The sequence below is a fragment of the Mustelus asterias genome, chromosome 8, assembly GCF_964213995.1.
Source record: "Mustelus asterias chromosome 8, sMusAst1.hap1.1, whole genome shotgun sequence".
Lineage (NCBI taxonomy): Eukaryota > Metazoa > Chordata > Chondrichthyes > Carcharhiniformes > Triakidae > Mustelus > Mustelus asterias.
This window is the reverse complement of record NC_135808.1, coordinates 77,422,163-77,544,058: the sequence shown is the minus strand read 5'-3', so window position 1 is coordinate 77,544,058 and position 121,896 is coordinate 77,422,163. Positions and strand designations below refer to the sequence as shown.

The following is a 121,896-nucleotide window of genomic DNA, read 5'->3' as shown; positions in this document are numbered from 1 at the left end:
ATGGTAAAATCAGGCCCATTATGTCCAATTCTGACCACCGTACTTTTGGAGGGGTGTGAAATCTTTGGAAGTAGTACAGAAGAGATTTGATGCAGACGAGGGCACACAATTCCATGGTTAGAGGAAAGGCTGATGTTGTACTCTTTACAGCAGGGAAGGCAAAGGGGAAATTTGATAGAGGTGTTTGAAATCATGAGTGGTTTAGAGACAGAGGAACTAAAGTGAATCTTTTCCAAAGATGAAGCGTAATAACCAGACCGAACAGATTTAATATGATTAACTGAAGAACAATTGATAACCAATGTTTCCTCTTAGCTGCACATTCATCCAGCAAGCTGTTAAGTTCCCATATAGGCCGTGTACAAGCCGGCCCTTTAGAAGGCGGCTGCACAAAAACATTTAAAGGGCACTCCAAACAATATTGACGGTGACATGGAGAAAAAGCTGTTTTACACAGTAAGTAATTACAGAGTCGGAAATCGGTTCAATGGTAATTTTCAAAAGGAAATTCAATAAATACTTGATGGAGAAAAAAAATTGCCGGGTTATTGAGAAAGAGCAATGGAGTGGAATTAAATTGGACAACATAGGTCGTCAAAGCATCCTGGCTTAGTTAACAAGTCCCATTCTTGCAGAGTTATTGAAATTAAAGAGAGAACCTAGGGTCAGGAATTCTCAGCAGTCGAACCGAAGAATTACAAATAGCTAACCTAAGTAATCCCTTTAAGGCTTTTCATCTGGTTCTCAGAGGAACTGGTGTAATTATAATTTTTCACTGCTCTCTCTGCCAGTGCTCCAATATGATGATGGTTGACGAATAGCAGCAACATTCACTAGCACTTGAATTTATCTTTGGAGGATTAATGTATTCAGCAAGCTGTTCCTGTATTCACAGATCATGTGTGCTAAAACACAGAAGTGTATTTTTAGCCTCTACTCAAGAGAGTATCATGCATTTGAGCCAAGCAGAAGAGTATGGAGTTGGCATCACTTGAATGAGTGAAATAATCTTTGTGGTGAGGAGACACTGAGACAAGGATTTGTGTATCTAAAGCTGATACATACATCAGGGATAAAAGCAAATTACTGTGGATGCTGGAATCTGAAACCAAAAGAGAAAATGCTGGAAAATCTCAGCAGATCTGGCAGCATCTGTAAGGAGAGAAAAGAGCTGACATTTTGAGTCCAGATGACCCTTTGTCAAAGCTTTGACATGCATCAGGGATCTTTTTATGCAAATACTTCTTTCCAAACATGCAGGCAAAACAAATCTTCAATTTTGGATCTTAAAGGGGATAATCAGAACTCTTCTTGAGAAATCCTTTGCTGCCTCCTCCATCTTCAGATTTCTTAATTTGTTTCAATATTTACTAGCAGTAATGAACATTCTGGAGTAACCCTCGACAACTCCATTGTACAGCATGACAATTACTACAGTCTTATTAAGGGTTAATCTGGGATGTGGTTCTCCAGGTTACTTCTCAGAGTCTCTGCAGAGTTGGGTCTTGCTTTTCAGACAGTTGCTTCTGTCACAAGTTACATCACACCAGTCCCAGAGGTCACTGCAATATTGTTAGAAGTTTCTAAATGTTCATTTTATCTACTTGAGCAATTCAACACTAGTTGTAATCCAAAACTGTATACAGTTAAACTGCAGTTGTTTCCATATTTTCTTCATTGCTGTAAGCAGAAACAAAATATTTGAAGCTTTAACTGTTGGCACTGAGTTTATTTGTATAATGAATATCAAGATGTCATTACGCTCTAAGTGAAGGGTTTTCAAACAACATGTGACTCCTACTAGTTAGCCTTGAACTTGCTGCTTTCCATCTAATTTATATAATATTTACACTGGAGACTTTTGTTTCTCTCACTTTTTTATATTTGTTCATGGAAAGTGGGCTGGCATTTATTGTCCAGTCTTAATTGCTATTCAGAAGGAAGTGGTAACTATTGCCCTGAACCAGAGCAGTCCATGTGGTGTAGGTACATCTATCGTGCTGTCAGGGATCAGATTCCAGGACTTTCTAAAGGAATGACAATCTTGTTCCAGGTTTGGATGCTGTGTCACTTAGAGCGGAACCTGCAGATGGTGATGTTCTGTGCATCAGGCACCTTATCCTCTCGGTATTAGAAGCTGAGGTTTGGAAGATGTTGTTGGAGGAGCCTTGGCAAGATGCTGAAGTTAATGTTGTAGAATGTGCATGCTAATGCCACTTTTTTTTAAGGTTTATTTATTAGTGTCACAAGTAAGCTTGCAATAATACTGCAATAAAGTTACTGTGAAAATCTCCTAGTCGCCACACTCCGGCGCCTGTTCGGGTGCACTGAGGGAGAATTTAGCATGGCCAATGCACCTAACCAGCACGTCTTTTGGACTGTGGGCGGAAACCGGAGCACCCGGAGGAAATCCATGCAGACACGGGGAAAACGTGCACACTCCAAACAGACAGTGACCCAAACTGGGAATCAAACCCGGGTCCTTGTCGCCATGAGGCAGCAGTGCTAACCACTGTGCCACCATGCCGCCCCTACTGTACGCTGGTGGTGGGGGGAGTGGTGGGTGGGATAATGATCATGTGGGGCTGCTTTGTTCTAGATGGTGTCGAGCTTGAGTATTGCAAGCCTTATCACTTGTTAGCCTCATTATTTATACTTTAACTGTTTTATCAATAGAAATAACCTTTCACTTTCTGTGGAGAATGGATGAGGAAGATCTCCAGTTCATTTGCACAAACATTTATTTGACATTTGCTGACTATTCAGTGATATCTTCAATATATTTGCTATGTAATTATTGAGAGTAAAATTTCTGACTTCTTGACAATTATGAAATTCCTTTTATAGCTCTAAACTACATAATCTGTGTTTCTATTAAAGGATAAGGTGCAATAGTGGTTATGATACTGGACGGGTAATCCAGAGGCCTAAATAGTCAAGATTTTTGAGTTCTTATCATAGTAGTTTGTGAATTTGAATTCAGTTGATTAAATAAATTTGGAATGAAAAGCTCATATCAGCAATAGTGAATGTGAAATAATTGGATTATCATAAAAAGCCATCTGGTTCATCAATGTCCCTTTGGGGAAGGAAATCTGCTGTCTTTGCTTGGTCTTGCCCATGTGTCACTTCTGTCACACACCAACATGTTTTCCCCTTAATTGCCCTCTGAAACAGCCTAGCAAGAAGCTTAGTTGTCACCACTCGCTTCTCAAACACTGTTAGAGATGGGTTTTGCTAATGATATCCATATCCCATGAATGAATGAGTAAATAAAAATGATAAGCTCATTGTTTTATTAGAATGAGCCAGCTATGTAGTCTGAAGGTGTAATTAAAGGTGTTATTTATCATTTAAAATGTATGTTTTCAGTTCATGTTTCATTGTACAGTTTCTTCACTGTACTGAGCTGAAATTAGCCATTCTTTGGAGAATTTCCTCTGATGTCATGCAATACATACTCCCCCAAAGTGCTAAGTAACTTTAATAAAATAATTTGCTTTAATTTTGGAAATTTAGGTCCCATCATGAAAGTCATTGGCAAGATTGAAAACAGGAGGGAAGGAAACAAGGTAAGTAAGGAAATGAAAAGGTGACATGAACTCTGGGTCCAATTATAGGATGAGATTGAAGGAAACAAGAGGTTCCATGGTTTAAAATCCTGAGAAAAGCAATGACAGCTGTGGGAGCACAGAAGGCAAGCGGCAAAAATTGGAAACATCGGACAAAAGCTTGGAAGTAAAAGTGAGGTGGGAGCAGATGATCTTCTATAGTCATTAGTTAAAGAATAGATAAAGATGAAATAAAAGGTCAAACATAAACTTGGCACTCACATTGAAAAATCCTTTAAAATTAAGCTAGCTTTCACAAACGTAAGATCTTTGTTTCCTGAATGTGATCCCACAACACCGATTCCAATCATTGAAAAAAAGACCTCTAAACTTAAAGGAGGAAATTCCCACCTACCTGTTTGTGGGTTGATGTCTTAACAGTCATGAGTCACCCTCGCCTCAAAGACAGAAACTAAGTCCCACTACAGAGACTTGAATACAAAATCTATGCTGATACTCCAATGTAATACTGAAGGGATGCTGCCCTATTGGAAGTGCCATCTTTTGGATGAGACCTTGTCTGCCCTCCAAGGTGGCAGTAAAAGATCCCAGAGCATCCTGAAGAACAGCTAAGAAGGCCCCCAAATAGTAATAGAGATGTGGAGCAAGAAATTGCTAAGCAGATTATGGATAGGTGTGGAGGTCACAGGGTAGTTGTCATGTGGGATTTAACCTTCCAAATATTGATTGGAACCTTTATAGGTCGAATAGTTCGGATGGGGCAGTTTTTGTGCAGTGTGTGCAGGAGGGGTTCCTGACACAATATGTGGATAAGCTGACAAGAGGTGGGGCCACATTGGATTTGGTAATGGGAAATGAACCGGGCCAAGTGTTGGATTTGGTTGTGGGAGAGCACTTTGGAGATAGTGACCACAATTCGGTGTCTTTTGTTATTGCAATGGAGAGGGCCATACGGCAGGGCATAGTTTACAATTGGGGGAGAGGTAATTATGATGCAATCAGGCGGGAATTAGGAAGCATAGGATGGGAACAAAAATTGTCAGGCAAAGGCACTAATGATAAGTGGAACTTTTTCAAGGAACAAATACTGCGTGTCCTTGATAGGTATGTCCCTGCCAGGCAGAGAGGAAATGGCCGAGTGAGGGAACCATGGTTCACAAAAGAGGTGGAATGTCTTGTCAAGAGGAAGAAGGAAGCGTATGTTATGTTGAGAAAACAAGGTTCAGTTGGCTCGATGGAGGGTTACAAGTTAGCAAGAAATGAGCTGAAAAAGGGGCTTAGGAGAGCTAGGAGGGGGCATGAGAAGTCCTTGGTGGGTCGGATCAAGGAAAACCCCAAGGCTTTTTACTCTTATGTGAGGAATAAAAGAATGACCAGGGTGAGGTTGGGGCCGGTCAAGGACGGCAGTGGGGATTTGTGCATGGAGTCAGAAGAGATAGGAGAGGTGATGAATGAATACTTTTCTTCGGTGTTCACCAAGGAGAGGGGCCATGTTTTTGAGGAAGAGAAGGTGTCACAGGCTGATAGGCTGGAGGAAGTAGATGTTCGGAGGGAAGATGTACTAGCAATTTTGAATAAACTGAAAGTTGATAAGTCCCCTGGGCTTGATGAAATATATCCTAGGATTCTTTGGGAGGCAAAGGATGAGATAGCAGAGCCTTTGGCATTGATCTTTGGGTCCTCACTGTCCACGGGGGTGGTGCCAGAGGACTGGAGAGTGGCGAATGTTGTTCCTCTGTTTAAGAAAGGGAATAGAAATGACCCTGGTAATTATAGGCCGGTTAGTCTTACTTCGGTGGTCGGTAAGTTGATGGAAAAGGTCCTTAGGGATAGGATTTACGACCATTTAGAAAGATGCAGCTTAATCCGGGACAGTCAGCATGGATTTGTGAAGGGCAAGTCTTGCCTCACAAATTTGATAGAATTTTTTGAGGAGGTAACTAAGTGTGTAGATGAAGGTAGTGCAGTTGATGTCATATACATGGATTTTAGTAAGGCGTTTGATAAAGTCCCCCACGGTTGGCTTATGAAGAAAGTAAGGATGTGTGGGATAGAGGGAAGTTTGGCCGATTGGATAGGTAACTGGCTATCTAACAGAAGACAGAGGGGGGTGGTGGATGGAAAATTTTCGGACTGGAAACCGGTTACCAGCGGAGTGCCACAGGGATCAGTTTTTGGTCCTCTGCTATTTGTCATTTTTATAAATGACTTGGAGGAGGGGGCTGAAGGGTGGATCAGTAAATTTGCTGATGACACCAAGTTTGGTGGAGTAGTGGATGAGGTGGAGGGTTGTTGTAGGCTGCAAAGAGATATAGATAGGATGCAGAGCTGGGCTGAAAAATGGCAAATGGAGTTTAACCCTGACAAATGCGAGGTGATTCATTTTGGTAGGACAAATTTAAATGTGGATTACAGGGTCAAAGGTAGGGTTCTGAAGAATGTGGAGGAACAGAGAGATCTTGGGGTTCATATCCATAGATCTCTGAAGGTTGCCCCTCAAGTGGATAGAGCCGTGAAGAAGGCCTATAGTGTGTTGGCGTTCATTAACTGGGGGTTTGAATTTAAGAGCCGTGGGGTTATGCTGCAACTGTACAGGACCTTGGTGAGACCACATTTGGAATATTGTGTGCAGTTCTGGTCACCTCACTACAAGAAGGATGTGGAGACACTGGAAAGAGTGCAAAGGAGATTTACCAGGATGCTGCCTGGTTTGGAGGGTAGGTCTTATGAGGAAAGGTTGAGGGAACTTGGGCTTTTCTCTTTGGAGCGGAGGAGGTTGAGAGGAGACTTGATAGAGGTTTATAAGATGATGAGGGGGATAGATAGAGTGAACGTTCAAAGACTATTTCCTCGGGTGAATGGAGCGGTAACTAGGGTACATAACTATAGGGTTCATGGTGGGAGATATAGGAAGGATGTCCGAGGTAGGTTTTTTACTCAGAGAGTGGTTGGGGTGTGGAATGGACTGCCTGCAGGGATAGTGGAGTCAGAAACTTTAGGAACATTTAAGAAGCTATTGGATAGGCACATGGAGTACTTCGGGATGATAGGGAGGAAATAGCTTGATCTGGGTTTCAGACAAAGCTCGGCCCAACATCGTGGGCCGAAGGGCCTGTTCTGTGCTGTACTGTTCTATGTTCTATGTTCTAAGTCCTCCCCAATGTCCTGGCCAAAATTTGTTTCTCAACTGACATCAGTAAAACATATTGGTGTATGTGGGATCTTGCTGTGCACTGAATTAATGCCATGTTTCCTATTTTACAGCAGTGACAACACTTCAACAGTATTTAATTTGCTGTAAACTGCTTTGGAATATCTTGAGGTTGTGAGAACAGCTATAGAAATGCAAGTCTTTTATAAGAGAGTGCAACTCCACACTCTCCAGTTCACTTATAATCCTCTAAATATAACTATAAGAGCTTCATTCACTAGGTTTTGTTGTTTGGGTGGGGGGTGGGGGGGTGGTGTGGGGGTGGGGGGAGGGGGCGGGGTGGGGGGGTGGGGGGAGGGGGCGGGGTGGGGGGGGCGGGTGAAGAAAAAGGTGACTGTCTTTCCCTCTGGTAGATCTTGTGGAACATCTGGACACAAGCTGCCCACAAATCTTTCTTACTAATTCTGGTATGCCAGCGGACAAAGTTCCATCAGTAAGGCACAGATTTGTAAAATCACCCATGTAATGAGTGCAGAATATTACCTTGCAACAGGAAGTTTTTCTTGTTTTGCTGTGAAAGAAAATTAATATGATTGTTAATGTATTTATCACTGCTTTTACATCATTTACATTTTCTCCTGTGTTGTGTCACTTGCTGCTTTCACAGCTGGAAGCAGCTCCCTTGCTCCCAGGAGTCTTGTCATTGCTATTCTTGAGCAATCCAATTGCATGTGAACTACAGGAGTGCAGAATGAAGTTCAGTTCCTTGTTCTGAGGATATATTTAAGGCAGATTATCCTTGGTCTGTGTTCACGCAAACTGGATCGACTGGACCAATGGATATTAAGAGGTTAAGCATGTCAGTGTGAAGCCTATATAGAACCCATTTCCTTTCCTTCTGTTAATTGAAGAGGAAGGAAACTAGAGCATGTTCCTTTGCACATATTACTCCTCTGATTTTCTGAGATTTGTTGCACCTTAGCATACACCCAGGAAAGTCTCAAGTCTAAGTAAATACCTGGGCGCGATCTTATCAGCCGTTCATGCCACGCTCCCGCTACAGCAAGGTCGGAGAACCTGGCACCCAGCCAAATCTCCGTTCACTGCAGCGGGATGGAAGGTGTCCTGCGCTGTTTGTGTTAAGAGTTGACTGAGTGCCTTTAGATTGCTGTTACCCAAAGAACTCTGACAATGGTAATGTTCAGGCCTGGACTTTGTTAGCAGCCTTTCCGTGTGACAGATTCATGCCTAATCACAAGATCCCATGGCACCGTTTTGAAGTAAGGAGGGAGTTCTCTGTGTCTTGGCAAATGTTCATCCTTCCATCACCACCATCAAATAGATGAACTGCTATGTGGTGTGAAAATCAACCTGCTATGTTTGCCTAAATGAAAACAGTGACTCATTTCAAAAGTAATTCATTGGTTATGCAGCACTTCAGAATGTCCTGGTGGTGTGGTGGTGCTAACTGGATTCAAGTTTGTTTGCTGTTTCCTTTATTTCCTAATGCCACTTAAACCACCAGGAGGAAAAAAATAAAGAACTTACAACCATTTGCTTTGGTTGAGCTTTACAGAAGCATTTGGGCGGCACGGTAGCACAGTGGTTAGCACTGCTGCTTCACAGCTCCAGGGACCTGGGTTTGATTCCCGGCTTGGGTCACTGTCTGTGTGGAGTTTGCACATTCTCCTCGTGTCTGCGTGGGTTTGCTCCGGTTTCCTCCCACAGTCCAAAGATGTGCGGGCTAGGTTGATTGGCCATGCTAAAATTGCCCTTAGTGTCCTGGGATGCGTAGGTTAGAGGGATTAGTGGGTAAATGTGTAGGGATATGGAGGTAGGGCCTGGGTGGGATTGTGGTCGGTGCAGACTCGATGGGCCGAATGGCCTCTTTCTGCACTGTAGGGTTTCTAAGATTTCTAAGATTTCCAGTCAGTAGCAAGCTCACCTGCCCACTCTTACAACAGAGAGCAATCTTTGGCCTGTAGACATCTGCACAACAGGAAAAAACATTAGTAAAAGTTACTACAAGATCTTACCTTTTCTTTGATGACGTATAATAGCCCAAATTATAAATGACAGGAGAAGTAAGGCTAATAACGTCACAGTAATTACTCCTGGAGATTTATGTGGTTTCCACATCCTGTCTGAAGCAAGAACTGCACCAAAACAAATTTTAAAAACTAGCAAATAAGTTAAAAGTGTAGCAACACCACTGTTAATCCGACGTTGATGGACAGCAAGGAATCACCAATTTATTCTGAAGAATTGTCACTAACATTAGAATTTGACCATAGATTTTAAACTGCAATTTCACCTCAGACCCCCTGGAGACAAAGAGGGGTAAAGCATTAGGATAGATATTGGCTGGAATTTTACCGCCTCGCCTGCCACGGTAATCTGAGCGGGTGAAGGGCAGACAATAGAAAGGTCCATTGGCCTCGGGCGGGATTTTATGATTCTGGGACGAGCAAGGTTGTAAAATTCCGCTTGTTATATTTCTTCAACGGGTTTATAAATTGACTGTGGGTGCAATCTTCCCAAAATTGGTGGGGTAAGTGGTCTGCTAAAGAAGCAGTGAAACCAGCTGTTAATCAGGCTTAGAGTCTTTGTAAACATTGTGGTTAGGAACAATGGGGTACTTGAGGTGCAGTTAAGTGTGAAGGGAAAGGTAAATAAACACAGCTGACTGGACACTGAGTAAACATCCATTGTGCTGTCTTTCAAAGCCTATTTCAAAGCACTGCAATATGAAATTGAAAACGATCTAAGGTTTTCAGTGGAGTAGAGAGGGTTTCAAAGGTTTCAGCTTTCTGGGAAGTCTCAGAGACCTTAAATAAAAGCTATGTGTATATATTAGGGCTGATTGAACAGCTTTGGAGAAGGAACCCCACCCCTCCTGTCAGAGGATTTCAAAGGGGTCTCCTCTCACCTGCAGCTTCTGACAGGGGAAAAAAAGAAAATCTCTGCTGAGAATATAGTGCTGCAATAATTTAAAAGCCTGTCAGCTGTCCAGTGGCATGGAGATTAAAGCGATCAGGCCACAGCTAACTGGCAGGAATAAAGATGTTGATCGCAGATCTGCCTGAACTAACCATGCCAGGGGTGAACTTCAGGTCTGCCAGGGCTAGAAGGGGCATGACGGCCCTATCCCACAGAACAGTGAGGTCAACCCCTTGCCCCCAACCCAAACCCCACACAACCTCCAGGACCCTTGGGGGATCCTCCCTCTGCAGTCTGGCAGTGGCACAGGGGCAAATGTTCACCAGACCTTGGCCCTCTTCAGGCCCAAGGCACCAGACCAGGATATCAGTGCTGGGATCCAAGAGGGCAGTGCACCGTGGGCAATGCCAAAGCACATGGCCTGAAGGGGGCCTAAGTGTGGGGGGGGGGGGGTTGAGTTGGGTTACCCTCATGTATGTGTGGTGTGGGAGGGGGGTGACTCTTATTTGAGTGGTGGGGGAAGGATGCCCCTCTTTGCTGAGGGGGTGGTGGTGATGCCCTGCTCGGTAGGGAGTGTTGGTGGTGGTGGACGGGCGGGGGGGGCACCATTCAGTATTTGCAGGGGAGGGGGACCTGTGCTCGAAAGCAGAGTTTAGGGCGCCCTTGATCTCTGAACAGCAAGGCTGGCCGGCGAGTTTCTTGGGGTGGGTGAATTCCACCTGATGGACACTCCCAGGGGCAGTGGGACTCACTCCAGTTTTCACACCAGCGGGAATACTTAGCCTGAAATCGGGGGAATCGCGGCCACATATTGGAATTCAATGGATATTTACCGACATAAATTGCAGACAGATATAAAATCATAGCTGATCTTAATTCTCACTTCTATTGTATAATTGTGTGTACCTTCACAGGTGGGCTGCTGCGCTGTCCAATTTCCAGAAGCTCCACACGCCAACATACCAGGTCCAGAAAGCTCTGACCCTTCAGTACAGCTAAAGTGACACGTCGAGTTGTAGCTGAATTCTCCAAAGGGATGTGTGCAATTCATCAATTCATTTCCAAGTCTCTGCAGCCTTCCACACTGTACAACTGAAGAATATGTTTCACATTAGCATACATTAAGTTGTTGTGATACATTAAATTAAGCTTGGTATGTACATTCCCTGCAGCATTATCTTGTCAACATTGAATACTTAAGCATCGCTGGGTAAATGCCAGTTTCCTCTCTTGAACTAATTATGGAAATGCGGCAGATTTTCTCTGCAATCGAACCAGAAGCTTAGATCAGTCTAAGTCACATTGTTCATTCCATTGACCAAGCCTCAGACTTCATACATGGAATAGACTCTGGGTCTGATCATTTCCTGCAGCATAATAACGTCGGCATTGAGTACTCTAAGCTTAAATGCTTCCCTTTCTCCACTCCAAGAATTTACCTGCGTTTAGCCTTAGAAGAGCACCTCCTACTGTATCATTGCAGAATCTTAATATTCACCACAATAGTCCACTAGTAGTGTGGATTCCATAAAAAGAGAATAGTCCTCTCAGGAAGAAAAGAGGAAAGCCTACCTCTCAGTATTGAAAGGTGAAGGTGGGTTCCACTCTCAAACAAAGAAATCCATCATCTAAGAGATGTAATTCTATAGAAGTAATTTCATCTTGCTGACTTCAGTAGCCTTTATGGCTTTGGAGTCATCATTTGCATCAATAACACAGGAAGGTGATGAGTTGTGTTTCTGAGGGTCGGGGAGCAACACAATACCTTTACAGGTGGACATCCTTTCTATTCACTATGTCCACAGTGAATCAGGTGTATGGACCTCAAGACATTTTACATAACTAATGTCAGATTTTGAGTAATTGAAATTTCCAATCTGATGTGAGCAGTTCCTCAGTCCTTGTCCAGAACTAATGGGAGTTCACATACATTTTGGAATTCAATGGATGTTTGTGCCAGGCACGGTGGCACAGTGGTTAGCATCGCTGCCTCACAGCACCAGGGACCGGCATTCAATTCCAGCCTTGGGTAACTGCCTGTGTGAAGTTTGCACGCTCTCTCCGTTGCTGTGTGGGTTTCCTCCGGATGCTCCGGTTTCCCCCTGCAGTCCAAAGGTGTGCCGGTTAAGCGGGTTGGCCAGGATAAATTGCCCCTTAGTGCCCAAAGATGTGTAGGTTAGGGGGATTAGTGAGGTAAATATGTGGAGTTGCGGGGATAGAGTGAGGGTGGGCCTAGCTGAGATGCTCTGTTGGAGAATTGGTCCAGACTCAATGGGCCAAATAGCCTTCTTCTGCATTGTAGGGATTCTATGGTTTAAATTGCAGACAGATGCAAAATCATAGCTGATCTTCATTCTCACTTCTATTGTATAATTGTGTGTACCTTCACAGGTGGGCTGCTGCGCTGTCCAATTTCCAGAAGCTCCACACGCCAACATACCAGGTCCAGAAAGCTCTGACCCTTCAGTACAGCTAAAGTGACACGTCGAGTTGTAACTGAATTCTCCAAAGGGATGTGTGCAATTCATCAATTCATTTCCAAGTCTCTGCAGCCTTCCACACTGTACAACTGAAGAATATGTTTCACATTAGCATACATTAAACTAAGCTAAACAGGTTGGACATCTTCCAACTACCTTTATTTTCTCCAGTATTACTTTAACTGATTGTACCTTCACAGTTGGGTTTCTGCCCTATCCATCGTCGAGAAGCTCCACATTGAAGTCTGACTGATCCATGAAGCTCAAAACCTTCATCACAGCTAAAGTCACATGAAGAACTGTAACTAAAATGTCCAAAGGGATGCTTGCAGTTCATAAATCCTTCTCTAGGAGTTTCCAGACTTCCACATGTTGTGGCTGAAACGTAAACATTAAAAGATTTGATGTACACAAATTCAAAAGTTATCAATTTAAAGTTTAAGTTCAAACTTTAATCATTTATTAGTGTCACAAGTAGGCTCACATTAACACTGCAATGAAGTTACTGTGAAAGTCCCCTAGTCGCCACACTCTGGCGCCTGTTCGGGTACACTGAGGGAGAATTTAGCATAGCCAATGCACCTAACCAACATGCCTTTCAGACTGTGGGAGGAAACTGGAGCACCCGGAGGAAACCCATGCAGACACGGTGTAGCAGTGGATGTTGAAACCCTTGCTCATTTAGGGGCTTTTAAACCAAAGTAGGTTAATTTAAAATAGGGACCATGATGTGCCTTATACCAAAGGTATTACAATGTACCTCCCACATATATATTATGAAGGTATTGACTATTAAACACAACATAATCAATAGTAGTGAATTGTTAACAAATATCGTAATTTTAAAATGTAGTTTTGAATGTCTTGTAAGCTTCCGGCCAAGGTGCCTGCCCTAAAAGCATAATGGGAAAAGCAGAACCAGACAGGCCACATAGAACCTAATCAGTGAACGGCTTTGGAAGGCCTTGCAGCTGGAAGGTACTAAGATAGTGATGTGAATAGAATAATTTAATTGCTAATTAGAATGAATAGGAGCGTTCTGTTCCTTACTCTTGCCTCTCTAGGGGCTGTGATAATTAGACATAGGATGATTTCCTTTCGGTTCTGTGGTAAACCACTGTTATCTGTTACCTGTTGCGGTTAACCACTGTTAGTTAGTATTTACTATTACCTGTATATGTGGCACATCCCTGTCGGCTCCGTCCAAGACTCCTTCCCCTGGTCCGGGTATAAAGGCGGTGGCTCCTCCCCCTAGCCTTCAGTACAGACCAGATCTCCGACAGGGATGGCTCCAAGTTCTTGCTAATAAAAGCCTATTTGTCTTGCTCACAACTAGTCTTGACTTGATTGATGGTGCATCAATTTCATTAGCAAGATTTTTTTTAAATGGAGCAGTTGCTAAAACCCGACAGACTGAATCTGGATCCTCAAACTGCAGGAGCGTCAGACACGTTTGATCACTGGCTGAAATGCTTCGAAGACTACATCGAAGCCTCCACTGCTGTCCGTACGGATGCCGACAAACTACGGGTGCTCCACGGCCGGGTAAGCGACGTAGTATATTCTACGATTCGGGACGCGGAAAATTACAAGGACGCTATCGAACTTTTAAAGGGCCAGTATAACAAATGGCCTAATGAAGTCTACGCGAGACATCTCCTCGCTACGCGCAGACGGCAGCCAGGAGAATCGGTTGACCAATTCCTGCGCGCGTTGCGACTGCTTGGCCGGAACTGCAACTGCAAGACTGTGACTGCCACCCAATACACAGAGGACTTAATCAGGGATGCCTTTGTCACGGGCATCGGAACTACCTATATCCGACAACGGCTACTGGAACAGGGTGCGCTGGACTTAAAGAAAATGGTGCAACTGGCTGAATCCTTAGAGATGACCTCCCAATATCTCGAGGCCTACTCACCTGACCACGTGGGCGCATCGTGGACACCGCAGCTGTCGCTACCGGAAGGGCCACAGATCTACGCCGCCCCACGTCTCACCGGTGATCTGACCACTGCAGCAGCCTCTGGAGGCCCGAAATGCTACTTCTGCGGCCTGGGTAAGCACCCCCGACAACGCTGCCCGGCGAGGGAGTCGTTCTGCTCCGCGTGCGGGAAGAAGGGGCACTATGCCAAAGTCTGCTGTAAGTCTACCGCCAAATCCACGAGCGCCGCATGTGACCCATGGGGGCCACCATCTTGGATGACCCCGGCCGCGTGCGACCCGCGGGGGCCGCCATCTAGGATGACTCCGGCCACGTGCGACTCGCGGGGGCAGCCATCTTGGATGGCGTCATTGGCCGCCGGCGACCTGCGGGGGCCGCCATCTTGGACGACTTCGGCCGCGAACGACCAGCAGGGGCCGCCATCTCCTACCTCATCAGCCCCCTACGGCTATCTGCAGGACTCAACGGTGGCGTCGGTTACCCTGGACCAGTCCAAGCCTCATCGACTCGCCAAGTCCATGATGGACATCAAGGGAAACGGGCACAGGGAGCATTGTTTGTTTGACAGCGGGAGTACAGAAATCTTCATTCACCCTGATACGGTGCGCCGATACGCCCTTTCCGTGCGGCCCGTCAAGCAAATGATCTCCATGGCATCGCAGTCCCGCTCTGTAAATGTCCTCGGCTGCTGCGTGGTGACCCTGAAGGTGCGGGGCACAGTATACGATAACTTCAGGCTCCTCGTGCTGCCACATCTCTGCGCTGCTGTACTCCTGGGGCTAGATTTCATGACCCATCTGAAGAGTGTCACTATACAGTATAATGGGCCTTTTCCCCCGCTCTCCGTCTGCAATCAGCAGCGTCTAAATTGCCCACCGCGCACCACCTGTAGTCTCTCGACCCTTAAAATCGTCCCTCCCTCCTTGTTTGAGAATCTCACTCCTGACTGCAAGCCCATCGCCACCAAGAGCAGGCGGTATAGTGCTGGAGACAGGGCCTTTATCAGGTCCGAAGTCCAGCGGCTCCTCAAGGAAGGGATCATCGAGGCCAGTACCAGCCCCTGGAGAGCACAAGTGGTAGTCGTTAAGTCTGGGGAGAAACACAGAATAGTCATTGACTACAGTCAGACCATTAATCGATATACGCAGCTGGACCCGTACCCCCTTCCCCGCATATCTGACATGGTCAATCAGATTGCACAATATCGGGTGTTCTCCACCATTGATTTGAAGTCGGCATACCACCAGCTCCCTATCCGCCCGGAGGACCGCCAATATACGGCGTTCGAGCCGGATGGTCGCCTTTACCATTTCCTTACCAACAGGGTCTCGGTCTTCCAGCACGAAATGGACCGAATGGTAGACCAGAACGGGCTGCGGGCCACCTTCCCGTACCTGGATAACGTCACCATCTGCGGCCATGACCAGCAAGACCACAATGCCAACCTCCACAGATTCCTGCACACGGCTAGTCTCCTTAACCTGACCTACAATAAGGAGAAGTGCGTGTTCCGTACACACCGCCTCGCCATCCTCGGGTACGTAGTGGAGAATGGGGTCATCGGCCCCGATCCCGACCGTATGCGTCCCCTCCTGGAACTTCCCCTCCCCACTAGCCTCAAAGCACTGAGAAGATGCCTGGGTTTCTTCTCGTACTATGCACAGTGGGTCCCCGACTATGCGGATAAAGCCCGTCCGCTCATAAAATCCACCCTTTTTCCCCTGACGGCAGAGGCCCGTCTGGCCTTCGACCGCATCAAAGCTGACATCGCGAAGGCCACGATGCACGCTATAGACGAATCCATCCCGTTCCAGGTGGAGAGCGATGCGTCTGACTTCGCCTTAGCCGCCACTCTTAACCAGGCAGGCAGACCCGTGGCCTTCTTTTCATGAACCCTCCAAGGCCCCGAAACTCGACACTCCTCTGTCGAAAAGGAGGCCCAAGCCATAGTGGAAGCTGTACGGCACTGGCGCCACTATTTAGTTGGTAAACGGTTCGCCCTACTCACGGACCAACGATCCGTTGCCTTCATGTTCAACAATACGCAGCGGGGCAAGATCAAGAACGACAAGATATTGCGGTGGAGGATCGAACTCTCCACCTACAATTATGATATCTTGTATCGGCCCGGGAAGCTCAATGAGCCACCTGATGCCCTGTCCCATGGAACATGCGCCAGTGCGCAGGTGGACTGGTTACAGGCTCTCCACAACAACCTCTGCCACCCAGGGGTCACCAGGTTTTTTCACTTCATTAGAGCCCATAACCTGCCCTATTCTGTTGAGGATGTCAGGTCTATATCTCGAAATTGCCAGGTCTGCGCGGAATGCAAGCCGCACTTCTACTGACCAGACAGGGCACACCTCATAAAAGCCACCCGCCCCTTTGAACGCCTAAGCATTGACTTCAAAGGCCCCCTCCCCTCATCTGATCGCAACATATACTTCCTCAATGTCATTGACGAGTACTCACGTTTCCCCTTTGCGATTCCCAGCCCAGATATGTCCTCGGCCACAGTCATCAGGACCTTCCACAGCCTCTTCACTCTGTTTGGTTACCCCAGCTATATCCATAGCGACCGGGGATCCTCCTTCATGAGTGAGGAACTGCGACGGTACCTGCTCTCTGAAGGCATAGCCTCGAGTAGGACTACTAGCTACAACCCCTGGGGTAACAGACAGGTGGAGAGAGAGAACGCAACAGTCTGGAAGACCGTTTTACTAGTGCTACGGTCTAAAGGCCTTCCAGTCACCCGCTGGCAAGAGGTCCTACCGGAGGCACTACACTCCATTAGGTCCCTCCTGTGCACGGCAACCAATGCCACCCCCCACGAACAGATGTTCGTGTTCCCCAGGAAGTTTTCCTCAGGGACTCCACTACCGTCGTGGTTGGCATACCCGGGCCCTGTCCTGCTTCGGAAGCATGCCAGACCCCCTGGTCGAAAGGGTTCAACTCCTCCACGCCAACCTCCAGTACGCCTATGTGGCGTACTCCGATGGGCGGGAGGACACGGTATCTATCCGTGACCTAACGCCCGCAGGTGACTCAGGGACCACTATGGCCTCCAAGCCCTCACCCCCAATCCCCAACTTTGTCCCTACCACATTAGAACCACTATACACTCCTCTCACCCCCGTATACAGCTCGCCTGAGCCCCAGGAGTCGTCACCACGCACTCGACGAGCGGACGAGACTACGGATGACAACAACGTCCTGGCACTTGAAACGACACCGCGACCTGAAACTACATCAGAACCGGCATTATGGCGGTTGCAGCGGCAGAGCAAGCTTCCAGATAGACTGAACCTGTAAATATTGTAAATATTGTTCACTCTGCCTCACCCCCCGGCGGACTCTTTTTTAAACAGGGGGTGAATGTGGTAAACCACTGTTGTCTGTTATCTGTTGTGGTTAACCACTGTTAGTTAGTATTTACTATTACCTGTATATGTGGCACATCCCTGTCGGCTCCGCCCAAGACTCCTCCCCCTGGTCCGGGTATAAAGGCGGTGGCTCCTCCCCCTAGCTTTTAGTACAGACCAGATCTCCGACAGGGATGGCTCCAAGTTCTTGCTAATAAAAGCCTATTTGTCTTGCTTGATTGATAGTGCATCAGGTTCCCACAGCCAAGTGACCAGGGGGAACCTTGAACCTGTCAGACATGCATAGGTAAGGTTGCTAGGCAACAGGGGGAAGATCTCCAGGTCCAGTTAGCCAATGAGTGCCTAATTATGCTAAAGGGTAGAATGCTGTTGGCCGAGGTAAATAGTGTGTATTAATGTAATTGGATCATCCAGTTTGGATGACAGGTGAGGAGGGGAATATGAATCTTAGTAAATAGTATATCAGAAGTGTTCATGTGATGCAATTTCAGAGAGAGCGGCAGGAAGCTATCCTGCATCTCTCTGTCTCCCAATGCGCACTGGTCAAATAAAGAACGTCTTTAACCACATACTGTCTCTCGCAAGTCTTTGTGTTTTGCTGGACTCAGCTACATGCAGGACCCTGAAGATTGGAGGACCCGGTGAATTCCCCTAACACACGGGAGAACGTGCTGACTCCACACAGACAGTGACCCAAACCAGGAATCGAACCTGGGTCCCTGGCACTGTGAGGCAACAATGTACCACCATGCCACCCAACCAATTTACTTGATTAAATTAACATTTTAAATTCTGCTTTGAAATTTTTTCTTTCGGTGGATATTGTTGGAGACTATACCTTCACAGTTGGGTGTTTCTGCTGTCCACATTCCTGTTGCACTGCACCGGAGACTCTGAGAGCCCTGCAATGTAAACCCTGCTGCACACTGGAATTCACACCTGGAGTCAAAGCTGAAGTTTCCATTAGGATGGACGCAGCTCATAGTCGCTTGCTCAGGAACATTGAGAGTGGCACACTGTTCAACTGGACAGGAGGGATTGGAATAATACATGAATTATTTATGTCATTAAAGATTATAATAATTGATTATATCTAAGGTCAAATATTGCCTTGTGTTGGTACCATTGAGACGTTGATTTTGACTGTAATTAGTTGAGGATCTGTTCTGTTTTTAATCATACAGAAAGCTATTATTTTATATTTCTTCATTTATAAGTATTGTTTCAAAGTGCAGAGTCTTCTTTGTCTAACTAAATTACTTCACAAACAGTCACTGTATTGTCTACGCAGATGACATGAATACCAGCTGTGGGATGGTGACAGAACTCTGGCAGAGACTAAAACAACTCACAACTTAAATATTCTTTTCGAATGCAAGCTGAGCTTCCAATTCCATGTGATTCCCATTACTAAGACTGCCTACTCTCAAGTCTGTAATAATATAGTCCACCCCGATCAGCCCATCTGTGGCGTTTATTCTTGGCTACTCTGCTGGTCTCCTGGCCAGGCTCCTATTCCGATTTCACTAGCTTCATTTTACCCAAAACTCTGCCACCAGTATCTCAGCATTCAGCAAATCACCCATCACCCCTCTCATGCTGACCCATATAGTTAACTAAAACCTCAAATTTAATATTCTCTTTCTTGTGTTCAATCAGCCCATGATCTCGACCCTCACTGTCTTTAATATCCATTAACCTGATAATCCTCCTCTGGATCTGCTCTCACTCAGGTTATGTCAGTTTTGGCGGTATAGCTTTTCAGAGTTCCTTTTCAACAAACCAACCAACAACACCTAGTTCATGATCCGATCCTCTGACACAAAATCTCAGCTCTTTCACGTGCCTGAGCTATTTGTACCAATTTTTAGGATTCAGTTCCTTTGAGCTTGCTCATACATCACTTCCCCAAGAGCTTCTGGAACTCTCTTTTCCTTGCTGCCTATTAGAAAACCAACCCTTTCATAAAGCTGTGCTGGCTTCTCTGTACACTAATTCTCCTCTTTTTGTCTCTGTCTGGCTTCTCTTTGTGTCTGCATCTGTGTGCTGATTGCTTACGCCCTCCCGTTCTCCTGCTTCTAGCTCTCCTTTGTGTCTGGTCACATGGCTTCTTTGTATTTTAACTTTCTTCTGGTAATGCTGTCAGGTCACCAGGGCCACTTGATCACATGGACCGGGGTTTTTCTTATTATTCAAGAAAATCACAGTCGATCCTTTTACAATTTATACAAGCTGTTTATGTCATATTAAAAACAATTAAAAACTTATCCAGAACAATTAGATTCCACACACATATTAAAGAAATGACCAATTTTCCTTGCCGTACTGCTTCTGGGTTAAAGGCCATCACAATATTAGCTTTCCTTTATGAAACTGACTGAGTGGATAAACCTTTCCAATGAGTCAGTCAGTCATATGAATGCCTTGTGTGAGTTATATTGATAATTTTCTGCAGTGATGTGGGCACATAGTGAAAATTCAGAGGCCATAAACAGGTCTCTTGACCAGGGCACACTATCCCACATTAACTAACTGCTGAGTTGGGTGAAAGCATGGGCTTACTCACAGAATCTGCATGAGAAGAGAGTGTCTGGAGGAGCCTGTTTTACCCACTGATTTGTAGAACATGAGACCCTCATTTCATGAACAGATTCAAGGGATGACACTAGTTGAAGACTGGTTACTTTTTCTTGGGGTGGAGACGCTGGCATTGGACTGGGGTGGGCACAGTAAGAAGTCTCACAACACCAGGTTAAAGCCCAACAGATTTATTTGGAATCACGAGCTTTCGGAGCCCTGCTCCTTCATCAGGTGACTCAATTTGATTCCAAATAAATCTGTTGGACTTTAACCTGGTGTTGTGAGGCTTCTTACAGTTTTTCTTGGGTAAGAGGGGAGTATCAGCGACTCTTACGACCTCACCAATTTCAAATTATTTTGCTGAAGGGGTAATTTACAATCAGAGTGTGCCCATCGTAGCAGTCGAATCTAAATCCTTCACCCTTTGGATTCAGGGTACATAGAAAAAGACTCTTACCAAACTCACACTCTGGTCCACAGAACCCTTCGTCGCATCGGCATGTGTAATTTCCAATAGTTTCCACACATTCTCCACGTCCACTGCATGAAGTAGGCTTGCACGATGCTATTACAGAGCGTAACACAAACCCAGAAACATGTTCAAGGAACTGTGCTGAGAAGCAATGTGACATAAACTATGGGGGGTAGAACACCGAGGGGCGGATTTCCCGTCCCTGTTTTCGGTGGGCAGGGATGCCGATGAGGAATGAGAATCCAGTGGGAGTCTCCAAATGGCTTTCACACTGGCAGGATTTATCGTTCAGATTGCCCCTGCTCCCCTCCAGCCCTGTTGCCAGATGGTGAAATGGGGTTCCCACCATGAAAGGTAGGAGAGAACCCATTACTTCACACTTAAATATCATTGATAGCCTTCCCCACTCTATTATACCCCATGTTAGCATTTCTAAAGGTTAAGTGTATTTATTATTAGTCACAAGTACACTGCAATGAAGTTACTGTGAAAATCCACTAGTCGCCACACTCCGGCGTCTGTTTGGGTAACACTGAGGGAGAATTTAGCATGGCCAATGCAACTAAACAGCACGTCTGTTGGACTGTGGGGGGAAACCGGAGCACCCGGAGGAAACCCACATAGACGCAGGGGGAATGTGCAAACTACACACAGACAGTGACCCAAGCCGGGAATTGAACCCAGGTCCCTGGTGCTGTGTGGCAGTACAACAGGTCCTGACTAAGGGCCCTAGTGAAGAGAACCAGGGGCACACAGGAAAGTTCAGCCCCCAGGAGGGACATAGAATCATAGAAACCCTACAGTGCAGAAAGAGGCCATTCGGCCCATCGAGCTTGCACCGACCACAATCCCACCCAGGCCCTATCCCCATATCCCCACATATTTACCCGCTAATCCCTCTAACCTACGCATCCCGGGACACTAAGTGGCAATTTAGAATGGCCAATTAACCTAACCCGCACATCTTTGGACTGTGGGGGGAAACCGGAGCACCTGGAGGAAACCCACACAGACACGAGGAGAATGTGCAAACTCCACACAGACAGTGACCCAAGCCGGGAATCGAACCCGGGTCCCTGGAGCTGTGAAGCAACAGTGCTAACCACTGTGCTACCATGTCACCTCATGACAGGGTCATGCCCGGGCCCTGCTGGGGGAGGTTTCTGTGGGGGAAGGGGGGGTGTCCTTAGGTGAGGGTTTCCAGGAGGTTCCTTGGGGGTAGGGTTCCTATGTACGTGGGGGTGGGCACATGTCTGGGGGGGAGCGGGGGTCCTTTTTTACATTTAGAGCCCGCTCCGGCAGAGTGATATCCTGGGACGCGTCCCTTAACGTTTCTTTCTAAGTATTTGAAAATACGGCATGAAATCCCAGCAAAGCAGCTGGCGGGCTGTCCTCTGCTTTTCCCACCGGAGAAAACACCAAAAAAATGGTAAAGTTCCATCTGGAGAGTTTAATTCTGCCTGCAGCTCAGCACCATTCTAATTCATTAGTAATTCATTCCAAAATGTTTTTAATTTCTTCTGGTATTTTTTTACCTCTCCTTCTTCCACACATTAAAAATTGTATTCCATCATAATGCAGTCATCAGACCATAAGATGTAGAAGCAGAAGTAGGCCATTCAGCCCATCAAGTCCGCTCTGCTATTCAGTGAGATCATGACTGATCTGAAATGATGAGGGCGATTCTCCCAAAAGTGCTGAATTGGTGGGAAAATTGTTCGAGCTCACGACTGTTTTCTCAGTTCAACTTCTCCGCACTCTGTGCGCTGCAGAGGTCCCAATCGTGAATATCATTAAAAAACCCAGGGGGGCAGGGCCTATTTGCGCCACTGTTTGACAGTTCTGGAACTCTGCGCATGTGCAGTGGTCCCGATCTGTCAGTCTCCCCATTTGCTGGCCAACTCGATCGCTGGCCAGCCCGGGACCCCCGCTGTGCTGCCCCTCCAGCACCTCCCCATGGCCTGATTGCGGCCCCCACAACAATTCCCGCCAGCCCTGACCGTCCCCCTCCCCAGAGTGCACCGATGTCCAGCCCAACCCTCAGCAATGGGTCCCCCCACCCCCTCACCCTGGCAGACCCCTCCCCCGCTGGACCCCCGGCAGACCACAACCCCCCCCCCCCCCCCCCCCCAGCCCGCCCCAATCGCTGGCCTCCCTTCAGCCCAAACCGATCGCCATGCAGAGTGGCAGCGGGACCCCCCCACACCCACCAATCCCCCATAGGCCCTGCCCACAATAGGCCCCGCCCCCTTGGACCCTGCCCGATGCCAAGGTGCTTTATAACTTAATGTTGCTTTTTCCCTCAATTCCACCCCTCTTTCCTGGCATAGTTGTAGAACTAGCAGCGTTGTTGCATTGGTGATTGTGCAGAAGCAGACAGAGGAACTATCACTATGGTTGTAAATTGTTATTGGCAGACTGGAATTGTTTTCAGAGGGACTCCTGCTCTATAATCAGTTTGAACTGTTGGTTTGCTGTGATCAATCTCTTCCTTCTCTGTTATAGTGTTCATCACATCATATAAACTCCCTCATGAAATGAATAGGAAAACGCTGTGTGATAGCACTGTCGCCAACACCTTTCATTAGCAAAGTGATGGAAGATGTCAACAATAGTGTTATCAAGTTGTACTTAACAATAACCAGCTCACCGACACTCAGTTTAGGTTCAGCCAGGTCCACTCAGCTCACTACAGTCTTAGTCCAAGTATGGACAAAAGAGCTGAACTTAAGAGGTGAGGTGAGAGTGACTGCTCTTGACATTAAGGCAGCAATTGACTGATTCGATTTATTATTGTCACATGTATTAGTATACAGTGAAAAATATTGTTTCTTGCGCGCTATACAGACAAAGCATACCGTTCATAGAGAAGGAAACGAGAGAATGCAGAATGTAGTGTTACAGTTATACCAAGGGTGTAGAGAAAGATCCACTTAATGCAAGGTAAGTCCATTCAAAAATTTGATAGCAGCAGGGAAGAAGCTGTTCTTGAGTCGGTTGGTATGTGACCTCAGACTTTTGTATCTTTTCCCTGAAGGAAGAAGGTGGAAGAGAAAATGTCCGGGGTGCGTGGGGTCCTTAATTTTGCTGGCTGCTTTGCCAAGGCAGCAGGAAGTATAGACAGAGTCAATGGATGGGAGGCTGGTTTGCGTGATGGATTGGGCTACATTCATGACCTTTTGTAGTTCCTTGCAATCTTGGTCAGAGCAGGAGCCATACCAAGCTGTGATACAACCAGAAAGAATGCTTTCTATGGTGCATCTGTAAAAGTTGGTGAGAGCCGTAGCTGACATGCCAAATTTCCTTAGTCTTCTGAGGAAGTAGAGGCGTTGGTGGGGCTTTCTTAACTATAGGGCCCTATTTTACCATTGCGTCACGCCCGTTTTAAGGTGCAAAAACATGGTAAAGTCGGGTGTGAGGCCATTAGCGCGATCCACACCCACGTCCGCGCAAATAGCCACTTTACCGAAACCCGGGAATGGCGGCGATCCGATTCGCGCCCGGAACGGGCGATTTAAATGAATTTGCACGCATTTAAATTGAATTAATGAACTGCCCGCCCAACTTTATCAGCATTTCCCCCTTTACCACCGCGTTCGCCGATCCGGAATCGCACCAAAATGGACCTGCTGAATAAAAGTCTGAATCGGGCGCTCCAGCTGCTGAAGAGCGCGTTCAGAGCTTCCAACGGCTCTCTGACTCAGACCAGTGGTGGGGGGGGAGGAGGGAGGCGGGACAGATCATTCTCTGGTTGGAGGGGGGAGGGGTGTGAGGCCAGATCGTTGTCTGGTTTGAAGGGGGGGAGGGGGAGGAGGCGGGTCAGATGGTCCTCTGGGGGGTGCGTGTGAGGCCAGATTGTTCTCAGAGGGGGGGAGGGTGAGGGTCATAGAATCATATAAACCCTACAGTACAGAAAGAGGCCATTCGGCCCATCGAGTCTGCACCGACCACAATCCCACCCAGGCCCTACCCCCATATCCCTACATATTTATCCACTAATCCCACTAACCTACGCATCTCAGGACACTAAGGGCAATTTTAGCATGGCCAATCAACCTAACCCGCACATCTTTGGACTGTGGGAGGAAACCGGAGCACCCGGAGGAAACCCACGCAGACACGAGGAGAAAGTGCAAACTCCACACAGACAGTGACCCAAGCCGGGAATCGAACCCAGGTCCCTGGAGCTGTGAAGCAGCAGTGCTAACCACTGTGCCACCGTGCCACCCTGAGTGAGGCCAGGTCGTTCTCTGAGGGGGGAGGGAGGTAGGTAAGATGTATCTTTGGTGCGGGGGGGGGGGGGGGGGGGAGGGGGGGGAGGCCCGATCGCTCACTGGTGGGGAGGGCAGATGGATCTCTGGTAGGGAGGGGAGGAGGGGGGAGGGGCGCCCGCTGCCTTTCTGCGGGCGATCGGTGGGGGGTGAGGAAGGGGCAGGGATCGCGATTGGTTTGGGTAGCGGGGAGGGGGGGGGCTGGATACGGGGGGGCAGTGATGTGTGTGTGCACCATCGCTCCTGCTTTTCGCTCCTGGGCCGCTGTTTCCACTTTCTGCGGCCCGGGAGCGATCTGACACGGGCGCGCTTTTTCAAATTTATTTCCAACTGCGCACGCGCAGTTCAGAGCTCCGATCGTTTCTGCCGTGCTAGGCCCCGCCCACAGTGCGATTCGGACCCGCGATTTTTTCTTTCAGGCTGAGTGCGTATGGGGGCGCCTGGAAGCAGATTCCCAAGTCGGATCTGAATTAAGTCCAGATTCAGCACTTAGAATGAAAATGGTAAAATCAGGCCCATAGTGTCAGCATGGGGGCACCAGGACAAGTTGCTGGTGATCTGGACCTAAACCCTTGAAGTTCTCGATTCTTTCTACTTTGTCCCCATTGATGTAGACAGGAACATGTTCTCCTTTACGCTTCCTGAAGTCGATGACAATCTCCTTCGTTTTGTTGACATTGAGGGAGAGATTATTGTTGCTGCACCAGTTCACCAGATTCTCTATCTCATTCCTGTACTCTGTCTCGTCATTGTTTGAGATCCGACCCACTACAGTGGTGTCGTCAGCAAACTTGAAAATCGAATTGGAGGGGAATTTGGCCACACAGTCATAGGTGTATAAGGAGTATAGTAGGGGGCTGAGAACACAGCCTTGTGGGGCACCGGTGTTGAGGATGATTGTGAAGGAGGTGTTGTTGCCTATCCTTACTGATTGTGGTCTGTGAGTTAGGAAGTTCAGGATCCAGTCGCAGAGGGAGGTGCCGAGACCCAGGCCGTGGAGTTTGGAGATGAATTTCACGGGAGTAATAGTGTTGAAGGCTGAGCTGTAGTCAATAAAAGGAGTCTGACATAGGTGTCCTTGTTATCTAGGTGTTCCAGGGTTGAGTGCAGGGAGATGGCATCTGCTGTGGACCTATTGCGGCGGGAGGCAAACTGTAGTGGATCCAGGTAGTCCGGGAGGCTGGAATTGATCATGCCATGACTAACCTTTCGAAGCACTTCATAATGATGGATGTCAGAGCCACGAGATGATAGTCATTAAGGCACGCTGCTTGGTTTTTCTTAGGTACCGGGATGATGGTCATCTTCTTGAAGCAGATCGGGACCTCAGATTGTTGTAAAGAGAGGTTGAAGATATCTGTGAATACTCCCGCCAGCTGAACAGCGCAGGATCTGAGTGCTCGTCCGGGTACCCCATCTGGGCCAGTCGCTTTCCGTGGGTTGACCTTCAAGAAAGCTGCTCTGACGTCTGCAATGGTGACCCCAGATACAGGTTCATCCAGGACTTCCAGGGTGGCGGGCATGCTCTCGCTGACCTCTTGCTCAAAACGGGCGTAGAATGCATTGAGCTCATCAGGGAGAGGGGTGTTGGAGCCAATGATTTTACATGCCTTCATCTTATAGCTTGTTATGTCTTGCAGACCTTGCCATAATCGGCGAGAGTCGGCTAGCCTGGGACTCTAGCTTGGTCCGGTGTTGTCTTTTGGCATCTTTGATGGATCTCCTTAGACCGTATCTGGCTTTCTTGTCAGTGTCGCCTGACTTGAACGCCTCAGACCTGGACTTCAGCAAGCAGTGGATATCCCGGTTCATCCATGGTTTCCGGTTGGGAAACACACGGATTTTCCTCTTTGGCACACAGTCTTCTACACACTTACTAATGAAGTCAGTTACTGTAGTGGCGTACTCGTTCAGGCTGGTTGCAAAGTTTTTAAATACTGACCAGTCCCTTGACTCCAAGCAGTTCCATAGGAGATCATCCAATTCCTCAGACCAACATTGCACGACTTTCTTTGATGGATTCTCCCGTTTCAGTTTTTGCCTGTAAGCCGGGAGCAGGAACACAGCTGTGTGTGTGGCATTAAGAAGCCCGATCAAAACTGGAGTCAATAGGAATCAGGGGAAAACCCTCTGCTGGTCGGAGTCATACCTGGCACAAAGGGAGATGGTTCTGGTGGGAGGTCATTCATCTCAGCTCCAGGAATTCACTGTGGGAATCCCTCAGGGTAGTGTCCTCGGCCCAACCATCTTCAGCTGCTTCATCAATGACCTTCCCTTTATCATAAGGTCAGAGTTGGGGATGTTCGCTGATGATTGCACAGTGTTCAGCACCGTTTGTAACTCCTCCGATACTGAAGATACTTGGAGCTATATCACTGTTCCTTCACTGGCACTAGGTCAAAATCCTGGAACTCCCTTGCAGCACTGTGAGTGTACCTACACCACAGGGACTGCGGCGATTCAAGAAAGCAGCTCACCACCACCTTCTCAAGAACAATTAGGCTTGGGCAATTAATATGGGACCAGACAAATAAACAAAACTTGAGAGCACAGAAAAATGAACCAGAGGCTTCCGCTATAGCGTACTAATAATGCCAATTAAAGATTTTTGTGGGCAGGCTCGGAGGCCATTTAAGCCCCCGGGTGATCGGAAACTTGCTCACAAAGCAATGGGAACCAAACAGCCTAGAAGTGCCAGTTGGGCACTGCCAGTGTGCCAGGGGCAGTGATGAGGGGGTGAGGCCTGCGTGGGGGCCATGACAGTGGGACCATGCGTTGGGGGGGTCTGATGGGGATAGTCGTGCAGGGGTGGATCGTGAAGGTGGACTTGATTGGGGGCATGTCAGGTGTCATGCAGACGTGGATTATGTCTGGGGTCAGGAAGGGAAGCTTTCGGGAGGGCCCCGGTGCCCCGATGCCAGCGACCTGTGTTGGGGTGAGGGAAGGGGAACATGCTGCTGATGGGATGTTGGGTCCCAATGTCCGTGTGGTGAGGGAGGGGGTCTTCCAGTGTACTCTGAGGTCACCCTTGTGAAATGGCTCCTGAGCCCTCTGAAAACGGGCTTTCCAGCGTGCTTTGGCAGTGAGATGCGGTGCAGTGCAGTGCGATGTGGTGAGGTGCGGTGCGGTGTGGTGAGGTGCGGTGCGATGAGGTGCGGTGAGGTGCGATGCGGTGAAGTGCGGTGAGGTGCGGTGCGGTGAGGTGAGGTGTGGTGAGGTGTGGTGAGGTGCGGTGCGGTGAGGTGTGGTGAGGCGCGGTGCGGTGAGGTGAGGTGCGATGCGGTGAAGTGCAGTGCGGTGAGGTGCGGTGCAGTGCGTTGAGGTGCGGTGAGGTGCGGTACGGTGAGGCGCGGTGCGGTGCGGTGAGGTGCGGTGCGGTGCGGTGAGGTGTGGTGAGGTGCGGTGCGGTGAGGTGCGGTGCGGCGCGGTGAGGTGCGGTGAGCTGCGGTGAGGTGCAGTGTGGTGAGGTGCGGTGCGGTGAGGTGAGGTAAGGTGAGGTGAGGTGAGGTGAGGTGCGGTGAGGTGTGGTGCGGTGAGGTGCGGTGAGGTGCGGTGAGGTGTGGTGCGGTGAGGTGCGGTGAGGTGCGGTGAGGTGTGGTGCAGTGAGGTGGGGTGCGGTGCGGTGAGGTGCGGTGAGGGGTGGTGCGGTGAGGTGCGGTGAGGTGAGGTGAGGTGCGGTGAGGTGTGGTGCGGTGAGGTGCGGTGAGGTGCGGTGAGGTGTGGTGCGGTGAGGTGCGGTGAGGTGCGGTGAGGTGTGGTGCGGTGAGGTGCAGTGAGGTGCGGTGAGGTGAGGGGAGGTGCGGTGAGGTGTGGTGCGGTGAGGTGCGGTGAGGTGCGGTGAGGTGTGGTGCGGTGCGGTGAGGTGCGGTGAGGTGAGGTGAGGTGCGGTGCGGTGAGGTGCGGTGAGGTGCGGTGAGGTGTGGTGCGGTGAGGTGCGGTGAGGTGAGGTGAGGTGCGGTGAGGTGTGGTGTGGTGAGGTGCGGTGAGGTGTGGTGCGGTGAGGTGCGGTGAGGTGGGATGCGGTGCGGTGAGGTGCGGTGAGGTGCGGTGAGGTGTGGTGCGGTGAGGTGCGGTGAGGTGTGGCGCGGTGAGGTGCGGTGCGGTGTGGTGCGGTGAGGTGCGGTGAGGTGCGGTGAGGTGTGGTGCGGTGAGGTGAGGTGAGGTGCGGTGAGGTGTGGTGCGGTGAGGTGGGGTGCGGTGCGGTGAGGTGCGGTGAGGTGCGGTGAGGTGCGGTGAGGTGTGGTGCGGTGAGGTGCGGTGAGGTGCGGTGAGGTGAGGTGCGGTGAGGTGCGGTGCGGTGAGGTGGGTTGCGGTGCGGTGAGGTGCGGTGCGGTGTGGTGAGGTGCGGTGAGGTGTGGTGCGGTGCGGTGAGGTTCGGTGCGTTTAGGTGCGGTGAGGTGCGGTGAGGTGCAGTGCGTTTAGGTGCGGTGAGGTGAGGTGCGTTTAGGTGTGGTGCGGTGCGGTGAGGTTCGGTGAGGTGCGGTGCGTTTAGGTGCGGTGAGGTGCGGTGAGGTGAGGTGCGGTGCGGTGAGGTGAGGTGCGGTGAGGTGCGATGCGGTGAGGTGCGGTTCAGTACAGTGCGGTGAGGTGAGGTGCGGTGCGGTGAAGTGCGGTCACGTGTGGTGAGGTGCGGTGTGGTGCGGTGCGGTGAGGTGCAGTGAGGTGCGGTGAGGTGCAGTGAGGTGCGGTGAGGTGCGGTGCGGTGCGATGAGGTGCGGTGCGGTGTGGTGCGGTGAGGTGCAGTGAGGTGCGATGTGGTGTGGTGTGGTGCGGTGCCGTACGGTGCAGTGAGGTGCAGTGCAGTGCGGTGAGGGGCGGTGCGGTGAGGTGAGTGGCGGTGAAATGCGGTGAAGTGCGGTGAGATGCGGTCAGGTGTGGTGAGGTGAGGTGCCGTGTGGTGTGGTGCAGTGTGGTGCGGTGTGGTGAGGTGCGGTGAGGTGCGGTGAGGTGCGGTGTGGTGTGGTGCAGTGTGGTGCGGTGTGGTGCGGTGAGGTGCGGTGAGGTGCAGTGCGGTGAGGTGCGGTGAGGTGCGGTGAGGTGAGGTGAGGTGAGGTGCGGTGCGGTGCGGTGCGGTGCGGTGTGGTGCGGTGTGGTGAGGTGCGGTGCGGTGGGGTGCGGTGAGGTGTGGTGCGGTGAGGTGAGGTGAGGTGCGGTGAGGTGTGGTGCGGTGAGGTGGGGTGCGGTGCGGTGAGGTGCGGTGAGGTGTGGTGCGGTGAGGTGCGGTGAGGTGCGGTGAGGTGTGGTGCGGTGAGGTGCGGTGCGGTGAGGTGGGGTGCGGTGCGGTGTGGTGCGGTGTGGTGCGGTGCGGTGTGGTGAGGTGCGGTGAGGTGTGGTGAGGTGAGGTGCGGTGTGGTGCGGTGTGGTGCGGTGAGGTGCGGTGTGGAGTGGTGCGATGCGGTGCGGTGTGGAGTGGTGCAACGCAGTGCAATGCAGTGAGGTGCGCTGAAATGCGGTGAGGTGCCATGTGGAGTGGTGCGATGCGGTGAGGTGCAGTGTGGAGTGGTGCGATGTGGTGAGGTGCAGTGTGGAGTGGTGCGATGCGGTGAGGTGCGGTGCGGTGTGGAGTGGTGCGATGCGGTGTGGAGTGGTGCGATGCGGTGAGGTGCGGTGCGGTGTGGAGTGGTGCGATGCGGTGCGATGCAGTGAGGTGCGCTGAAATGCGGTGAGGTGTGGAGTGGTGCGATGCGGTGAGCTGCGGTGTGGAGTGGTGCGATGTGGTGAGGTGCAGTGTGGTGCGATGCTCGTCTAAGAGACTGACACGGATTACCCCATTATTCTCGCTGTTATGACACTAAGTGCCGAGTCTGGGCATAATGCAGATCTGACTTAGAAATCCGCTTTCAGGCGCCCCCATACGCTCTCAGCCGTCTCCAGTCCGATTCGTGCTGTGGGCGGGGCTTAGCGCTGCTGGAACGATCGGAGCTCTGAACCGTGCATGAGCAGTTAGAAAAAAATTGGAAAAAGCGCGCCCGTGTCGGATCACTCCCAGGCTGCAGAAAGCGGAGAAAGCGCACCGGGAGCGAAAAGCAGGAGCGAGGTGTATCTCGGGGTGGGGCGGGGAGGCGGGGGAGCGCAGATGGATCTCTGGTGGGGGGGTACAGATGGATCTCTGGTGGGGGTGCAGGGAGGTCTGCTGCCACTCTGCGGGCGATCGGTGGGGTGGGAAGGGGGCAGGGGTGGTGATCGGTCTGGGTAGCGGGGGGTGGTGGATAAGGGGCACAGTGATTTGTGTGTCCCCCTTATTCACCCCCCCCCACTACCCAGACCGATCGCCACCCCTGCCTCCCTCCCCCCCCACCGATCGCCCGCAGAGTGGCAGCGGACCCCCCTGCCCCCCACCAGAGATCCATCTGCCCCCCACCAGTGATCCATCTGCCCCCCACCAGAGATCCATCTGCAGCCCCCACCAGAGATCCATCTGTCCCCCCACCAGAGATCCATCTCCCCCCCCCACCAGAGATCCATCTGCCCCTCCCCCACCAGAGATCCATCTGCCCCCCCCCCGACCAGAGATCCATCTGCACCCCCTCCCCAAGATACATCTTACCCGCCTCCCCCCCCAAGACAACGATCTGGCCTCACTCCCCCCCCCCCCCCACCACCCCCCAAGACAATGATCTGGCCTCACTCCCCTCCTCCTCCCTCCAACCCGAGAATGATCTGACCCGCCTCCCTCCTCCCCCCACCACTGATCTGAGTCAGAGAGCCGTTGGAAGCTCTGAACTCGCTCTTCAGAGGCTGGAGCGCCCGATTCAGACTTTTATTTAGCAGGTCCCTAAAAGCGCGGTTCTGGATCGGCAAACGCGGTGGTAAAGGGGGAAATACTGATAAAGTTGGGCAGGCAGTTCATTAATTCAATTTAAATGCACGCAAATGCATTTAAATCATCCCGTTGCGCCCGATTTGGGTGCGGAACAGATTCCCGCCATTCACGGGTCTCGGTAAAGTGGCGATCTGCACGGACGCGGGTACAGATCGCGATAAAGGCCTCACACCCGACTGTACCGCGATTTCACGCCCGAAAACGGGCGCAAATTGCTGGTAAAATCAGGCCCATGGTTAATTTTGGGAGAATTCTGCCCAGTGTGCCATGTGTCTTGTTTTGAACGTGGTCCTGACACAGCAGAATGTTCTGAGGAGCAACGACTGATTCATTATTGAGCAATGAAACTGAGTCAGGGAGAGAGGTGGCTTTAAGATTAGAGTCGAGAAATGAATCATCAGTAGGTACACTCACAGTGCTGTAAGGGAGTTCCAGGATTTTGACCTAGTGCCAGTGAAGGAACAGTGATATAGCTCCAAGTATCTTCAGTATCGGAGGAGTTACAAACGGTGCTGAACACTGTGCAATCATCAGCGAACATCCCCAACTCTGACCTTATGACAAAGGGAAGGTCATTAATGAAGCAGCTGAAGATGGTTGGGCCGAGGACACTACCCTGAGGGACTCCCACAGTGAGTTGGAAATTCCTTCACATCTCCTAATGTTTGGAATGGATTTAGTATTGAAGTCACCAAACTCTGATAAATGAAGAAGATTTGGATCTTACCTAAATAACATATAGCTCTTTTCTTTTTTCCACAGGGATCGTTATTCCACATTCCTTCATCTTTGTCTCTCTTTATATATATTTCTACACAATCTTCTGACCCAGAGGTTGGTTCACCTTTAGCCCAGTTTTCTGCCTCTTGAGTCAGTGGTTCCTTGGTTCCAATCCAGGTCCAAACACTGTGAATCTTTCTTATTCCAATCCAGTAATAAGTTGGATTCTTTGGGAGTATCACATTCAGATAGTTATTTTCTTCCCTGTTCTGAATTGCAACCAGGTCAGTGGAGGATGTTTGGCAATAGTTTCTGGCATCTGGCCACATCATATCATTTGTTGAAAAGCTATAGTTCCAGCTGTAGACTCCTTCCCAAACTGCTAGTTCTGTGAAGACAATACACTTCGTTGAAATGCCTGAACTAGATGTAATATAAACAAGTCACAATATATATGATCCCACAAGATTGTTGCCTGCTCAAGTAGAACTTTAAGAATTTGCCTCCAAATCTCGACAGCCATTGGCACTAGCTATGTTGTATGTATGGATGAGTGGATGGGTGAGTGTGTCGGTGAGTGAGTGGGTTGGTAGTTCAGTTGGAGGGTGGGGATTGTTGAGGTTAGGTGTGGGGTGGAGGAGGCCTGGGTTGCGCTGTCAATCCTTGAGTTACAGCAAAGATTGGTGACACAGTGGTTAGCACTGCTGCCCCACAGCACCAGGGACCCGGGTTCGATTCCCAGCTTGGGTCACTGTCTGTGCAGAGTCTACAAGTTCTCCCTGCGTCTGCATGGGTTTTCTCCGGGTGCTCCGGTTTCCTCCCACAGTCTGAAAGATGAGCTGGTTAGGTGCATTGGCCATGCTAAATTCTCCCTCAGTGTACCCGAACAGGTGCTGGAGTGTGACGGCTAGGGGATTTTCACAGTAACTTCATCACAGTGTTAATAAAAGCCTACTTGCGACACTAATCAATAAACTTTAAAACTCTAGATTAAACTGTGTAAGAATTGTAGGGTAAGTATTTGGGTGAGTGGCCCAAAGTCTCCAACAGTGATCAGGTGGTTCTAGTCAGCACAAACAGACCCATCCAAGCAAGTACAGTGCCTGTGCAATGCATCAACTCTTCCAGTGGATCCCCAGGCACATCAGCATCTTAAATTCAATGCACTGCTGCTCCCAGTACCTGAAGATCTGGCCCAGAATTTCCTTAACTGAAACTGCAATCTGAAAACTGTCATACAAACTCATTTATCTTGGCCTAGTATTACCTACAGTAAGTTACTATTACCCACTGTTCCTTTAAACTTATATTTTTATTTTTAATCCAATTAAAAGGTTAATTATTTTGTATGGAAAATCATTATCGTACAAAATATCGCATGCAGGAAAAAGCCAATGAGGTGAAATTTGAGTCTTTAGACATACTAATTGCCTCCTGTTGAGTTTGAGATTCCTCATATTCCATTTGCTGTTAATCTCCTGTTGTTACCCTAATGAAATGCAGCCCTCACTCCAACTGGACAAACAAACAAAAGCAGATAGCTCTCTCCTCTCAAGGTGACAAAGGAATATCACAAAGAGAGAAGACTCCACTGGACCAACAAGAAACTCAGTTATAGATTCCTGTCTCATTAATAGTTTTCCCAGAAACTCAAAAACTGGTACCCCTCCAATTAAAATTACTAGATAGTAAATCACAGACACCTTAAGAAGGCAAACCAGTCCCCCAACCACCAAAGCAACTCAATACAGATGTTCCCCCCTCCCCACAGCAACCCCCCCCCCCCCCCGCCCCCCCATAACTGACCATTCAGAGAAGCTTATAAAATATTGATACACAAATCTCTATCTTTCTCACCCTGCTCTCGGTCAGCTAATACCAACATAGGCGCACAAATTGCTTTTTAGGAGAGACTGGGTGTGGGTCAGGGGGTCCATGCGATTTGTGCATGAGAGCTGGCAAATGTTCTCTTTGTAATTTTATTACATTTATCATTAATTTGACTTAAAATTGAAACGATGAATATGTTTCTTGACCTCCCCTCTGACCATTGCAGCTGCTTGTAGACTTACTTTAATCTTTCTTCTCACCTGGTTCTCCCCAATAGTTCAGCAGTGGCAGGAAAGAGTGTTAAAACAAATTAAATGGTGTTCCTGACATAACTTCATTGCAAGCCTACTTGTGACACTAAAATATAACTGTAAAAGATTCACAAATACATGCCATTACTAAGATCACTGCTAGGCTTTAACATGAAGAATAAAAACTTACCATAGATGGCAACTAAAAGCCAAAAGTGAGGCTGACTGTGTTTCTGCCTTTCGTGGGTTTCCGTACAGGACGCCTATTGAAGGAAATCGTCAATATGTTGTTATTTCAAGGAAATAAAACCAGAATGCAACATTTAAAAACCATCCCCCCTGCATGTATTTTGAAATAGAACTTTATTTTATAAATGTTAGTACTTGTAGCTCCTGGAGAAACGTTTTCACACATATCACGGGTTTGTTTCAAAAACTGGAAACATTCAACCCAATTTTGACAGGTTTTCTTGTTGGAAAATCAGAAAGAAAATGACAGCAGCAGGGAAAAAGCAATTAGCTCAGCGGTTAGTCTTGCTGATGTTGGTGGATTGACTGCTTTGGCTGATGCATTAATTTACTAATTTAAATGGTCCAACACTTGTATTGAAATGGTGGAGTGAGAAACTATACAAGAGTATTAAGCTTTTGACTGCTGATAATGCTGACTGTAACCAAAATGGACAAAACTAGGGGATACAATAATAATGTAGCAGCAGAAAACTCATGCCATTTGATCCAATACTTTTCCTGCTGTTAAATGTCAGTATTGTCTTATACTAGTTCTGGTTCATACAGCGACTGTAGAAAGTAGTTGGCGTATCCTCTCACTTTTAATCATTTTATTCAAGTAAAACGCACTCACATGACGAACTCCAGCATACTGTACATAGTATAATGTACTTTGTGGCTCCGCTGGTTGCCCACTTGCCTCTTAATTCAAGTCCCATTCCAGGGCTTGAGCACAAAAAAACCAACACTCCAGTAATACGGAGGGAGTGCTGCATTGTCAGAGGTGCTATCTTTCAGATGAGACGTTAAACTGAGGTGTCATCTGCCTTTGTGAAATGGTTATAGGAGATCCCGAGGCCCTATTTTGAAGAAGGGCAGGGACAATATCGCCGGTATCCTGGCCAATATTTATCCCTCGATCAACATCCCAAAATCAGATCATTTAGCCATTATCGCATGATTGTTCGTAGGAGCTTGCTGTGTGGAAATTGGCTGCTGCGTTTCCTATGGTTCAAGGGTGACTACATTTTGAATATATTTAATTGGCTGTAAAATACTTTGAGACACCCAGCAGCATATATAAATGCAAATCTTTCTTTAAGACATCATTGACAATCTCAAATAAAAATTCAATCACATTTACATGATACTGCTTTTCTTTATCATTCTATGTTCACTTATTTTGTATTTCAGTATATATGAAAGCACAGATTTTAAAATGTTTTGTCAAATTACTTTCTGCTGTATGGATCAACAGAAACCATCCCAAACACAAATGTACCCTACCATTTCTGTTGTGCACAGAATCCTCTCTCCACTTTGCCTCGCCAAGTCTTCATACAGATGTTCTACTGGTGAAGAAACTGGTGGGATTGATTTCTGGTGCTGTGACTTTGTGGTTCTGCGACTTTGTGGTTCTGCACAGACTGCCCCTTATAGACTAAGCCTTTCAGTGTTGCTCAGGGTCTTATATCGTCTGACACCAACCCCCCAATGACGTTGGATAAACAACATTGAATAATTGCGTGTTAATGCTTAAACTCCCAAAGCCAACAAAAACACAACAGATATTATCTGCTATCAGCATCTCATTCACATTAAAAGTTATTTCCCAGTGAACCACATATTAATTTCATACTCAGAAGAGGGTACAGGGAAATATTGTAGGAATGACTGAATAGGTCACTCTTAATAAAAGTTACCAAACAAGAAAACAAAGTTAATTTAGGCAGCTCATGTACTTTTAAAATATGTTGTTTTGCGTTTCTTTTTTAATGTGTCAACTTAGTTCAAGTGGCGGTGGCACACTTGCCTCTGGGTCAAAAGATTTAAGTTCCACATTGATTTTAAGTGCATGGTACTCCCATGCACTACTGATGGAACTCTGCATTGTCGGGAGGTGCCTTTCTTTAGGTGTGTTCCAGTTTATTTAGGGGACTTTCTTTTGTTTGTTTATTCTCTCATAGAATGTGAACATCACTGACAAGGCCAACCACCCATTCCTAATTGCTTTTGAACTGAGTTGCAGTGTGTGGTGAACCATAGATGGTTACCACTATGGGTACTGAACCATAGATGGTTATCACTATGGGTACTTGTACATATGTTACTCTTGTTACTGTTGAGGTTAGGGTTGGGGTGTTCCACCTGTTGGTATTGTTCTGTGGTATACTCGGTTGGCTCCACCTTCCTATAGGAGTATAAAGGTCACTGCACTTCCTAGTGACCCTTTAGTCTGGGATTGTATTGTTAAGGAGTATGCTCTATTCTTGTTGCTAATAAAAGCCTTTATTTCCCGGGTACGATCCAGCCTCCCGAGTGAATTAATCGCACATCAATTTTATTAGCAACAATTTTTGTTTTGAAAAAGAAAACATGGCGCTGATGCTAAAACCCGATCGGCTTACCTTAGATCCGCGTGCTGCTGGAGCGTCGAACACTTTCGACCATTGGTTGAAGTGTTTCCAGGATTATATCGACGCCTCAACAGCAGTCCAAAACGATGCCGACAGATTGCGGGTCCTCCACGCAAGGGTAAGCGACACTGTGTATGCAACAATCCGCGATGCCCAAGACTACAAAGAGGCCATCGAATTACTCAAGAAGCTGTACCATAAACCGCCAAACGAGATTCATGCTCGTCACCTACTAGCCACTCGACGGCGGAAGCCCGGCGAAACGACGGGACAGAACCTGCGTGAACTTCAGCAGCTAGCCAGAGCCTGCAATTGCAAGCCAGTGTCGGTACTCAATACACTAACGATTTGATCTGAGATGCGTTCGTGGCGGGAATCGGCTCATCCTATATTTGCCTGCGGCTGCTAGAGCAAGGTAACTTGGACCTAGCTAAGACGGTAGAATTGGCTGATGCGATGGAAACGGCCTCCAGAAGTCTTGAAACTTACCCCACCGACCACGTGGGAACGTCGTGGCAAGCACAGCCACCGACTCAACTCTACCCAGCGGCTCCTAGAAACTGCGCGATCGTGCTTTCAACCTCAGACCTGACGGCTGCGGCAGCTCCAGGAGGCCCACGGTGCTATTTCTGTGGATTGGCGAAACACCCTCGCCAGAGATGTCCGGCCAGGACGGTATTTTGCTCCGCTTGTGGAAAGAAAGGGCACTATGCTAAAGTGTGCCGAGCGAAGCCCCCTTCGAAGCCAAGCAGTGCTGCGTGTGACTCCCCAGGATCCGTCTCCTTGTCTCCAGCTTCGTCGATGTCTTCAACCACGTGCGATTCACGAGCGCCGTCATTCCTGATGACGACGACGCAAGACACGTGCGACCTGCAGGTGCCGCCACTTTCAACGCCATCAACCACGTGCGATCCATGAGCGCAGCCATTTTGGTCGACACCAGCTGCAGACGACCAGCAGGGGTCCTCATCGTCGACCATCTCAGCTGCCTGCAGTTGCACTCGGGATCCAACAGTGGCGTCAATCATCCTGGACCAGGCCAAGCCTCACACACTCGACAAGTCCATGATGGACATAGAGGTAAACGGACGCCTGATACATTGTCTGTTTGACAGCGGGAGCACAGAGAGTTTCATTCATCCGGATACCGTGAAACGGTGCGCTCTTCGAGTACAAACTGTCAGGCAGACAATCTCTATGGTGTCGAGGTCCCGATCTGTTACCGTTCTTGGGAGCTGCGTGGTAACTCTAACGGTGCGGGGCACAGTTTATGAGAACTTCAGGCTCCTCGTGTTACCGCACCTTTGCGCTCCAGTACTCCTGGGACTAGACTTTATGGTCCACCTGAGGAGTGTGACCCTGCAGTACGATGGGCCACTCCCTCCACTTTCAGTGGGAGAACAGCAGCCTCCAAATTGTCCAGCGCGCTCCACGTGCAGTCTCTCGACACTCAATATTACCCCGCCTTCTTTATTTGAAAATCTCGTGCCAGGCTGCAAGCCCATTGCAACTAAGAGCAAGCGTTACAGCGTTGAGGATCGGATCTTTATTCGATCTGAGGTTCAGCGGCTCCTCAGGGAAGGGATCATTCAACCTAGCACTAGCCTATGGAGAGCGCAAGTCGTGGTGGTTAAGACTGGAGACAAGCCCCGGATGGTCATAGACTATAGTCAGACCATTAATAGATACACGCAGCTGGACGCGTACCCTCTCCCGCGCATATCTGACGTGGTCAACCAGATTGCGCAGTACCGGGTGTTCTCCACCATCGACTTGAAGCCAGCCTACCACCAACTCCCCATTTGCCCAGAGGACCGAAAATATACAGCCTTTGAGGCGGATGGCCGTCTCTACCACTTCTTAAGGGTCCCTTTTGGCGTCACTAATGGGGTCTCGGTCTTCCAGCGTGAGATGGACCGAATGGTGGACCAAAACGGGCTATGGGCTACCTTCCCGTACCTGGACAACGTCACTATCTGCGGCCATGACCAGCAGGACCACGACACCAACCTCCTGAAGTTTTTACGCACTGTGTCTCGCCTGAATCTGACCTATAACAGGGAGAAGTGTGTATTCAGCAAGCGCCGCCTAGCAATTCTCGGATACATGGTGGAAAACGGGGTCCTTGGCCCTGATCCAGACCGTATGCGTCCCCTCCTTGAACTTTCCCTACCCACTAGCGTCAAAGCACTGAGAAGATGTTTAGGCTTCTTCTCGTATTACGCACAGTGGGTTCCCAATTATGCGGACAAAGCCCGTCCGCTCAAAAAATCTACCTCTTTTCCCCTGGCAGCAGAGGCTCACTTAGCCTTTGAAGGGATAAAAGCTGACATCGCAAAAGCCACGATGCACGCTGTCGATGAGTCCATCCCCTTCCAGGTGGAGAGTGCTGCATCTGATTTCGCCCTGGCCGCCACACTTAACCAGGCGGGCAGGCCCGTCGCCTTTTTCTCTCGCACCCTCCAAGACCCTGAAATTCGGCACTCCTCTGTGGAAAAAGAGGCTCAGGCCATTGTGGAGGCCGTCCGGCATTGGCGCCATTATTTGGCTGGAAAACGATTTACCCTGCTCACGGACCAGCGGTCCGTGGCATTCATGTTCAACAACACGTTAAGGAGTAAAATTAAGAATGATAAAATCTTGAGGTGGAGAATCGAACTCTCCACCTACATCCATGATATCATGTACCGTCCGGGGAAGCTCAATGAGCCCTCAGATGCCCTGTCGCGTGGAACATGTGCCAGTGTGCAGGAGGACCGGTTACAGGCCCTCCACAATGATCTCTGCCATCCGGGGATCACTCGGCTCTTCTATTTTGTAAAGGCCCGGAATCTGCCCTACTCCATAGAAGATGTCAGGTCGATAACTCGAAGCTGCCAGGTATGTGCTGAATGCAAGACGCACTTCTACCGACCTGACAGGGCACACCTCATTAAGGCCACTCGCCCTTTTGAACGACTGAGTGTTGATTTCAAGGGCCCCCTTCCTTCGACAGATCGGAATGTGTACTTCCTCAACGTGGTTGACGAGTACTCCCGATTCCCTTTTGCCATTCCCTGTTCTGACATGTCCGCTGCCACGGTCATCAAAGCCCTGCGGAGTCTTTTTACCCTGTTCGGCTACCCCAGTTATATCCACAGTGATAGGGGTTCGTCGTTTATGAGCGACGACTTGAGGCAATACCTGCTCTCTAAAGGATTTGCCTCAAGTATGACTACGAGTTACAACCCCAGGGGTAACGGGCAGGTCGAAAGAGAAAACGCTACGTCTGGAAGGCTGTCTTACTGGCGTTAAGGTCTAGGGGTCTTCCAGTCTCCCGTTGGCAAGAGGTACTTTCTGATGCGCTCCATTCAATCCGGTCCCTCCTGTGTACGGCAACCAATGCTACCCCACATGAGCGGATGTTTACCTTCCCTAGGAAGTCTTCCTCTGGGACCTCACTGCGGTCTTGGTTGACGTACTCAGGACCGGTCCTCCTGCGGCGGCATGTTAGGACCCGCAAGTCCGACTCTTTGGTTGAACAGGTCCATCTCCTCCACGCCAACCCTCAATATGCCTATGTAGCATATCCTGACGGGCGAGAGGACACGGTCTCTATTCGAGATCTGGCGCCTGCAGGGGACCTGGAAACCCCCGTCGCTCCCGCACCTCTGGTTAGGGTTCCTTTGCCCATTCTCTCCCCTCCTGACATGGCGCGGGCAGTATCGGGACCTCCACTTAATCCTCTTACTCCCGTGTACAGCTTGCCTGAGTCCAGGAGATTGTCGCCACCTCGAGGCTTGCCTGAGTCCAGGAGATTGTCGCCACCTCGTGGTCCACCCGTCCGCGAGGAACTGGAGGAGTCACTGGACACCACCTTGGAGAGAGGGACACCACGGTCACCAGAACCGGCGCTACCGCCAGTGTTGAGGAGGTCGCAGAGACGGTGGAGCCCTCCGATACGACTGAACTTGTGAATATATGGACAGTTCGTACTGTTTTTTTTGCCTCACCGGCCTTTGTTTTTAAAGGAGGGGTGAATGTGGTGAACCATAGATGGTTACCACTATGGGTACTGAACCATAGATGGTTACCACTATGGGTACTTGTACATATGTTACTCTTGTTACTGTTGGGGTTAGGGTTGGGGTGTTCCAGCTGTTGGCATTGTTCTGTGGTACACTCCGGTTGGCTCCGACTTCCTATAGGAGTATAAAGGTCACTGCACTTCCTAGTGACCCTTTAGTCTGGGATTGTATTGTTAAGCAGTATGCTCTATTCTTGTTGCTAATAAAAGCCTTTATTTCCCGGGTACGATCCAGCCTCCCGAGTGAATTAATCGCGCATCACAGTGTGTCTGGAGTTACATGTAGATCAGCCCAGGTAGCACATTTCCTGGAGATTAGATAGGTTTTTCCAACCATCAGTGGTCATTCAATGGTCACTATTACTGAAACTAACTTTTAGTTCCAGGTTTTCATTTTTATTTATTGAATTTAAATTCCACCAGCTGCCATGGTGAGATTTGAACCCATATCTCCAGAACATTAGTCTGAGCCTTTGGGTGACTAGACCAGTGATCTTACCACTATGCCATTGTCTCTCCTGGTCAGGATGTCAGTATATTAATCAGACGAAAGCATTGGGTATTCCGGAAGAGTGAAATCAAATGAGCCGAAAGGCCTTCTTCATATAATGTGATCTTTGTGAGGATGTTACATTTATTAAAGGAATTTGAAGTTGAAGAGACGACATTGTAGAACAGCACCAATCAAAGCACCAATATGTGACACCCTGGAGTCAGCCTTTCTTCCAACTTTCCTGATGTTCTGATCCCTGTTGCCCCAAGGAGGCAAGAGGGGAATAGAACACAAACCAATGTCTGTTTGCTGCCATAGGCCATCTAGTGGCTGATTTAAGATCAGCATTAGAACAAAGAACAAAGAACAAAGAACAATACAGCACAGGAACAGGCCCTTCGGCCCTCCAAGCCCGCGCCGCTCCCCGGTCCAGGATTGAATCCTGAATCCAGGATCCCCGCCCAATTTTCCAGCCTATCTACATACCAATATCCTATCCTACGATGCTTTGTTCATTACAACCTATTAACTCACCCCCACTCCCCCATTCCAGACCATGTGATCTCCAGGGAGAGGCGAAAACCCAGAGTGAAAAACCCCAGGGCCAATATGGGGAAAAAAAAATCTGGGAAATTCCTCTCCGACCCCCTGAGGCGATCGAAACGAGTCCAGGAGATCACAATGGCCCTGATCGGAAAATGCTTCCCAACCCGTCATTTCCACTTCCACGAACACCATATGAATTCCCTGCCCCCGAGACAGGTTCCCAACTATCCGTAGCCTCACTCTGTACTGGCACCAGCAAGATGATCATAGAATGAAGCCTTGAAACGAGAAACCAGGAACAATTAGCCCGCGCCGCTCCCTGGTCCAAACTAGACCACTCTTTTGTATCCCTCCATTCCCACTCCGTTCATATAGCTGTCTAGATAAGTCTTAAACGTTCCCAGTGTGTCCGCCTCCACCACCTTGCCCGGCAACACATTCCAGGCCCCCACGACCCTCTGTGTGAAATATGTCCTTCTGATATCTGTGTTAAACCTCCCCCGCTTCACCTTGAACCTATGACCCCTCGTGAACGTCACCACCGACCCGGGGAAAAGCTTCCCACCGTTCACCCTATCTATGCCTTTCATAATTTTATACACCTCTATTAAGTCTCCCCTCATCCTCCGTCTTTCCAAGGAGAACAACCCCAGTTTCCCCAATCTCTCCTCATAACCAAGCCCCTCCATACCAGGCAACATCCTGGTAAACCTCCTCTGTACTCTCTCCAAAGCCTCCACGTCCTTCTGGTAGTGTGGCGACCAGAACTGGACGCAGTATTCCAAATGTGGCCGAACTAACGTTCTATACATCTGCAACATCAGACCCCAACTTTTATACTCTATGCCCCGTCCTATAAAGGCAAGCATGCCATATGCCTTCTTCACCACCTTCTCCACCTGTGATGTCACCTTCAAAGATCTGTGGACTTGCACACCCAGGTCCCTCTGCGTCTCTACACCCTTTATGGTTCTTCCATTTATCGTGTAGCTCCTCCCTACATTATTCCCACCAAAATGCATCACTTCGCATTTATCAGGATTGAACTCCATCTGCCATTTCCTTGCCCAAATTTCCAGCCTATCTATATCCTTCTGTAGCCTCTGACAATGTTCCTCACTATCTGCAAGTCCTGCCAGTTTTGTGTCGTCCGCAAACTTACTGATCACCCCAGTTACTCCTTCTTCCAGATCATTTATATAAATCACAAACAGCAGAGGTCCCAATACAGAGCCCTGCGGTACACCACTAGTCACAGGCCTCCAGACGGGAAAAGACCCTTCCACTACCACCCTCTGTCTTCTATGACCAAGCCAGTTCTCCACCCATCTAGCCACCTCCCCCTTTATCCCATGGGATCCAACCTTTTACACTAGCCTACCATGAGGGACTTTGTCAAACGCTTTACTAAAGTCCATATAGACAACATCCACGGCCCTTCCTTCGTCAACCATTTTGGTCACTTCTTCAAAAAACACCACCAGGTTAGTGAGGCATGACCTCCCTCTCACAAAACCATGTTGACTATCGTTAATGAGTTTATTCCTTTCTAAATGCGCATACATCCTATCTTTAAGAATCTTCTCCAACAACTTCCCCACCACGGACGTCAAGCTCACCGGCCTATAATTACCCGGGTTATCCTTCCTACCCTTCTTAAATAACGGGACCACATTGGCTATCCTCCAATCCTCTGGGACCTCACCTGTGTCCAGTGACGAGACAAAGATTTGCGTCAGAGGCCCAACGATTTCACCTCTCGTCTCCCTGAGCAGCCTTGGATAGATTCCATCAGGCCCTGGGGATTTGTCAGTCTTTATATTCTCTAACAAACCTAACACTTCCTCCTTTGTAATGGAGATTTTCTCCAACGGTTCAACACTCCCCTCCGAGACACTCCCAGTCAACACATCCCTCTCCTTAGTGAATACCGACGCAAAGTATTCATTTAGGATCTCCCCTACCTCTTTGGGCTCCAAGCATAAGTCCCCACTTTTGTCCCTGAGAGGTCCGATTTTTTCCCTAACAACCCTTTTGTTCCTAACGTATGAATAAAATGCCTTGGGATTCTCCTTAATCCTGTCTGCCAAGAACATTTCGTGACCCCTTTTTGCTCTTCTAATTCCCCGTTTGAGTATTTTCCTACTTTCATTATACTCCTCCAGAGCTCCCTCCGTTTTTAGCTGCTTGGACCTAACATACGCATCTCTTTTCCTTTTGACCAGTCCCTCAATTTCCCTGGTTATCCACGGTTCTCTAATCCTACCCTTCCTATCCTTCTTTTTTACAGGCACATGCTTGTCCTGTAGCCCTAACAACCGTTCCTTAAAAGACTGCCACATACCAGATGTGGATTTACCCTCAAACAGCCTCTCCCAATCAAGAGCTGCCAATTTCTGCCTGATCCCAATAAAGTTAGCCTTCCCCCAATCCAACACCTTACCTTTGGGACACCACTCATCCTTTTCCATCACTATCCTAAAGCTAACAGAATTGTGGTCACTATTTGCCACATGTTCCCCTACCAAAAATTTGAAGACCTGACCGGGCTCATTCCCCAGTACCAGGTCCAGTATAGCCCCCTCTCTAGTTGGGCTGTCCACATATTGTTCCAACGAACCCTCCTGTACACATTTTACAAATTCCTCCCCATCCAGAGTCCCTGCCCTCAGCGATTTCCAGTCTATACCAGGGAAATTGAAGTCTCCCACTACAACAACCCTATATTTCCTGCACCTATCCAGTATCTCCTGACATATCCATTCTTCCACTTCCCTTGGGCTGTTGGGGGGCCTGTAGTACACCCCCAACATAGTGACTGCGCCTTTCCTGTTTCTAAGCTCCACCCAGAGTGACTCGCTACACGACTCCTCCGAATTGTCCTCCCTCTGCACCGCTGTAATATGCTCTCCAACCAATACCGCTACTCCCCCACCTCTTTTGGCCCCTCCTCTGTCTCGCCTAAAACACTTGTACCCTGGAATATTCAGCTGCCAGTCCTGTCCCTCTTTCAACCAAGTCTCTGTCACCGCAACCACATCCAAATTCCTCGAACGCATTAAGGCCCCAAGTTCGTCTGTTTTACCTGCTACGCTCCTTGCATTGAAGTATAAGCACTCCAGACCCCCAGGCTCAGTGAGGTCGTCCTCCCCCAGAGTGCTCTTCTTCTTTGCCAGCCTTGTCCCAGCCCCAAGCTCGTCCCCAGCCACCACACTTATAGACCTAATAGTTTGATCCCCACCCCCCTGCCATACTAGTTTAAACCCCCCCGAACTGCATTAGCAAAGCTCCCAGCCAGGATATTTGTGCCCTTCCAACTTAGTTGTGAGGTGGTGGTGACCATTAGTGGTGACCTTTGAGGTGGGGGATGGGACTGCACGGTTCAAAGATTGTAAGGTGAGAAATAAGATGGGGAAGGGAACGACATCTTCAAAGAGACATTGTAGCATATAAGATTTTATGGTTAATTGGTTTTGAAACAAAAAGTCAACTTTTATTTCATAATATTTTACTCACTAAAGGAACAAAAGCCTTATTAAACTTTTGAACTGCATTAGAAAGGATATGGTTTGGCTCCAACATTAGTCTGAGTACAATTTTGGAGCCTTTAATTAGCTGTTGAAAAATGCCACGACAAAAGCTTTATTGACTGTTAATGTTTCCTGCGTATTTTCAAATGGAATTATATTTTCACTTTCTGGGTGAGAGAATATGATTAATTGGCAAAAGAAAGACATCTGAATTTTTCTCGCACTTACTTCACCCTTTTCATAGATTTTCACTCATATTCCTGGGTCACGCTAACCTTGTGCTTTGTATCACTATTTTGGTCTTTGCGTGATGAACAGATGGAGATCTTTCACGCGATCTATCTGACTGAAAAGGGAGCTTTTCATTGCCAAAGTCTGCACTCATCTGGACCAATGTCAAAGTTCAAACAATCACACCAAGTTACACGAAAGGAGCAAAGTGTGCTGATGGATACTCAATCCTCAACCAAGCAGTCATTGCAAAAGCCAATCTACCACATCTATTATTAGATGTGATTCCACTTGCTGAACAATCCGAGAGTGTCAATATCTACAATAACAACCAATTTAGAATAATCAGTCAAGCCCAGAACATGGCTCATTTACACTGGTTAGAAGCGACATGCCCATTCATACACAGGGACATGTTTCCTGCAAACAAAAGCAATATCTTCAAGCCTTGTCCACCTTTTGAATTACCTGGAAGCCTGCGGAGCCTATAGTTCCCCATTGGTTTCTCCATGGCAATGCATAGATCATGATGTGGAGATGCCGGCGTTGGACTGGGGTGAACACAGTAAGAAGTCTCACAACACCAGGTTAAAGTCCACCAGGTTTATTTGGTAGCAAATGCCATATGCATAGATCAATCAGAGTTGACTTGCTAATCAATCAGCACCCTTTTCCCCTGTAGTAAAAATTGTTGTGATTGTTTGAAATTTGTCATTCATGCATTTGAGTGCAAGATGATAAGCCAATGTATCCAGCATCTCAGTGTGCATGTCCATCCACACTCACCTGTACGCTACCCACATCTCAGTGTGCATGCCCATCAACACTCATGTGTGCCACCCAAACAAAGTCCTCATCTATGACCTTTGCAGTAAAACCCCTGTGAATTTGCCTTCTGTTGAGGTGGCAAGCACACTGTCCTTTACTCTTGACTTGGTTGCAGGTTGATGTGTACACTGAGGATTCACTACCTGCTAGTCCTTACTTTATACTTGCCTCTAAGGTATGTACAGTGCCAGTATCTGAGCTGCTGGCTATGAATGTCAGGTCTTAGCAGGTTGTATTGTTGCTTGCTCTCCTCCCCTGAGGTGTGCCAAGGCTAGGTAGGCAGTAAGTAGTTTTTGAGAGTCTGAATGCAGGAAATGAAAGAGAAGAAGGCTGCGGTGAGGGAACGGAGTTGATGTGGGAAGCCACAGGTCCATGGTCACACCATCAGCAGCTTGCTAACATTGCAGATCCCGGGGTGGTAAAGTTCAGTGAATGCATCTTCACAAGACACCTCCTACCCCATTGCACTATCAACCTCTCAGCATCCCATCACATCCCATTACTCCGGGTGCTCCGGTTTCCTCCCACAGTCCAAAGATGTGCGGGTTAGGTTGATTGGCCAGGTTAAAAATTGCCCCTTAGAGTCCTGGGATGCGTAGGTTAGAGGGATTAGCGGGTAAATATGTGGGGGTAGGGCCTGGGTGGGATTGTGGTCGGTGCAGACTCGATGGGCTGAATGGCCTCCTTCTGCACTGTGGGGTTTCTATGATTCCTCACCCCAAAACCCAGTTATTCTGCATCACTCTAACTCGCCTATCAATGCTGCCAGCCTCAAACTCCTCTGTTGCTATCTCCACATGCCTCTAACTATTCACATATGGCAGGTACCTCACACAAGCACAGCACTTCACAGACACTAACATTCTGCCCTCTCTTGCAGGATAAGATGGCACTTGACTTCTTGTGGCACAACGTCTTGATAGTCACATGAGCAGCCTGGGAATGGAGGGATACAAACGATTGGTCCAGTTGGACCAAGGAGCGGCACAGGCTTGGAGGGCCGAAGGGCCTGTTTCCTGTGCTGTACTGTTCTTTGTTCTTTGTAACCAATAGGTCCTCTGGTCCAAACGTCCGAAATTCACTTCACCATTTCTCTTTTATAGGATGGAGGTGTCATTAGCAAGGCCTGCACATGCTGTCCATGTCTAATTGCCCTGGAACTGATTGACATGCCTCAAGATTTCAGAGGGCAGTTAGAGTCAACCACATTGCTGTATCGGGAGTCACACATAGGCCAGACCAGGTAAGGATGGCAGATTTCCTTCCCTAATAGGCATTAATGAACCAGATGGGTTTTGATGACAACCAACAATGGTCACCATTACTGCGAGAAGCTTTTCGATTCCAGGTTATTAATTGAATTTAAATTCCACCTGCTGCCATGAAGGGATTTGAACCTCTGTTACTAGAACATTAGCCTGGGCCTCTGGATTACTAATCCAGTAACGTTACCACTACGCCACTGTCTTGCCGCAAAAGTATTTACATGGCTTGAACCAGAACGGAAAGTTTATACTGATGAAGAAAGTTTAAACTGCCCGAGGCTCTTTTCTCTAGAAAAGGGAAGGGTGGTCTGATAGAGATCTTTAAGATTATGAAAGAGTTTGATAATGTAGGTGACAAGAGGATGTTTTCACTTCTGTTGAGACCAAAGCTAGGGTACCTAAATATTAGATAGTCACCAATAAATAGGAAGTTCAGCAGAAACCTCTTTATTCAGAGGGTGTCTATTATGTGGCATGTGCCACCTCAGGGTATAGTTGACTAGCATTAGGGCATTTATGGGAAGCTAGGTAAACAACATGACAGGAAAATTAGGGAATGGAAGGTTATGCTAATAAACTTGGATGGATGGGGGCTTGTATGGAGCTTAAATATTGTCAATGACCAGTTGTACCAGATGACCTGTTCTGTGCTGTACGTAAATTATTAAAGGAAGTGTGATTGTTGTGCAGTTTTAGCTGTCCTTTTTGTTGTCGCTGAGTTGCTGACTTTGGCTGGGGTGGTACTACTGATTAACCATGGCAGTTCCAGGCTATGGAAGAGATAAAGGCAACTAGGAGCCCTACTCCTGATCAAGTGATCTCTGCTGATGATGTGTGTATGTCAGATGGGGGGGTAGGGTGAAGCTCTAGCTGTAAGACCTCGCAGTGTTGAAGAGTTTGCCCTTGAGTAAACAGGAAGAATGATTATTTGGGTGAGCTGCTCGATGGTGACCCGTGTTCATGAAACCATTTGGCAGTAACTGATAAGGGGTGAAGTTGAAAGAAAAATATCAACTATAAAATTTCACACATGGAATGTAATTATTAAAGTGAGAGAAATGAAGGATGGAGTTCAGGCAATCTGGTTGACTAATCTCATCATTAGGGGAAGTGTATAAATTGGCTAAGATTCACTCCTGTGCCTCTGGCAGCAGCGTTCCCTTCATTATCCTTGTGACTCACTGGGGATGGAATGGAAAATTTTCTCTAATAATTATTAGTGAACAGAATCATGACGGTTGCGGAATAATTTTCTATATTCGCTATTTAGGTGTTGCTAAGGGACCAGGTTTATGATTTCACCAGAAATGGCAGTCGAATGAAAATTTACAGCTGTGTTGATAATAGTTTTAACGTTTAGGAGTCCAAGGACATCACTTTCCCCTCAGGTCTCCGGGTACTTTATATATTTGCACGATAAGCTGTTAGATTGGTTTGCAGCTTGACTGACTAAACTGACTTCGACGTACAAATTAAACTTGTCAATTCAGAGAAGAAACAGTCCTGAAAACTGGGAGACATAAAAACAGGAAATTATAGGGAAAGGAAATTTAAAAGGGAAAAGAGAAGAAGCACCTAAGCAGATGAAATGAACTGTTAAGGGAAACAGTCAGATCGGTGACAGAAGGTAGTTATTATAAATGGACAGAGTTGCGTAATCTCAGACAATTTTTTCCAGAATTCATGTGAGCGAGAGCACAGAAAAACATTGTTTCAATGCATCTGTCTGATGGAGTTGCACTTACATCAACTCAGGAAAAATAGCCATAAGCTCATCAGGTAGAATACAAAATAAGTCTGATCATGATGTAGCAGCACAGTGCTACACACTTCATGTTAGACTATAAAGTAAGGTATTTTCTGCTGAATTCAGACAGCTCTTCAAATAAATAAATGTAGGAACATGAATGAGGCTGTATGGGGCAGCAGTAACACAGGCTATACACAGCAACATCCATTGTAGCAGAAAAACTGTAATTACACTGTTAAGGAGTACAGACATGAACAGTATTGTAGCAAATTAACAGATAGAGAGTGAGATGCATCCTTCTACATCATACTGCAACATTGGGCTGACGTTGGGACCAGATGAACATAGAACATAGAAACCCTACAGTGCAGAAGGAGGCCATTCGGCCCATCGAGTCTGCACCGACCACAATCCCACCCAGGCCCTACCCCCACATATTTACCCTCTAATCCCTCTAACTACACATCTCAGGGACAATTTTTTTTTTTTAACCTGGCCAATCAACCTAACCCGCACATCTTTGGACTGTGGGAGGAAACCGGAGCACCCGGAGGAAACCCACGCAGACACGAGGAGAATGTGCAAACTCCACACAGACAGTGACCCGAGCCGGGAATCGAACCCAGGACCCTGGAGCTGTGAAGCAGCAGTGCTAACCATTGTGCATTCAACAGCTGGCGGCTCACAATCTAACAGCAGCCAGTCAATTAACTCTGGAAGGGGGCTCTCCACTAACACGGCAGTGGCAGGAAGAAAGGCTGTGAAGGTGGCATTAGTTGATGCTGCCATGTTGAAAGGGCTGTCAGTGGTGCATTCACAGTCTACTAGAAGCTGAATGGAAGGCTACAGCTGCAGTGGCTGTTGGAAGACGCCAGGTGGATCCACAGAACCTCCCTGCAGGTTCTCTTCCAGACTGTCAGGGCAAGGCGGGTGGTCATCTTCCTGTCCCGCTTGACTGAGCCGGGATGATGATCACAGAGGAAATTCGCAGGCATGGGCTCATCCCAAGAATGTGGATCCAGTGCCACAAATGCATCAATCATTCCATTCAGTCTATCAAGGTGAGTACTCATTATCTTTTTCCCTTTTGGGACTGACATGTGGCAACTTGAATGGGTGGGCTTAGAAATGCAGTTGGTGGCAAGATGATAGAGTCATAGAGACCCTACAGTGCAGAAGGAGGCCATTCAGCCCATCAGGTCTGCACCGACTTTTCAACAGAGCATCTCACCCAGGCCCTTGCCCTGTAACCTCACATAATTACCCCACGAATCCCTCTAACCTACACATCTTGGGACACTCAGGGGCAATTTAGCATGGCCAATTCACCTTAACTGCACACCTTTGGACTGTGGTTGGAAACTGGAGCACCCAGAGGAAACTCCACATACCGAGTCATCCAAGGCTGGGAATCGAACCCGGGTTCCTGGCGCTGTGAGGCATCAGTGATAACCACTGTGCCACCATGCTGCCCCGTGGTTAGGCAGTAGCATGTGCTGCCAGAGGCCTGGCTGCATCTCAGTGAGAAGTGTTCATTTATCACTGCCGATCTCCACAACATCCCTCAAGAACGTCATGTAGTGGCCATTGCGGTGCCGCCATCATGGACAGCTGTGCTGCACCAGCATAGGTATTGGGCTTGTCTTTGTGGGGAAACTAACATCGTCCTTTTTTGTGCTTGGAGAAGACAGCACATAACACCAAGGAAGGGCCAAAATGGCAGATCTACAAATCCTGACGCCCCCCCTACAACCCACACACATCACTGTCCCCCTTATCCACCCCCTCACAACCCACACACATAACTGTCCCCCTTATCCACCCCCCCACTACCCACACACATCACTGTCCCCCTTATCAACCCCCCCCCCCACCACCCACACACATCACTGTCCCCCTTATCCACCCCCCCACTACCCACACACATCACTGTCCCCCTCACCCACCCCCTCACTATCCACACGCATCACTGTCCCCCTTATCCATCCCATCACTACCCACACATATCACTGTCCCCCTTACTCACCCCCCCCACTACCCACACACATCACTGTCTCCCTTATCCACCCCACCACTACCCACACACATCACTGTCCCCCTTATCCACCCCCCCCCACTACCCACACACATCACTGTCCCCCTTATTCACCTCCACTACCCACACACATCACTGTCCCCCTTATCCACCCCCCCCACAACCCAGACTGATCGCCACCTCTGCCTCCCCCCCCACCGATCACCCGCAGAGTGGCAGCGGACCCCCCTGCCCCCCCACCAGAGGTCCATCTGCCCCCCCCACCAGAGATCCATCTGCCCCTCCCCCCCACCAGAGATCCATCTGCCCCCCCACCAGAGATCCATCTGCCCCCCCCCAAGATACATCTTACCCGCCTCCCTCCTCCCCACCCCCCAGACAACGATCTGGCCTCACTCCCCTCCCCCCCCCCCCCAGAGAATGGTCTGGCCTCACCCGTTCCCCCCCCTCCCACCCCCAGACAACGATCTGGCCTCACTCTCCTCTCCCCCCTCCAACCAGAGAATGATCTGGAGCTGGAGCACCCGATTCAGACTTTTATTTAGCAGGTCCGTTATGGCACGGTTCCGGGTTGGCAAACACGGTGGTAAGGGGGGAAATGCTGATAAAGTTGGGCAGGCAGTTCACTAATTCAATTTAAATGCATACAAATGCATTTAAATCGTCATTGCGCCCGTTTTGGACGCGAATCGAATCGCCGCCATTCCCGGGTTTCGGTAAAGTGGCAATCTGCGTGGACGCGGGTGCGGATCGCGTTAATGGCCTCTCACCCGACTTTACCACGTTTTCGCGCCCAAGATCGGACGCGAGGCAATGGTAAAATAGGGCCCTAAGAGGCAATTTAGCACGGCTGACCCGCACATCTTTGGACTGCGGGAGGAAACTGGAGCACCCAGAGGAAACCTACACAGACACAGGGAGAACGTGCAAACTCTGCACAGACAGTGATCCAAGCCAGGAATCAAACCCAGTTCCCTGGCGCGGTGAGGCAGCAGTGCTAACCACTGTGTCACCGTGCCACCCCACACTTGCTATCCCCATCAAGACATCAAGAAAACAGGAAACAGGACTTACCTTTGTTCAAGGTGATGAAAATGTACTTCCTATTATGGGAGTTGTGTCTTATTTATCCTGAAAGTGGTGAAAATGTATTTCCTACAGATTTATTGTTCATGAAACCTTCTCTTCACTTAACCTAAAGAAAGGGATCAGTGATATTTCATCTGTAATGCTGCTTTTGGAAATATCCTTTTCAGTCAACTCTTTGTTTTTGGTTTTGTGCTGTAGTTTTTCTATATTTCTATGGCCAAAAATGTAGGGATATGTTCGGCACAACTTGTGGGGCTGAAGGGCCTGTTTTGTGCTGTTGTTTTTCTATGTTTCTATGTTTCTAACTCAGTTTAACAAATATGTTTGCTTTTTGAGAGCCTTTAAAGTTTTATAGTTACTAAAATTAAAACACTAGAGCACAGATAAGAGAGGGATCATGAAATGACCCGATCAAGAGTCCTGAAGAAGGATGGTTGTAAATGTGTGGATGCAGTGTTAATATTTATTATTGGTTTATTTAATTATTCCCTTTGGCTGAATGAAGGACAGAAACTGTGCAACAAATGTTGAAAGAGATGTACAGGAGATGGAATCAAACACAAAAGGTGAGGAAATATGAGAAAAACCATAATATAACACAGATACCAAGGCATTAACTAGAGAAAATATATGTGGAATATAGAGGGGGAGACAGATAAAATGGAAACTAGGACAACATTCATCCCAAGATGGAAGAGACAAAGGCCGGAATTTAACCGCCTCGCCCGCCCCAGAATCGGGGTGGGCGAGGCTCGCAGAACGGCATTCTCCGTTGGTCTTGGGTAGGATCTTACGAGCCTCGGGCGAGCGAGGTGGTAAAATTCCAGCAAAAGGGACACATAAAATACACCCTAGATATGACTGTAACACTATATTCTGCACTCTCTCGTTTCCTTCTCTATGAATGGTATGTTTTATCTATATAGCGCACAAGAAACAATGCTTTGCACTGTATATTAATACATGTGACAACAATAAATCAAATCAAACCAAAAAATATAATAAGCATTAATTTATCTCTCTGAGCAGAGTCCCTGCAGATTAATTAGTTATTTTAAAAATTGAGTCAGGTCTTACTTTAATCTATTTCTTTTATAAGAATATACTGAAGCCTCAATTGCTAAATTCCATTAAATGTGAACTGCAAACCCACTATTACTTGAATGGCTGAGACAAGGGCAAAGCTATAATAAGATCTTACATACATAATTCAACTGAGCTGGTGCCGCAGATCAGCTGAGTGCATCACCATCATCGATAATCCCTGGTATCTTCTTCATGGTGGGCAGGGTGGAAGTGAGGTGTCATTTTTGGTGTTGATTTACAGACACATTATGAGTTCTATCTTAGCCTTGCGTGCTCTCACAGTAATGTTATGAGTTGTCAGCTGGTAGAGATTGTGGCAGATTGTTGGCTCCAGCAGCTGGCTCCTCTTTCTGCTTATCTTATCGTTCTGTATCAGTGACTGCCTGTTGATCAGAAGGCCCTGACATTGGGCGTGATCTTACCGGCCGTTCACGCCACGCTCCCACTGCAGCGAGGTCAGGGAATTTGGCGGCCAACCAAATCTCCATTCACTGCAGCAGAATGGGAAAATCCCGCCAGTGTGAACAGTGATAAGATTCCAGCCATCATCTTTAATAATGGGTCACCATTTTGGTCATGATTGAGTGCCTGATTCCCAAGAGGCTTTGAGATTGTCTTTTGAAATGTTTCCATCAGCCCTCATGTGAATGAGCTCCCTGGTATCGCTCTGAGTAGAGCACCGGTTTTGGCTGTTGGGGGAGATGGTCAGTGTCGTGTTAATATCACTGGACTAGTAATCTAGAAGCTCAGGCTCATACTCTGAAGATAAGGCAACTGGTGGAATTTGAATTCAATTTGTAAATCTGAAATATAAAGCTAGTCTTACAGATGGTGACCTTGACAACTATCATCAACTGTTATTAAAAACCCAAGTAGTTCTCTCTTGTTCTTTAGAGAAGAAAATCTGCCATCTTTGCCCAATATGGCCTACATGTGACTCCAGACCAATGGCAATGTGGGTGACTCCTAACTGCCCTCTGAAATGGCCTAGCAAGTGCCATGGATCTGCCTAGTAAGAGCAGGAATGATTTGGATATGATCTGCACAGCAATGTGTAAAGACCTGCATAGTGACAGCAGTAGCCAGCATTCAAAGGGTTGATGAAATGTGATCTTTCCCAGTAACGAGATTGGTAGGCACCCAGACAGAATCAGCCGTAAATAGACCTATCATCGGGGAACAGCTTACCTAGATGACAGAGATCAGTGGGGGTATACAGATGCTAATTTTGAGAATTACAGAATGTGAAAGATGCAGACAGCCCAAATACACGGGGGCGGTGGTGGTGGAGAATCAAAGAGGAACCACGGTATGACTGCTAGCACTTATAGAAGCAGGCAGGCCAGTTTAATATCTCACAGCCAAGAGGAATTGTAACTGCTAAGAGCTGGAGAGACCAGTTTAACACCTAAGACATCTTAGAGCCAGAGTTGTACAGGATATTCAAACTCTGGATAGTTTTGAAACACCAACCTCTCAATTAACAGCCAAACATGCTGATCAATTTCACCACAGAGACTGATTGGAGTGTTGTGTTAAACTTTCCAGTTAACAATGGGTAAAATATTATTTTTTTAATTCTTTCATGGGATGTGGGCATCGCTGGCTGGGCCAGCATTTGTTACCCATCCCTATTTGCCCTGTGAACTGAGTGGTTTGCTAGAACATTTCAGAGGGCAGCTAAGAGTCAACCATGTTGCTGTGGCTCTGGAGTCACATGTGGGCCACACCAGTTAAGGTCAGCAAATTTCCTTCCCTAAAGGCCATCAGCGAACCAGTTGGGTTTTTGACAATGGTTTCATGGTCATCATGAGGTTTTCGTTTATTCCAGATTTTTTATTGAATTCAAATTTTACCATCTACCATGATGGGATTTAAAGCCAGGTCCCCAGAGCATTATCCTGGGTCTCTGGATTACTAATGATATGGAACAGTTAGAAAGGCCTTGCCTTTCCCTGTAGGGATCGAAAAAAGCAAATGACAGCAAAACCACTTTATGAACAGCATTACATTTTATTGGAAAGGACAAATGAATAACATGTCAATCAAGGAATTAATACATTAATTAACAACAGATAAATAAATTATCGAATCCTTATGTACAATGAGGAAAACATCTTGCAAACATTTTTTAAAACACTCATACTTCCCAGTAATCACTGTAAGAAATGATACATTAAGGTTTTCCAATCTGTGATTTCTTTCTTTAAGTAAATATTGTGCTTATTTTGGTGAGGGAGATCACTGCTGAGGAATGGAATTTTTTTTCAATTTTCATGTGGAACAATTTTGTATTGTTTTACTAAAATTATTCACACTAATAGGCTCCCCAACAGGCTTATTTCTCCATGCAGATATGTCATCAATTTATCAATTTAAATCTTGTCAAATGACTCTCCCACCACAATGATAGGGGGGGCCACTAAGTGACCAGCTGCAGTGTGCTTTTTCTGCAAATTATTTGTTCCTGAATTTTCACACAAGTTGATATCCTAATTATCTTTTCACAATGAGAGGGAGTAACCCCTGTCAGCTCACCAAAAAAAATGCGATGGACAACTCAGGAATTATAAATGTCCAAACACATTGAGCCATATAAATAACAGTGAGCCACAATTGTAATAAATATGGTTTGTCTGATGAGATAACTGTACAAATCTATCATTCACTCTTTGGGTAATATCTCAGCCATAGGGAAGAATTAAATAAACCAATAATAAATATCAACTGTGCACCCACACATTTAACCAACATATACCGATACAGCGAGTAAAGAAATATTACAGAACAATGTAATACATTCAATGCTCATTGTGCAGTTTCACTCTGATTCACAAAAGAATCGTTTGTACTATCATACCAAATGGAGTTTGATTTTTAATCTGTTTGTAGTCAGGGAATTGACCACCTCACCATTCAGTTTGTTGTTCTATAAATTACCATCTACATATTTAGTAAATGAAATCTTGAGTTCAACTAGTGTTCTAACAAATTAAACTGGAATCACGCGTGTTCGTTTTTAGGTCTGTTGAAGTTAGATTTCACAAAACCTGCAGTGGGTTTAGGCATGAATGAGTCGTGGCATTGGGAAGCGTGGGCGCCAATTTGTTCACAACTTCCTAAGAAAATCACTGGACAGAGGCTTTGAAGGAGGGAAAAGTAAGTGAGGACATAATCCTGGGCCCGATACAGAGGCTAAGGAGCAGGCCAAGATGTAGGCTGCTTTCCTGCCTTCATTGAAAATGCTATGTGATCTAGGAGGAAAACTGAAGGATAGGACAAAGAAATTTTTTTTAAAACTCAGTTTAGTTTTTTTACAAGTGTAGTGTTTGAAATTATATTAAACACATTTGGCAAACAATAAATTACCCCATCCCTGAGCGTGTTTGTACTTTACGTACGAGTCACAGAAGCCACTAGGAACGCATACATACTACACTGTAAACAAACTGTGCAAAACTGTCGCTATATATAATCTATTCTGGGAACATCACTGAAATAACAAATTGTTTGATATCAATCACGGGACCACTTCTACCACCTTTACGCGGAATTGTTTCATTTTCCGGTGGTCTATTGTCATCTCAACTCTCGCGGCTATTTTCTATAAGTGACATATTTGCCATTAATATAACAGCCATAAAAGTGCAGTCTTGGGACTTAATTCTGTGATGGTAAACATAAGACTATTATTAGTATCTTCACATGATGAATTGTGCAGTAAACTTTACTGCCTTATCGTTGGCACTTGTCTTTCAGAAAGATGGCAAATTGATGTTAACTAAATTCAAGACAGGGAACTGAATCCTGTTCGTGGGGGGAGATCCATCCGTTTATGAATGATGCCAAGTTGTTGGCATGTGGAACAGGCAAAACAGTGATCGTGAAAATGATTGCCAATCCTTTCTCAGACTTCTCTGTTCGTTGAACAATAAAAACTGTCAAAGACCTGTAATAAGAAATGCAAAGAACAATTAGAGCTATTTGGCATGCTGTCCTACATGATTCCACTCTTAAAGCTTAAAGATTTATTCTTTTGATTCTAACAGAAATTGCTGAAGGTTTCAGTGTAGTTGTCTCACTGGTCCCAGCAGAAAAGTTTAATCATGGTTAATGATGATAAGGCGTCTCACCTCAGCACATGTTGTCACTCTGTTCATCATTCGCCTTGTAGGTTCCTGATATTTTATCCTGACTTTCATTCCTGAAAAAAGGAAAGTCTTCATTAGCATTAAAAAAATGAAATTAGTTTGTGCCCAATAAATTTTAAAATGAAATTTACTGTACATTTTTCCCTCTTGCCCTTACAGTGCTAACAGTGTATGGTTTCGTGATTGCTGACATCCCATTTTAATCTGTGAGCTGACACAGCAAGGGTTGTCCAGCTACTTGACCAAGTAGACCATCTCAGCCAGCTCAAATCCCATGTGTGCCCTGTCCACACATGATTGGCTATAGTGATTCTAACTGATTGCGTATCTCAGCCCTTGCCTGGTACATGAATCCAGCTGAGAGTTGTTAACTCAGCACAGAACCTGAATGATGCAGGCACCGTCTTGGTTTAGAAGGCTCGGTGTACATTGCATGTTGTCACCTGCAGCTAAGATCATAGAATCCTACAGTGCAGAAGGAGGCCATTTGGCCCATCGAGACTACACCGACCACAATCCCACCCAGGCCCTATCCCCATAACCCTATGCATTTACCCTGCTAATCCCCCTGAAATTAAGGGCAATTTATCATGGCCAATCAACCTAACCCGTACATCTTTCGACTGTGGGAGGAAACCGGAGCACCCAGAGGAAACCCATATGGGAAGAATGTGCAAACTCCACACAGACAGTGACCCAAGGCCGGAATTGAACCCAGATCCTTGGCGCTGTGGGGCAGCAGTGCTGACCACTGTGCCACCGTGCCGCCTCATGTCAGAAAATGGTTTCACTTTAATGTACAAAGCCATTACATACTGTTTCAGTAATTTATAACCCTGGTATCACTGAGTTTACATAAAGCCACAGGTCATGCAGAAGAGAATAATGTTTAATCGTAGCCATGTGGCATCTCACTTCTAAATAACATAATTTTAAAAATTACAAATTTTTACCTTAAAAGTGAAAACTTCTTTGCTTGTGCTATAAGGGAAAGAAGGAAAGAAAGTTAATTGATTTTATTTTTTCTCAGAAGGAGTCCTTCAGGATAAGACACTCAGTTCATTGTGATATAGAGAACTGAAATTTCATACAATCGGTATCAACAAAACAACGATGGACCAACTACTATTAACATTGTTATAATTAGGGCCAATTACTTATTGCAGTATATGACTGTCACTGGTCAGAGTTGCTCAAAGTACCATTTTCATTTCCTCGAGGATTCCTTGTGACACCAAATTGTACCGCATACTAAATGCAGGAGTGTGTGTAGGGTGACACAGGATGTTATGCACTGTCGGATCACTTGCCTCAGGTATAAAATCAGCATCAGAAAGAGACATTTAAATGTAGATGGAGAATTTGTACGATGAACAGAAAGAGTTTGTGTAATTTCGGATCATTCTAAACAGAAACTGATTCCCTGGAGCAGCACTTGCTGGAAATGCTGTTTCAGAATTTGGGATTCCGTAGAGCCATGTGTATGATGCTCTTTCAGAGAATCGGTGTCTATTTTGATGGGCTGAATGGCCTCCTCCTGCACTGTAGGGATTCTGTTTGCATCTTATCCATTGTGACTTGATTTAGATGCAGTACCCAGTGAGAAAAGGTGCTAAAGTGCTGCCCACCCCTCCCTATTTATTTTGTTTATTGTTAATTTTGTTTTTGATCAATATGGCCTTTACTCTTCATAGTTTTTTATCAGGGGACAGACTCCACCCTTAGAGCAGGAAACCCTCAATATTTATCAGCTCAACAATCTAAGCAAGAGGTGTTTGTGAGCACGTACTCTTGTTTTTCTAATAGCCTTCTCATATGAAAATCGTTTGTAATATGCCAAGTAAGTGTTGGAATCACACTTCATGGTAATATTATTGAGCAGTAGTAACATTAGTGTGAAATTTCCCCCTTTGCAATTTAAATAAAAAGTGACAATGGAAATTGTCGATATGTTTGTTATTAACATCACAGAATGATTTCAATCCTTATAGTTTTTACTCTTTGTACTTTGTGACCTACTTAAGTTGTCGTACTTTTGCCCAGATTTCCCCATTGGATTTCCACACCTGCTACACACCAAGTTTGCTGTTTTCTGCTGGAGCAGAATAGTGTCTGAAGCAGATCTCTACAACTGAGAATAGTCATTAATGGTTGGAGATACTCTGAGAGGAAATATGCTTCCACAAGGTGTGTCCCTTTCAATTTCTGTGCCATCAACTACTGCATCCCACCCCCCAACCTACCCCATCCAACCCCCCCGCCCCCCCCCCCCCCCCGTGCCCCCATGCATCGAGATGGGCATAAGACACAACTTCAAATATTGGATCTAGCAGTCCATCTCAGAGCAACAGTAGCCAGAGACTTGTATAAAAGCAAAATACTGCGGATGCTGGAATCTGAAACAAAAACAGAAAATGCGAGAAAATCTCAGCAGGTCTGACAGCATCTGTGAGGAGAGAATAGAGCCAGTGTTTCGAGGGTCATCTGACTAGATGACCCTTCGTCAGAGCTGAGAGGAAAGAGAATCATTTACATTCCCTTTGTCCCATTCCATCCCTGCACCTTCATAGTATAAATCTTCACTCTTTGCTCTCAGCTCTGACGAAGGGTCATCCTGACTCGAAATGTTGGCTCTATTCTCTCCCCACAGATGCTGTCAGACCTGCTGGATTTTCCAGCATTTTCTGTTTTTGAGTTAGAGACTTGTGTTTGAGGGGAATAAAGTTTAAATGGCAATCCATAATGGGGTTCAAACTCGAGGAATTCAAGGGGAAGCTAGTTCTTACATGGGATTGACTAGGAACTGTTCTATAGTCCAATAACTATGATAGCAGATTAAGTGTGCATGTGTCTGTCCTTGAATAGAGTTGTGCCACTCTGAACACCCTGAGCAGATGTGTTCTGAAGTGCAGGTAGACCATGACACATCATGCAGTGCTTTCTGGTCAAACAATAATAGCTGAAATCTGATCAAAACCTATACAGGAAATTGTAAGAATAGAAAGTGAAAATGAAAGGTATAATTACTTTTCTTTCTGAGCTGTCTCACTATCCAGCCTATCAGTGTCATCGCGGAGATGCCAGATGCAACAGCGGTCACTGTCAATACGGGTGAATAATTTTCAGGCAATAGTTCTGGAGATGAAAAACCAGTATTAAATCCATCACAGGATATTTCAATACATGCTGTTATTCAAATTTAAAGTGAAATTATTTCCAATATTTTACGAGTGCAAAGGCATGTGATGAGTAAGAAGGCTTTAAAGTGAAGTAACATACCTTGGCAGACTGGTACTAGTGAAGACCACATTCCCGATTCCTCGCACTGAAGACTCACTGACCCATTCAGTGAGAAACCTTCTACACAGCCAAAGTCACAAGCTGAAAGGTAACTGAAGGTTCCAATCGGATGGGAACAGTTCATGTTCCCATTTCTAGGACTCTCTGGGACATCACATTTCACAGCTGCAATGAAAGGCCAAGAAGCGAATGTAAATGATCACTGTTTGTCAAGCCATGCTAAGAAAATGGATATATTTCCTCATCATTTGAGATTAATGAAACATGTAAGCCAAAGATTGTAAAGGACACACTATCTAAGCAGGGATAATAAATGAAGGCTGAGCATAGCTCCACACTCCAGCTTCTTGGATCTTTTTAATCCAAATCCTTCAACACTGCGGAAGTAACATGCAAACTTGCAGGCGAGATCTCTAGCAGGGTGGAAACACATTATGCGGATTTGTTCTGAGAACATCAGTATCTTAGGTGGATAGCATCATTCAAAGAGCTTTAATTCTGTCAATATGTCTCTTCAGGAGTAATATAACTTTGTAACTGAGAGACTATTAATTGATCTCTCTTAGAGATGGGCTGTAAATAATATATGATACATCAAGACGCATGCCTCTTGTATGTATGTCATAGCAATAAATTAATGCATTGTAGAGGCATTAATTTGGAATTATAAAGAGACGATTCTCAGATTCCTAAGTTGATTAGCAACAGAAGAAACTTCAGAAGCAGTTTTAAAACATGTTTTCAGCTGGTACCACTTGAACTGAAAATTACCTTTACAGGCCGGCATCGGTGTTGTCCATTGGCCTGTAGCTTCACATTTGACACTGCTTGATCCACTCAATACAAATCCTTCTGGGCAGCTAAAGTCACATGTCGAGTTGTGACTGAATGGTGCAATTGGTTTTGAGCATGTTACAATAACCTGATCTCGGCTCTCCAGTTTTTTACACTGTACAACTGAAACATACAAAGGAGAAGTTGTTCAGTTGTGATACATGATGCAAAGGAATTCAGGTTCATACATTCCACAAGCTATAAGGGGAGTACAGCAAACGTTTGCCAGGCTGATTCCTGGGATGGCAAGACTGTCATATGAAGAGAGACTAAGTCAGTTAGGATTATATTCACTGGAATTTAGAAGAGTGAGAGTGGATCTTATAGAAACTTACAACATTCAAATAGGGTTAGACAGGGTAAATTCAGAAAGAATGGTGGGGGAGTCCATGGTTTGAAGATAAGAAGTAAACATTTTAGAACTGAGGAGAGGAGAAATTTCTTCACCCAGAGAGTTTTGAATGTATGGAATTCACTACCACAGAAAGTAGCTGATAGCACTCTGTGTACTGCTGTTGGAATTGTAAATAAAGGGATTTTGGTGAAGGGACTTCTGCCTCCGAAGACTTATTACAAATTCCTTGGAAAATCAGATTCCCAGCATCTCATGGGCATTTAGCTGAAGTGAAGAAGTGGAACTGAGAAAGTAAAACCACTGGAAAGGGTAGGGTGAGGGTCTGGTGTTGGTGAATAGAAAATGTGGAACATCAGGAAAGTACTGGACAGGTCAGAGAAGGACTGGAGGGTGGACAGCATCAGCAAATGGACAGAGGGAGGAGTGACAGTGAACAGAGAGTTGTTTATGATCCCATGTGGATTGTGAATAATTGTGGATGGATGGATTCCTGGGTACAAGTTCACACGCTACCTTCACAGCTGGGGACGGGCGCTGACCATTCTCCAGATGCTCCACACTCCAGTCTCTCTGATCCTCGGAGCACAAACCCGTCAGCACAGTTGAAGTCACATGTTGAGTTGTAACTGAAATCTCCAATGGGATGAGAACAGTCCATTCTTCCTTGTCCAGGAATCATCAGACTTTCACATTTCACAGCTGAAACAAACATCAAACAATTATAAGTCCACATAAATAAATCGGAAAGCTCCCACTCTGAACATATGAAAGCCTGTCTATTGAATAAATCTCAAGTTTCTACTTTTCATTCTGTAATGACTGCAATCAGGCCATTGAGGTTGGCCTATTGGAATATGAACTCCCAAACTAAGCAGTCAATTGATGGGCCAGTGAGTCTTTTCCTTGCATGTAACCAGGAGTGTCTGTTCCTCTGGCACTCCCAAAGGTAGACTGCTGACTGATAGCACTCTGTGTACTGCTGTTGGAATTGTAAATAAAGGAATTTTGGTGAAGGGACTTCTGCCTCCGAAGACTTATTACAAATTCCTTGGAAAATCAGATTCCCAGCATCTCATGGGCATTTAGCTGAAGTGAAGAAGTGGAACTGAGAAAGTAAAACCACTGGAAAGGGTAGGGTGAGGGTCTGGTGTTGGTGAATAGAAAATGTGGAACATCAGGAAAGTACTGGACAGGTCAGAGAAGGACTGGAGGGTGGACAGCATCAGCAAATGGACAGAGGGAGGAGTGACAGTGAACAGAGAGTTGTTTATGATCCCATGTGGATTGTGAATAATTGTGGATGGATGGATTCCTGGGTACAAGTTCACACGCTACCTTCACAGCTGGGGACGGGCGCTGACCATTCTCCAGATGCTCCACACTCCAGTCTCTCTGATCCTCGGAGCTCAAACCCGTCAGCACAGCTGAAGTCACATGTTGAGTTGTAACTGAAATCTCCAATGGGATGAGAACAGTTCTTGGATCCTGGGTTGGAAATTTCGAGTGCTTCACATTTTATGGCTGCAATATCAAATGTAATACACGTTAAAGACTGCAATTTAACATTGTTATAATTCAGGTCAGAACCTCCAAAGTGTTTTATGACGTCCACCTGGGTCATAAGTTTTGCATTTTGAATTTGGCTAGTGTAAGCATAATGGGGACGATTCTCCCAAAAAAATTCTAAATGGCGAATTTGCGTAAAAAACTGCAGTAAATCATGCTGGTTTTTTCAGCGGGTGTTTCAAAATGAATCTCCCACACCGAGCATCGCAGAGTGCCTCAGCGTAAATCCCATTGAAAATCAATGGATGGGGCTTATTCCCGCTGGAGAGGCTCACAGCATAGCACTGAACGGGCCACTGCACATTCACCAATCTGTTTGCACCATTCGATAAGATCATGACTGATATGTTTATGTTGAGTTTCACATTCCCATCCACCCTCAATAACCTTTGCTTCCCGTGACAACAAGAATCTATCTATCTCTGCCTTAAAAATATTCAGTGACCCCCACCTCCACCAACTTCTGAAGGGAGAGTTCCAAAGTTGCACAGCCCTCAGAGACAAAAGTTATCTCTGTGCGATAAGGGCATTCTCTAATTTTAAAACTGTGCCCCCTAGTTCTGGACTCAGCCACAAGAAGAAACATCCGTTCCATATCTAGCTTGTCAAGATCATTCAGGATCTGATATACTTCAGTCAAGTCACCCCTTACTAAATTCTAGTGGAAAACGCAGTTCTATTCCTAGAGTTCAGCAGCTTATTCATTGACAAATAATTCTCAAGATACACCAGCTTATCTAGGTTGTTTTTAAATGATTATGCACAGAAAGATGGTTACATATTTAAAATTATTCAGGTTAGCATATGGTCTAATGCACAATTGTCTAGAAAGTAAATAAGTAAACTAATTAACTCACGATAATCTTACAGCATAAATCTCAACTTCTCTGGACTCCCGCTCTGCTATATGTATCTTTAAAATTTTAGCATACGTTTAAACATTTTTCTCTTTAGTCTTTAGATTCTATTTGCCTCTACCTTCACAGCTGGGGACAGGCGCTGACCATTCTCCAGATGCTCCACACTCCAGTCTCTCTGATCCTCGGAGCTCAAACCCGTCAGCACAGTTGAAGTCACATGTTGAGTTGTAACTGAAATCTCCAATGGGATGAGAACAGTCCATTCTTCCTTGTCCAGGAATCATCAGACTTTCACATTTCACAGCTGAAACCAACATCAAACAATTATAAGTCCACATAAATAAATCGGAAAGCTCCCACACTGAACATATGAAAGCCTGTCTATTGAATAAATCTCAAGTTTCTACTTTTCATTCTGTAATGACTGCAATCAGGCCATTGAGGTTGGCCTATTGGAATATGAACTCCCAAACTAAGCAGTCAATTGATGGGCCAGTGAGTCTTTTCCTTGCATGTAACCAGGAGTGTCTGTTCCTCTGGCACTCCCAAAGGTAGACTGCTGACTGATAGCACTCTGTGTACTGCTGTTGGAATTGTAAATAAAGGAATTTTGGTGAAGGGACTTCTGCCTCCGAAGACTTATTACAAATTCCTTGGAAAATCAGATTCCCAGCATCTCATGGGCATTTAGCTGAAGTGAAGAAGTGGAACTGAGAAAGTAAAACCACTGGAAAGGGTAGGGTGAGGGTCTGGTGTTGGTGAATAGAAAATGTGGAACATCAGGAAAGTACTGGACAGGTCAGAGAAGGACTGGAGGGTGGACAGCATCAGCAAATGGACAGAGGGAGGAGTGACAGTGAACAGAGAGTTGTTTATGATCCCATGTGGATTGTGAATAATTGTGGATGGATGGATTCCTGGGTACAAGTTCACACGCTACCTTCACAGCTGGGGACGGGCGCTGACCATTCTCCAGATGCTCCACACTGCAGTCTCTCTGATCCTCGGAGCTCAAACCCGTCAGCACAGCTGAAGTCACATGTTGAGTTGTAACTGAAATCTCCAATGGGATGAGAACAGTTCTTGGATCCTGGGTTGGAAATTTCGAGTGCTTCACATTTTATGGCTGCAATATCAAATGTAATACACGTTAAAGACTGCAATTTAACATTGTTATAATTCAGGTCAGAACCTCCAAAGTGTTTTATGACGTCCACCTGGGTCATAAGTTTTGCATTTTGAATTTGGCTAGTGTAAGCATAATGGGGACGATTCTCCCAAAAAAATTCTAAATGGCGAATTTGCGTAAAAAACTGCAGTAAATCATGCTGGTTTTTTCAGCGGGTGTTTCAAAATGAATCTCCCACACCGAGCATCGCAGAGTGCCTCAGCGTAAATCCCATTGAAAATCAATGGATGGGGCTTATTCCCGCCGGAGAGGCTCACAGCATAGCACTGAACGGGCCACTGCACATTCACCAATCTGTTTGCACCATTCGATAAGATCATGACTGATATGTTTATGTTGAGTTTCACATTCCCATCCACCCTCAATAACCTTTGCTTCCCGTGACAACAAGAATCTATCTATCTCTGCCTTAAAAATATTCAGTGACCCCCACCTCCACCAACTTCTGAAGGGAGAGTTCCAAAGTTGCACAGCCCTCAGAGACAAAAGTTATCTCTGTGCGATAAGGGCATTCTCTAATTTTAAAACTGTGCCCCCTAGTTCTGGACTCAGCCACAAGAAGAAACATCCGTTCCATATCTAGCTTGTCAAGATCATTCAGGATCTGATATACTTCAGTCAAGTCACCCCTTACTAAATTCTAGTGGAAAACGCAGTTCTATTCCTAGAGTTCAGCAGCTTATTCATTGACAAATAATTCTCAAGATACACCAGCTTATCTAGGTTGTTTTTAAATGATTATGCACAGAAAGATGGTTACATATTTAAAATTATTCAGGTTAGCATATGGTCTAATGCACAATTGTCTAGAAAGTAAATAAGTAAACTAATTAACTCACGATAATCTTACAGCATAAATCTCAACTTCTCTGGACTCCCGCTCTGCTATATGTATCTTTAAAATTTTAGCATACGTTTAAACATTTTTCTCTTTAGTCTTTAGATTCTATTTGCCTCTACCTTCACAGCTGGGGACAGGCGCTGACCATTCTCCAGATGCTCCACACTCCAGTCTCTCTGATCCTCGGAGCTCAAACCCGTCAGCACAGTTGAAGTCACATGTTGAGCTGTAACTGAAATCTCCAATGGGATGAGAACAGTCCATTCTTCCTTGTCCAGGAATCATCAGACTTTCACATTTCACAGCTGAAACCAACATCAAACAATTATAAGTCCACATAAATAAATCGGAAAGCTCCCACTCTGAACATATGAAAGCCTGTCTATTGAATAAATCTCAAGTTTCTACTTTTCATTCTGTAATGACTGCAATCAGGCCATTGAGGTTGGCCTATTGGAATATGAACTCCCAAACTAAGCAGTCAATTGATGGGCCAGTGAGTCTTTTCCTTGCATGTAACCAGGAGTGTCTGTTCCTCTGGCACTCCCAAAGGTAGACTGCTGACTGATAGCACTCTGTGTACTGCTGTTGGAATTGTAAATAAAGGAATTTTGGTGAAGGGACTTCTGCCTCCGAAGACTTATTACAAATTCCTTGGAAAATCAGATTCCCAGCATCTCATGGGCATTTAGCTGAAGTGAAGAAGTGGAACTGAGAAAGTAAAACCACTGGAAAGGGTAGGGTGAGGGTCTGGTGTTGGTGAATAGAAAATGTGGAACATCAGGAAAGTACTGGACAGGTCAGAGAAGGACTGGAGGGTGGACAGCATCAGCAAATGGACAGAGGGAGGAGTGACAGTGAACAGAGAGTTGTTTATGATCCCATGTGGATTGTGAATAATTGTGGATGGATGGATTCCTGGGTACAAGTTCACACGCTACCTTCACAGCTGGGGACGGGCGCTGACCATTCTCCAGATGCTCCACACTCCAGTCTCTCTGATCCTCGGAGCTCAAACCCGTCAGCACAGCTGAAGTCACATGTTGAGTTGTAACTGAAATCTCCAATGGGATGAGAACAGTTCTTGAATCCTTGAGGAATTTCCAGGTCTCCACATCTTACAACTATAATATATAAATTATGAAATTGAACATAAGCTTAAAGACCATCATCTGTAAATGTTCTAAATTCTGACTCTGCTCTTTCTTTTGGTGGGTATTGTTGGAGACTATACCTTCACAGCTGGGTGTGTCTGCTGTCCACATTCCTGTTGCATTGCACCGGAGACTCTGAGAGCCCTGCAATGTAAACCCCGCTGCACACTGGAATTCACACCTGGAGTCAAAGCTGAAGTTTCCATTAGGATGGACGCAGCTCATAGTCGCTTGCTCGGGAACATTGAGAGTGGCACACTGTTCAACTGGACAGGAGGGATTGGAATAAGATGTTAGTTATTGTGCTACAATTTTCTTTTATATATATATTTTTTGAATCATAGAATCCCTACAGTACAGAAAGAGGCCATTCGGCCCATCGAGTCTGCACCAACCACAATCCCACCCAGGCCCTACCCCCATATCCCTACATATTTTACCCACTAATCCCTCTAACCTACGCATCTCAGGACACTAAGGGGCAATTTTAGCGTGGCCAATCAACCTAACCCGCACATCTTTGGACTGTGGGAGGAAACCGGAGCACCCGGAGGAAACCCACGCAGACACGAGGAGGATGTGCAAACTCCACACAGACAGTGACCCAAGCCGGGAACCCAGGTCCCTGGAGCTGTGAAGCAGCAGTGCTAACCACTGTGCTACCGTGCCGCCCTTAATCCTGGGAGGAGAACTAGGCCACCTGGCCAATTGAGTCTGCTCTGCCATTCAATCATGGCTGATAAGGTTCTCAATCCCATCCTCCCGCCTTTCCCCTGTAACCTTTATATTTATATAATAATATTTATATAAAAACCGCTTCATGAAATTAGAGCAAGGGCTCACCAATTTAAACCTTCAGAAGTCAGACTTGGGACTGATATTCGGAAATTGTTTGTCACTGAGTAAGCAATGCGTGGAATGGATTGCCAGATAGGGCAGTGGAAAATAAAATTCAGGAACCATTTAAGAAGTAATTGTGTTGCAATAGAGTGGGGAAAGGGTATTACGGACATTCTGGATGGATGTACTGCAATGGGCTGAAGATGTCATTCATCCATAGTGATAATGCAATCTTCACAATTGTCTTATATCTGGTTAATATTTAAATGTTTTCACCGTGCTTTCTGAATATTTTGACAGCCATTTCTGAACTTGCTTGTGTATTGTCATTGACTCCTCATATGAAGGAAGACTCTCTTCAGCCTATGATGGTTTAGCTGGTCTAAGCTCAGGTAGAAACTTGAACATTGGGCCCTGGTTCTCATGAACTGGACAGAGGAGGTTCTGGATCTGAGTGATCAACCTGACCTTGCTTCTGCTCACAACCTACGGTCCCCTACTGGAAACTAAAAGTGTATTGGCATGGAATAAGGCAAGACCATCCCAGGGTTTTGGATTAACAAATGAAGAAATATCACTAGGGTGAAATGATGATGGCTGAGCAGCAGACATGTAACTACACCCTGTAAAGATTTACCATTGAAATGAGATGAGGGGAAAAAATCCACAGGCAAAAAAAAACAGCTTGACAATGATTAGAATTCAGATTACTGATGAGTGCAGAAGGTTAATTCAATATATACCTCAAATAATTGATCATGTTAGTTGGTACAAGTCAGCTCACACTCTCAATGAAGGTGACATGCCCTTACCATGTTCGCACTCTTGCCCATAGTATCCAGCATTGCATGCACATGTGTAGCTTCCAATATTCTCGACACATTCCCCATGACCACTGCACGAAGTGGGAGTGCATGAAGCTGAAAAAAAGACAATATAATTCCAAAATCAATGTAAGCTCCTATTTAAGTCAGTACTATATTGACAGTGTCACAATGAGCATTGTATTTAAATGATTCCATTTGATCATATTTACAGGGTAATTAAGGAATATCTTAACATGTGGAAATCACAAATTGTCTTATTTTAATGCCTGATCTCATATTTAGAGATTACTGATAAATTATCCTGTTTCAGTTAAAAATGTACCAATAATGTATAATTGAATAATGTACCAAAGACTTTGAGATTAAGCATGATTGTAATAGTAACTCATTAAACTCATTAAAGTAATCTTTGGTCAATTTGTCTTCTTACCTATGTAACACAAAGGTCTTTTCTTCTTATTACAGTTGATATCGTTCCACTTCCCTGTATCGTTTTGCCTTTTGATGTACATTTCTACGCAGTCTTCATTCCCATCTGCTCCTACATTATTAGGTTCATTCCGAGCCCAGTTCTCGGCTTCTTTGGTGAGAGGTTTGTTAGTACCAACCCAGGTCCAAATGCCATTCATTTTTCTTATTCCAATCCAGTAGTAATATTTTGCAAAAGGTATGAATTTATTCAAATGCTCAATTTCTTCTGCATTCTGGATTGCAACTAGATCTGTGTAATGTCGTTGACAGAACTGTCTTGCATTGTCCCAGATCATATCTTCATTAATATATTTATAGGTCCAGCCGTGGATTCTTCCCAGAAACATTAGTTCTATAAAGAAAAGAGCAATTTGAATGAATGAGTAATCTTCACACTGTTTGAATGAATTTACTTCCTGACTTACATGTTTTGTTTTGTACCAAATGTTGTGTTTATTATCTTTGGGAATGTGTTGGGAAGTGGAATATTTTTGCACTGCTGGTTCTAATGGCAGCATCAGACATTCTCATGTCTATTTAGAAGCAAAGGTAGATTGCGCTACAGAATAACCTCCTCTGTGCCAGTCTGATATATTCCCATTGCCCACACCAGTCTGTGGCAATTCTGAGTAAGATAGATGTTAGTCCCTACTAAGGCACAGGTTGATGCCTACCACAAGAAATTAGATCCTTGTAATCATCCGACAGAGGAGTTTGAGTGGATTTGGAGATTTCAGAGGTCTAACTTACTTAACTATCAAGTCCAGATACTTTTCTTGTGTCAGTTCTTGTAGTATTTCAGAAATATTATTCGCAACCCAAGGCAATGCATATAAGAATGAAGTACGATAGAAATCACCCATATTGGTCAAAAAGCCGTTTTATTGCAGCTTCTATTTAATGTTACTTGTTTCTTACCAAGAACAATGATGGTGAAGAACCACAGTTGACTTCCACCTTTCTGAACCAATGGAGATTGTTGATTCAACTTCTTCATCATTTTGCTGTAAACCTGCAGAGAATAAGCTATGGTTAAACAATTTCAAACAGAATAGATCCTGTGTGCCACAACCAAGGTACATATATAATATTGAAGATGTATTTCTCATTTTGTTACTTTATTTAAAAATATAGCACCTATAACATTCTCATTATAGCACTCATTCTTCAAGTATATTAAAATCATGAGATTTGAAATTATGCAATGTTTGTGTTTCACTATCTAACAGCTCCCTTAAACTATCAAAGGGAATTTCATACAAGCATCCATTCACTCTGAAGAAGAGTCACATGGAATCAAAATGTTGGCTCGAATGTTCTGGCTGTTCATGCCGGTGAGACCTTATGCTCCCGCTGACAGCTCACCTTCACCACAGGTTTCCCGGCAGCAAGGGGAACAGGAAACCCCATTGCCAATGGCGGGACCACAAAATCCCGCCACCAGCCAATAACAGAATGCCTCTGCTGTGGAGAAACCCACAGCGGGTTACAAGGAAAATCCCCCCCCCCCCGGCCCTGTTAACTGTTTCTCTCGCCACAGATGCTGCCAGACCTGCCGAGTTTTTCCAGCGTTTTCTGTTCTTAATTTCAGATTTCCAGCATTTGCAGGACTTTGCTTTCATTTCCGTTTATATAATACTGCAATGATAAAATTCTGACTTTCCATGCATCATAACAGCTAAATTTATTCATTTCAACTCATGGTAGTGCTCGGCTTTGGACTGGAACAATCCTCTCCCTTGATGGCTGGTTATTGCTATAATCCCTATAAAGACTAACACTCAACAGAAGAATAACCCTTCTACTGGATGGCCCTTTGTGTAGCTTTTGGATGTGGAGACAATCTGACCCCACAACTGTGATTCCCTTGAGCTGAATAGCCTGTTTAGGATCATATCTGAAGTGTGGCCATTTGGTCAAAATATAAAAGACCCATCAAACCACACTTTGGGAGGTGAAGGGAATTAAAGAGAGGAGAGAAGAGCTTTTCCCTTTCAAAGAAATAAAAGTTTGATAAAACTATTTGAAAATTTGCATGCAGTTAGCACACCAGTCTGTCTTACCTTATCAAATTCAGTCTCAGATCACTCCTGTTGATTCTGGTATTCTACAAGTGCTCCGTTGAATGTTGAATGAATGTTGAGAGATGTTTCTGGCTGTCTCTCTGCTCAGAAAAGGAGCAATGCCTGAAAAGGTGATCTTTGCAGATTGACACTTTCACTGCAGCTGCTAGCTAACTTTATATCCTCCTTCATGCAAGCAATTACACAACTTCCTGACCTTCCCAGAAAATTCCCTGTGACGTTGACTGATTAGAATAAAATAGACGGAACTCCACTGTGGAATCTCCCGAAGTGTAAGGAGTGACATCAAAGATTTTTTCTGTTGCCTGTTATGAACTATGCATAGCCATAATTTTCCATGTAGTTTCCTACAATGAATTTCTTATTTTTTGTGCAACTTTTCAACAAAACTGGAAGCATGATAATATTTTTTAAAAAGCACATCCAAATATATTGTAGCTGAACTGAGTGCTAGAAAGAGGAATTTACTTTTTAACAAATGTCAGCTATGATAGCGATAGAGATTCTAAACTCTGTCTCAATGCATCGCGGCTACCAGAATTTTGCTTTTCTGGTCATCTCCGTATTTGAGCCTCTCCAATCATTTTTCCACTCTGTCACAGCACTGAAAATACACTAATCAAAATCATGAATGTCATCCTCTTTGACATAGTGCCCGAACTCTCCTCATTCTTCTCAGGATTTCTCTAGTCTTTAACAAGGTTGACCATTTCATTCTGCTCCAATGCTTCTGCAATGTCCAGCTAAGTTGAACTGCTTCACTTAGTTCCACTCTTACCTAGAGAATCTACTGCAATTACCTTTTTTCCCCACATCATTACCCATAGAGTCTCCATCTCCTTTACCCACTTCTTCCCCTGCCATTTCTATTCTCTATATTCCTCCTCGCGACATCAGTTGAAGACACAACTCAAATTTCACATGTTCTCTGATATCGTTCATCATCACATCTCTCGGACTACTCCAGGATCTCTGCATGGTCAGGCAGCTTGTCCAACATCCAACATTGTGTGAGCAAATTCCCACCAACTAAACACTGGGAAGACCGAACACATTTTCCCTGTCACAAACCCAATTTTCCTCACCTGTAATTCCATCCATCACCTTGGCTACCCTCTCAAGCTGAATCAAACTATTCACATCCTTGGTAAGCTATTTGACGCTGAGCTGAACTTTTGATCTCATTGCCTATCCCACACAAAGAAAACTTACCTAGTCTCACCTGCATTATACTCTCCATCTCCACCTGCCTCTGTCCATTGACCACAACCTTTTGTGCATCACCCATTTCTTGCACTCCACTACTAATAGCCATGCAGAAGAAAGAAAGAATATTCCTAAGAAAGTAGGTACTAAAAGATGGCATGAGTGAGTATGGAGCCCTTGTTAATTGTATATTAATTGCATGTAATTGTATATAGATGGTGGGCATTGATTGGGGTTCACTTGTGCTCCTATACATGGAATGGACTGAAACAGCTATTGTTGGACAAGGAGGGGCATGTTTAGAATGTATCTCTCTGTAAATAAATGATTATAAAAGTGTATAAAAATTGGCTCTGGTTCTATCCTTCACCAGCTGGCTTTCTGCAATATAACAGTCCTTGGAAAAAATGTGTTCAGCATTAAGTTTTATTGTCTGCACCCCTGAATTCCACTGAGTGTTAACCAGATATTCAACATATAGGGAGAAAATTAACAGAATTTGACTTGTTCCATTTGTGGCAGTTGTCCTTTTCCCATCTCCCCAGAGTCGCAATGTTCATGTACAAGTATAAAGATTGAGTCAGCAAACAAATACTGCATTGGTGGGACCACAGCTGCCTCAGATCATATCCTGTCTGGGCAAGTAGGAGTCTGTGGATGCTGGTAAGGAACCTAACCCCAAGCCAGGTTACCCCTCCTTAGGTTTTTACCATCATCCCCTAGTTACAAAGCTTTTAACTCAGCACAGACAAGGAATTATTCTGGGATTTTCCTGACTAGTGTGGATTAGATTCAAATTTGCCAACTGCTACATTAAGGAAGGGACCTTTGAATTGCCCTTTTTCACTTCCAAATGTTTCTTTGTGTTAAAACACCTATTCACATCAGGCAGTTCATTTAATTTTTATTAGTTTCGTTTTATTTTAGTCCAGGAAGACTGACAGCCAAAAGTGCGCCTTGTGTAACGGTAATTGACGATATTCCAATAAGACAGGAAAAGGATACTTGTCTAAACAAAGACTTATTTGAGCTCTTCCTGTTAGACAGCCTGTCGCTAGATACTGGCAAAAAACAAAATCGAATGGCGCTGGGAATTACCCACTTTCATCCTTTTTTAAAGTAAAAGCTATCATAAATATTTTTGTTGGTATTAAATGCACGAGTGTAAGATTCGGGGTAGCACAGTGGTTAGCACTGCTGCTTCACAGCTCCAGGGGCCTGGGTTCGATTCCCGGCTTGGGTCACTGTCTGTGTGGAGTTTGCACATTCTCCTCGTGTCTGCGTGGGTTTCCTCCGGGTGCTCTGGTTTCCTCCCACAGTCCAAAGATGTGCCGGTTAGGTTGATTGGCCATGCTAAAAATTGTCCTTAGTGTCCTGGGATGTGTAGGTTGGAGGGATTAGTGGGTAAATGTGTGGGGATATGGGGGTAGGGCCTGGGTGGGATTGTGGTCGGTGCAGACTCGATGGGCCGAATGGCCTCTTTCTGTACTGTAGGGTTTCTATGATCTTTCTATGATCTTTCTATGATTTAGTAGTGTCACACGTAGGCTTACATTAACACTGCAATGAAGTTACTGTGAAAATCCCTTAGTCGCCACACTCCGGTGCCTGTTCGGGTACACTGAGGGAGTATTTAGCATGGCCAATGCACTTAACCAGCACGTCTTTCGGATTGTGGGAGGAAACCAGAGCACCCAGAGGAAACCCATGCAGACATGGGGAGAATGTGCAGACTCTGCACAGACAGTGACTCAAGCCAGGAATCGAACCCGGGTTCCTGGTGCCATGAGGCTGCAGTACTGTCCACCGTGCCACCGTGCCACCTCCAGAAGCACTCCCATCTAATATGTCAGACGTTAGTGTCCAGCAGCTTCTGTAAGTATGATTGTTCTTCAAAGTAGGATAAATTAATTTCTCCATGTATGTCTCTCTGTCAGCCCCTGTATGTATGAAGTGCTCAAAGGTTGAATCAATTTAATTTATGTCTTTTTTTAATCAAATAAAAACGGAAAGTGCTGGAAAACCTCAGGAGGATCTGATGAGAGAGAAACAGAGTTAATATTTTTGTTGCAGGGCATTTCATCAGAAGGTAAGTTTTGTGTATGTTTCCGCTGTATGCGTACAGTCCTCCGAGGTAAAGCAGCTTTTAACAGGAGGCTGGATAATGAGGGTGAGCCACATAGAAGGGTTTGTTCTGGGAAAGGTTTGATCGCATGAGAGAAGGCGTGTGTCAGGTACAAGCTCTGGCATAGCCTGGTTGGCTGGGATGGCCTATTTATGTTGTTCACTCAATGTAATTCCTACAGCAGTGTCTAAGAGTAAATTCAGCAAGGCTGCCTTCCAGGTGCTTGGATTGCAGAACTGGGTGTCGAGCTCAACTTGCTCACTTTGCTGACCTCTGACCTCCACTGAGGCCTGGTCTCATGATGCAAGCCTTCATGCCAGAAGTGTAGGTCAGTGAATTTACCCTTGGAACATAACAGATAGGAGCAGATCTTCAGGCCCTGCACACCTCCCCCACCCTTACATTCAATTATGGGTGATCTTCAATCCCAATTTAATTCTTCCACCACATTGCCATATTCCTTGATTCCCTAATCTATTTCAGCCTTAACTACACCCAGAAACTAAACACCACAACCCACAGAATGGGTAAGAACCTGATAAATACTCATTTCAATGCATTTTAATATAATGACTGTTTTTTTATTCATTCTTGGGACAGGTTGGCCAGCATTTATTGCCCAGCCCTAGTTGCCCTTGAAGGGCAGTTAAGAGTGAACCACATTGCTGTGGCTCTGGAGTCACATGTAGGTCAGACCATGTAAGGAGGGTGGATTTTCCTTCCCTAAAGGACATTAGTGAACCAGATGAGTTTTTCCAGCAATCCACCATGGTTTCATGGTCATCGGTAGATTCTTAATTCCAGATTTATTAAATTGAATTCAAATTCCACCAGTTGCTGTGGCAGGATTCGAACATTATCTGAGTTTCAGGATTAATAGTCTAGCTCCATCCTCCCGGAATGCTCCTGCCAATGATCTCTCTGAAGCTGGGTGGCCGGCATGTTTCCTGTTGGGAATCTTCTTCAACAAAAGGTGGCTGAATCCCACCTGGTTAGCGCTGCCAGCACCAGCGGGAAAACATTCCGGATTTCCTGCTGATAGCAGCACTATGTTTTATTCAGGGGAATCGTGGCCCATGGCCCTTTGCAAACTCTTCCGGATGAACTTTCATGGTTCAGGACCAAATGAAGACGAAGACAGGAAAAAATGGCAGCTGGATCTGGCAGACCTGCTTCCATTCCCAGTGCCAACTATCCTCACTGTCACGGGAAAGAGGGCAGGTCATGACCTCCACCCCCACCCCCCCCCACCTCCCCCAACCCCCACCCCCCCACCCCGCACCCGCCACCCCCCACCCTCCTCCCACCCTCCCCTGGAGAGAGGGTGGGTATGTGGCCAGGGGGGCGGGGGGGTTGGCGGGGGGGGGCGGGGGGGTGATGTGCCTATACCAGCTGAATATCAGGAGGTCTGGGGAGACAGCAATTGGTCAGCGTCAAGAACTGAATGGGCAGCATACAGGAAATCATCGGTGGGCATGTATACCCATCTTCTGGGTACATTAGCCAGTACACCACACAGCCTCCCGCAACTGTCAAAGAGCCCAGAGATATCCAGCTCCAAGAAGCAGCACGTTGATTTTGTCATCTCTACAGCTTCTGCTCCATCCCTGCCGCGTTGTCGACCCATTCCTGTTGCAGTCATTGTGTGAACAGGATGTAGCAATGAACCCTGCCCAATCCAGGAACTGAACTCCTCAAACAGTCCATGGAATGACACGTGTCCATTCAATGGATCTGTGTGGTCTAAATTAAGAAGTGCAATGGAGGTGTGTGATGTTAGGAATGCGCCACTTTATATACCTTATGCAGGGGTTGCACCTTGGATGAAGCTTGCACCTCGCTGCTGGAGGGCACAAGATTTACGTAGCACCTCCCTCCTGGAGCACGACCAAAACTAAATTTACATCCCATAGAGTTTTCAAAGAGCTGGGAGAGGTTCAATGGACTGAATGGCCTACTTTCGGCTGTAGGGCCTGAATTTGACCATGGGCTTTGGGAGCCTGTCATTAGGGCAATAAGCATGTCCTGGGTATGTGCTTGCTGCCAGTGGGACTGGCTGAGTGATTTTATCACAGGCAGCTCCTAAATAGCCATTTGTGGGTCTGCTGTCCATCTGAGTGCATCGGGCAGGTTCCTGATGCTGCCAGTCCAGGGGCAGTGATTAGTGCTGAGGCAGGCAGCAATCCTCGGGGCACCTTCAAGGTAAGCAGGTTAAAACTATCAGAAGAGAAATTCCTTTGTGGGAGAGGGAGTCAGTGGACCCGCAGGCAATTTTTGTGCCTCTGTAGGCCATGGAATGTCTAACTCCAGTCACCCATACCCTCCCCTCAAGCCAGCCCACCGGTTGCCACAGGGAGACTGGCTCTGTGAGGTTGGTGGCCCCATAATGCAGGGGCTCACCATCCCACTGTGAGCCTCATCAAATGATCCTTAGTATTGGCATTTCATTGTGTAGATCAGCTGCCCGCTTCACACCCATTACTGGAAATCTTCCCCAGCAGTGGGCCTGCATCAGGCAACCATCCCGTGACAGCTCCCTGCTATGTTACCGGGAGCCAGTAAACCTCTGTCCCAGGAATCTAGCCCATGGACTTTCCAGGCGTTCACTGGCATGACAGAAAGTGGAAGACCCCAGGACACTGCAATGTGGCTTGCTGAGGAGCAGTGACATGGTGGCACAGTGGTTAGCACTGCTGCCTCACAACGCCAAGGACCCGGGTTCAATTCCAGCCTCAGGTGATTGTGCGGAGTTTGCACATTCTCCCTCTGTCTGCATGGATTTCCTCCGGTGCTCTGGTTTCCTCTCACACTCCAAAGATGTGTGGGTTAGGTGGACCGGCCATGCTAACTTGCCCCTTAGCGTCCCAAGATGTGTAGGTTAGGGGGATTAGCGGGGTAAATACTTGGGGTTACGGGGAATAGATCTGGGTGGGATTGCTCCTTATTGTCAAGGGGATTATGTGGGGTTACAAGGATAGGGCCTGGGTGGGATTGTTGTCAGTGCAGACTCAATGGCCCAATTCTGCACTGTAGGGATTCGGCATTCACCTGCCCATGGAATGATGATGTGCTTTTCAAAAATAATGCACCAAGCCAGGATGAATGAGCAAGGGGTGGCATGTGGGACTTGAAATTGGCTCAGAATGAAGAAATAACCATGGTAGAAGTGGGTGGAATGACTGCTGCAGAGAGACCAGGCACCAGGGTCCGAGGGGGAACTGCAGAATCAGTCCTCCATGAAGGGCCATCTTCAGGTAATTTTCCATTTTATTTGGTTTCCAGTAAATAGCGGAGAAATGATATCCAATGGCAAGATAGGATACAAATAAATTAAACAGGATGCAGTCAGAATATTCCCTCCAAAATCATTGAAAACATTCTTTAATTTTCGAAATGTTTATGATATCATGTGAGAAATATCTGCATTTCTAGTGTTATTCTGCTCAATAGCTTCTTTATCTCTCATAACTTTTCCAGTCCCTGGTTGTGATGCATCGTCTGCATGTCTACGTCTGTGGACATTTATCCCCCTCTCCCGAATGCGTCATTGTCCTCAGTACAGGAAAGAGGCCATTTCCCATTTTGGGTGATACAAACTGGCTGACTCCACTCTGACTAAATTCATCAGGGTGTCTGATTAACCGGTTATGGAAAATTACTTTCACACCTGGCCAGAAGCTGAAAATGTTTCACTTTTCAGTTTATTATTGCACATGATTCCTGCGTTGAATCTTCCGTCAGAGTTTTAAGGAGGCAAACATTTTCTCAATTGTCCACCCTCGCTGAAGATGCAGTTCAGGAACAGTGATACAGAATAACAGCCCAAGTCAAGTGAGACAGTCTGGTAAATTGAGCAGTGATGATAGGTGGTCTCCTTAGGGTAGATATTTACTGTGATTTATAGAAATCATAGAAATCATAGAAACCCTACAATACAGAAAAAGGCCATTCGGCCCATCGAGTCTGCACCGACCACAATCCCACCCATATCCCTACATATTTTACCCACTAATCCCTCAAACCTACACATCTCAGGACACTAAGGGGCAATTTAAGCATGGCCAATCAACCTAACCCGCACATCTTTGGAATGTGGGAGGAAACCGGAGCACCCGGAGGAAACCCACGCAGACACGAGGAGAATGTGCAAACTCCACACAGACATGACCTAAGCCGGGAATCGAACCCAGGTCCCTGGAGCTGTGAAGCAGCAGTGCTAACCACTGTGCTACCGTGCCGCCCTTGTGTATTTTATTTTTCAGCAGGACAGAATAATCATTTTTATTGTTGTCTGCATACCTTCACACTCTTTTCTCACTTAGAAAATGATATTTACATGAAAGAATACTACTAACACTTGTTTTGAGATCATATCTGTTTTGGTATCATACCTGTGAAAACATGATCAATGAGATCAGAATTAATTATAACTAGTTGTAGATTCCCTGGCCCCTACAGGCATTGGACATTTAGTCTCCTCACCCACGTGGCCCACAGTGCCATGTCAGAAAATCTTACAGCTCATTCTCAACCACACTGTGCCATCATTCTGCGTTCTTCTCACCTGCATGCCCTCATGCAACCAGTTCCAGCACTTGCTCCAGCCAAAATACACTTCATCTTCAAGTGATGCAGGTTGGCTTTAAGTGTTGCTGGAATTGCACATTTCTGTGTCTCCTCAGGCACACAACCACTCAGCAGCATTATTTGTAAGCAGAAATCATTTGAGTTAGAAGGCAGCATTACATTTACCCACGACGTGCATCAGAACCAACAAGCAGGGCTGAATTACACATCGCAATCCAGGTTTCGGTTTCCAGGCCTTATCAAATTTTATGTCCTCCAGTTCTAAATAACAACAGAGAGCTGGCAGTGGCCGACGTCTTTGCGATTTATCTTGAGTGTCAATTGACGTCTGTAAACCACTCAAACTTTCCTCTTGTGGTTTATAACTTTATCTGGGAGTTTCAGTGAAACAAAGAACTTCACTCATTCAAATGCTCCAAGTTTCCCATGAGCTGTGGTGCTATTGATGCACAGAGACGCTGCTAAACGCTGCTAATTCTTAGCTCCTTTCCTTTTAATGGCTAACATTCTAATTCTGTACAGTAAAGCTACTGAAATAATAACAACAACTACTTGTATTTATGTAGCTCCTTTAACATTGTAACATGATGGCTTAAGGTGCCAGATCACAGGAGTGTTATCAAACAAATTTTGATTTCGAACCAGATGAGGGGCTAGAGTAGATGATCAAAAGCTGTGTCAAAGAGATAGGCTTTAAGGAGCACCTTACAGAGGGAAAGGGAGTTGGAGAGGTTAGGGAGGGAATTCCAGAGCTTGGGGCCGAAGCAGCTAAAGACACATCCACCAATGGTGAAGCGATTAAAATAAAGGATGCGGAAATCTCTGAGGAACTAGAAGAATGTAAAAGGAGAAGCTGTGAGAATTGATTTTCCCCCAAATGATTTGATCTAAGAACCTACAAGCAATGAGTAGTTTATAAGTGACACCCTGTAAGAACCCTAGAACCTTACAGTGCAATCTGTTTATATCAGATATTAAAAACTAATCTGGTAAAGAATTAAGGTAAGAGCATTAAATTAAGTGTCTAAATTGGTTTGCTGTTCTGTATTTATTTGTAATTTGGTTCCAGTGCAGTTGGCAATGTGGGCTCTCAGTCATTTTCTGTGCAATGTGGTTAATTGCAAACTTCCTCTCATTTTCCAGAGGTCAAATATTTCCAGTCATGAGAATGTGATGCGACAGCTTCATGGAATGTGGGTATCAAAAACGAAAGAATAATCTGGAGAGATACTTCTTATTCAAAGTGGTCCCCCCTCACCCCCCACTCTATATAACTAAAAAATATTCCAGAAAATGTCAAGCCGTCCCCTCATGTGCCAACCCAATGGGGTCCATTGTGGTTTGCAGTAAAGATTAAGTCTGGAATGCAGCAGGTCAGAGGTTGGTCCGGGTGACGCTCTCCTCAATAAGCATCTGCTGAAGATCTTTGGCTGTAGGAACTGTTAGGAGCTGGCATCACATCTTTGCCATCCTCCGTGCCACTTCCCTTTTCTCCCTCATGTAGAAGATCATTCCGTGAAGATGTCTCCAATTATTTTGCCTGTTGCAGAGCAGAGTTGTGCAATGTACAGTAGCAAAGTTGTGTAGTATACAGTATTCTGTACCCTGGTGGGCAGTTCCACAGAGGACACATTAAACCCACCAGGCAGTGGACCCATCACTTGAAGATTTTGATGGTCCGCTTGATGAGGGCTCAAGGGGAACTGAATCTGACCATGTTCGGGTGTTCCTGAGAGGATTTACAGTGTGCAAGAGCTAGCTGGGGCAAAGGGTGGCAAGGGGCAATGGGGAAGATTGGCACATGATTAAATCATCCTAGTGAGTGCCAAGATGAAGGACATTGATGTGCTTACTGGTCATCACGCACCAGTTCCTCATTGGTGCTGTGGAAGCCTTTATAATTCGTGTCAGTATTGCAAACCTGCCAACTCCTGCAAAAGACTAATTTCAAAGTAAAATTCAGCCTCACATGTCATCTCAAGAGAGGGTGCCATAATCTTAGGATTTTTGACACGGATTGCTAGCAAGCTATCTGTCATTCGGTGTGTGTGCACCCAGACTCTGGGAGCCAACCGCAGAGACTGCGGGGCCTACTGAAGCCTGTTGCTTTTCCAAATCTGGTTCTGAAGCCTGGAGCTGCCTTTCTGCCTGATCCTGGATCCAAGCTGAGCTGCACAAAGGCTGATGTTGTTGATAATCTCCTGGTGCAGCCAGGAGGAGAGGATCTAAACAAAGAGCTGCTGTGCCCTTGACACCAACAAGCTGTGCACAATAGCTGTGGTTCTTGGTTATTGGTCCCAACTCTGTGACAGCCTGCCTGACCCAAAACCTCGTGCACAGCTCCTTAAAGAAGTGGCCGTATCTTCCATATTCACAGTATATAGTGTGTGAGCATGCTGCCTTGTCTTTGCTTGTCAGCAGCTATTGTTCTATGTTTCTTTCTTCTGAGCCTGCTCCTCCTTTTCCTCGAGCCAGAATTGCCAGAAGCACATCCATAATGATAAAAGCACATTGCAGAAGGCAACTAATAATCCCAAACTTTCTACACAAACTGTAAGCAGTTTGAATGGCCAAAATCTGCAATGCAATAAAAGTAATTCATCTCCCAAAATGTTTTTACCTGATAGAAGTGGAGAATCCCTGTAAACATCTACAACAACTTGCATTTGTATAGCGCCTTAAAAATAGCTTTAAAATCTCCATGATAATTGCCCACCTCCTGATTTTTACCCCCAATGAGTTTTAGGGTAGGTTGGGAAACTGCTGACAATGATGATCGCGACTAAGACCATAAGAAATAGGAACAGGAGTTAGGCCATTCGGCCCCTCAAGCCTGCTCCATCATTCAATAGGAGCATGGCGGATCCAACATTCCTCACGTCCACTTTCCTGCCCTTTCTCCGTAACCCTTGATTCCCTTATTGATCTAAAATCTATCCATCTCGGCCTTAAATATACACGTTCATCGGGATTTTACGGCCTTGCTCGGGTGAGGCTCGTAAAATCCTGCCTGAGGCCAATGGAGAATTCCTTTCTGCAAGCCTTGCCCACCCCAATTCCAGGGCAGGCGAGGTGGTTAAATTCCGGCCACTGACTCTGCCCCCACAGCTCTCTGTGGCAAGTGTTTCAAAGACTCAACACCCTCTGAGAGAAGAAATTCCTTCTCATCTCAGTCTTAAATTGCCACCCTTTTATTCTGAGACTATGCCCTTTGGTCATCGACTCTCCCATGAGGGGAAACATCGTCTCAGCATTTATACTGTCAAAGCCCTTAAGAATTCTTATATGTGTCAATGAAATCACCTCTCATTCTTCTAAATTCCAATGAGTGCCAACCTGTTTGACCTTTCCTCATAAGACAAACCCTCCATACCAGGAATCATCCTAGTGAACCTTCTCTGAAATAAAGGTCGGAATTTTCCGGCCGTTCACACCGGATTCTCTGGTCACGCTGCAGTGAACGGAGATGTGGCTGAGTGCCATATTCTCCATCCTCACGTGTAGCGGCAGCGGGGCATGAACGGCTGGGAAATTCAGGCCAATATCCTTCCTTAAACAAGGGAACTAAAACCGCTCACAGAACTCCAGATGTGGTCTCACCAGTTCCTTGTACAGTTGCAGCAACACTTCCCTCATCTTCTACTCCAACCCCCTCGAAATAGGGGCCAACATTCCATTCGCCTCCCTGATTACCTGCCGCACCTGTGCGCTAGCTTTCTGTGTTTTGTGCACAGGTTCCCCCCAAGTCCCTTAGACTGCTGTAGTCTTTCTCCATTTAAATAATACTCTGTTCTTTTGTTCTCCCTTCCAAAATGAACAACTTCACAGATTCCCACATTATACTCCATTTACCAACTCTTTGTCCACGTACTTATCACTTTGTAAACAGTTTGTATCCCTTTCACAACTTGCCTTTCCACCTATTTCTGTGTCGACTGCAAATTTAACTATAGTACGTTCACTTCCTTCCTTCACGTCATTAATATATATTGTAAACAGTTGCAGTTCCAACACCAATGCTTGTGGAATTCCACTAGTTACAGGTCGCCAATCTGAAAAAGTGTCAGACCTTGGTGTCTGAGTCTGAATCTTACTTTAAGATGCTAGTTTAATTTTTCCAGCAGAAAACCCCTCCCTCTAAGGGTGGCACAGTGGCACAGTGGTTCGCACTGCTGCCTCACAGCTCCAGGGATCTGGGTTCGATTCCTGGCTTGTATGACTGTCTGTGTGGAGTTTGCATGTTCTCCCCGTGTCTGTGTGGGTTTCCTCCAGGTGCTCTGGTTTCCTCCCACTGTCCGAAAGATGTGTGGGTTAGGTGCATTGGCCATGCTAAATTGCCCCTTAGTGTCCTGCGATGCATAAGTTAGAGGGATTAGTGGGGTGATGGGGGTAGGGCCTGGGTGGGATTGTTGTCGGTGCAGACTCAATGGGCCAAATGGCCTCCTTCTGCACTGTAGGGCCACCTAAATTGAAGCCTCCTGTAAAATCACATTGAGTGAGCTTTGGGTAGGAAGTTGGCATTTAGTTTATTTCTTGTCTATTTTTCTCTCATTATCATCCTATTCAGGTTAATAGATGGACAGTAGTGAGATGAAAATTGACCCAGTTTTATTGGACTTCCTTAGTTCCAGGCCCTTCTTTAATGTCAAGGCAAGGAGCCAGCTTTGAGCAGCTCCTTTGTGGCAGTCGGAAGGTAGGCTAAATCTTCAGTCAGGCATGAGAACTGATCTACTGCAGTCTCTCACAGATATTACTCACTTTGTAACATTTCTACTTCTGAGTCAGAACATTCTAGATTCAGTTCTCACTCCAGGGACGTGAGCACTAAAATTCAGGGCTGACACTTCATTATCACACTCAGTAAGTGCTGCACTGCTGGACAAGCCATCTTTCCAATGAGACGAAGTCCGGTCTGGCCTCTTAGATAAAAGATCCCATGGCACTTTACTTGAAGAAGAGCTGGGGAATTATCCCTAATGATCTGGCCAACATTGACCCCTCAGACAAACCAAAACATCTGATTATCTGGGCATTATCACGTTGTCTAATTTGCTGTGTGCAAACTCTGGGTGGCACGGTGGTTAGCACTGCTGCCCCACAGCACCAGAGAATGGATTCAATTCCGGCCTCGGGTCACCGTGTGGAGTTTCTTCCTTCTTCCCATATCTGCGTGGGTTTCCACCGAGTGCTCCACCGGGTGCTCCAAGATGTACAGGTTAGGTGGAAGGCCATGTTAAATTGACCCAAGTGTGTAGGTTAGGTGAATTAGATGGATGTGCTGTATTGCAGGGATGGGGTGAGTGGGCGTGGGTGGGATGCTGTTCAGAGGGTCTGTGCGCACTCGATGGGCCGAATGGCCCCCTTCTGCACTGTACGGATTCTATGATTCTATGAAACTGATTGCTGCCTTGTCCAAGTTACAACAGGAACTAACACTTCAAAAGTACTTGCATTGGCTGTGAAGCACCTTGCAGAGTCCCGAGGTGCTGAAAGGTGCTGTGTAAACGTCAGTCTTTTTCTTTCACCAAGATAACAAACTACTGGTTGAGCACATGGCATTAAACAGGACCAAATGACAGCAACGTAACCCAGAATAGATATCCAAAAAAAAATAAAGGGAATAAGCTGGAAATGATGAGCAATTGTTACGAGACTGAAGTAGAATGAATGGAGTCAGCAAGGAAACAAAGGCCTTGGAATAGATTGTGGGCAACTCAATGGAGCTTAACTATTGACTATTGTTATCAATGGAGTAATTAAACCCTGTGCAACAAGGTAAGTCTTGACTACAGTGTGACTGCTGTTCTGGACTCCAACTGCCAGCCTCTCCTTGACCCGTCGTCCACACCCTCCTGCCAATTGGCTTAGTTTCCTGCTGGAGTGATCCATAGGATCCTCACCAGTCATGTGGCCTTCTGAACACGTCCCCCTTCAAGGGCCACACTACTACAGGTCTATCAATAAAAAGGTTGAAGGAAGCGTGGAAGCACAACATTCTAACAATGGAGGAAATCAGGCAATCTGTTGCGGCTCATTTTTTTAAAAAAAAGGACAGAATATAAAGCACAAAAAAATTCCTAAACCTTTTAAAGCATAAAATTTTAAATTAATGGGGCCAAAAATCTACAATGGGAGTTGGGTGGGAGTTGGAGTGGGAAACACATTCTGGAATAAGTGCTGGGTGAGGCCATCTGGGATATCTGACACTGATCCATGCTAATGACAGGCTCCTGCACTACTGCTCTTGGAATTCACTCCCCAATCCCCTCCACCGCCTTCTCTGCCTTTTAAAACCCTTCTTAAAATGAAACTCTTTGATCACACTTTGTGTCTTAATCGTTTAATAGCTTGTTTTTGAGATTGGTATTCAGCTCCTGCTTCTGTGAGGATCCTTGGAACATATTTTTCTCCATTAAAGGCCCTGTGTAAATTCGAGGCACCTGCCTCGCACCACAAGCTGCAAATTGCAGGAAAGAAGATTTTGATCATTCTCCTCCCATCCTCAGCTTTAAAGTAATTTAAATAAAGTAGATTTACGGTTTTTGGGGTTCGAGACATGTTCCCAGGCTGGAGCCTCAGCTCCATAAGCTTCAACATCTGACAGCATGATGTGCCGAGTCCCCAAGTCTACTGTCTAGTCTACTCACACCAAATCTTTCCAAAGCTCCCAGTGCCGGGAATCTCCACTCACAACAATTGCATGGATCAACAGAGACCTTGCCCCAAATTCTCACCAAGGGAAGTCCCATGCAAATCTGGGATTAGCATTACAATGTTGCTGGCTCAGCTCCTCCAGCTGCACTTTGTCACGGATTTACATCCAATTTCTCACACCCAACGAGCAGAAGATCCCAATGTTCCCTCCAGCAGTACAACTGAAACTCAGGGATCAAGGTCAAACAATGATTCCAACCCTTAAATGTGTAAACCAATTGCACAAACATGCAGCCAACATGCGGTTAAAATGTACAGGGACGAGAATGAGAATGGAGCTCATCCAGCGCAACTGATTCTTCTGTTCATTCTGATTGACTTCACTGTAATTTCTATCTATCCTCTGCATTCTAAGCTCAGTGTTTGCTGAATCCGACCACCTCACAGCATCCTGCTTCAAAACGTTGACCAGTAATCAGCTGGCCGGCATGGTGGCACAGTGGTTAGCACTGCTGCCTCACAGTGCCAGGGACCCAGGTTCAATTCTGGCCTCAGGTCACTGTCTGTGTGGAGTTTGCACTTTCTCCCTATGCCTGTGTGGGATTCCTCCGGGTGCTCCGGTTTCCTCTCACAGTCCAAAGATGTGCAGGTTAGGTTGATTGGCCACGCTAAATTGCCCCTTAATGTCAGGGGATGAGCAAGGGAAATATGTGGGGTTATGGGAATAGGGCCTGGGTGGGATTGTGGTTGGTGCAGAGTCGATGGGCCGAATGGCCTGCTTCTGCATTGTAGGGAGTCCAAGTGTTAAATCTCCCATTCTTTCCAGCCAGGAAAGGGGCTGGAGATTTTCCAGCCCAGGAATCAATAAAATCCCACAATGGCTTCATCAAATAATGTGAACTGGGAAATGCTCATGAATAATGAACCAGTATTTATCTTTCCTGTTGTGCATTGTAAAGCAGTTTTTTGGTGTACTATCACTTTATCAAACCACAACATCAGGAAGAAAGGACTCTCCGATTAAAATTGACCAAACTCTGCTTATAGACACAGCATCAAGAATGTAAATAACACACTGCACACAATAATACCAATGTGTGTTTATAAAACACCTCTAATATGAAAAGAGCAACGAGGGAAAATTATACCATGTCCCAGCCTCAGGGCACTGAGATAGTGATCTGCCTCTTCACTGTGCTACTTTTGTGGTTTTCCTGTGTTTTGCCCTCTATGCCCACAAGAACCAAAGTGCGCCAACAATAGTAATGTCAAATAGTTGGGCAGTTTCGAGAATAGTAGTTCGAGAGTAGAAATTCGAGAGTTGCAGATGGCTGAGGAAGATAGACCTCTCTAACATACAGATGCCCTTCTGGAGCCTTGGGATGTCCCCTTACACCAACGTGGAGGATGTATCGAATCTAATTCAGTAAGGATCACATTTCCAGTAGAAGTTGCAATATTAAACTGAATTTGTATATTTTTCAAAAGTAGCTCAATGTGTATAACCAAATGGACATTGTCCTTACTGAAACCAATGGAATCAGTTGTTACAAATAGTTTTTTAAAAAGTCAGAAGGGAATTGTGGGTTCTCCAGGGTTGTCCCATATTCCGCTAACTGTCATTGAACCAACGTCCGACTTCTGGAACACTCCCTTCAACCTCACTGGAGGAAAAACAAGTCAAACTCAAACTCACTGATCACATACAGCACTCTCAGATACACACAGCACTCACAGATACAGACAGCACTCACATACACACAGCACTCACAGATACATACAGCACTCACAGATACAGACAGCACTCACATACACACAGCACTCACAGATACATACAGCACTCTCAGATACAGACAGCACTCACATACACACAGCACTCACAGATACACACAGCACTCACAGATACACACAGCACTCACAGATACACACAGCACTCACAGGTACACACAGCACTCACAGATACATACAGCACTCACAGATACACACAGCACTCACAGATACATACAGCACTCACAGATACATACAGCACTCTCAGATACATACAGCACTCACAGATACACACAGCACTCACAGATACACACAGCACTCAGATACATACAGCACTCACAGATACACACAGCACTCACAGATACACACAGCACTCACAGGTACACACAACACTCACAGATACATACAGCACTCACAGGTACACACAGCACTCACAGATACATACAGCACTCACAGGTACACACAGCACTCACAGATACATACAGCACTCACAGGTACACACAGCACTCACAGATACACACAGCACTCACAGGTACACACAGCACTCACAGATACATACAGCACTCACAGATACACACAGCACTCACAGATACATACAGCACTCACAGATACACACAGCACTCACAGATACATACAGCACTCACAGATACACACAGCAATCACAGATACACACAGCACTCACAGATACACACAGCACTCACAGATACACACAGCACTCACAGATACACACAGCACTCAGATACATACAGCACTCACAGATACACACAGCACTCACAGATACACACAGCACTCACAGATACACACAGCACTCACAGATACACACAGCACTCAGATACACACAGCACTCACAGATACACACAGCACTCAGATACACACAGCACTCACAGATACACACAGCACTCAGATACATACAGCACTCACAGATACACACAGCACTCACATACACACAGCACTCACAGATACATACAGAACTCACAGATACACACAGCACTCACAGATACACACAGCACTCTCAGATACACACAGCACTCACAGATACATACAGCACTCACAGATACACACAGCACTCAGATACATACAGCACTCACAGATACACACAGCACTCACAGGTACACACAGCACTCACAGATACACACAGCACTCACAGATACACACAGCACTCTCAGATACACACAGCACTCACAGATACACACAGCACTCAGATACATACAGCACTCACAGATATACACAGCACTCACAGATACACACAGCACTCACAGATACACAGAGCACTCACAGATACACACAGCACTCACAGATACACACAGCACTCACAGGGACATACAGCACTCACAGATACACACAGCACTCACAGATACACACAGCACTCACAGATACACACAGCACTCACAGGGACATACAGCACTCACAGATACACACAGCACTCACAGATACACACAGCACTCACAGATACACACAGCACTCACATATACACACAGCACTCACAGATACACACAGCACTCACAGGGACATACAGCACTCACAGGTACACACAGCACTCACAGATACACACAGCACTCACAGATACATACAGCACTCACAGATACACACAGCACTCACAGATACATATAGTAAATGCAGATGCACCAGCAATGTGACAGCTCTGTACAATAGGTGATTATTTTAATTGTCTTTAAATGATTATGTAATTGAAAACAAGATGTCATTTGGAATTGAGGTTATTGTTTCCAGGCCATCTCCAGAGAAGTAGAGTTAGCACATACAGTTTAGTGAGTCTCAGTGTTAGCACAAGGAGTAGATCTTCAAAAATAAGTGGCATGTTGCAGAGTCCTGTGTATTCTGAATAAATTTCATTTAAAAACTGGCAAGTGGCAGTAGAATTCATGAAAACGAATTTCAAAAATCATTGGAAATCAAAATCTTTGATTTAGCAAGTGTTGGTCAGTGTATTGTGCAGTCATGGTGAAAGAGAGCTGTTTTTGAGGACAATGGCCGGAATTCTTTGGCCTCGTTCGCCCCGCCACCGCTGGCAGCGAGAACAGAGAATTTGGCATTCAGCCAAATCTCCATTCACTGCCGCGGGACCGAAGAATCCCAGTCGTGGGCCAGGTCGGAGAACTCCAGCCAGTATTTACTTCTGTTCAAATTCACCTCATCCTTGAGGCTGAGTTTAGTGCCACTTTCTGTCAGAAAGTCTCTCGGTTAGTGTTTTTCTGTTATTCTGAGCAAGGCTGAGCTCCTGCAGCTTTTTACACTTCTGTTTATCTGTGGTATCATCTTCCTTTCCATAAAGCAAGGCCTGATGAACTGTGATACAACCGCAAACTGATTACAGCCAAGTGTAGTCATCTGTGTAGGTGAACAGTTCACTGCTCTTAATATTCTGATGGGTAAAGAAACAACTGTGCACATTACTCATCGAATGTGGTGGTAATTTAGTTTAGAAACAGCCTGTGAGTAGACAACATTTAATCTGTTTCTCTGGTTTTGTACTTCAGCAAAATAATCCCGGTAAGAAGTCTCATAACACCAGGTTAAAGTCCAACAGGTTTATTTGGTAGCACGAGCTTTCGGAGCGCTGCTCCTTCATCAGGTGAGTGAAGACTTGGGTTCACAAACTGGGCATATATAGGCACCTATATGTGCCAACCCCAGTCCAAAGCCAGCATCTCCACATCAAAATAATCCAGTTACTAATCAAACAAATAGTCAAGATGTAACCATTATATTGAATTCTTAAACAAGATTGTTAGTGTAACATCCTTTTTTTAAAAGTTCAAGTTTATTTATTAGTCACAAGTAGGCTTACATTCACACTGCAATGAATTTATTGTGAAAATCCCCTTAACCCCTTGGTTTGTGACCCTCATATTTATTTTGTACTTTTCTTCCTTTGTTGTTCTCAGCTCTAGACGAATTATCCGTCATGGCTTTCCTCTGCCCACTGTATTGAAATCCACTACTATTGTAGCGCCTCCGACACTGAATAATTCTTTCTCAGCATCTGAAAGCTCCTTGCCTCCCTGAGTCATCCCTTCCTCCAGCCAGCCACAGGTTTTTAAATAATAATTGAAGAAACAATTATTTCCACTTAATAAACAAAACACTTTTCCCTCACCCCGCTTTGAAGCGGAAAGCTGTGCACTAACGCGCACTGGACTGTTTGGGTTTGTTGAAAATACAGTAAGAGTTTTAACAACACCAGGTTAAAGTCCAACAGGTTTATTTGGTAGCAAATGCCATTAGCTTTCAGAGCCCTGCTCCTTCGTCAGATGGAGTGGATATCTGCTCTCAAACAAGGCACAGAGACACAAAATCAAGTTACAGAATACTGATTAGAATGCGAATCTTTACAGCTAATCAAGTCTTAAAGATACAGACAATGTGAATGGAGGGAGCATTAGGCACAGGTTAAAGAAATGTGTATTGTCTCCAGACATGACAGCCAGTGAGATTCTGCAAGTCCAGGAGGCAAGCTGTGGGGGTTACCGATAGTGTGACATGAACCCAAGATCCCGGTTTAGGCCGTCCTCATGTGTGCGGAACTTGGCTATCAGTTTCTGCTCAGCAACTCTGCGCTGTCGTGTGTCGTGAAGGCCGCCTTGGAGAATGCTTACCCAAAGATCAGAGGCCGAATGCCCGTGACCGCTGAAGTGCTCCCCCACAGGAAGAGAACAGTCTTGCCTGGTGATTGTCGAGTGGTGTTCATTCATCCGTTGTCGTAGCGTCTGCATGGTTTCCCCAATATACCATGCCTCGGGACATCCTTTCCTGCAGCGCATCTCCTGCAGTGTTGAAAATGGCAGTCCTGACCTCCCCAACCCATTAACAAACTCCTCAGAAAGCTTCTTGCGCCGTTAACTGGGGCGAGCAAGTTGCCCGCTCCCTCCCTCATCCCCATGAGCACTTCAGAAAAATGCATTCGAGATCCAGAGACACCCTCCGTGAGTATGATTTTTCAATCGCTCCTGCATCCAAGTACCAGGACTCCACAGGCAATTGAAAATCAGACTCGAAAGGTCTGAAAAAAGATAATAAGGAGGCTGAATGAGTGGGCAAAAAATCAACAGAAGGAGCATAGTGTGGGAAAATGTGAGATTATCCACTTTGGTCGGAAATAAAGGGAAACAGCACATTATTTAAATAGAGAGAGAGTGTAGAGCGCTGCAGTACTGCATGTCCTCATACACAATAAGTTAGCATGCAGGTACAGCCAATAATTAAGAAAGCAAATTAAATGTTGGCTTTTATTGATACGACTGTACAGGGTATTGGGGAGAACACACTTAGAGTCGTCTTATGTCTCCTTATTTAAGGAAAGATATACTTGCATTGGAGGCAGTTTGGAGCAGGTTTACCAGGTTGTTCCAGGGATGGAGGGCTTGGTGTATGAGAAAAGGTAGAGCAAGTTAGACTCATTAGAGTTCAGAGAAAGGAGAGTTTATCTTATTGAAACATTTAAGATTCTGAGGGGAATGAGACAGTAGTGTGGGATGTTTCCACTCAGAGGACATGGAATGTTTCCATACAATTTCAGAATAAAGGATCTCCCATTTAAGACAGAAGCAAGAAGGGATTTCTTCTCTCAGAGGGTTGTTAATCTTTGGAATTCTCTACCCCAGAGAAAATAGAGACTGGGTTATTGAATATAGTCAAGAACAGAAGAAGTCGGAGCAGGAGTAGACTATTCAGCCCATTCAACCCACGGTTTCTGCTGCAATGCCAGCTGTTACATAGACCTTTAGATGCTGCATTAGGGTAAAGTCCCTTTGGAGATAGCCATGACTTCCATGCTGGAAAGGCTGGGCTCCAAAATCTGCACAAAGCCCTTTAGCAAGTTTGTGCTGAACTTCTCTGTGTTCCTTGTCATTGACCACAGGCTCTGCAAACTTCCTAATGCATCAAGCATTTCATCGTGGATGCCCATCAGCTTCTATAGGCTGTCCCATCAACGTGCCAATCCAGATCTTCTGCAGTGAAGGTCATGTGCTTCCTCACCCTCCAGTAAGTTGGCACCTATCCTTGCCCCCGGCACTGGTTGCAGGCCACTCATGCCCAGTGCTTCACCATTCTTGATCTCCTCTAATTTATCCCCTAAATTAGGTCAGTATCTGAGATAGTGATGTGAGTGTGGAATCAAGTGTCTTCATCACTCAATGGGCCAAGTGTCTGACTCCGGCTCCTACCTCTCCTGGTCTCATGGTCTTTATCATTGCGCTCTTCTTGCTGTTTCTGCACTGCCTGGCTAGCTAACATTCCTTGGATATCTGGAGAAAGCAACAAGGGTAAGATTATGATGCAGTGATAGGGTAAAGTAAGAGGTGGGTCCTTATACCATCTCCAGCTTGGAAATCAGAAGAGATGGTGGGAAGATGTGAGATGCGATGTGAGAAGAAGGATGAACCATGAAGATATTTTGATGGTTTCAGCACCCCTCCTGTAGCCATTGCCCCGGCAATGGGTGTCCTAGTCATGGTCAAGCATCATCTCTTCTCTGGAGGTTAGGGCAGCAGATGTGCCTGTGCTTCTCTGCTTAGCTCCTGCTGCTTCTAGTTGTCCTGCAAGAGAGGGGGAATTGAATATTGTGCAATCTGTTGGAGTGATGTAGCTGTCTCACCTTTTCTACCATCCGTCACTCTTTTGCAGGTCAGATTCAAACTATTGAACTAATGAACTGTTGCCGGCACTTGCTCCAGCTGCAATGCGCCTTCCTAGCGTAAATCAGCTATCTTTACGCAGTATAGGCTATCCAACCAGCGAGTCACCGCTGTAGATGCACCCAGACAATGAACAGCGTGGTTAGCGCTGATTGGACTTTAGAAAAACTATATCATACAAATGGGCAAGCAGCACAATTTGGCACAATGCTGTTGCCGCCGTCTCAAGGAACGGGTGCCAACTACTCACACATCGCCATCCCTGTGCCCTTTTACATTTGCTATCACAGTTACACCCCATCCTCATCCCAGCGATTCTCATGCCAAAGTTATTTCCAGAATCTGAGAACTTCCCGAATATTCAGTCAGGGATTTCCACAGTAAGAAAAAAGATAATACTTTTACTTTCCTGATCTCGAATTACAGTAAAGTTATGGTCTTGGCCACATATTAAAGAATAAAACTCTAAATCCGGACAAAGCTTCTGACAACAAATTGGCAGCTTATCACTTTCATTTCCCATTCGGATTCTCAGGGGAGGAAAAACTGACTTTATTATTTTACTTGGTGTATGTTTGGACAATTGACTCGGTTATTCATTCAAGTGCTAGATAATAAGTTACACAGACAAATTCCAGTATATTTACTGGGAATATTCTTCTTTGAGGTAGTGTATCTATATAAAGTGGCACTGAGGATCATTTTCATTTTGGGAACTGTGCAGCCCACAATCCTATCAAAGTATACTTTGGAGGGAGTTTTGCCATTTTTTGCAAAGTGTCATCCTGGGTGGGAAAAGTAGAAGGTAGCCCGCCGGCAATGTTGCCGGGTTTTCCAGTGGTATTTTATTCTCTTTGGCAAAAATAAATATGGAGACACCCACTCCCATACCATGGCAAAAGCCCCCCACCACCGCCACCCCCACACAGTTCTGAACTGGAGGGGGACTAATATCCTGGTGGGGTGTTTTGCTAGAGCTACTCGGGAGGGCTTCAATTAGTTTGGCAGAGGGGGTGGGACCCAAAGTAGCAGAAGAGAAGGTTGAGGACAACACAGAGGTTAAAGAGAGCACATTAAATAGTAAAGGCAGTGTCAGTAATCCTAGTACCAGACAGATCAGGCAAAAGCAAGACAGAGAGCAAGGGAAGTCCAGATTAAACTGCATTTATTTCAATGCAAGAGGCCTGACGGGCAGATGAACTCAGGGCATGGATGGGTACATGGGACTGGGATATTATAGCAATTACTGAAACATGGCTAAGGGAGGGACAGGACTGGCAGCTCAATGTTCCAGGGTACAGATGCTATAGGAAAGATAGAACAGGAGGAAAGAGAGGAGGGGGAGTTGAACTTTTGATTAAGGAAAACACCATGGCAGTACAGAGAGGGGATATATCGAGGGTTCGCCAACTGAGTTTATGTGGGTTGAACTGAGAAATAAGAAGGGGAATATCACTTTGATAGGGTTGTACTATAGGTCCCCAAATAGTCGGCGGGAAATTGAGGAGCAAATATGTAAGGAGATTACAGGTAGCTCCAAGAAAAATAGGGTGGTAATAGTCGGAGATTTTAACTTTCCCAACATTGACTGGGACAGCCATAGGATTAGAGGCTTGGATGGAGAGAAATTTGTTGAGTGTATTCAGGAGGAATTTCTCATTCAGTAGACTAGAGAAGGGGCAAAACTTGACCTCCTCTTGAGAAATAAGAAAAGGTAGGTGACAGAAACGTTAGTAAGGGATCACTTTGGGACCAGTGACCATAATTCCATTAGTTTTAAGATAGCTATGGAGAATGATAGGTCTGGCCCAAAAGTTAAAATTCTAAATTGGAGCAAGGCTAATTTTGATGGTATCAGGCAGAAACTTTCAACAGTTAATTGGGAGAGTCTGTGGGAAGGCAAAGGGACGTCTGGTATGTGGGAGACTTTCAAAAGTATGTTAACCAGGGTTCAGGGTAAGCACATTCCTCTTAGAGTGAAGAGCAAGGCTGGTAGAAGTAGGGAACCCTGGATGACTCGGGATATTTGAGGCCCTGATCAAGAAGAAGAAGGAGGCACATGACATGCATAGGCAGCTGGAATCAAGTGGATTCCTTGAAGTGTATCAAGGGTGTAGGAGTAGAGTTAAGAGAGAAATCAGGAGGGCAAAAAGGGGACACGAGATTGTTTTGGCAGATAAGGCAAAGGAGAATCCAAAGAGCTTCTACAAATACATAAAGGGCAAAAGAGTAACTAGGGAGGGAGTAGGACCTCTTGAAGATCAACAAGGTCATCTATGTGCGGATCCACAAGAGATGGGTGAGATCCTAAATGAATATTTCTCATCAATATTCACTGTTGAGAAAAGCATGGATTTTAGGGAACTTGGGGAAATAAATAGTGATATCTTGAGAGTGTACATATAACAGAGAAGGAGGTGCTGGAAATCTTAAAGCCTGGGACCTGATGACGTGTATCCCGGGACACTGTGGAAGGCTTGGGAGGAAATTGCGGGTCCCCTAGCAAAGATATTTGAATCAACAATAGTCACAGGTGAGATGCCTGAAGATTGGAGGGTGGCAAATGTTGTGCCTTTGTTTAAGAAGGGCTGCAGGGAAAAGCCTGGGAACTACAGGCTGGTGAGCCTCACATCTGTGGTGGGTAAATTGTTAGAAGGTATTTTGAGAGACAGGATCTATAGGCAATTAGAGACGCAAGGACTGATTAGGAACAGTCAGCATGGCTTTGTAAGTGGAAAATCATGTCTCACAAATTTGATTAAGTTTTCTGAAAGGGTAATCAAGAAGGTAGATGAGGGCAGTGCAGTTGATGGTGTTTACATGGACTTTAGCAAGGCCTTTGACAAGGTACCACATGGTAGGTTGTTGCATAAGGTTAAATCTCACGGGATCCAGGGTGAGGTAGCCAAATGGATACAAAATTGGCTTGATGACAGAAGACAGAGGGTTGTAGAGAGTTGTTTTTCAAACTGGAGACCTGTGACCAATGGTGTGCCTCAGGGATCAGTGCTGATTAATGATTTGGATGAGAATTTAGGAGGCATGGTTAGTAAGTTTGCAGATGACACCAAGATTGGTGGCATAGTGGACAGTGAAGTAGATTACCTAAGATTGCAAGGGGATCTTGATCAACTGAGCCAGTGGGCTGACGAATGGCAGATGGAGTTTAATTTAGATAAATGCGAGGTGATGCATTTTGGTCGATCGAACCAGGGCAGGACTTATTCAGTTAATGGTAGGGCGTTGGGGAGAGTTACAGAACAAAGAGATCTAGGGGTACAGGTTCATAGCTCCTTGAAAGTGGAGTCACAGATGGACAGAGTGGTGAAGAAGGCATTCAGCATGCTTGGTTTCATTGGTCAGAACATTGAATACAGGAGTTGGGACGTCTTGTTGAAATTGTACAAGACATTGGTAAGGCCGCACTTGGAATACTGTGTACAGTTCTGGTCACCCTATTATAGAAAGGATATTATTAAACTAGAAAGAGTGCAGAAAAGATTTACTAGGATGCTACCGGGACTTGATAGTTTGAGTTACAAGGAGAGGCTGGATAGATTGGGACGTTTTTCTCTGGAGCGTAGGAGGCTTTGGGGTAATCTTATAGAGGTCTATAAAATAATGAGGGGCATAGATCAGCTAGATAGTCAATATATTTTCCCAAAGGTAGGGGAGTCTAAAACTAGAGGGCATAGGTTTAAGGTGAGAGAGGAGAGATACAAAAGTGTCCAGAGGGGCAATTTTTTCACATAGAAGGTAGTGAGTGTCTGGAACAAGCTGCCAGAGGTAGTAGTAGAGACAGGTACAATTTTGTTTTTTAAAAAGCATTTGGACAGTTACATGGGTAAGATGAGCATAGAGGGATATGGGTCAAACGCGGGCAATTGGGACTAGTTTAGGGGTAAAAAAAATGGGCGGCATGGACAGGTTGGGCTGAAGGGCCTGTTTCCATGCTGTAAATCTCTAAGACTCTATAATTCTAACTCCCCCCTGCCCACCCCATGGAACTAACCACCCCACCTCACACAACTCCCCCTTCCCCACGCCATGGCAATAACTGCACCCACCCCCACAGAACTCCCCCTGCCCACCCCATGGCAATAGCCCTCCCACCCCCATGCAACTCCCCCTACCCCACACCATGGCAATAGCCCTCCCCCCATGCAACTACCTCTTGCCCACCCCAAGGAACTAACCCCCACCCCCATGGCACTGCACTCCCCCACCACAGAACCATCTCCACTCGGAAGCCCCCCCCCCCCCCCCCACAGCAGAAAACCCACCTAGCACTGCCCCCTGGCAGTAGTGCCGGGAGTAGTGAAGGGGTCAGTATCCCGGTGGTGAGTACTATCCAGACATGAGCCTCTCCCCCAGGAGAAGTCCTCACCTGTGCATCTCCGGAGGATGCAGCTAGCCAGTGCATATTGTGGAGGATTCATGTTGTGATTCGCGTCAGTGGCTTGACAAAAGGGCTGACAAATAATGCAATGGGGATCCTAACCTTTAAAGACGGGGTTCCTGTTCAGTCATTGGTGAAGGTTGTGGGGGGAGAACAGAGGGACAATTGATCGGGGAAATCCCACAGTGTGAAAGCCATTTTGGGGCTCCCGCGCTCTTATTCATTATTCTCACCCTCCAAAAATGGGGGCAAAGAATTATATCCCCCCATCCTCCCCCACCCTCCCCCATAAGTTCTAAATTGAAATGTGCCCTTGGAGTACACAATCAATATTCTACATGAAGCAAAACAACAATATTCTTAATATTCTTCAGTATTTTTGGATGATGCATTGTTGTGCAATAATATAATACCAAATGTAAACTGGACAGTTGGAATTCTGTCCTGTGTAAAATACACTGCCATGAAATATTGGCTCGATTCCAGTCATACACACTGGACTGTGGAGGACCAAACCAAGTTCCTCCTTGGGCATCATTACAACAACTCAGGTGGGCTATGGGTGCCAGTCAGGGGCAGTTGTCAAAGCCTTGCTAATTTCAGCTCATAATAAGGCCTAGAGGGGAGGGAGGCGAGGGTGGAATGCCTAATTGTTTTGTGGAACCAGGAGGTACATTTCTGCTCCTTCCATAATGTACCAAACGTTTGTCTATTTCTGCATTTTATAGCCATCCTTTTAATGTTTAGTGGTACATTTGTCAAAACCCAGATGTGATGGTCTGAGCTTGTGCATTTAGGAGTCCAGATCTAGAATGAGCACATGGGGCTCATTTCAATTTGAAGTCTATATTGGTTTAAGGCAGCCACCAATGCTGTTAGGATGAGTATTTAGACCCCATTGGTCTCAGCCAGTCGGAGATATTACAGCCTATCTCCAGATAGATTTGTCATTGACTGGACTACCTAGATTGATCTAATTTGCCTTTGTTGTTATTAGTCCACTAGCATGAAGCATCCTAAAACTAAATCGTACGGGGGCCGGAGCTGAGAGCTAATCCTGACCAAAATGGCAAGTCAGCTGAAATGTGTAGCTTTGTTCAGGTCCGCCTCAAACAAAGCTGAGAGTTTCTCTGATAAAAATATTTCTGTTGTGTTGCAGAGGCTTCTCCAGCCTTTCATTTCCTGAGAGTATCATGGCTCATAAATGTCACTATCCTGTTTTCATTCCTGGTATACATGTGTGTTAAGATAGAAGGTTGTGCCAATTAATACTCATGGGACATGAAACAATACATGGAACTACACAGTTATGCGTTTCATCTCATTCTTGCATATGCTCCGATCTGAAAGGAAGAAAACTTTACTCTTGGATCCATTCCAGGATTCTCTTGATCTTTCCAGTTAATTGGAACTGGATTGTGTTTGATTTTTTGTGATGTCCAAGCCAGGGACATGAGAGTTGCAGGTGTAGCTTACTCTGTGCACTTCTAGTGAAGGAGGCACAGGACATAAGAGGAACATAAACTAACACACAATCGATTGCAACTTATAGTAACCTTGTACCACCCTCAGCTGGTGGGATTAAAATATATCCTATATAATAAAATAAAAGCCAAACACTGCGGATGCTGGAATCTGAAACAAAAAGAAAGAATGCTGGAAAATCTCAGCATCTGACTGCATCATGTGGAGAGAGAATAGAACCAAAGCTTCAAATCTAGATCTACAGATGCTGTGATGTGGCGATGCCGGCGTTGGACTGGGGTAAGCACAGTAAGAAGTCTCACAACACCAGGTTAAAGTCCAATACGTTTATTTGGCAGCACTAACTTTCGGAGTCTCAAGCTCCTTCTTCAGGTGAGTGAGGACTTGTGTTCACAAACACAGCATATAAAGACACAAACTCAATTTACAAGATAATGGTTGGAATGCGAGTCTTTACAGGTAATCAAGTCTTAAAGGTACAGACAATGTGAGTAGAGAGAGTGTTAAGCACCGGTTAAAGAGATGTGAATTGTCTCCAGCCGGGCCAGTTAGTGAGATTTTGCAAGCCCAGGCAAGTCGTGGGGATTACAGATAGTGTGACATGAACCCAAGATCCCGGTTGAGGCCGTCCTCATGTGTGCGGAACTTGACTATCAGTTTCTGCTCAGCAATTCTGTGTTGTCGTGTGTCGTGAAGGCCGCCTTGGAGAACGCTTACCCAAAGATCGGAGGCTGAATGCCCGTGACTGCTGAAGTGTTCCCCTTTTTAGTTGGGGAACACTCCAAGGCGGCCTTCACGACACACGACAAAGCAGAATCGCTGAGCAGAAACTGATAACCAAGTTCCGCACACATGAGGACGGCCTCAACCGGGATCTTGGGTTCATGTCACACTATCTGTAACCCCCACGACTTGCCTGGGCTTGCAAAATCTCACTAACTGTCCTGGCTGGAGACAATTCACATCTCTTTAACTTGTGCTTAACCCTCTCTCTACTCACATTGTCTGTACCTTTAAGACTTGATTACCTGTAAAGACTCGCATTCCAACCATTATCTTGGAAATTGAGTTTGTGTCTTTATATGCCCTGTTTGTGAACACAAGTCCTCACTCACCTGAAGAAGGAGCTTGAGGCTCCGAAAGCTTGTGCTGCCAAATAAACCTGTTGGACTTTAACCTGGTGTTGTGAGACTTCTTACTTTACAGATGCTGTCAGACCTGCTGAGATCTTCCAGCATTTTCTGTTTTTGTTAAAATATAATCTATCATTTTGTGAATCAGGATGGTTGATAAGTAAATATTGCAATATACTGATATCTCTGGCAATGTTTTGGTGCTTTTTTTTTGACCTGATGCATAGATTAGAAATAATGCCACACAGAATGATTAATATTTTTTATGACCTAATATTGCCCAAGTACCAAAAGGGCTCATAATATTTCCAGGGAACAAACCCAGTAGGAATGTTTACCTGATAATGTGCGTATAAAGGAATACTAAGACTTGTAAGGAATGGTTCTGTCATGAAAATGTCAGGTAACGACTATCTCAGACAAAGACACAGGTTTAACTTGGCAAAAGAAGCAAAAGCAATATGAGCAAAAACTTTCACACAGCAAGTGATTATGGTTTGGAATGCACTGCCTGAGAGTTTAATGGAGGCAGCTTCAATTGAAATATTCAAAAGGGAATTAGGCTGTTACTTGAAAAAGAAGAATGTACAGGCTTAGGAGAAGATGGAAGAATGGCACAAGATGAGTTGCTCCTTCTTGTGCACACCACATTGGTCCAGACATGCAAACAATCTGATTGGTCGTCAGCTCTCCAAGGCAAGATGCCCATCCAAGTGCAGATGGAAGTCCCGCCTGCTGCCAATCAGAACTCAATGGAGCGTGAAATGGCAGAGGGCCTACTCGATGCATTCCCCACCGACTCTCAGGATGGTGGACACCGAGCACTGGCCATTCTGAAAGTTCAGGCCTATGTCTCGGGCTCAACAAGTAATGTAACTGAAATATTACTGCTTGAGGCATGATTCTTCCAGTGTTATACCATTTAATGTGATGTTTTTATTCTGGCAAAATCTGCATTTATTGCCCTTGGGAAGGTGGGGGTGAACATAACCACATGATTTGCTGAATCTTTTCAGAGTGCAGTTAAGAGTCAACCATATTGCTATGTTCCAGATTCATATATAGTCTAGACTGGCAGACATTATTGGACATTCGTGAATCAGATGGGTTTTTATAACAATCAGGTTGCTCCATGGTCACTGATCCTAGACTTAGCTTAGTAATTCCAGATTTTAGTTTGTCACCATTCCCATAGAGACCAATAACCTTTTAAAATGGATGAATTTCCCAAATGATCCAAGGCAATAATCAAAGGACAAGATTTTACTTTTTAAAACTTTTGTTTTAACAAACAAACTAAAATCACTTTAGATCAAGCATTAAATAACAGAAATTGATCAATCAAATATTAATTATTTGAGGCAACCAGAGTATGTCTTATGAAACTTATTTTACTCTACACCATGCTATTGGCAGATTTGTAGCATTAAATGGACAGTCTGAACGTCAGTAATAATTCTCCAGGAGGGGGTCACCCCTCCCTGCCATTCCAGTGTCCTTTGACAATCGTTTGATTCCGCTTGAGTTTTCTAGATCCAATTATTACAGTGTGGGACACATCAATGAATCCCCCTCAGGTCATGACAGTCCAGATAACCCAGTCTCTCAGAGATATCCTGTGTCTGACCTCTGAAAATGGCTCAGTCAGCCCTGGTAGAACTGTTTGCCATGTAGATAGTTTTAGTAAACCAAAGAGAAGAAAGCTAAACCTGGGAGAGTTTCAAATCTTTCCTCCCTGCCTCTCAGAAGCAGCTTTAACTCTGTGAGCTGAGCCTTTTCTGTTAAAGGTCACCCTCCTCTTCCTTCAAGTATCAAATCCCAGGTGGGCATTGGCAACCATGGACTTCCATTGGGTTGGTCCATGATTAGGCTTTGCAAAGTACTGTAGTGGTTTGCCATTATCTTGCCATATGGCTGATCAGGAAACTCTCCCACTCTTTACTATCTGCCATTAGTCAAATGGGAGGGACTTACAGGATAATAATCAACCTGCTTGTCATCATTACGCATGCGCCTTCTATGGTCAGAAGTCCTGAAGTGAGGCTTGAATCCAGAGCTCCTGGTTCAGACATAGGGATGTTACCCACTGCACCACAAGACCGCCCCAGAAACATGACAGAAACTGCGGTTCAACACCTCAATGGGTTTCTATTTGATTTTCTATCTCTTCTCAACTCTCATCCCCATGTCGCCCTGAGATCATAGAATCATAGGATCCCTACAGTGCAGAAGGAGGCCATTTGGCCCATCGAGCCTGCACCACAACAATGCAACCCAGGCCCGATCCCCTTAACCCCACATATTTACCCTATCACATGGGCACATCTCCGAACTGAGGTGTTACCTGGAATTCACCCATCCTCCAAATATTTTACTTTAAATTAGAAGGATATTTTTAAAATTAAATCACCTTGTAACGTTCAGCGGTCATGACAATTTCATTAATTCAATTTAAATTTCTCCAATGCCATGGTGGAATTTGAACTCATGTCTCTAGATCATTAGTCCAGGCCTGAGGATTACTAGTGTGGTAACATACCCACCAAGCTATGGTAACTATATTAACAATTGCCTTATTGTTTAACACCTACATTAAAATGTTAAAGAGATGTTTACGAGGATTACATTAAGCTTTTACACAATAAATTCACAATTTTGAGCTTAGATAAGCCCCTCTCTAGGCATGGACAAGTTAGCCTGCCTTTCCTGTAAGATTGGGTAAGTAATTCTCCACATCTTCCATCTATTGTTATGTAATATTTCACACTTCCTGCAGCTAACGTTTTGTTATTAAAAGCGATAGAGCTGGAGCTGGATGAATATCCAGGCCACAAAGGTTGCAGATTTGAAGCCATGGCTCAGTGAATTTATTTTTTATCTAGTCGCCTGTGGTGTGTAGGAATCTGTTATCTAGATTGCATCGTAAAGTCTCACTACAACATTGCCCTAGTTCTCTGTGCGATTTAGGTTGATGCCGGCTCCATGCCTGGACATGTGAAAAGCTGGAATTCACTTGCTTGCCCCTGTATTGTGTGAATCTTTTGAATCTGCAATGAAAACTAGGTGAGCTACTCGAGCCGAGAAGATAACCTTCATTTATATTCCAAGCTGTGAAATTCGAACAACTCTGAGCCGGTGAGGGCGAGTTCTATAGTGAATGACAAATTATTATTTTAGGTATTCAGGATATCACATTTAAATTTAAATTTAATTTAAACTGGTTTAAATTTCCCCCTCGCTTATTCACCCTAATATCTGTTATTGATCTGCAGGAATTAATATTGAATGTGAACATATTCAGGTTCAACTTTCTCATCCAACATTCTCTTGTGCTCATTTTCAGGGTATAGGTTCTGGAGTGGGAATTCTGCCCCACTTTTCTCCACTATCTCAGGTGCATTGAAGTCAATTGTAGTCTTACTACTACTGTCCTAGTCGGGATAAGCTAAACAGATCAGGGACAGAACTTATGTCTTCCTGGTTTACTGTTCACATACTCACCAGATAAATTCACTGAGCCATGGAAGGAACAGGTGAACATATATAAAACATAGACAAGTATATACACCGCACTCATTCATAGAATTCATAGAAGTCATTCATAGAAACCCTACAGTGCAGAAGGAGGCCATTCGGCCAATCGAGTCTGCACCGACCACAATCCCACCCAGGCCCTACCCCCACATATTTTACCCGCTAATCCCTCTAACCTACGCATCCCAGGACTCTAAGGGGCAATTTTTTTAACCTGGCCAATCAACCTAACCTGCACATCTGCACATCATACACACACAAACGCATGCAATTCATCAATTCTACACTACTCTAATTGAGGTTAATAAACCATAATTCCCAATACTAGGGGAATCTATCATTAACACCAGCCCAGGAAAATTATTGGGGTTTTGACAAACATTCAGCAAGGGTCTCCCAATGGAAAAAGAATGAAAGGAATGAATAGTATTCCAAACAGTTTACGTTATAGTTATAGCATTATTCAATCAAATCTTTCATTCAATCTTTGAATCCTACCACCATGGATCCCTTGAATAATGTCTGTTAGGAATCCAATTAAGTTGATTGCTTTTTGGAATAGACAGTGAAATTTTGACTGAAATTGGTTTGCGCATTTGAGTCATATTTTTGCAGAATAGGTTTCTATTTTCTGATTAAATGAGTGCTTGTGCTCCTATCCACCTGATGGAAATGGGCAGCACAGTGGCACAGTGGTTAGCACTGCTGCCTCATAACGCCAGGGACCCGGGTTCAATTCCTGGCTTGGATGACTGTCTTTGTGGAATTTGCACCTTCTCCCCGTGTCTGCGAGGGTTTCCTCCGGGTGCTCCGGTATCCTCCCACAGTCCAAAGATGTGCGGGTTACGTTGATCGGCCATGCTAAATTGCCCTTTAGTATCAAGCAGATTAGCAGGGTCAATACGTGGGGCTACGGGGATAGGGCCTGGGTGGGATTGTGGTTGGTGCAGACTCGATGGGCTCAATGGCCTCCTCCTGCACTTTAGGGATTCTATAAGTATAACAAACACTTGTCAAGAACTGCGCCAATGAAACCTTCACCCAATAAGTTACAGGGCTTCTAGCTTCCATTCTGCAACTTTCAACAGTGCTAAGCACCCGAATTCTACACCGTGAGGTTCACGTGGACATCCGTGGAAAGGCATTCTCCTGTCAACAAGAAATAATAGTGCTACTTAACATAGCTGATATTCCTGGCTATAGAGCCCAAATAATGATTGCAAAATGGGCATGAAACACAGAAAGGATAAGTGTTAACCCAACCTCCCAACCCTCGTTTCCACCTGAATGGCGCATACATTTCTTTTTATGCTTTTTCAGGTAGCAGTACTGGACAGAACCAGAAGAGAATGCTCGATGTAAAATATCGTGCTGCAACATTGAGTGCAGTTCAACCACTGCTCTCCCCCCAAAAAACCTGCTGCTATTGGGTACTGTCTGAAAGGAATAGGCTGGAGAGGTGGCTGTTAAAATTACTGTTCAGAAGAACAGATCTGGAGCCAGACCTTTCTTTAACACAGGTTTATTCACAAGAGCACCGACTCTCCTTTTCCTTCCCCCTATACCAGCATGAACACATTCTTGTATACATAAGAATAATTCCCTCGTTTTTCCCCAATTTTTAACAGCAGCTCTTGCTTACAAATTAAAATGTTCCATTGTGACCAGATTCTAACATTAACAGTTAGAATTGGGGCCGTCTCTAAAGGTTTTTATAATCAATTAACCTCCAATACTGAGGAGAATCGGATCAGGAATCACAGAAAGGAGATTTCGTGCTTCTTAACAACATAAACTAAATCAAAAAAATTAAGGAATAAATTAAAAAGCAGCCTCTTAAAGGGATATTGCATCAAAGTAAACAGAGCTGCCAAGGAAATTTAACGGGCATGATTTTGCCACCTCACTGTGACAGCATCTCACCCAGAAAGGACGCAAAGCTTATTAGCATCAGATTAAGTGGATTTCAGTATCAATAGCAAGTTCAGTACACATGTTTCCCCCCTCCCAGATGCTTCCCACCTCTCCGGTGTGACATCATGTCGACGCCAATCAGTACTGCTCTTGTAAAGTGTGGCTCAGGTGCAGCAGTAGTGAAGCAGAGCGAGGAGGTGAGTCCCACTGAGTACCAACTCTGGGATGCAGGGATGAGGGGGGGCCTCAACCCCTGCCGTGGTGCAGGAAGGGGCCGGGGGGGCTTTCATGGCTGCAGGAGTTTGGGAGTGCCCGTGTCAGTCTGGATGTCTTCAGGTCGGGGGGTCACCACTGGCTTGGGGCTTGTGTTGCGCACATTCCCCCTGGCCGCTGAACGACCTCTGAGCGGTTGTATAGGAGGTCGAGCCCCAACCCCACTGATGTTGCCATGGTTACCCTGCCATCTGTCTGCTGGACAGGCTCTGTGGCTAATTGCTGACATTCCGATCCCAGGCCCCACTAACAGTAACAGGAACCAGCTCTGTCAGTTGCTGCTCCAATCACGGGAGCTTGGTAGGTGTTAACATGGCTCCACACACCGCTTGGACTTTGCAGTGTGCCCTCGGTGGGAACCCATTTCGTGAAAGTCACGAGGGTTCTTCTCTACCGTCTATCTGAACTGCAAACCATTCCTGAAAGCCACTGCACCAGACATCTAGGTGGGTGCACCCATGTGTACGCATCAAGGGTTCCCAATGGGGACCCCATCACAGCCACCCTTCCACTCTCCTTGTCCACTCTGGCGAGGATGTGGCAGTGCTTGGCAGCCCATTTAGGTGGCGCATGGCACCGGGGATGGTGTTGGGTTGCCAGCATCAAGGCTCATGGGGACACAGGTTGCTGGGAGGGAGTGAGGGACCCTGCGTGGATAACCTCACGGACTGTCTCTCTCTCTCTTTCCCTACCCCACCACAGAGGAACAATGGATTTCACATTGGAGCCAGTAGGGCTGGCAGTTATACTTGTAGCTGCTGAGGTGGATGAGGGAGACAGCCACCCACGGCAAGGCCAGCCCAGGCTAGAAGCCGCAGCAGAAGGACAGGGGCCTTCCAGGTAGGGCCAGGGCACGGCCGTCCATCGGCCCGAGGGGGGAGGGGGGGAGAGAACGTCGCAGACGGAAACCCCATCCTTTGATGAGCTGCCGGATGCCGTGTGCCGCCACAGACTGCAGGTCAGCAGGAGCGTTTAAATGCAGCTCCCCCTGCTTAATGGTGCACAGCTTCAGGCACTTTGGGCGAGTCAGGTGCCTGGAATCTCCATAATGGCGTCAATCACATTGCACTGTGTCAAAAGATTGCGATGCAGAGTGTGCCTGAGAAATCGGTGCAGTTCACCCCATATTTCCACCCAAAATATCAAAGCACAGTGTGATTGAAGGGGTCAATAAAACACCCACAGTCCCCGCAGTGCCCACTGGGCACGGATGGCCGTGATTGTGCTGGTGGACACCACGTGCTCCATTCCAGGGACATCCAGTAGCGAATATAGCCGTGGAAGAGGGGCAGATAGTGGGAATGGCGACCCCCTCAACCTCCCATTCCCTGGACCGAAGGAGGGTTCATGTGAGTGTTCAGAACAGTTGGGGAGAAAAGGGGGATTTTTAATTTTATGTGAAATTGCTGTCGTTACAAAGCCGCATGATTCAATGTGAAGTGCACTCCTGAATGGGCAGATTTAATTCCTTCTCCTTAAACCAAGGGATGCAAGGAGCGGCACGGTAGCACAGCGGTTAGCACTGTTGCTTCACAGCTCCAGGGACCTGGGTTCGATTCCCGGCTCGGGTCACTGTCTGTGTGGAGTTTGCACATTCTCCTCGTGTCTGCGTGGGTTTCCTCCGGGTGCTCCGGTTTCCTCCCACAGTCCAAAGATGTGCGGGTTAGGTTGATTGGCCATGCTAAAAATTGCCCCTTAGTGTCCTGGGATGTGCAAGTTAGAGGGATTAGTGGGTAAATATATAGGGATATGGGTGGGATTGTGGTTGGTGCAGACTCGATGGGCCGAATGGCCTCTTTCTATACTGTAGGGATTCTATGACCTGTAGACTCTTACTGCAGCCCAAACTGAAATGAGTGAACTCAGCACAGATCCGGGATCATGCATGGAATATCCTTGATCTATGTAACTCGATTCCTCACTGGGGTGTCCAATTAACAACTGAGCCCTAACATTATTAGGGATTAGCGGGTAAATATGTGGGGGTAGGGCCTGGGTGGGATTGTGGTCGGTGCAGACTCGATGGGCCGAATGGCCTCCTTCTGCACTGTAGGGTTTCTATGAATTATAGCCCTAACATTAGGGCTATAAATGTGTTGTTAGCGCGAGTGGGCGAACACGACCACTTCGGACTCAGAGTCAGGTTCAACAGCGGTACAGCTTTATTAACGTCGACGGAGGTGCAATCAGGACATACAAACAGCACTGTCCCAAAAGCACTCTGAAAGCCCGCCGCAATGGGCTACAGTTATACTCGAACTTTGATACTTTGTATGATTCAAATGTTAATGTTTGTTTACAGTATTTGACTCTGACCATTCTGTGGTTGATGTGTAAATGGTTTGTTTATGGTGTTCTGATATGGTCATCCTGTTTAATGGGTTTTTAGGTGCGGAGTTGATGTGTTAAGTCTGGTGATTGCCCAGTCTAGGGAGGTGATAACTGTCTGAGATCTCTGGAGTTTCTTATACAATAGGTGTTTTATCAGGAAGTCTTTCATGTCTAGAAGACTTTCTGTTTGATAAGGGCTTCCTGATATCCTTGGAGCCAATTTAATTAAATGGAAGGTTATGCTAATGTGAGTTCCTGAGTCCCTTTGTCAGCCTTGTTTCTGCATTTTAAAAGACCTGCTTGTCTGTTCACGCTTTGTGCCTGGGTGCTGCTTTGTCCTGTTTCATTTATTTGATTTTATTCTAAGAAATATTTAATCTAAGGAATCACAGAAATTTGTGTCTGCTTACAGTGTGGACTTTTAAAACATTCATTACTTTCTGAGCATTTAGTCCATCGCTGCGTACTGTGATATCGACAGTGGTGCTGCTGCTTAGGAATGTGGGAATGCCCTTTATTGCACAACATATTTACAGTTCACACAGTTGAATTGCTTTTACATTTCCAGTCAGTGGTTGGATATTGTGTTAAGGCCTGATCCACTTTATTCTTAGCAAGACTGTAAACAACCCGTGAGCAACGCAGGAAATTCAGCTTGTTTGTTTTAACTGGTTTTGGACTGAGAGCAGATTTAGAAAATCTAAAATGAGTCAGGTGAACCTTGAAATAACATAGATAAATGAAGAGGCAGGCACTGAATAGTTTACAAATGAATATACAGACTTCCTAAAATGAAAGCACAGTGACACATAATTAGAGGCGTCATTGTTGTTCAAAAGCGTTTGGCCAACCTTTACTCATTGGTTTGCTGGTAAATACCATGTGAAAGTGTTTAAACACATCAAAGTGCACCAACTGTGGGAAAAAACAGGTTACCATCAGCAGCAGCACAATGAAAATGATGCTCGACTTTACTGGGTACTTTCTACCAAGACTGATACGGTGTGACAAATAATGTCTGGAACGTTGCAACAGAGCCAAGGGTTAATCCTGTTTCAAGTAATGAGGGTCGTTCATCCCATTAATGCTGTGGGACCTTGCTGCTTGCAAATTGGCACCATCTTTCTGTACCTTACAATAATGTCCATAATGGAGTCACAAGATTCCAGGTTCAATTCTCACTCCAGAGTTTGAGCACAAAATCCAAAGCTGGCACTCTAATATTAAGGGAATGCAGTCTGTTGGAGGTGCCGTCCTTAGGATGATATGTTAAACAGAGACCTCATAGCTACTTGGGTGGATATAATAGATACCATGGCACTACACTGAAGGAGAGCAGAGGAGTTATTCCTGGTGCCCTACCCAATAGTTCTCCTTCAATCAACATCAAAAAGCAGATTATCTGATCATTACCCTGCTACTGTTTATTGGATCTTACTGGGTGCAGATTGGCTGCCAAGTTTCCTAACATTGCAGTAGTTGTTAGTTTTCAATAGTACTTCATTGGCCCTCTGAGATATCAGCAATTGTGAAAAGCTGTATATAAATTAAAGTGTATTTTTATGGCTACACTGCTAGTTATTGGCTGTGATGTGCTTAGGGGTCAGCATTATACACCTTATTTTGCTGGTTCCCCCATTGGTGTTCCCACTTGCTGATTATAATGTCCGGATGCAGAGGGAGAACAGGGAAGTTACTGTAGGTGAGGAACTCTGCCCTGCAGCCACTACCTGTGCAGACAGATACGGGTGTCTTCTTTCCCATTTTAACTGAGCCTGGGAATTTGGGTGGGTGGATGGGGGAGCAGGAGGGCAACAATACCAGCCCCCCAGCCTTGGTAAGAGGAGACTGAAAGCAGCTGTTAGGCATGAGGAGGTCGGCAAGTAGGATCCAATAAATGGTCCAAGGCGCTCGGGTGAGTTACAGGCGGGATTTTCTGATGCTGGTGTGGTGGGTCCCACCACAGTGGACATGGTGAGCCAGCCAACATGCCATTGACTTTGGCAAGACTAGATAATCCCATCGGCTCCATAAGGCAAGTGAAAAGGCTTTCTTCTATGGGTTGCTTCCGGTACAAACCCCTCTTTCCTCTGAACGGAAAGTTCTAACGGATTCCATGCTCACAGCATTGATCAAGCACCAATAACATCACTAGAGCTTGAAGGAACGTTTCCAGGTGCTGTTGCTGTCACCTGCTTGGAGGGGAAGGTTAAAATTGAAGACTGCAGCAAATGAGCAGGACTGAGGTGGGGTTAGTCTCCTGGCCAAACTTAATTGTTAATTTTATTGATTTCCATTACATCATAATCGCCCCTTTGTTTTCCAGGAAAATATGCTTGGGCGCAACAATGTGGCAAACAGCTCTGATCAATTGAACTCACTTGGATGGATCTCTTGGCTGCCCTCCAGGCCTGAATAACATTGCGCTATAGTAAACTGCTGCTGACAAAACAAAATGTTTGAAAAACTTCCACTGGACATTTGTATTTCACTTGAATAACTTGGCCCCTTAAAGGCCAGCACAGGCAAACTAACTCTTAACAGACTCTGTAACAATTGCACCAGATTAAGGTGAGTCATGATTTCTGTTTTAACCCTTTATGGACCACGATAGAATTATTAAAGCCACATATGCTACTAATCCTTGAACAAGAAAGCTGTATTTTTGCCACTCCTACTTTAAATAATATACATCAAGCTCAACATTCCATCTGATCCTGACATTCAATAATGAACATAGGAAGACAGGAGCAGGAGTAGACCATTTGGCACATCAAGCCTCCTGAACCATTCATGGCTGACCATGGATAAAAGCAAATTACTGCGGATGCTGGAATCTGAAACTAAAAGAGAAAATGCTGGAAAATCTCAGCAGGTCTGGCAAAGCTCTGGACTTGAAACGTCAGCTCTTTTTGATGTTCCACAGCCCTCTGGGGTAGAGAATTCCAAAGATTCACCACCCTCTGAGTGAACAACTTCCTTCTCATCTTAGTCTTAAACAACCTACCCCTCATCCTGAGACTGTGTCCCCTGGTTCGAGACTCGCCAGCCAGGGAAACATCCTGGTCAGAATTCTCCAACCGTTCACGACAGTGGGATTTTCCGGTCCCGCCAGTAGCGCAGCCCTGCCTGTGGGTTTCCCGACGGCGTGGATGACATCACTGGGAAATCCCATCGACAGCAGTGTGACCAGAGAATCCTGCCACTAGCAAACAGCACGCTGACTTCCTACACTGGGAAACATGTGGCTGGAAAGCCGGAGAATCACACCCCCATCCACCCTGTCAAGACCTGTAAGAAAGTTGTAAGTTTCAATGAGATCACCTCTCATTCTTCAAAACCCTAGTGAATACAGACCCAGCTTCCTCAAATTGAACCTCTGTTGCACTCCGTCTATGGCAAATGCATCACTCCTCAGATAAAGAGACTAAAACTGTACACAGTATTCCAGATGCAGTCTCACCAATGCTCTGTACAATTGCAGCAAGACATCTTTACTCCTGTATTTGAATCCCTTGTGATGAAGACCGACATTCCATTTACCTCCCTAAGTGCTGACTGCACCAGCATGCGAGCTTTTAATGACTCATGAACAAGGATGCCCAGGTCCTTTTGGACATCGACACTTCCCAACCTATCATCATTTACGAAATACTCTGCCTTTCTATTTTCCCTACCAAAGTGGGTAACTTCATTTCTATTCCCATTATATTCCATCTGCCATGTTCTTGCCCATTCTCTTAGCCTGTCCAAGTCCCTTCAAGCCTCCTTGCATCCTCCTCACACATTCCCACTCGGTTTGTGTCATCAGAAAATTGGGAAATATTACGTTTTGTTCCCACATCCAAGTCATTGATAAAGATTATGATTAGCTGTGGCCTCAGCACTGATCCTTGTGATATTTCACTAGTAACTGCCTGCCATTCTGAGAATAACCCTTTTATTTCTTCTCTCCACTTTCTGTCTGTTAACCAAATCTCAGTGCATACCTGTCTGTTACCCTAATCTCAGTACTCTAATTTTGTTTGCTAACCTGCTGTATGGGACCTTATTAAAAGCCTTCTGAAAATCCAAATATGCCACATCCACTGGTTCTCCTATATCTATCCTCAAAACCTCCAACAGGTTTGTCCATTTCAAAAATCCACATTGACTCTGCCCTATCATATAATTATTTTCTAAGTGCCTAGTTATCACATTCTTTATCATAGATTCTAACATTTTAGGTGGATTGGCCATGCTAAATTGCCCCTGAGTTGCCATTGTAAATGCTTGGGGTTATGGGGATAGGGCCTGGGTGGGATTGTGGTTGGTGCAGACTCAATGGGCTGAAAATGGCCTCCTTCTGCACTGTAGGATTCTATGATTCTATGATTTTCCCTACTACTGCCCATGTAATATTTCTTTAACTACAATCCTGTCTACCACCAAATTGTTTTGTGTATTTTTTCGATCCACCATCGTCAACTTGCCTCTCATACCTTCATAGTTCCCTTTGTTCAGATTTAAGACCTTAGTTTCAGAATGAACTATATCACTTTGAAACTTAATGAAAACATTTTATCCTAATTCTATTCTAGCATAAATTTCCAGTATAGACAACTAGACAGCAATCAGTAGCTGGAATTCTGGTTGATGTTAAGAGCTTTAAGCACATAATTTAGGGTGTCACTTGTTCAGTACTGAGAAAGTGCTGCAATATTGCAAGTGCCCTCATTCAGATGAGACATTAAACTGTTTAGAAACATAGAAAAACTACAGCACAAAAGAGGCCCTTCAGCCCCACAAGTTGTGCCGAACATATGTTTGCTGACATAAAAGATCTGATCAAAACCTTTGATCCGGACCTTCAAAACACCCTCCGTGCTCTCATCCCACGTACTCCACGCGTTGGAGATCTCTACTGCCTCCCGAAGATACACAAGGCAAACACACCCGGCCGTCCCATCGTTTCAGGCAATGAAACCCTGTGCAAGAACCTCTCCGGCTATGTCGAGGGCACCTTGAAACCCATTGTACAAAGAACCCCCAGCTTTTGTCGCGACACTACGGACTTCCTACAGAAACTCAGCGCACATGGAGCAGTTGAACCAGGAGCACTCCTCGTCACAATGGATGTCTCGGCACTCTACACCAGCATCCCCCACGATGATGGCATTGCTGCAACGGCCTCAGTACTCAATGCCGTCAACTGCCAGTTTCCAGATGCAATTTTACAACTCATCCGCTTCATCCTGGACCGCAATGTCTTCACCTTCAACAACCAGTTCTTCATCCAGACACACGGAACAGCCATGGGGACCAAATTCGCACCTCAATATGCCAACATCTTCATGCACAGGTTCGAACAAGACCTCTTCACCGCACAGGACCTTCAACCGATGCTATACACTAGATACATTGATGATATTTTCTTCCTTTGGAGTCATGGTGAGCAATCACTGAAACAACAATATGATGACATCAACAAGTTCCATCCCAGCATCAGACTCACCATGGACTACTCTCCAGAATCGGTTGCATTCTTGGACACACGCATCTCCATTAAGGATGGTCACCTCAGCACTTCACTGTACCGCAAGCCCACGGATAACCTCGCGATGCTCCACTTCTCCAGCTTCCACCCTAAACACGTTAAAGAAGCCATCCCCTACGGACAAGCCCTCCGAATACACAGGATCTGCTCGGATGAGGAGGATCGCAACAGACACCTCCAGACGCTGAAAGATGCCCTCATAAGAACAGGATATGGCGCTCGACTCATCGATCAACAGTTCCGACGCGCCACAGCGAAAAACCGCACCGACCTCCTCAGAAGACAAACACGGGACACGGTGGACAGAGTACCCTTCGTCGTCCAGTACTTCCCCGGAGCGGAGAAGCTACGGCATCTCCTCCGGAGCCTTCAACATGTCATTGATGTAGACGAACATCTCGCCAAGGCCATCCCCACACCCCCACTTCTTGCCTTCAAACAACCACGCAACCTCAAACAGACCATTGTCCGCAGCAAACTACCCAGCCTTCAGGAGAACAGTGACCACGACACCACACAACCCTGCCACAGCAACCTCTGCAAGACGTGCCGGATCATCAACACGGATGCCATCATCTCACGTGAGAACACCATCTACCAGGTACACGGTACCTACTCTTGCAACTCGGCCAACGTTGTCTACCTGATACGCTGCAGGAAAGGATGTCCCGAGGCATGGTACATTGGGGAAACCATGCAGACGCTACGACAACGGATGAATGAACACCGCTCGACAATCACCAGGCAAGACTGTTCTCTTCCTGTGGGGGAGCACTTCAGCAGTCACGGGCATTCAGCCTTGGATCTTCAGGTAAGCGTTCTCCAAGGCGGCCTTCACGACACATGACAGCGCAGAGTCACTGAGCAGAAACTGATAGCCAAGTTCCGCACACATGAGGACGGCCTAAACCGGGATGTTGGATTTATGTCACACTATCAGTAACCCCCACAGCTTGCCTCCTGGACTTGCAGAATCTCACTAGCTGTTCTGTCAGGAGACAATACACATCTCTTTAACCTGTGTTTAATGCTCCCTCCACCCACATTGTCTGTACCTTTAAGACCTGGCTGGCTTTAGGGATTCGCATTCTAATCAGTATTCTGTAACTTGATTTTGTGTCTCTGTGCACTGTTTGAGAGCACATTTCCACTCCATCTGACGAAGGAGCAGTGCTCCGAAAACTTATGGTATTTGCTACCAAATAAACCTGTTGGACTTTAACCTGGTGTTGTGAGACTTCTTACTGTGTTTACCCCAGTCCAACGCCGGCATCTCCACATCATGACATAAAAGATCCCATGGTTTTTAACTAAGAGGACCAGGAGAGTTCCTAGCTGGCCAGTATTTATTCTCAAACCACCATCTGAAAACAGATGGTTTGGTCATTGATATCATTACTCTCTCTACATAAATTGACGGCTGCATTTCCCACATTACGACCGTGACTTTATGGGCTGGAAATAATGGCTGCAAATCAAGTGGACCACACCTGCCCCGCACACACGCAAATGACAGTGTGATGATGTCAGGTCGACAGTCTCCAAAATTACAGAAGGGGAACAGGCATGGAAATCAGAAGCACACCCCCTCCCGCCCCCCGGCCCTCTCCTCAGCCCCCCCCCCCGCCCTCTCCTCAGCCCCCCCGCCTTCTCCTCAGCCCCCCCCGCCCTCTCCTCAGCCCCCCCGCCCTCTCCTCAGCCCCCCCCGCCCTCTCCTCAGCCCCCCCCGCCCTCTCCTCAGCCCCCCCGCCCTCTCCTCAGCCCCTCCGCCCTCTCCTCAGCCCCCCCCACCCTCTCCTCAGCCCCCCCACCCTCTCCTCAGCCCCTCCCCCGCCCTCACCTCAGCCCCCCCCGCCCTCTCCTCAGCTCCCCCGCCCTCTCCTCAGCCCCCCCGCCCTCTCCTCAGCCCCCCCCCACCCTCTCCTCAGCCCCCTCGCCCTCTCCTCAGTCCCCCCGCCCTCTCCTCAGCTCCCCCGCCCTCTCCTCAGCCCCCCCCGCCCTCTCCTCAGCCCCCCCGCCCTCTCCTCAGCCCCCCCGCCCTCTCCTCAGCCCCCCCGCCCTCTCCTCAGCCCCCCCGCCCTCTCCTCAGTCCCCCCGCCCTCTTCTCAGCCCCCCGCCCTCTCCTCAGCCCCCCCGCCCTCTCCTCAGCCCCCCCGCCCTCTCCTCAGTCCCCCCGCCCTCTCCTCAGCCCCCCCGCCCTCTCCTCAGCCCCCCCGCCCTATCCTCAGCCCCCCCGCCCTCTCCTCAGCCCCCCCGCCCTCTCCTCAGCTCCCCCGCCCTCTCCTCAGCCCCCCCGCCCTCTCCTCAGCCCCCCCGCCCTATCCTCAGCCCCCCCGCCCTCTCCTCAGCCCCCCCGCCCTCTCCTCAGCCCCCCCGCCCTCTCCTCAGCCTCCCCGCCCTCTCCTCAGCTCCCCCGCACCCTCTCCTCAGCCCCCCCCACCCTCTCCTCAGCCCCCCCCACCCTCTCCTCAGCCCTCCCCCACCCTCTCCTCAGCCCCCCCGCCCTCTCCTCAGCCCCCCCACCCTCTCCTCAGCCCCCCCCACCCTCTCCTCAGCCCCCCCGCCCTCTCCTCAGTCCCCCCGCCCTCTCCTCAGCCCCCCCCGCCCTCTCCTCAGCCCTCCCCCACCCTCTCCTCAGCCCCCCCCACCCTCTCCTCAGCCCCCCCCTCCCTCTCCTCAGCCCCCCCCTCCCTCTCCTCAGCCCCCCCCGCCCTCTCCTCAGCCCCCCCGCCCTCTCCTCAGCCCCCCCTCCCTCTCCTCAGCCCCCCCCGCCCTCTCCTCAGCCCCCCCGCCCTCTTCTCAGCCCCCCGCCCTCTCCTCAGCCCCCCCGCCCTCTCCTCAGCCCCCCCGCCCTCTCCTCAGTCCCCCGCCCTCTCCTCAGCCCCCCCGCCCTCTCCTCAGCCCCCCCGCCCTCTCCTCAGCCCCCCCTCCCTCTCCTCAGCCCCCCCCGCCCTCTCCTCAGCCCCCCCGCCCTCTTCTCAGCCCCCCGCCCTCTCCTCAGCCCCCCCGCCCTCTCCTCAGCCCCCCCGCCCTCTCCTCAGCCCCCCGCCCTCTCCTCAGCCCCCCCGCCCTCTCCTCAGCCCCCCCGCCCTCTCCTCAGCCCCCCCGCCCTCTCCTCAGCCCCCCCGCCCTCTCCTCAGCTTCCCCGCCCTCTCCTCAGCCCTACCCCACCCTCTCCTCAGCCCCCCCCACCCTCTCCTCAGCCCCCCCACCCTCTCCTCAGCCCCCCCGCCCTCTCCTCAGCCCCCCCGCCCTCTCCTCAGCCCCCCCCCGCCCTCTCCTCAGCCCCCCCGCCCTCTCCTCAGCCCCCCCGCCCTCTCCTCAGCCCCCCCGCCCTCTCCTCAGCCCCCCCCACCCTCTCCTCAGCCCCCCCGCCCTCTCCTCAGCCCCCCCGCCCTCTCCTCAGCCCCCCCCGCCCTCTCCTCAGCCCTCCCCCACCCTCTCCTCAGCCCCCCCCCACCCTCTCCTCAGCCCCCCCCTCCCTCTCCTCAGCCCCCCCGCCCTCTCCTCAGCCCCCCCGCCCTCTCCTCAGCCCCCCCCTCCCTCTCCTCAGCCCCCCCGCCCTCTCCTCAGCCCCCCCGCCCTCTCCTCAGCCCCCCCCCTCCCTCTCCTCAGCCCCCCCGCCCTCTCCTCAGCCCCACCCACCCTCTCCTCAGCCCCCCCCCACCCTCTCCTCAGCCCCCCACCCTCTCCTCAGCCCCCCCGCCCTCTCCTCAGCCCCTCCCCCACCCTCTCCTCAGCCCCCCCACCCTCTCCTCAGCCCCCCCCGCCCTCTCCTCAGCCCCTCCCCCACCCTCTCCTCAGCCCCCCCCCACCCTCTCCTCAGCCCCCCCACCCTCTCCTCAGCCCCCCCCGCCCTCTCCTCAGCCCCTCCCCCACCCTCTCCTCAGCCCCCCCCCCACCCTCTCCTCAGCCCCCCACTATTTTGAAATAACCATCTCAATTGTAAACAATCTTTTGTTGCCCACTCCATCTGTGAGCTTCAGTCAGGAAAAGGTTAGGGAGTGCTTTAAAGCAGGCATGAGGAAGTGGTATAAAGGTGGAAGGAAAGTTCTGCCGACTCACTGCAGAGCTCCTTGGTGGAGGTGGCAGAATTTGTCTGTTTTTTTGTTTTCATTTAATCACTGTTTTCAAACTGTCATAAAGATAAGCAGAGATTGAGGGGGATGGGCACCTTCAAATTGGCGGCCATGACCAGCATCCTGTTGATGGTATAGTCCCCCCCTCTCCCCCCCCCCCCCCGCCCCCTCTTCCAAGTAACACCCTGGCCTAGATGCCTAATTGGGTGTGCAGCCCCCTTTTGTACCGTTAATTGGTCACTTTTCAGCCAGGCAATCACTAATTGGCCGTATGTGTTTGATTCGCCCGCCACGCTGAGACCACAGGAGTGGGAGCAAGCTGACCACTCACTTTCCATCCCACTTCCCTCAACCCAGCAAAAACTGTAAAATCCAACCGTACATTTCAAAAACATAGAATTGATGCTAAAGTGTTCTGGGACTAGGATAGGGTCGTAAAGAGAACATTGGCCTCTGCAGCGCAGAGTCACTGAGCAGAAACTGATAGCCAAGTTCCGCACACATGAGGACGGTCTAAACCGGGATGTTGGATTTATGTCACATTATCAGTAACCCCCACAGCTTGCCTCCTGGACTTGCACAATTTCACAAGCTGCACTGTCTGGAGACAATACACATCTCTTTAACCTGTGTTGAATGCTCCCTCCACCCACATTGTCTGTACATTTAAGACCTGGCTGGCTGTAGAGATTTGCATTCTAATCAGTATTCTGTAATTTGATTTCTGTGTCTGTGCCCTGTTTGAGAACAGAGACCACTCCATCTGACGAAGGAGCATTGCTCCGAAAGCTTATGGTATTTGCTACCAAATAAACCTGTTGGACTTTAACCTGGTGTTGTGAGACTTCTTACCAAGGTTACATAAGACATTGGTGAGGCCGAATTTGGAGTATTGTGTACAGTTTTGGTCACCTAGTTACAGGAAGGATGTAAATAACGTTGAAAGAGTGCAGAGAAGGTTCACAAGGATGTTTCCGGGACTTGAGAAGCTGAGTTACAGAGAGAGATTGAATAGGTTGGGACTTTATTCCCTGGAGCGTAGAAGATTGAGGGGAGATTTGATAGAGGTGTATAAGATTTTGATGGGTATAGATAGAGTGAATGCAAGCAGGCTTTTTCCGCTGAGGCTAGGGGAGAAAAAAACCAGAGGGCATGGGTTAAGGGTGAAAGGAGAAAAGTTTAAAGGGAATATTAGGGGGGGCTTCTTCACGCAGAGAATGGTGGGAGTGTGGAATGTGCTGCCGGATAAAGTGGTAAACTTTTAACATTTAAGAAAAACTTGGACGGGTTCATGGATGAGAGGGGTGTGGAGGGATATGGTCCAAGTGCAGGTCAGTGGGACTAGGCAAAAAATGGTTCGGCACAGACAAGAAAGGCCAAAAGGCCTGTTTCTGAGCTGTAATTTTCTATGGTTCTATGGTTCTATGGACAACTGGGAACATGATTAAGACACCGAGTAAATGAAAGTCCACTCTTTCTCTGTCCTAGTTTCTTTGTCTATAACACAGGCATGCTGAGGGAAATGGAAACAATCCCGCCAACACCCAGGCTGACATTAGTTACGTCAATGGACATTGAGTCTTGGGCCTTTAGGATTTTTATGGTCCAGCTACTAACTCTAAGAATCTTTATTTCATTGAATGTAAATTCAGACAATGATTACTGACCACCATTAGAGATTACCTGCTGGCTGGAGTACTGAGTTGCTGGTGGCATCCCCATGATGTGGAGATGCCGGCGTTGGACTGGGGTGAACACAGTAAGAAGTCTCACAACATCAGGTTAAAGTCCATCAGGTTTATTTGGTGGCAAATACCATAAGCTTTTGGAGCACTGCTCCTTCGTCAGATGGAGTGGATCTGACTCCATCTGACGAAGGAGCAGCGCTCCGAAAGCTTATGGTATTTGCCACCAAATAAACCTGTTGGACTTTAACCTGTGGTGTTGTGAGACTTCTTACTGTGGGCATCCCCATGAGCCAGACTTTATTCTATCAGTCTGGAAGGGTAAACAGCTACATCACTAAATCTCACCCATGCACTTGTAATAAATAATTCTTCAAAAAATACAGCAATAAAGTAAAAGCTGTTCTACTTGTTATTTGTGCAAATGTTGTTTTAGGTCTCAAAAGGTTTTCACTTCACATTTTTAAAACAAATAACACTTTCTGCATTTGGGCAACTCCGCATGAGAACACGTTACGTAAGCGATACATGAAGTTGCAGAATAAGTAGTTTGTGTACTCGAGTTTAACATTTCAACTTAACACCATAAAACTGATTATTCACACATGTAGCTCACTTTATTAAATCAGATTTTGTGAAATAGTTAACCATTACTTATTTAAATTCATTTATAAACTGAAGGACAGGTAGGTCCGAGATTGATTGGACTGACACCTATTTTATTCATTCTCCTTTATTCGCTCAATTGACACGCTGATATGAATCACAGATGAACAATTAAATCCTGCTGCACAGGAAGTTATTAGGCAACTTGGAGACAAGTCTAGTGAATTTATGATCCCTCCCTAGAGTCTGCCATGTACAGTAAGCAAGTATTATTTCTTGCTCTTGACTGTATTGTTTCACAGAAAAGTTATTGTTCAACTCTCCTGCCTCGTTTCCTTTCCTTCTCTTTAATAGAGAAGATAGCCAGTTAGTCACATGTCTTTCACAACTCTTGTCTCTTCTGGGACTCGGGCAGAAAGGAGAAAAACAACACATGCAGGAAGCAGGTGCTTTGAAGATGGTTGCTGC

General features: G+C 46.5%; 1 protein-coding gene across 1 annotated transcript; it reads right to left on the bottom strand.

Moving 5' to 3' along the window:
* Positions 1 to 250: 250 nt before the first annotated feature.
* LOC144497752 (P-selectin-like) lies at positions 251 to 72,571 on the bottom strand. The gene is made up of 26 exons (XM_078219191.1): positions 72,437 to 72,571; positions 71,292 to 71,385; positions 70,333 to 70,725; positions 69,888 to 69,995; positions 68,316 to 68,501; positions 68,023 to 68,205; positions 67,201 to 67,386; positions 65,992 to 66,177; positions 65,170 to 65,355; positions 63,961 to 64,146; positions 63,139 to 63,324; positions 62,208 to 62,393; positions 61,416 to 61,601; positions 61,164 to 61,271; positions 59,090 to 59,117; positions 58,123 to 58,189; positions 34,609 to 34,681; positions 32,345 to 32,725; positions 20,509 to 20,616; positions 18,310 to 18,495; positions 12,336 to 12,521; positions 12,047 to 12,232; positions 10,570 to 10,755; positions 8,760 to 8,879; positions 7,267 to 7,294; positions 251 to 1,680 (listed from the first exon to the last, which is right to left on the bottom strand). The coding sequence occupies exons 2-26, from the start codon at positions 71,371 to 71,373 to the stop codon at positions 1,647 to 1,649; spliced, it is 3,945 nt and encodes a 1,314-aa protein (XP_078075317.1). The 5' UTR covers positions 71,374 to 71,385; positions 72,437 to 72,571; the 3' UTR covers positions 251 to 1,646.
* Positions 72,572 to 121,896: the final 49,325 nt, after the last annotated feature.

What these genes read in the sequence shown, in the direction of transcription:
- LOC144497752 (XM_078219191.1), bottom strand. Translation starts at nt 71,373, where the DNA reads ATGATGAAGAAGTTGAATCAACAATCTCCATTGGTTCAGAAAGGTGGA. An exon ending in GCCCGTCCCCAGCTGTGAAG is followed by an intron (nt 62,394 to 63,138) that starts GTAGCGTGTGAA and finishes TGTATGTTTCAG; the next exon opens with TTGTACAGTGTAAAAAACTG. An exon ending in AACAGAGTGACAACATGTGC is followed by an intron (nt 34,682 to 58,122) that starts TGAGGTGAGACG and finishes TTCCTTCAATAG; the next exon opens with GCGTCCTGTACGGAAACCCA.